This window comes from Cinclus cinclus, chromosome 12 (assembly GCF_963662255.1).
Source record: "Cinclus cinclus chromosome 12, bCinCin1.1, whole genome shotgun sequence".
Taxonomy (NCBI): Eukaryota; Metazoa; Chordata; class Aves; order Passeriformes; family Cinclidae; genus Cinclus; species Cinclus cinclus.
In genome coordinates this window covers 3471858-3615435 of record NC_085057.1, presented here as the reverse complement: position 1 = coordinate 3615435, position 143578 = coordinate 3471858, and the positions used below count along the sequence as shown (strand labels likewise).

Below are 143578 nucleotides of genomic sequence, written 5' to 3'. Positions count from 1 at the left end.
GGAGGATGAAAGGTACCAATGCTGTGTATTCCTACCACAGTGAGCACTGCAGTGGCAGCCAGCCAGTATGGTGGTGTGAGCAAAGCCAGCTCAGGTAGGGTACTGGGAACGCCCTCGGGTGGAGACTAAGCCGATAAATAAGCAGGTAAGGGTGATTATCAGACCTCCTCAAACTTCCTGAGTTTGCAAGACAGAGCCAGAAAAAGCAGGCTTACTCTGGAGACTTTGGTACTCCCACTTCTAGCTACTGCCAGGAACTGGAAGTGGGGAAAAAATACCAATCAGCTCTGCCCACAGTATTTCAGAATCTCAGAATTTTGGGTTCCATTTGGGTTCAAGTGCAGGAATCAGCTCAAGCAGCAGAGAGGTCCCAGCTCCCTGTGGAGATGTTTGTCCACCTCCATAAGTAAACACAGGGTCTCTAAGGCTGGTCCTGCTGATGTGCAGCCTGAGATCTGGCTGTCTGCTCTGACCATCCTCTTCCTCACCTGTCTCCCAGATTGTAGGCTGAAAAGGGGCAGAGGAGTTTGGCTGGGCTCCCCTGGACAGCAACAGCCATTTCCCACCAGTGACTCCTGCTCCTGGCCCTGTGGGATGTGCAGTTTGCTCGCAGGGGTTGCATAAACCTGGTTGTCTACCTGCATAGCCTCACTTTGGATACAATGGGTCTGCACACCTGAAAAAGCAGAGAAGTTTGGGATTATAAAGCAAAGCATGGACTGTCACCAATATTGAGGCCATAGCACAAACCAGAGTAGCAGTAGCTGTGTTACTCCAGTGGAACTGTAACAACATGATCCCAGCCCCTGACAGGAATGTTGTTGTTCAATACACATCTAAGTCACACAACAGCAACAAGCCTGCTGCACGCTCAGTTTTCTCCCAGGTACAGCAGATCTGGCTTGCTCTGGGGCGTGTGCAGGCACCAGCTCCAGGCAGCCAGAGATGCTGTGCTCTGTGCAGCTGGCGTTGGGATCGCCAGCATCTGGGGGAGTGCAGCTACTCAGGATTCAACAAAACAACAACAAAAAAGCCTCTTTTCTTGTAGAGTACAGCTGATTTCCCTTCCTCCCATTCTCTTAACAGATGTCAGAAAAAAAAAACATGAATGGCTGCAGCTCTGTGCTCAACTCACAGCTTTTTCACACTTGCTGCAGAGCTGGCCTTCTGCTTCTGAACTCAGTTCTGGAAGGTGTTGCTTTTTCAAAAGAAAAATAGAAAGAAAGGGGGAAAAAAACCATTAAACACTTAATAGTAAACTCCTTCAAAAGAAAACTTGCTTCAAGCCAAAAAACATTTGCCAAGTTTCAACTAAATGTGGATTTTCACGACTCTGTAATAAACACCTCAATATGGGGGTTTCAAAATGAGAATGCTGAGACAACATTGCTCCAAGCAGCTCAAATATATATATATATATATATATATATAATACATAACTTGTTTTTTTTTAGAAGAAAAATCCAACTACCCCAAGGAGACATTTTATGGTGTTTCATTTACATATACATATAGAAACAAAACCCCAACCAAGCACCAAAAAAACAAAATGAAAAGCTGTGAATTTGCAAGTTGCCCATCATTCCAGTCAGGCAGGAGCAGGACTCTCCCCAGAACCAGATCATAGATCTGAATGCTATTGCAGCAGATTAACCTGGGAGCACTACAAGAAGGAAGTATTTCCAGGTGAGACAAGGGGTTCACTGCAGAAATGCTTTTGCAGAACCTACCTGGCCCTTTTACCTCCTCCAGATTCCAGCCAGGGTTCCTATGGTCTCTGTGACTCTGAGCCCAGCCAGAGTGATGCTCCAGGTTGAACCCACTGAGGTTGTAGATGCCAGAGGGGATCCAGCAGCACTCTTCAGTGACAGGTAGGGATGGAGTGAACCATTAAACATTCCTGGGTCTGGAAGAGTCTCCGTTCCTGACCACTCAGATGCTGAATGACTTTTCCTGGTGCATAAGGTGGGATCCCAGGGAAGCAGAGCTCTGGGTGTGAGGGGTGAGCAAATCCATCTCTTCTCAGGGCCAAATCTGGCTGTTTTGCAGACAGACGTTGATTTGCTTTGGAATGTAAAAAAAAAATGCCCTGAAATCCAATTTAGGTATTAAAGGGAAAAAAACACCCCAAGTGCCGTATGGCAGTTTTGCAGCCCCAAAAGCACTTAAAGCTCATGAAGGGACAGAGGTGCTGATCCAAACCAACCCCAGCATCCCTGCAGAGAGGAGCAGTGGGACTCTGCTGCCAGGGGACCAACAGCCCTAGGCTGGTTTTAATTCCTGCCAGCTCCCTCGTGCTGTCACACAAAGGATGGATTGGGAAAGCTGCAGCAGGAGCACAATCCGCATTTCCACAGGGAAGAGACTGTAGTTAGGACTGCAGCCATAAGTTAGCTAAACTTGTCCAAATAAAGGGGGGGGGAAAGCTACTTGTGTTGTTTCCCCAGCCTCAGAGCAATATACTTCCCTAGGATCAATTCTTAACAGGTTGTTGTTTTCAGAGCTAAAATTAATCTTACACCAGGAGAATGAATTAAAACAATGAAGAGCTTCCTGTATTCATTGCTAAAAAAGTTAATCTTCTGAGAGCTTCCTTTTCTACTTTCCAACTGGCCACCTTGCTTTCATTCAAGGAAAGCCTGACTAAAAAATGTAAAACTGCTTCCAGGTGGTTTTGGTTAAAGCAAACAAAGAGCTGTGAATTGTGTCAGAGCCTGGTTTCAAGGCATGGCAGAAGGTGGAGGGTTAGCCAGAAAGAGAGAACCACCACTGCTGAGATACAGCCACTGGCCTAATTAGGTGGAATAGCTATTAGTGATTCCACCTAATTAGATAATTAGATTAATTATCTAATTAACTGAGATTGTTGTTAGACAAAGGCAGGTAGAGCTTCAGAGGTGATAAGGAAGACATCAGGGCAAGGTTACTCTGATTTATATTGATTTCTTTAGCAGTTCAAGAACTCCCCTGGTTCCCACATTTATTTACCCAAGTCTTGCTCCTCTAGGGTTGTTTCAATGTGATTAAAGCAAGGAAGGGGGAGGATGTCCTTTTAAAAATAGAGAGGGAAAAGAAGGATGTTTCACTGCAAGTTTCCCCTGAAAATCTGGGATTTGGCAGAGCGGAGAAACCAAATGAAGCACTGGAATGAGAAGTACCTGTGCCCTCCCTACTTCCTGTGCTTGGATCTTGCTGAGCATCCTCCCCCCAGACCTTTTTGGCTACACAGTGTGTTTGTCTTCGGGGAGAGAGACAACACGTGAGCTAATGATGTACCAACACCGAGCGGGAGCTGTGGCTGGCAGCTTTTCCTCCATCGCTCGCCCTGTGCTGGCAGTGCTGGTGGGAACCACAAGCCAATTAAGGAGGTCTCGTTGCGGTAGACGTGGTGTAAAAGGAGCATTAGAACATCCTGCCCCAGAGACCCAGCAGTCCTGGATACCCAAGGGCGAGCACAAGGCAGGTTTGCAAGTTTAATAAGCCAAGTCCTCCTCGCTCAGGCGTGAAGATAATATTATGCCAGGCAGGCCCCGGGTGGAGGAGGCAGAGCTGGAGCCTCCGGCTTCCGCAATTTCAGCCACCTGCTTTGAATTTCACCACCACAGACTCAGGCTCACAGTGCAGCCCAAATTTTAGGAGGCACAGGAGGGAACGCAACTGAATCCACCCTGTCCTTCCCGTCCTACATCTATTGTTAGATGCATCAAGGAATTTGACCCACTTTGGGAGTTTCTGGTGGTTTTTCACATTCCATTTGTCCTTTCTGACTAACATTTTGCACTCATGTGTCACAGCCCTGGCTCTGCTCCCTGTGGTGGATGCTCAGATTGCTGGAAAAAGATCCAGCTGCTGCATCCCACTGTGTTTAGAGCTTCTGAGCTCTGAGTGGATCCAGGACATCACCCACACTGGGTTTTGAGGCATCCTCCTTTCTCGCTGAGCTTCCTTCCTCCAGCTGGCTGCTTGAATTCAGACCTTACAGGCTTTTCACACTTGCTCACACCAAAAGCACAAGCTTTGCACACTACAACATAATCTTTGCAGAAGCCCATAACAAAAGCAGTCCCAACTGGGCTTTCCCCTGGGTTTTGGGCCTTGGCTGGTCCCTCTCATGCTGCAGAGACCACAACAGCATTCAGTGACCTGGTGGGTAGGATGTCCTCAGGACAAGGGCTCTTTGGCTTAGCTCCCTGCAGGAATCCCCACAAATCAGCCATATGGCAGAAGAAAATGGTTTACACACCTTGTCAAGAGCTCAGAGGTGACTTACAGTTTATCTCCTCTGGCCCTGGTTGATCCCACAGATGCACCAGCCCCTTCCCACAACAAGTGCCTCCCCATCTCTTTCCCTGACTCCTGCTGCACACCCGAAGTTTCTCTTTTGTATGCCCTCCTATCACTTGACTTATTCATTCAGCCTTAATACCTGTGTATAATAATAGCATAATAACTTTATAATAGCTTCAGCCTGTCTCCTGGGAGGTACAAAAATAAGCCTGTCTTTCCTAGTTGCAGACGCTAGTGTAACAGATCCATTACTGGTCATACCAGGACCATTAGAACTCCCAGCAACCATTGCCCCTGCTCCAGTGCAAGTGCCTTGGCATCCTGCCTGGCAAGATGCTCTTCCAGGCCACAGCAGCATGGAGAAGCTGCAGGGTGTCACTGCCACAGCCATGCCTTGGGTATCTCATGGGGCTGGGCAGGCTGTGCCCTGCCAGGTGTGCTATGTGGGGTTCCTACTCTCTTCCTGCACCCTGAAAAGCCACAGAGGCCACAGCCACCATCTCAGGCAGAACTTGCTGTTTCCTGACAAAACAGCCACATCTCCATGGGAATTAAAGGGTTGCAAACACAGAGCAGCCACATCCCTGTGAGCCGTCGGCCATCTGGTAAGAGTATTGGAGCAAGGGACTTTCAAAGCCAACAGACACTTATTTTGCAGAGTTTTTCCACTGTAGAGAAAAAAAAATCACAAAAATTCTATTTTGTTGTGTCATAATTCTGGTAGCCAAGAGGGATTTTTATCAGTTTCAACAAACTTTGAAACCAAATGAAGACCTTGGGGAAGGAGCACTCTTCAGCCAGCCATGGGATGTGTTGCTCAGGGAAAAGGCAGGTCCCCAGGAATCCTGGAGGGTCGTGTCCCTCTGCAAAAACTTTCCCCAATGGCTTGGGTCTCCTTGGATATCTGTTACCAACGTGCCGAGGCTGTCCCCCATTATCCAGTGGGACAGAGGGAGACCACAGGCTGAGAGAAACTAATTTAAAGCAGATTTTCAATCCCTATCGCAAAATCTGGCTGTTCTGCTACTGTTTTCACCCAGTTCAACAAGTTGCAGGAGCCAGGCTGCAAGAAGTCAGGCAATAAAGCTGGAGGCTGATCATCCACAGAATCCAACAGCACTAATGTGCTGATCACATATGGTGCTGAAGGGTCCAGGAGGGCAGTTATTTCATTTTTGGGGGCTTGGAAATGGACCAGCACATCTCACTGGCATCCCCAGAGCTCACACCCCTAGAGGACAGTAAATCAGGGAACAGTGCACAGGCAGTGCATTGACACTCCTCAGCATAAATATCAATTTTCACACTGTGGTCAGGTTCTGTAAGTGTGGGGAATTGGTGTGGCAACGGGATTTTAACAAGGTCTGGCTGCGATTAATCCCTTTCTAGGCAGTTCCTCTAAAGACTCAATTCCTTGCTCAGGAATTACGAGACTGAAGCGAACTGTGAGAGACCACAGTGGTTTCACAGAGGAAACCATACAAGGACGGAAAACAAAGGTACTCGCTGGAAATTACTAAAACAGCACAAAAACATGGAACTTACCCAAATTGGAATGAGTAAGAAATATCATATTGCAATTAATGCACTACAGGACATGAGAGCAAGACCGAGCCTACCTATGAAAGAGCATTCCAGTACTGGAGCAAAAACCTGTGACCAAGCCTGGCAAGTGTGCTGGGGGACACCCATCCCGGGCTGGGACAGATAGGAAACAGCAGCAACCCCGACAGGGTGAGATAAAGCAGTACTCTGCAAATAAATTGAAATCAGTCGCTCAAGTTCCGGCTCTTACATCATCCACCCTCCTGCTTTTACCCCTGCGGCAGAGAAGATTCCCTGCCCAGAAGGCGAGCCTGGCTGCTGCCAGAGTACGCTGGGAAAAGGGAGAGGGAGTTTGCTTTGCAGGGGAAGCGAACGCCTTCCTCCAGCCGATCTCCATCGCTCTTTATCTGCCCGCAGCTGCTCGCAATCTGGCCCCGCAGATAAGGAAGGCAGCGCTCCCCATCCTTCCCGTTCCTCCAGCCGGTGAGCTCTGGCAGCCCCGCGCTTTCTGGAGCTGGGACGGCAGCGCCACGCGGCAGGCGACAGCCTGGCCAAGTCCCACGGCTTTGGCTGGAAGGTGCCACGGAGTGGGGATGGCAGAGCAGGCTCCACACACATCTGCTCCAGCCCACATCCCTCCTGTGCTCCAGGAGGGTGCTGAGGGCAGGGGCTGGTCTGGATCCTTTCCAGACCCATCCCTGCTCTCCATCCTTTTTGCCATCCCCCTTCCCAGCTGTAGTAGTGACTCGGTACCCTTCTTTCTTCCAGCTCTGTCAAGTGCATCCACCGTAAAAGGGCCAAATTCATCCCAGGTGTCCACACAGAGGCTTAACTGGAGGGACACTTGGGATGGATTTAGCCCATTACACAGCGTGTTAATCATATTACTGCAGAAATCTGACGCAGTTCCCAAAGCACAAGCCGATGAATCCTCCTGGAGCCCAACAGGCCTCAGAGCCTCGTTCCAGCATGCCAGAGGTTCTTTTATTCATTAATCATATTTGCTTAATAACCTTGTATCTCTCCAGCGGAGGGAACTGCCAGGCTCACATAAGGCAATTGTGGGATCTCTCTTCTGGAGAGCTGGAAGTGCTGGAATTTTCAGCCGGTGTGTGGCACAGCCCTGGAGTAATTCCCCTCCTCATCCTCAACCACAAGGGTATGGGGAGGGGTGCAAAGCCCTGCAGATGCTTCATACCCTTCTGTCAGTGCTTCTTCCTCAGTCTGGCAGCAAAGTTTATGGCAGCAAATTTATGATGTTCTGGGTCTGAGCTTCCTCTTGATTGACAAGGCCCCGCCAAGCAGCAGCAGCACGTTTAGTGCAGGTAATTACTGATGATGTCAAGGAAAAAATTGCAGAGAAGATCCTGTTCACAGCCTGTTAATTGTAACTGTTCCTCTCGCTAAAAGTTTTGATAGGTGTAATCCATCAAATATGCTTTATGCAACTTTGCAGTGCTTGACTAAAGGCTGATTTTATTGCTTTAGCAATCAATGGGGGCTGCAGTGTTGGAAGCAGAAGATCCCATTGGTGTTTCCCCACCTCCTGTATCAGCACCCGGTGGAAGAGAGGAAGGTGCTGACTCCAGAGCCTGTTTCTCTCTGCTGCTCACTCACTCCATGAGGTGTCTGCTGCTGTCATCCCAGGAGCATTTTTTAGCTCTTGTAGTCTATTAAAGCCTGAGATTACTGCTCATGTTGTTCCAGCATGTGGTCTCGCTTTGTAGTTGAGGTTCAGGAACTGCCCTTTTATTAGGCTTGCTGAGAATCAAGTTTTTAAATATCCTGTGATTATATCACTGGAAGTCTTTAACTGGCACATTTTCCCCAGTCTGTGCTGTTTGTATGTGGTTTGTTTATCAATCATCTTGAGGTTCTCCATCCCTCAACACACTTGTTTCCATACAACATTTCCTGGGTGTCAGTTCCAGAGCAAGATAGAGTGACACCTCACTACAATCCCCAATCCCCAACACATTTTTTCCCCACTGTTGCTCAGGGAAAGGATTCCCAGCTGGCAAATTCTAGGGCTGGATCATGGAAGGAGTGGTATACTTGATTGCTTATTCCCATTCGGTGTTGTTCACCTCACCCACAACTCAGTTGCATCCCAGCAGATGATGTACCATCCCTCAAAGGGCTAGGACCTTGTAGGGGACAGGCAGTGCCCACAGGGAGCATCGGGCAGCTGCTGCTTCATCCTCTTCTTCCTCCTCCTGGATGAGGAGCAGTTTCACGTCAGCAGCCTCGTGGATGCTGTTAAACTACAGCCTGGGCAAGTTTTAAATCAAGCCCAGATGGGCCCTCTCCTACTTCCAAGGGGTGGTAAATCCCCTTCAAATCCCACCGACCTCAGAGGTGGTGGGAAAGGCCCCCAGCTTGGCAAGGTGCAGCTTTTACCTGGTGCTCCCTGTGCTGCCAGCGCTGCCGGCTGCTTGTTAATCCCTCCTGCAAAGAACTGCCTTCACTCCCAGCTTACAGCTGGAAAAATGCAGGAGGACAGGCACCCAGAGACACCCGAGCAGCACACGTGAGGGGTGCTGCTCAGGGCACAGCAGAACACTCCTCTGCTCCTCCTCCTTGGCTCATCCCACTGGAGCAGCACATCCCGCTCCAACGCGAAGCAGAAGTGACGCTGACGGAGTACGACGGGAATGTCAATGCTCTTCCCATCAGCAGCACGGGGGAAACAGGGAAAGCATATGTGTGTGGAACTGTGTCACTGTTCTTCCTGAAATGTACCACCCCAGTCCCCAGTCTGGAAATAGAAAATCAGGGACCTGCTGGCACATATGTATGGTGGGAAAGAACTTGGAAAATTCTATTTAAATGCTTTTTAAAAGCAAAGGGAAAGCCAACGCTCTCCCAAGACAAGGAGACTAAAAAGCACTTCAGTTACTGGGAACAGTCACAAATACAGGCTGGTTCTGGCAGAGTCATATTGTTTAATAACATTGCTGGAAAGCTGATTGCATGGTTTAAAAGCAACCTTAATAAGAAGTAACTACAAAAATGTTAGTTCTGAAGTTGCAGGATTAGGAGAAAGCAGACTAGTCTATGCTGTATATTAATGGCTGAATCAATGTATTAGAGCAGGAATCTGCACTTGGTTTCACTGTATAAACCTGCTTGCTATTTCAGCAGCAAGATATTTTTGCCTTGGTTCTCAAAGAGAAAAATACACTCATTTATTTCCCCGAAATACCATATTATGATGGATGCAACTGCCAGGTTATAGCTAATGGATGTAACATGATGGAAAACATCATTATTTAGGTGTGGGAAATTGTTCTTTAGGAATCTTGTGTCTGTAGCAAACCTGCACTCCTTGAACCTCAATTCTACAATGCATTTCAGATGTGGATTTTAAGTGACTGTTTCTAATTAGTGTATCACAGAGCCCTGTCAAAATACCTTTTGGTGAATGGCAATAACGTGTGCACAGGATTTTAAATCACATCTAGAGAGCAGCTGTGGAACTCAATGCTTGGCTGAGCAGCAAGAGCACAAACGTGGTGACGGTCCCCAGCAGTGTGGGTGCTGCTGCTCCTGTGGCACTCATCCCCCCACATCCTCTTACAGGGAAGGTGCCTGGGGACAAGACAGCTGGCAGTGCAGATCAGGCTGGTATCATGACATCTGCAAGATGCTTCCAGCCCTACAGCTCCCGAGGGCCCTGCAGCTCCTGTCTCCCGCAGCACGGGTACCCAGGGGCCACGCTGTGGGGGTGAGATGCCTGGCACTGCTAAGACATGTTCCCAGCTGCACAGGGAAATTGGGAGCTCCCCAGTGGCACACGGCACAGGAGGAAGGCAGTTTCTGCAATTTCCCACAGGAAAATGAAAAGGCACAATCAAGGAATGTGAGTGCAAGCATTCCAGCTGCCGCAGTGAAAATTCTTCCCTGGTTTGGGATTTCCCCTTGCTGCCTGGAGTGATGGAGTCAGCCTGCTGTAACACCTGAGGAGAGCTGCTCTCTGCCCTATGGGGCTCCAGAACCAGCTTGTGCTGAGCTTTCTTTGGCCATTTCTTCACGGTCCAGCACTGACTCACTGTAATGTCCCATCACACTGCCCAGCCCGAGGGTCACAGATCACCTATCAGTGGGTTCAGCAGGCCCAACCTAAACACACCCACTCACCGTTTTAACATCATTTCCTCACAGCAGAAGAAACCCCTCTCTGCTCCCCCCCCCAAAAAAGCGCACATATAAACATTTGCAGCTGGCTCCCATCAGCCTCACAGAGGCAAATGCTTCAGGTGTTTGATAAATGCTCCTAGCTTCCTATTATTAATGCTTCTGCTGTGTATCAAAAGAAGCATTAAACCTGCCTCTGCAGCCCTAGCAGGGGCACTCCTGATGGTTTCTGCTCTGCTGGAATAACACGCTTTGCTACTTCAGTGCTCGTTTGTGCTGCTAGAGCTCTGCGGGCAACTCCCTCTGAATCTGGGCTGATCAAGGGATGGCTTTCTGAGCACTCTTGTGGGTACCTTAGCCAGTTTGAGAGGTGCCAGCACCCAAAGGCTGGGTGCTTTGGGATGCTGCCAGGTCATCCCTGTGCTCAAACAGGAGGGAGACTCCAGCTGCAGTTAATGTGCGCTGAGCCTTTCTAGTCACTCAGGCTTGGCTGGCACCAGAGGAACCACCAGACCTGGCTCTTACCAGCTTTGCTAGCATTGAAAAGACACTGGCAACACTGTCTCTTGTTAGCTGATTGAGAAATTAATGCTAACCACTTGCACCAAGACTCCATCTCCAGCTGTTTTATGACTGTGGCTGTGAGTTCTCTTCTGCTTCTCCAAATTGCCCCAAAAAGCCTGGTCCACGCAGAGCTTCAATGACCACAGCACAAAAAATGAACCAGGGATATTTTTTTTTTTAATCCCGATCTTAGATAATTTCTAACACCCACTATATAGTTTTAAGCCGTTGGCAAAGTCCTGAATGTCAGAGGAAAATTCACCATGCTGGATCCAGCAGCCTGAGAGGGGAGGCTGCTGCTGCTCTGTGCCCTCAGCACATGCACTGTGTAGAGCACATACATGGAGATATATACTGATGTACAGGGCTGCCACACACATCACAGATAGCACTCACACGAATGGGGCCAGCACCAATGGCCAGAACAATATCCTGCTCCCTTTCTGGCTGGACGGGGCAGAATTCCACTGGTAGCAAGGTGGCCATGGACCCCTTCATCTGCACAAACCTTGCCAGGGAAGTTGTCATGCTGGGAGCCAGCAGAACCATAGACTCACAGAATGATTTGGATTGGGAGGGACCTTAAAAATCCTCCAGTTCCTACCCCACGCCATGGGCAGGGACACCTTCCAGTAGCTCAGCACTGAGAAGGCTCAGCCAGCTCACGAGCCAGCATGCAGCCCCTCGAGTTATCCTCATTAGAGCTGGTACCTGTTGCCGAGCCAGGCCGGAGGGAATTGCATTAGGCTGTTTATGGATGAGAGCAGAGCTGCAACGAGGAGGAGGAGGACAAGGAGGAGGAGAAGGAGGGGGAGAGCTGTGCCGCAGCCACCGCCGCTTGCTGGCAGGGAAAACCATCCCAAGGGACAGCTGGGGAGCCGCAGCCACATCCCAGGGGTGCAGCATCCACGTGGAGCCAGCTCCTGCCAACAGCCCTCGTGGAGGGGTCCCTGCCCCGAACGGATGGGGACACCCTGTCCAGCAAGCCCAGAGCACGGGGCACGGCATTGTCCTGGCCACGCTTTTCTCCAGCCGGCACAGAGAGCTGGCAGCTGCTGGGGGTTTTGTTTGGCTTTTTCTTCTTTCTCTTTCATGGCTGGGAGCTTATTGTGCATTTCCAACAGCAACCGAGTGACCCAGGTGATAATTCAGCTGCCACTCGGCCTGGCACCGGCACAACTTGGACAGGTTTCAGACACCTGGCATCACGCGAGGAGGGAGGGAGAAAAAGGGATCGATACCCTCTGCCCCAAAGGCAAACAAATGGCATCGATTAACTCCAGCGGCCATGGAGACTTACGGGAATTATCTGGGACTCAGCAGGTCACACGGAGACAAACTCCTCCACGTGTTTCTCTCCGTAGAGAAGTGGTTTCATCCCCCGAGCAGTGCTGTGGGGTGAGTCCCCATCTGCTGCCTCTCTCAGATGTCCCAAATCCTCCAGGAGCACACACAGGGGCAAGAGGCCCCAAAAAGCTGCCAGCCCCCCTGGGATCTCTCCTCAGAGACAAACATTAAGCAGAAAACAGGAGGGGTTTGCTGCAAATAGCAACAGTGCAGTTAGAGGGTTTGGAGACAGATGTGCAGAGAGAGAAGCAATCCACGCCTGTAGCTGCCAACGCCCCGTTTCAGCTCCAAGGCATCTCCGTGTGAAGCAGCTGAGTGGCTCCTGGGATGCACACACAGCTCCCAGCAGCCTGGTCCGTGACCACAGGCTGGCTTCTGCTTCCCTGGAAAAGGGAAGGTCGCGAAAGGTCCCTGGAAAAGGGTCCCGGTCCAGGGTCTTTACACCACATTCTCCTCCTGGGGTTTAGCTCAGCCTCAGGCTCCAGCCCTCCCCTTCCCCATGGTCCCTCCCAGCATTTCCTGCAATTCATGACTCCAGACTCGATGGAGGTCAGGAGTTAACACTTTTCTCTAAACTAGTGCCTCTGAACTGAATTCCCCTCTGAGTTTTGGATGTGCTGATGTTCCCCTGGCAGGGCTCAGTGGGACCTCCCAGCCAGGCAATGAGCAAAACTCCCCAAATCCTGTCTCAGAGCCAGCCTGTAAACAGTCACAGCCTCCTGAGAGGGGGACACTGCTTTGTGGGACAAAACCCCACCCTCGCCAGTGCACTGGCAGCCTGATGCTGCTCTTGGTTTGTCCCAGGGGCTCTCCCCCAGAGCTGCTGTGCTCCTGCTGCTTTTTCCACTCCTCTCCCTTCACCCTTGCACTGCTCTTCTCGCTGCCCAGCTTGATACTCAGCCAGTGAGGACATAAGCCACTGATAAAAGGCTTTTATTTATTATTCAGCCATCTCCAGGGTTTCAGTGCCACAATGCATTACCCTACTTCCCATATCCATTATTTATTTCCTGGTTCAACACAGGTAAAGCTAAAGTGAATGTGAAAGATGTTTGAAGCCCATACACAAAAGATTAATCCAGCCCAGCTTCCCCAAGATGAAATCCCTTCTCTGCTCAAAACTCGGACTAAAGATGAAATCCTGCTCCTGCTGAAGTCAAAGAGAGTTTTTAATAATGGATTTCAAGGGCTCAAAGCCTTCACAGATATCTGAAGGAGGGGTGGTCCTGGATGCAGGCTTCTCTTCCCAGTCAGAGAAGTGGGTCTAAGTGGGTCTGCCCCACCACCCGTATTGGGGCAGGGCTGCCCTCACCATCTCCCACAAAAATGGTTCTGATCTCCCAGTGCTGTGAGACCAAAATATCTTGGGATCATGCTGCTTTTTTCTTTTTTTCTTTTTTTTTTTTTTTTTTTTTTTGGCATTGAGAATTAGAAGGGAAGCAATTTCAGGAACCGGAGATGTTCCCGAGCCCTTGGGTCACAGCCTTACTGCCATCTGCATAGGAAGCAATCGAATTTCACCTCAAGCCCCGTGAAGCCCAGGCTGGCGCCGGGGCCATCCCTGCAGGATCCTGCCCTGCTCCCACCTCCCCTGCTCTGGGCACCAGTGCTGAGCTCCCCTGGACAGCCAGCATTTTCTCAGAAAACAACAGGATTTCTTTGGATAAACTGTGTTTCCAGGAAGGAGGGGGAGGAATTTTATCTTCCACACCTCAGTCCCAAGAGGAGAGTGAAGAAAGATCAGCTGAGATTATTTAGCCATTTATATTCCGAAGAAAACCAGCACTCCAAGAAAAGGAAAAAATAATCCTAAAGAGGGAAGGAAAAATCCAAAATAAGAAATGTTCCTCTGTTTTTTTTGTCAACGGTGCTGCAAAGAATGGAAGAAGTCAGAGCAGGTAGGCTCACAACGCAGCCTTCAGAAATGTTCTTTGCCATTTCTAGACTGACACACTGAGACATGGAAGGGGAACTCAGCACAGGACACTCTGACTGCTCTCCCTGCCATCTCCCACCCCTTCCCACCTGCTGTCCCAGCAGGCTCACGCAGCTGGGGCTCCCCAGGCAATGTCCCTGCCAGCCTGGCCTCCAGGGACCCCATGTCAGCTCCATGCCTCACCCCGTCCTTGCCTCCTTGCTCCAGGACTTGCTTTAGAATTCGGACTTCAGTTTTTTTAGCCCCGTTTGCAGCTGTGCCCAGCGACACAGGATCTGGGTGATGTCCCACCGCTGCTTGCACTGGGCATGAGCATCCCACGACCCCTCCAGTTCCCTCCTGCGGGCACCGGCTCGGGGGAGCGATGCTCCTCGGAGGGCAGGGACAAGGTGCTCAGCGTCAGGAACCCAAAATCCGCGTCCCCCTCGATTCTCCATGGCTTGCTGGAGAAGAGTGGCGGAGGATGGAAAGCCGCAGGGCACCTCTGCTCCGCACCTCTCCCTGCTCTAAAAGAACCGGGTCAGGCGAGGATGCTCCCCCCCTGCCACCCCCTTCACTGTGACAAAACCAGCTCCAGGGGTCTACAACCCTCCTCAGATATGCAAGATCTCCCAGCCAGGAGTGTTGATACAATGATTAGCGTGTTTGTTATGTTAAACACCACTACTTAAACACGCGGTACCATTCAGCCAGCCCGTGTCAATATTGGCTTGGGAGCAGCAGCAGCAGATAAGCAGGAGAGGTGAGGAGTCCTCTCCCATGTGCTACAAACAATGCCTTCGCCGCAGCTTCAAACCTTCTTTGATCACTCCCCACAATTGTCTTGTCATCGGGAGAGGACTGGAGCTCTTTATAAATAACATGAGCTTTGATGTAATATCGCTGTATTTTCTCCTAATAAAATGGCCTCGATTCAGCCCAGCCCTGAGTAAAGCCCATAAATATTGCTTTTCCCTTCTTAGGAGCACACTTAAGTCCCTGGGAGAGCATGGGAAGGTGCACACATTCCCAGCGTGGGGAGGATTCATCACACGCTGCAATTTAACCGTGCACTTAAGTGATTTGCTGAACTGGAGCATTAAATGGGAAGCAGCGATTTCTTTTAACTGCCTATAAATACCATAAGTTCTTCTCATAGCTGGAGCTACTTTTAATGACTGGTGCTTAGCTACATCGAAGTTTTAAACCCCGTGGAAAAAAATAAAGAAAAAAAAAGAAAGCCCTACTTCAGCACATGGCTAACACAAAAGCAACATTTCTTGTCCATATGGAGAACATATTGGCTGAACTCAGTTTCGAGGCGACCTTTATCTTCGCTCGTGAGATGAGACCAATTAAGGCGGTGGTGGCAGTGCTGCCGGTGAGTTATCACTCTCCTTCCTCGGGCAGATAAAGGTCAGGAGTGAGGCGGTGGGATGCTCCTCCACCACGCCGACTCTGCTACCTGTTGCCCTGAGACAGCTGCGGATGCCCACAGGCTGCTGCTCTCTGCATGGCCCCGTGGCTAATTTCCAGATAATTGGGAGATTTTTCTACCCACCCCCAACCTGAGAGGATCTTTAGATGTACGTGTGTACATAAATATATAGAAATGCATATATACACCCCCTGGCACTGTGCATGGCAGAACTCCGGCCTGAGCATCCTGATCCAAACCCTTCCTGCAGTGCCAGGGGTTTCTCCCCTCCCCTGGCAGCCCCGTCCCACCTCGGGGCACAGCTGGGGACCGCGGGGCACTTGGTGGCCTTCGAGCCATCCATCAGCACCGCCGGGTATCACGGCCGGGGCGCAGGGCAGCCACCTCCCCCCGGGGATGAATTACAGAGCAATAAACCACGCTCGTCTCAGCGGCAGCGTTTTATGCCTGCCATCAATCAGGAGACACAAACAGCTCTGTTCCCAGCAGGACTGGCAGAAAGCGAGGCAGGAGTGGGTGCACAGGGATCCTAGGGATTTATGGGGGTCCCGGTCAGGGTGGGAGTGCTGGGCACCTTTGTGTCTGTCTGCCCAAAGCTGCCCGGTCGAAAAATTCGAATCACAAAGTAAAACTCCAAATCTGTCAGGAGGAGCTGGGGAGCTTTGGGAGCTGGGTCCAGAGGAGGCTTTGGCAGAGGTGTTGCAGGTGCAGTTTTGCCATCTGCTCATCAGTTTGATCTCAAATTGATGAAAGAGCATCATGTGAAAAAAAAAAAAAACCCCAACATTTTGGGATTTGAGGTTTTGGAGGAAGGGAGTTGAATATGTATGTTTGGGGCCCACAAACCCTTCAGTGGCCATTAGATACCTCAGTGCCTTGTTGAATATGTCCCTAAACATCTGCTTTCCCACTACTTACAATAAGGAGAAAGAGCAAAATCCAAGCTGGCACATCCAAATGCCTGTATCCTAAGCACAAACACCTGGACAGAGAGAATATCTCCACTTGATACCTACTCACTGGTGAATTTGCATTTTCCTATTAGGCTTGTTTCTGCAGTGGAGTGGAGCTGCTTTCTCAAGCATCCCAAGCATCCCAATTCCAGCGCTCTGGGGCAGCCAGCTTTTTGTGCAGACGTTAACCAAAAAGAAAAGGCAATAAAACTACAGACCCCCAGCTCATTCTTCAAGAGGAAAGCTCAGATCCCCGAGCAGCACAAAGTCTGCAAACCTGTTTCAATGGGGAGCAAAGGTTAAAACGAGCTGCAGCAGCACAGTCTCATCTTAACCCTGAAGCCCCTCGGGTCGTGCCCCCTTGGGCAGAAGCATTGCCTGGCTGTCCCAGGCCAGCTCCTCCCCTGCCCCAGTCAGATCCTCCCCTGGCACTGGGAGCACCAGTCTCGCACATCTCCACGGGATCCCAACGCGCATCTTGTTTCCTGCAGGAGACACTTCAAGGACATGGATAACAAGGGATAACGACACAACAAAGTGCCATTCAAGTATTTATGAACGGGCTTTCCCTGGCTCCAGGTAGCTTCTATAAAGCCATCATTTTTAATGAGTGTTTTGTTGTTACCTAATGTTTCAGGATCTTATGTTTTTCCTTGCTCTGCTAGGAAAGTTTTCCTTGCTGTTGTATAGATGTTTTTCCAAGCTAAAAATAGGACTATCTTTTTACCAATCAAGTCTGTCTGGGATTATGTATTCAAAGAGCGTGACATAGAGATGTGGAATAAAGGTTTTATGAATCACGAAATTGAATTCTTTAGGGCTGGCAGCATTTTTCTGAATAAAACAACAACTTAATGTCCTACGTGTTGTACTTTATGAACTGGGACCTAAACTTATCTTGTACAAAGGAAATTACAGAGGCAATCATGGGAGGTCTTTTATTAGTATTTCTTCTCTCCCCGGCACAGAGGAGAATATGAATTGATTGTCAAAGATTTTTTAAGTGCCTTTGATTGAAGAGATGATCTCTGATAAGCTGCTGGAGGAAAATAGAAGCTAACAGCTGCTCCATTTACCATCGCTTAGCCTCCAGTTCTGGCAGTTTGCTAAATAACTCTTTTGCATTCACAAACACATCTCTGTGTCACGGCCATGCCACACACACCTCCCTGTCCTGTAGGTGTGGTGGGTGCCAGATATTCCATGGGGCAGCAGGAGAAGTTACATTGTGATGCAGGAAACGCCCCCAGGTCCTTCCCCATCTCCCCAGCCTGCATGCTGGCTTTTTTCAACAGTGCTCCATCCCTTCTCAAGCTGGGGGAGAGAGAATCATTCCTGTTTTAGAGCCCAGGAGAGAAAATAAGCCACTGGTTGTCCAGGGCATTGTGTCTAGCAGATAATTAAAACATCAAGACTGAATCTTTGTTGTTAATGAATCTTGAAGGGGTTGCTGATCCCTGCATAACTCTGCCACATTTTTCCCCCTGCGTCTTCCCCTTGCGGCTTAATACACCAAGCCATTGTCAGACCCATTTCATAACTCTGGTGGCTGCTTATTGCCATAAATCACCTTGCCCATGCCACACAGTTTGTGTTTATTTTAACACTATCTTTGCCCGTGTCCTTCCCGGGCTACGCATGGATCACAGCCTGCAGGTGCCCAGCAGGCGGGCACTGTCAGCTCCCCTCCCTGCCGAGCCTTTGCCTTCCCAGGCTGCCAAAGCAGGACAGATGTGGGCATGAGCTGCCCCAACCCGTGCCAGGGTGCTGAGCAAGAGGCAGCACCAGACTCTGCTGCTGAGGCTGCTGGTTTTAGGGAGCCACAGCCAAGATCTACTCCCTCCGGGGAGTATCCCCCAGGGACACCCTTTCCTGCTCCATCTCATTTATAAAATGAATCTAAATTACCTCCAGCTCATCAAACAGCGCCAAATGCGGGGTGCACATCTGCAACACCACCTCTGCACGTGGAGCAGCCCTACATGAGCACAGCTGGGGGAGAAGGAGCCTCTCAGGCCGCTGGTGACTCCCTCTCCCAGTCCGTGACAAACAACTGCCCTGGGCACGCAGCTTCACCCTGCAGATTTAGGAGCAGGGCTGGAGCAGGGAGCAGGGCAGCAACCCCACGCTCCCTCCTCGCCTGGCTGCAAAACCTGACCCAACAGAAAAATTTACCTCCCACACCTCTCCTGCAAGAGGTGCCTCAAGGCACCAAAAATCAATCCCTCGGTACAGTTTTATTACTCAGTTCAAAGTGCAGTCAGAAGATGTCCAACACATTTCCTCCTCCTCCTTCCCTCCCTCCGTAAAAAGGAGAGGAGGAAAATTAAGTTGCTGGCTGCTGTTGGCCCCATCCCTGCTCCGGGCACTCCCGAGCTGGCTCAGCAGCACTTCCACACGTGTTGAAGCCTGGTTTCTTGGCAGCCTGCATTTGATGCTATCCTGGAAAAAAGGCTCCGGGAAGCTCATAGGCTCTGCATTTAGCACAAGCAACGCCTTTTCCAAAGGAAACACTTAAAGGGTTACGCAAGAATAAAGCTAAAAGGGCTTGTAATTAGTCAGAGTTGGGCAGGGGCTAAATTAGCCAAGCAAAGTCATTACCCGCCTGAGATCCTCAGTGCAAGGCAGCAGAGGATGCACACACACTCCTCGAGCTGCAGAGACGGTCTCCTGGGAGGTTTTATTTATCCCAGGAAACCCCCAGTGCCCCAAATGAAGCACAGCTGCAAACCACCGGCTCTGCAGAGTGGCCACCACGTCCTGCTGCAGCACAGGAGGAGCAGACAGGAGCAGATAAACCTGGTTCCAAACCACCCTGAGCCAGCCTGGCCACATTCTGCAGAGGGTTTCATGTCCTCTGACCTCCCTCACAGCCAACTCACTGCTCTGGGGCAGATGAGAATAAAGCAAGGGAAACATTTTGGGGTGCAGCAGCCCTGGGGGGCTTTGCCCCAGATGCTGCAGCTTCAAGAATAAGTAGGAAGAAATGATGGTGGATTTTTGCCATCGCTCCTGAGGGGCACTTGCCAAGGCAGAACTGACTTTTTCCTGCCACAAGACTCCTTCTGCTGGAAAACATCACTTGGAAGATGCCTGGGATTGAGGGATTGGAGCAGGATACACAAAAGACACCAGTTTGGGGCCCAGCATGGTGATCAGACTGCGCTGGGAGTGTGGCTTCCACGGAAACCGCTACAGCCTGAGGGGAATGGAACTCTGACCCACTGCTGAGATTCCCGAGCAGGAGCAGCCATGGCAGGGGCAGGCAGGGCTGTCCCGGATGTTTGGGGGCAGTGGGGATGGAGCAGCAAGGACAAGACTGTCCACACAGGTCAGCGTGGCCCTTCGTACACTTTTCTAACAGACAGGGGGAGGAGCTGTGTTTGTACCGTGGGCAGGTGTGAGGTTACTGGAGAGACTGAGGGAAACTGAGGCAGCACCCTCTGCAGCACAAACAGCTCCCAGTGTGCTGGAGGAGCATCCCTCCAGTGTCCTGACCCAGACGTACAACTGTCCTGGTCGGTGAACCTGCCTATTGTTGGAGGCCAGCCCTGCAGCTCAGGGAGGCTCTGTAGCAGGGCCAGAGCTGCCAGCACTGTGACACAGTGGCTGTGGGACATCTCCAGCTGTGCCAGCCAGCACCCAAACGCTGGAGGTCCAATCTCCTCTTGTGGTCTCTCAAGCAGAGATGCAAATCTGTTAGAATTTCATTTCAGGATGTAATTCCACCATAACTGATACCATAAGCACGGAATCAAACAAGCCCTCCTGCTCCCTCCACTCTGGGAGTGCTGCTGGCCAGGCAGGATCCTGAGCACTGTAGTTATAGCAACAGGCACCGTCCTGATGGCAGCAGTTACACAACGCCCAGCTGCTCTTCAGAGAGTGCAACTCACTGCACAAACCTCTGAGCAGCAACAGCCACCTAAACCCCAGGGGCAAGGGCTTGAGCACCCCTGGAAGTGGCCGAGGCCAGGTCGGGCAGGGCTGGGAGCAGCCTGGTGTAGTGGAAGGTGTCCCTGCTTGTGGCAGGGGGTTGGAATGAGGTGGTCCCTTCCAACCCGAACCATTCTGTGATTCTGTGGCACAAGCCCTCTTCCTGCAACACACCTGCCTCGGGAGCCTTCAGAGTTCCCCAGCCACTTTCACACTGTAACCTGTGGGCACAACCCCCCAGAAAAGCAAAGCACCATTCCTTTGCCTGTGCACACCTCAGAGTGTTCAATCCACATGATACAGAACAACTCCAATGCCTGCTGCTGCCTCTGGGACTAACAAACTCTTTGGCACCCTGGGTATGCTGGGTCAGCAAGGCACACTGGAGTCTCTAAGTGACACTTTGCTGATTTTCTCTTCTTCACCACACGCAGCCAGGCTAAAGAGCAGTTCTCTTGCTTACAGCTCAGATGCCCTGCTAGAAAATCAATAGTCATTTGGTGATGCTCTGGCACTTGGCTGGCTGCATTGCAATGCCTTAGGAGGAGCAGCTCCTGTTTACCAGTCTCCCGAGCAAGCAGAAACCAGCAAGGGTCAGACCGGCCTTGGGCAGATACTCTGGGACCATTTGAGCAGCGCAGCCTGATAAATCCATCCAAACCTTCAGGAGTTTCATTTTGTGCCTGTCCAAGGGACTGCCCCAGCCCATCAGATGACAGAGAGCAGCCTGGAAACATCCCCTGGGCTCTCCACATCCTCCCCATCAGGGCAGAGCACATCCCACTGCTCCCATCAGTGCAAGTCCTGGAAAACAGGGAGCACACCTTGCATCAGCCCCACTCGAGCCCTGACAGGTTTATATGTCAGATTTATATGAAACACATCCCAGCCTAGACCAGCCACAAGTGACCCCAGTGTGGAGCTTGGGCAGCTGGAGCCTCTGTGGCAAGAGAGCAGGCAGCAAACATCCCAGGACCAGGACCAGCTCATGGATCAGCCACAGGCTGACCCAGAAAGACTACAGACCACAAAGCACAGGTACCAGCTTATTTACCTCACCTTGGCTTATTTACCTCCAGAAGCACAACAAGAATTACAGAATTCAGTGCTAGAAACAGGATTGCTGTTCAGGGCTGGGAAATGCCCCTGGACTCCTGAGCCAGCATGGGACCAGGCTAAAGTGAAATTATTCTGTTCATTGGCTTGATCAGGGAGCCAGGAGCAAAGAAAAGTGGGCATCAGCCATGGTTTAAAAAATCAGGAAGCATAAAATAGCTTTGAGCTCCTTGGAACCGAACCCAAAAGCTGATGGAGTGGATGGCATCTTTGTTTAATGAAGAACAGAAATTTCTCTTTTCTGCAAATCCAGGACAGCACCAGCAGGGCTGGATTTCAGCAGGTTTCAAAGGGCAGCAGACACGATATTTTTAAATGATAAATAAAATGTAATAGCCCGACCTCAGGAATACAATTGTCTGTTTTCAATGCTCCCCTGTTCCTTTAATTCTTCTCCATCAGTGCAGATAGATGAACTGCCACAAATCCCTGCCGCCTCCCCATCTGTGTGGCACAGCCGGCAGCACAGGACCTGCTCCGGGTTACAGCCGGATCGGGAAGCAAATCTCTCCCGGAGAGCAGCAGGGGAAGGACATGACTCTTCCCCCTGGGCACTGTCTGTGATAAGGGGAGAATTAAGACCGCCAGTCTATTTCTAATGGAGAGGTTACGAAGGGGCATTTTGGAAGCAATTGAAAGGTTGCTAAAGGGGCTCAGCCAGGAAATGTATGGAGTCTCATTACCTTTTATCTTCCGAGCACATAAAGTTTGCAGAATCTCTGTTTAGGTTAGCAGGAAAGCTCTGCAAGAATTATATATGCTGCCCACATGCTTATCAAGGAGAGCGAGCTGTGCTTCATCAGCCAGCTGTGGGACTCGGCAGAGATAAAGATATCCCCCTGGCCAGCAGTGACTCGGGATAAATCATCCTGTCCTCGCTCTGCCGTTAGGCATAACCTCTGCCTGGCCCCTTCCAGCCCTCACACCACTGAGCTGCCAGAGCCAGGGCCATGAAACGTGGCTGGGGTCACTTCCATCACCCTGGGACTCTCCCAGCAGTGAGGGAAAGCAGGGAGTGCTCAATTTACAGCATAGCTGTGAATGCCCTGTTCTACAGAGCCATGGGCACTGCAGCTTAAATATGTGCACCAGCAAAACCAGTGTTTGGATCAGCTGGTTTTGAAGCTGGATCCCCAGGCTGGAGTCTGAGGGGCAGCTGGGGACCAGGGGCTGGCTGGACAATACCCATTTTTCTGCAGACCACCATCACTATCTCCATGCCTTTTTTGCCTTTAACCTGGCTGCCCATCAGGTCCCATGGATCCCATGTCCATCAGCCCCCCCCAGCACCCGCTGCTGCTCCACTGTGCCACTGGACACCATGGAAACATTTGGCTCCACCACACACATTTCCCCCCGAGACCTCTGACAGCCCCAGACCCTCCGTGATATGCAGGAAACCACATGGGCCAGATGACTGTATGGAAAGGTTTAAGTTGGATACTTGGGAAAACTTCTCCAGCGTGGTCGGGCACTAGAACAGGCTGCCCTGGGATTCACCATCTCTGGAAGTGTTCAGAAGATGTGTGCACATGGCACTTGGGGACATTGGTCAGTGCTGTACACGGTGGTGCTGAGGTGACAGCTGGACTCTTAGAGGACTTTTCTGACCTAAAAATTCTGTGATTCCGTGATCCTCCCCTATTGTTGTGGCAAAGAGGGTTTGCTCCAGCCCAAAGCACTGCTGGCAGGGTTGCACTGTGGTCAGTGTGGAGGGGGGACAGCAGTGACCATCTGGGCTGTCAGAGCAGCCCAGGCCCTACATGGTCAAATGTCACCACCAGCACTTGGGAACCCTCAGAGCTGTAAAGGCAGCACAGAGATGTCCTCAGGTGCCAGAACCTGCTGCAAATCTCAGGATGTGCATACAGAGAAATACAGCCACTGCCTGCAGCACGTGTAACTCCAGAGTGTGGGCACAGACAGTGCTGAGGGCAGCCAGGGAAATCTGTCCCTCCCAGTGTATCCAGCAGTGCCTAGGAAGCACTTGCTGCTCAGGAGGCTCAGGCAGAGCTGGCTGGCCACAGACACTCTGGGCTGCTGTGTTTGCCATCAGCCAGTGCCACCAGGGCATGAAAAGTAGTGATGCACATAACCCACATCCCAGAAGACTCATTGTTTTGTTTAAGCACCGTATTTACACCCGGAGAAGAAAACTGCCTGCGTGAAGGAGAACAAATTAAAATTCAATTTTGTCTATACCAAATAAACGCTCTCATCAGTGGGAGGATGGTAGAGATATATTGGTACTCACATAATTCCTTGGTGGATTTTATGGGCCAATTGATAAAAAATATTCTCATGAGAGCAATGCACATTATTTCTTGAGCTCCAGTATTTTACTAGCAAGGCAATGTAGAGATGTGTGATTTACACAACGTGTGCAGAGGGCTGCCCCAGCATGGGCAACACAAGCTCAAGTGCTCCATGGGGAATTCTCCCCTGGAATCAAGGCACAACGCCTCTGTTTGGCCAGCAAAGAAATGACAACCTAAGCCAGGATCTTTGTGGGTGTCTGTCGTGGCACATGGAGCACACAAGTGATGCAGCCAAAATGTAGTCACACCTCCAGGGCACTTTCTGTGTGCACAAAGCCCTTCCTTACCTGTGGTCTGAAGAGCACGAGCAGTTAAATAAAAGCAAAGAAACATGATTTTTCTGAACTCTGAGTTTCTGCTTTCTTTGAATCCACAACTCCTGTCTGGGAGGAATGGAGCTGGTTTAGTTAATTAGTGTCATCTACATAGGAAAGACCACTCTGAAGCTCAAACTCTGGAGCACAAACTTGAAGCTCACAGGAGATCTACCCTGAAACTTGGAAATGGGGTGACTGATAGCAGCATTTTTGTATTTTGCTACACCCCTGCTGTCTGCCCCTGCTCTGCTGCCTCTGGCAGACCAGCAAAGCCCAGGACTCCAAGGAAGATTTTCTGTGGTATTCTCCTCACCCAGCCCAAACTCTTCACCCCAGGCACAACCTCTCACCTCTGGACCTGGGAAGGAGACATGGCTGTGACAGAGGGCTGTGCCCATTGTGAAATATTTACTGGGGCTCAACATCCACCTGTTGGGTATTTATTTATTTATACATCCTTGCATTTATGTATATCATAGCTCAGCCAACGCTTTTTGACGTAAATTAATAATAAAATAATCCAAGATGGTTAAAACCAAAACTGGCTTCATTACTTCTGACTGTACCAGTCACTGTAATCAATTTTGCCATGTTTTAGGCCACTCAGCAGTTTTGTCTCTGTTCTCTGTACTGACACATGTAGTTATTTTATTAGAATCTAATGCAGCTACAGGATAAATAAAAAATCTAAGAGTAATACTGAGGTTTAATTAAAGATAAAAATCTTTTGCCATCTTTATAGATTGAGCTGTCTTAGTTTTACTTCACAAATTTTTACTCACGTCCATCAGCTCATCAGGCTTTTCTAGGCATACAGACAGTTCCAGGGGAGGGATGGGAAAGACACCCTGGTGATGGTGACACGACCTGAGCACTGCTCAGGCAGGTTCAGGTAAAAATGCAGCATTTGATTTTGCTGATTGCATCTTGGGTTGCTTGAATCAAATCTTACTTTCCAAAAGGCATTTCCGTGGCTTCAGGGTGTTCACTATGAAGCAGTGATTTTTTTTTGGTATTTCTTGGGTATTTTCAAGAGCAGGAATGGCTGCTGCATCCCTCAGCCAGAGACACCAAATTTAGCATCTTGTGGGAGGCAGCTGGTCACAGTTTGCAGGGCTGCCTTGGGGCTGCAGCCTCTGTGTCTGTCACGAGAGAACTGAGCGTTTGTGAGCTGGTAACATTTGGGTCTGTCAGATCTCAACAAATTGTGCAGGTCCATGTGCAAAGCAGACCCAGCAGATCAGACACTGAGGATTTCCAGGCTGACCACTCGGTTTGAAATCGGATGTTGCTGCTGTGTCAGCTTGGTTCCACCTTGTACTCTCCTTCTGGCCTTCCTTTCCTTTATTTAAACTGCAGCAGTAGCTTCTCAGAGCACCCAAATTGACCCAAACTGTGAGAAAACACAAGGATGTGACCAGACACTTGCAAATTGCTCCAGTGAGGAGCCTCCAGTCCCAGCACCACTTGGATTTGCACCAGTTCCCTCCAACACAATGTGCCTGTGCTGTCTCGTGGGACTGGGGGGCTTCTCTGGCTCCTCAAACTACAACAAACACACACAAAAACACATCCTAATCAATAATTTATTGCACTGAGATGGCAGCATAATTAAGTAGCCAGAGGGCTTTGGGCAAATATCTGGTAGCATAAGGTGCAACGGGCTTTTGGCACGAGTTTTATTTAAACACGTTGGATCAATTTGAATCAATCTGACATGTACACACTTTAGGGCATGGCTAGTTTCAAATCAATTAAACTCCTTATGACTTCATGATTAGAAACCTGAGGTTAAAAACATTAATATAAAATCACAGTTTATAAAGTGAAAAGTAAAATCCCAGCGCAACGTTTCGTGAAGATCACAGGAATCATTATGTAAGCTTCATTAAACAAACAAGGTAAGAGTAATTAGGCTGTAAATTGAGCACAGTAGTTAAAAAAAGAGGAAACTATAATTAGGAGGTGATGGCCACTTAGCTAAAGATAAGGAAATATGGAAAACTGTACCATTTCAAACAAAAACACAATTGATTTCCTCATGGGATGGTGCTTCCAAACAAAACCTTCCATGGCAGAAGCTGGTTGGAGCAAATAGATGCGGGACAATCAAGCAAAGAAACTAGTCTGAAATTGGCCTGGAAAGAGATAAAAAGCTCACATTAGGCAGCAAGGTACAGATAGTGCTGGTATAAAATAGTGAATAAAATCCTAATTTGTATCATGGCTGCAAGCTGTGCTCTGAAGCTGGGATTCTGCAGAGTACTGAGCAGGTGCTTGGGTCTTCCCTGCGGGGAGAATGTTTATATAAGTCCCACTAATCTACACCTACAGGACTAAAATGTGACCATAATCACCTGGGCTGATGAGGAATGGGTTCAAGGTGTTTGGGAGCATTTCTAGGGGAAGGCCTGCCAGTAGATTTTGTCTTCTTGTGCATTTAGTGTAGGAATTGCCAAACTCAAACATTCCACCCCCTACTAAGACAATTAACAGAGATCTCATGAGGACAAAATCCTTTCAATGAGCATTTAGAGCACGATGATTTTGCTTCTTCTCTGGCTTGGCGCAAATGATCCAAAACAGATTCAAACATCCCCAGCACAACTGCATCCTCAAGCAGATTCAGGCCAGCAAATCCTTCCAAATGCTGTGGGAGAGTCTGCAAATGATTTTCCTTCAGAAATACTGATAACCATGTTGCATGAGTTCTATCTGCCCTACCCAAAACGTATCTGTTAATACAAAAAAAAATACTGTGGATGAGAAAACGGAAGGGGCTTCCCAGCACCTCCTTCTCTTACCCACAGGGCATAAATCCCTTCTGAGGGAACTCAGCACAAGTGCCAAAGGGCAGGGTCCAAAGTCCTCGAAGTTATCAGGAAAACTCATCAGCCTCAGTGAGCTTTGCACAGGGCCTGGTGCCAGCAGATCTCCTTCACTCTTTGTTTTAATGGGGTTGAACACGGGAGCCCCGCACACATCTGTGGGAACTTAACCTTTGCTCAGACCCAAATGGATGTTCCTGTAGAGATGTGGAGGATCTGAAGAATAAAAATGCAAAATGTAGAATCAAAGAACCATTATAAGAGACCCTAGAGATCATCTAGGACAATCCTAACTCATTCCAGGCAGAAGAAGGACTTCCAGCAGACCCTTCTGTGCAAGCAGCCCAGGTCAGGTATTGTCCTTGGTAGTGGTGTCACAGGAAACCCAGAGTGCCCAGTGTGCCCAGTCTCACAGCCAGGTGAATAATAATCTTCTCACATAATAATAATAATAATCATCATCTTCTCACATTGCAGCCCAGGTATTTTCAGGCAGCTCAGCTCCATCCACCCCCATCCTTCTCCTTGGAGAGCCCCTGCCACCCACCCAGGCACACACAGCCTAGTGTGGGATGTCTGTCTGTCTGTCTGTGGCCAGATGGTTTCACTGCACACATAAAGGCATCTAGTCTCCTCCTCCTCTCTCCTTCAGGCTTGCTGGGGGCTGCAGCACCAGGTCAGGCATCATCCCCTACCTGGAGAGGTCTGCAGTGAACACAGGACCTGTTTCCCAGCCACACACCCAGCCAGGCCACCAGAGCCTCCCAAACCCCACCACAGCATCCCAACAGCTCGGAAAATAAGGTATCAAGACTTGAAACAAACCCCAAATCTGCCACTTTGAACTTCTTGGCAATCGGTTCAGAGCCTTTGAAGCTGCATCCAGCTCCCACCTCCCTCCCGGTTCAAAGGCGGCCAGCACATCGGGACAGCACATGGATGGGCAGCTGCAGCACCCTGGCAGACCACCAGCACCACAACAGACCCTCCAGCACCCTAGAAAACCCACCAGCACCCCAGCAGGGTCACCGACACCCCAGCAGATGCACCAGCACCCCAACAGACCCACGGGAACTTGACAGCACGAGCAAGGAGCTGTGCCTCGAGAGAGAAAAGGCAGCAGCTGGGGGTTATTGCAGGGAATCAGTAAACAAAAAGAAGAGGTGAGCCACTGTGGTGAGGCATAAGGCCCCTGGGATCAGACCCTAAAGGTTGAGGTGTGTGATCAGGCCCCACAGCCGTGACCTTGGGTTAGAGCACGGGGAGGTTTGTTTGACTCCTGCCCGAGGCTCGGCTGGTTCACTGGTGGGTTTTGGCTTGGTTTTCAGGGGTGGGATGAATCACTTCTCCACGGTTTTCCTCCTGCCCAGAAAGGTGAGAAACTGCTAAAACCCAGAGAAACCCCTGAAGTCGGTGATATTTCCTGTGGATTTGCTGCAGGCGCCAGAAACCATCTGACCCCTGGTGCGTGTGAATGGGAGGTGAAAAACTGGTTCTGTCACACCAGTGGTGGCAGAGTGACACTGTCCAGCCTCCTCCCTGCAGAGAACAGGGCAATGAGCCTTAAGTATGATTTGGGGGGCTCCCAGAGCCCCTCCCCCCCCACCTGGCTGTGCCACCACAGGGATCTGGAGTGGGGAGTGGGATGGGAAGGGGAGCCAGCAAGGGAGGATTTTACGAGCTGGCACAGGGCAAGTGGCCAGGGACGCCTGAGCGCTGGCCAGGAGCCAGCACGACGCTCCTGCATTTATTAGGGGACCCGCTGGCTTGCCAGGAAATTACACAACAGTTAAATACTTTATACGCTGAACTAGTTTATTAAGGAACTGCTTGAGATTTTTTCATAGAGGACTGCTCTGGAAATGATGCTGTGAGCTGGAGCTGGCCCCGTGATGTGGCACAGGCTGTGACAGTGTGAGGCTTGGTGACACAGTGCTGCTGTGCTGCTGCTCCCAGGGAACAGGAGCACAGTGTGCAAGAAAAATATTCATAAGACAGGAGATCTCTCCCAGGAGCCTGCAAACAAATCCAGAAGAGCAAATCCCAACAGGCAGCTACAGTTACACATCAGCAAAGTCATGGCTGCAGCACAGGCTGGCAAACCCACGTGGGTTTTTAATCTGTGAGTGTGGGCACTGGTGGGCAAAAAACCACAGTAGGATAAATCCCACAGGGAAGAAATGATTGTTCTGTGCCTGGAATGGACACATTCCCACAGCACTCCCTGCGCCAGCACCCCTGCCCTGCTGCACTCTCTGGACATGGGATCAGACCCCACTGTGCCTTCTTAGGTCTCCACTAATTTTCCATGGATGCAGCCCCAGTTGTGACTCAGCCTGGCCTCACGTACCAGGCAGGCTCTAGAGGCTGCCAGGATGGTAAATGCCAGCACAGCAACTAATGAGGGATCATCCCTGCAGGTGAGGAGTGACTCAGGTGCAGACCCTGGGCTCGCCAGTGCCAAAGCCAACACAGATAAACGACAAACAGTAAACCTTGAGACTGGAAATGAAACAATGCACTGAGTGAGAAGGTTACGGTGTGGGCTGATCAGAAAAGTCATCAAGAATATTGCAGATAAAGAAAGGAGGAAAAAAAAAATCCCACATTTTCTCATGGCAGTGAAAGAGCACTGGGCTCCTGTCTGACACGATGTGCTGGTGACAGAGGGATTTTGGAGAGGGACATGACCATGGCCAGGGGGTTGCACACTCATCTTTACAATCCATCCAGCCCCAGGAAACACCCAGGTTTTGGTCAGTGGCCTCAAGCACAGCGGAACTATCTGCAGGGACAGGGAGGGGAGGGCAACCTTTTCTGATTAGGCAGGAAAATCAGGGAGCCTGTAACTTCTAGGGTAGCACTGACAGGGAGCTCCTCAAAGGAGGGTGTGAAAATCAATCTTAGATTGGATATTATACAGGAAATTATCTGAGATTGGCTATCAGGAAAATGTTCTTCACTTGAAGGGTTGTCAAGCCCTGGAACAGGCTGCTCAGGGCAGCAGTGGAGTCATCATCCCTGGAGGGATTTAAGACATGTGGATGTGGCATTTAGAGACTGGTACTGGCAGTGCTGGGTTAACAGCTGGACTTGACGGTCTTAGAGGCCTTTCCAGCTTAAGTGATTCTGTGATTCCATGAAAATTGTCTCTGCCAACACGAACCAGAAAGGGGGCGCATGGCCAGAGGGGCACGGCCACCGTCGAGGTAACGGTGGCCATTCTGCACCTCCCAGCCAAGAGCTGCAGAAAACGAGTTTTCCATGGGCACAACAACTGTCAGCACAGTGCTTGCATCTCATCGATCACCTCTGGAGAAAACAGGGCCAGTGAGTGTGCTGACCTTTCCAGGGAAGCACTGCGCACCCATGGCCGGCTGCTGCCGAGCGGGAGCGCACGGCTCGGCTGTGACCCTGGAAAAAAGGATTTGTCTCCACCCCCCCCCGGCCTGGAGAGCACAGGAATCATATCCCTCCAGTACTGGAAGGATGGATTTCCCCTTGGCTTTGCCCAGAATTCACCACCTTGCTGCACAAGGCCTTCTCCCAGCTCCTCCTCCCCCGTGCTCCTTTCCCTCTCACTTAGAGGACAAGGTCATGGGAGATGCTCGTGGAGCTCAGGAGTGCTCTGCCCTCATCCCCTGTGCTCCTGGGCAATCCAGGCACACACAGCCCAGTGGGCACTAGATCACGTCCAAGTGCTGGAGTGTCACCAGCAAGGATGTGGCAAGCAGCAGCTATGGCCACTCACCCATGAAATGTAAATTTAATGTAACTATTTGCAATGTAAAGTGCTTTGCACTTTGAAAAATATGCTATTATTTGTGCCTTTTATTGGAGAGAGGGGGAAAAATATATTCAGAAACAGTCTCTTGTGCGTGTTTAGTTCTTTCTGCCTCCAGAGTTACGGGGTTTATATTGAAATTTAGCAGCGGTGGGATCTGTGGACCAACAGTGCCATCACCACTAAATCATTTCTTATTTAGCTAATGCCCTTCATTGCTTGCACTCGCCGGCAAAGGCTCCATCTAGAATAGAAAATGACCTGCCAGGCTCCCAGCACACTGGTCAGGAAAATTCCTCTTTCCTTCAGTTCCTCCAAAATAATACCAATACTGTATTTATAAATATTTCAGGATATAGTGGGTTTATTTTTAGGCAGTAATAATATTTTCCTAACAGTCTTTTTTTTTTTTTTTGTGGTTTTCATTCCCCTGACCAAAATTGTCCACCTCAAAACAGTGAAGGAATAAATGCTTTAAAGACTGTTTAATCTACCATGGTCACAATATTTTATTCTACTTAAAATTATGATAAAGACTTAACTTTCTAATTAATATCATATTAATAGCTGTACATCTGTAGTTATTAACAAAACAAGAAAAAAGTGTTCACAAACAGAAATATTTTAATTAATTCAAAATATCACAGGTTACTTTTTTCATTTCCTGACTTTTTGAGTTCTTAGAATGATAGAATTAGAGAATGGTTTGGGTTGGTGGGTACCTTAAAGGCCATCTAGATCCAACCCTTGTGGCAGATAGCTACTGAAGGCAACACAAGGGGATGTGGTGGTTTTCCAAGGACTTGGCTCCAGGAGACAGCAAAACTTAACCTGAGCACTCTCTAAGCCACAGCTTTAGTGATGACTAAATAAATTAAAAAAAAAAAAAAAAAGAAGAGCAAAATGTGGGTCAGTAAAAGCTGTGCAGGTGGTTCCCCTGAATTTGCTGCACCACAAAGGACAGTGGGAGGGAAGGAGCAGAGAAATCCCAAAACCTCATTGCCAGATCTTGGCTTCTGACATAGGAAGCCAAGGAACAGAGTACTGTGGGCAGCAGAGAATTATTATGAAAGATCATCATTTTCTGGCTTAAATCGGTGAAAATTGGGAGTTACCAAGGTAAAGCCTAAAGTAACAGCTAAGAAACAGAAATACCCATCCCAGAAAGCCAGACTGTGCTGAAATGACCCCAAACACGAGGTTGTTAGTCCAGGTTCCCTCCCTGGGTGCAGAGGTGACACATTTGTACTTGCAGGGGTTTTGGGCAAGGCAGGCTGGACTTGGGGAGACCCTGAATGTGGATCCACAGTCTTCATCCCCAAACACTGGTCCCAGTGCCTCCCAGCAGAGCTGTCACTGCAGGGACTGGGGGATTTAGACACCTTGCAGGTGTCCAGGGCAGCTGTCCCCAGGGATGACCGTGGGCAGTGAATTGGGTCAGGCTTGGCCTCAGCTCCCCTCACCCCACATACCCCAGAGACCGTGGGGTGCCAGCACATCCATCATCTCCTTCCCAAGCTTATTCCACTTCTCTGCCCAGTTTCCTTCTCATTCAGCACACACAGGGACGGGTTAAAACCTAAAGCCATTTATAGTAATTATGCTGAAGGTTGTCTACAGATAATGCAGCAAATAACACTGGATTTGGAAAAAAAATGTCCACTCTTAGCTTTAATAAAAGCATTTCAAAGCCCTGGAAGGTTATTTATAGGGTGTGTAAATGTAACTGGAGGGGAGGCAGAGTAAAGGGAGTTCAAAGGGTGTCTGTGAAAAGAAAAAAACCCACTGTGTTATTGACACTGCTTCCTGCTTTCTCACACTCAACAACCTTCTTAAAACAAACTAGAGGAAACAACAACAACAAAAAAACCTACTGAGAGCTATTTGAGATTAAATAATACTTTTTGACAGCTGGTAGGAAAGGGACTGGTCCTGCATTCATGCTTACAATAGCATGCCGCTCCCAAACCTTGCTGGCATTGGAGAAGCATCTGAAAGCCCAGAGGGAGCTGCGGGTCAGGGCTGGCAGGGACACAGGGATGACAGGAGGATGGGCATAGGGATGGCAGGGACACAGGGATGGCAGGACGATGGTGGCTATGGGAAGAGCTGAGCTCTTTCCTGCAGCATCAGTGGGCTGAGGTGCTCCCACAAGGCTCCCCCTTGGACCATCATCCCCCAGCATCACCCATAGGTATCTCCATGGGTATCTTTGTAGGATAAGTGGTTTTCATTCCTCCAGGCTGAGCTCACTGCTCTCCGTATCATGAGGACCCCAATTATTTTGGGATGCAGCTCTGCCCTCCCTGCCACACTCACTGCCACTGGGCTTTGGTGGGAGACAGCAGCAACTGCTGGGGGCTGCCCACACAGGTTTAGTTCAGGATATGTGGGAGAAATTTTCCTGGCAGAAACCTGGCTTTAGGCAAAAATAAAATCACGTAGTGCCATCATTTCCTCATCCTTTCCTATGGCTTTGGAGCATCTGTAGGCTGAACAGGCTTAAGAGGAAGGCTGAGGTCTGCACTGCAGCTCCGGCTTCTCCAAGGAGCACTTCCCACTCCTGATCCCTGACCATGCCTGGCCCTCAGCAAAACCACCCCTGTTCACCTACAGAAAACCCTTGGATTTCTCCTTCAGCAAGCTCACCCACAAGTTCATCCAGAACGTTTTCCATGCAGGATGTTTCCAAACCCAGTAGTTCACCTCTTTTCTTCTGGTCTGTCCGAGGAATGGCCTGAAGATCATTGGCTGGCAAGAACCCTGTGTGGGGTTGTAACAAATGTTCTGCATTGTAGCAGTAAGGAAAGGGGAGGAAAAAAGGAAAGGAAAGGAAAGGAAAGGAAAGGAAAGGAAAGGAAAGGAAAGGAAAGGAAAGGAAAGGAAAGGAAAGGAAAGGAAAGGAAAGGAAAGGAAAGGAAAGGAAAGGAAAGGAAAGGAAAGGAAAGGAAAGGAAAGGAAAGGAAAGGAAAGGAAAGGAAAGGAAAGGAAAGGAAAGGAAAGGAAAGGAAAGGAAAGGAAAGGAAAGGAAAGGAAAGGAAAGGAAAGGAAAGGAAAGGAAAGGAAAGGAAAGGAAAGGAAAGGAAAGGAAAGGAAAGGAAAGGAAAGGAAAGGAGAAAAGAAGCGATGGAGTAGGAAGAGAGTTAAATTCCTTGCGAGAACCAGGGTGGGGAGGGAGGCACACTTGGATAAGGACAAGGATTATTATATCCCTTCTGTTCATCCAGCCCCAAGAGGGAAACAGAGGCAGGTGCCCTGCAGTGTCCTGCAGTGTCCCACCTGGAAACCTGCCCCAATCCCCAAGAGCTGACCTTCCACTTCCAAAAATTTTTGCACTGAGTGCTAAAGAAGCCAGGAGGATTGTAATCACAGGACATGAAACACACATGCCACTGCACAGACATAGATCCTGTGAAGCGTGTTCTTCATCTTTTGCTGTTCCCTTAAAACGCAAACCAATCAAACCACATCACACACGGAACTGCTGAACGAGCAGAGAGCCCCGGGGCACGGAGCCCGAATTCCAGTGGAGGAAATCGCTGTGGCCGGGCAGGACCAGCCTGTCAGCCCCGGGCTCTGCTAATGAGCAGAGTACTCATTAGCATGCTCAGACCCGGGTACAACAGCAGCTCACTTTGGGGAATTCATCCCAGCCCTCCTCTTGTCTGGGTTGGGGCACTTTGAGCATCCTTGAGCAGAGGGGAGGAGGGTTTGGATGTGCTCGGCTGGGAGAGCAGCTGGGAGAGGAGTGATGCTGGGTGAAACCATGAGGATCTGAGGCACTTTCCTCTTTGCGAAAGCCAGCCTGCTGCTGGAGAGCCACGGGCTCGGCTGGCTGCTCCCCTGCTGCAGAGAGCCAGCCAGCGTGTTGGATATTCATTCATTTTGGGTTAACTATCTTTTCCATTTCCGAACAGCTTCAATTTTCCTGATGTCTCGGAGAATGGTTTATGAGGAAATAGAGCCTTGAGGGTGGACAGATGGAGAAAAATCTCCCTTCTCACCAAATTGATCACTATAATCTTTCATCTGCTCAGCGCAGCCTGGGCTGCTGGCATGTGGAGGTGCCACAGCTTTACCTGTGCATCAGCGTGTCCAGAGGAGAGGAGCCCCTGGAGTGGGACTGCGAGGAGGATGCACGGCACAAACCCGACCATTTCACCGGACAGAAGGAAGAGGAAAGGACACAGGGGGGGTTCAGATCCAGAGTCCTGAGCAGCCTCAAGGTTTGCCCACAGAGTGCACTGGCACAGATTTAATTGCTGCCCTTTCCTCCTCCCTCTGCTACTGCTGTTCTGGGGCATGAAGGAGCTTCACATCACTGTTGCTAATAAGGAGAGGAGAGAAACCCACTGTCCTCGTTATGAAGCACTTGTGTTCAACAGCACATCCACTCCACAGGCTGTAACCAAAACTCTAACAGTGCTGGCAGGGACACACTGTGGGATCTCCAGGGCTGGAAAAGTTCTGGAAGGGGTTGAATAAACTAATAGCTTCAGGGAATGATTTTGACACAGATGAACCTGCCTGAGGGCAGGAAAATAGACCTTGCAAGGTCTGTTCCCTTCTGGTGTTCCCTGATGCAATGATGTCACAGTTACATTTTTCCCTGCCCAGACCTGCAAAGTTCTGAAGTTGCTGAAAATGTGACTGGCTCAAGCTGGTGCCAGTGGAAGAAACATCCTCCCTCGATGGGAAACACTGGCTAGATGGCATTGAGCAAAATAAATAAAAAATAAAAATACAAGGAACCATCCTGATCCCAAAACAAAATCTGTAGGGCTGAGCCTTCAGCAGCCCACACATGGTGTAATTCAAGAGCCTGCACTCAGACTGGGTGACTCATTTGGTCATCACCCTTCTGGTCTCCAGACAGTGTCTCAACCCTCCTCCCTCAGGGCTCACTTCTCACTTCCAGGCTGTGCAAGCTGCTCAGGAGAGCAGCCTAGACCCTCCCAGCTGACCCCAGGCTGCTCAGTGGTGGCACCCAGGATGGCAGGACAATGGCCCAGCCATGGAGAGGTCCCTTGCCAGGATCTCCAGCAACAGAAGTGAGTCCAGATGTGGGTGAACACATCCATGGGAGGCTGTTGGTCAAGCCCTGGGGTGAGGCAGCCTCCGAGCCAGCACCCAGGGAGATCCCCCACGTCCTTCTCTCCTTTGGCTCCAGCCGCTCCCACGGCTCTCAATTAACATTTAAGATTTGACTGAATAGCTGGCTGATTTATTTCATTTCTAGGGCCAGTAATTTATGGAAATATATTCTTAAAAATCAAACAGAATGCACTTTACTAATAGCTGGGCCATTCTCTGACATTTTGCAGAGTAAATGAGCATTTGTGCCCAGTGGCGTGTTGTCCCGTGACTGAACCCCTATAAAGGGCTTCAAAAATATCTATTAGCCAAGGTCATTAACTTAAATATCATTAAAATAAATTATATTTCTCTACACATAGGCCCCAAAGTGAACACTACTCTCAACAGTTACAGGTCAAATGCTCACTTACTCTAAGGACTCTGTGCTGAAAATAGAAAGGGTGTTAAAATTAGTTTACACATCTGCAGTGGTACAGAAATGATGTGCCCGTGCCTCACTGATCAGTTTAAAAGCATTAACATTGCATATGCAGAATTTTCTTTTCCAGAAAAATCATCTTAAAGATTTCCTGCTGGTTCTGTGAACATTAAAAAGATCTTTACCTTTACTGTTCAGCTTTTAAGATTTATTCACGTAGCCATTTCTCCTGTTTAGAGCATAAGGGAATAATTCAAAGTGGCTTTATTTTGGTGTAGCTCAGTTTCTCCCATTTCTGGTTTCAGTCCAGGGTGGGGGGGTGGCTTGTTTATTTTCCCATTAACCAGACATAAAATAAACAGAAGTAGTACCAGCTCCATTGAAACCACACCAACCCAATTAGGGTGATTTAAACCACTGCCCATCAGCAGGGCTGATTTACAGGGCTCTGTTCCTGTGTCCCGCTGTGCTCCACTCTCCTCTGCCTGCAGCAGCTGCCACCAAGGCACTTGCTGCCCATCCCAACACTTGTCCCCAGCCAGGATGTGGCAATGGGCTCCCTGGTGGCCCACAGAGCACCATCCTCACGCAGCAAACAGGGCAGGTGTGTACAGGGACACCTGGAGATGATGCAGCAGCAGGCACTGCACCTTCAGCCCGTAAAGCAGGCGTTTTTACAGAGCAGAGATGATGATTTAAGTTGTGGTGGCTTTGCTGAACCCAGGCTGACAAAAGGGAGCTTGTCCTTCTCTTTTTCGTTATGCCTCAACACTGAGCTGTTTCCAAAACTCAAAATAGTTGCATTTGTGTGATTGAAGGGGCTTAAAAAGCTGAAGAGGGTTCACAAAGATTGTAGTGACAACTTGATGGAAGGCAGGTTCAGATTAGACACTAAGAAGAAATTCTTCCCTGTAAGAGTGGTGAGGCTGTGGCACTGGTCGTCCAGAGAAGCTGTGGCTGCCCCTGGACCCCTGGAAGTTTCCAAGACCAGGTTGGATATGGCTTGGAGCAGCCTGGGACAGTGGAAGGTAGCAGAGATAGAACAGGATGGTCTTTAGGATCCCTTCCCAACCCTTCTGTGATTCCATGATTTTTGCTGGAATATGGAAGTTCATAGGATGCAGTGGCCTCACCGAGGACACACCTGGGGGGATGTGATTGCAGAGAGGTCACACAGCCCTTGCTGTGCTCTGCTCGACCCCTTGTTATGGGCAAAGAGATCCGGGGTGGCTCCAACGGCCCTGGCCTGAATTTGCAGAAGTTCAAGTTACTGATGAATAATCTCTTCACGGCACAGCGAACACAGCAACCCACAGCGTGACTTTCACAGCCAGCTCCTGACAGGCTGAAGCAACAAAACCTTTTGACCTTGAAAGAACACCCTCCCAAAACGCTGCTCGGGCAGGTAGCTGCACCCCACCCCTGCAGCTGCCCTAACTGCAAACCAGGGCTGCATCTCAGTCATCTCGGGAGAGAAAAGTACGTGTTATTACCAAAGCAATTTGTGTGTTGTTTTTCTCGCAGCATCCCAGGAGTTGTATTTTCCTTGTTAGCAGCACCTCGAGAACATTGCTTGCAGTGTAAGAGAAACCCAGCGCTGAGGTCCCCCCGTCCGGGCTGTGACAGATTGCTCAGAGAAACAGCTCGGTGATTGAGGACCTGGACTAATCACAGCAATTGATATAAATTACCGTGTCAGCTACACCGATGCCGCAGTCTGCAGGTTCACACCTCATTAAGCTTCCAAGTGCCAAATGAATCAACAGGGTTCAGCAGAACCATTCTTAATTAATTGTTGTAGCAATAGGGAAAAAGTAACGGGAAAAGAGAATCAGAACTCCCGGCGCAGGCGAGCGGGCTTGCACAGACTGAAACTCTGCTCCGATTTAGCATTTGAGATTAAAGACGCCCACGGATTAATCTCAGCCAGCAAAGAATTGCCAGGGGCTGGTTTTGGATTAGAGTGGAGTGAAAATTCAGGCTGGCGACTTGCAGAAGTTTTTCCTCGAGTCGTGCAGTGTGTTTTGCATGGAGCTCTTGTGTCGCCTGTGAAATCTCCAGGTTCCGATTTCCCACCCCACCCGCAGCGGGCAGAGGCCACTGCTGGGCACCTCGGAGCCTCTTGGAGCTGATGGAAATCGCATCTTATTTTTAAGCCAGATGAGTCCATTTTCCCCTGTCTCTATCCCCCAAAGCAAGATGCAAACTCACCAGCGAGGGAAGAGGCCAGGAAAGCTGTGGTCTCACCTCTGGCCGAGCTCCCAGCCTCCTTCTCCATGGACTTGGCCGTGCCAGGCTGCTGGAAGGACACAAAGCCAAGCTCGGGACAGAACAGCAGCAGCACAGCTGGGTTTGAAAGCAAGGGACTCTCCAGTCACGATGTCCTCGTTCCCACAGGGGACTTTCCTCCAGCACAAGGCAGTGCCCTGAAGTCTCATCAGAACCTGGAATTCCTGGAGCTCAGGGAATGCTGAGGCAAGGCCAGCACAGCCTGCGGGCTCAAGGCATCTCGTGTGGCTGAGCACAGAGCCAGCCTCCACAGGCACTTCTTGAGGCCTCTTTGGGATGGAGTGAGCTCAGCAGCAGCATCCAGCTCCCCAGAGCAGTGCTACACCGTGGAGCAGATCCAGGCTGGAGCGCGGCTCGCGCTCTCCAGGCGAGGTTTGGATATCTCCTCCTGCCTTCCCTCACGCACGTTCCGCCAGCTCAAAGCCTCCCTGGAGCTCCCATCTGCTCACCACACAGCTTGTAATTGTGTGTGTAATGCGAGGGGCAGTTCGGCACTCAAACCACATTCCCAGCCTTGGATGTCTCCGGATATTTGCACTTTCCCCATCGCTGCCACTCACCCGGCCCGTTTTCCCCAATCTATAAAACATCCATCTGATATTGATATCCCAACAGGGCCCTGGCAGCTTGGAGCTGTCACTGCTTTGCTCCAGTGTTCAGGGCCAGTTACACCAGGTCACCCAGTTTTCTCTGCACCATTGATTAATCTGTAATCTCAGGAATTTGCCAGCAAAATGTAAGTTGAAGAGAAAAATTAAATATGAACACAGATTTCAACTCTTTGCTGCTCGTGACTGGGGAGTACCACTGCCTGGCAAGGGAACTTTACTGCTGGAATCTTAAGGGATGAGCCAGGAGTATAAAGAAGGTGACCATGGTCACTCAAGAAAACAGAGTAATGAGTCAGAATTACCCATCCTCATCCCTCATAGTGCCTGGGGTGGGATCCAGAGGAAATACCCAGCCAATTTCAAGGAACACAGGGCTGTTTCAAAGCAGCCAGGAAAAGCTGCCAGTGCAGCTCCAGCCCTTTCTGCAGGACCTGGTCGGGTCAGAGCCCATGGGAAGGAGGAGGTGCATCCCTGAGCAGCCACACGCTCAGGACTGGGCATTCCCAGCACAAAGCCTCCTGCATTCCCATGGACACTGACACCTGCACCAGGCTCTGCTTCCCATTATCAATGAAAATATCTTCCCATGACTCACCAAAATCCAACAGATTCTCTTAATGGACTGGTCTGTGACTTTCCTCGCATTGAATCACTTCTCCTACTGAGCTAACACATCCAATATTTTTTTAGCTTCTCTTTTCCCCATATAAATCTCTACTTAATTAATAAAGCTAACAATACTTTAAGAAAAAAAATCCAAACCATATTTCAAAGCCTCAGAATTACTGTTCTAGCAACTAGCAGTACTTTAAAAATATATTAATTGCAGCCTGAGTGAGGAAGAGGTTTTGATAAAGTTTGGTCCAGAAATACTTTTATTATAAATATTTATATTGTAAATATTTTGCTCTCTTACACTTATTACTGCAAATCAGTGTGATAACATTTCTGCCCTTGTTTTACTTTAAGGGATTTAAGGTGAAAATTGGAGGATTAGCAATCCAAACAGAATAGCAAGATTACAAACAGGCTTCCAAGCCCATGTGTGAAAGTCTCTGTTCTCAAGCGAGGAGCCCAACACGGGAAGGCAGGTTCTTGTGAGGAAAGTCTCTTCACACCTTAATTACAGCTCCTGCCAACCACTTCAGCTCTGGAGTGGGATGTTTTCTCTGGTGAGAGGATACCATTAGCACAAGGAGCAGCATCCAGGGAAATCACCTCACAGGGGGAACTCCTCAGGCTTCTGGTTTTAGTCACTTTGAAAAGCAAATTGATTAACACACCCCTGATAGCTTTGCACTGACACCCAACAGTTTTGCAGTTTATAATCAAAGTGTGATTTAGGACTTGCCATTAGGGTCATTAAGAGCAGGCTCCACGAGCTGTTTCAGCTTTCAGAATCCTGGAATATCCTGAGCTGGAAGGGACCCATACAGAGCATCCAACTGCAGCTCCTGTCCCTGCACAGGACACCCCAAGAGTCCCACCCTGTGCCTGACAGCATTGTCCAAACCTGCTGTGTAATAAATAGATTCAGAAAAGGCATATCGCTTCAATTATTCATAACTCAAACCTTCAGGATTTCAGAGCATAATCATGTTAGCACCAGTATCTTCTTGGAATAGAGATTTATCCCAATTTTTAGGCAGTGCTATTCCCCCTGCTCTCTGAGACCCTCCACCACCAAGACTGATGGGGTTTGCAGTCGAACATCTGAAGGTAAAAGGCTACTTTCCACTGACACCCCATGCCAAATCCTTGTCTAATCCTTCACATCGTGGATAAAGGACTGGAGCACTGCCAGGCACCTCGGTTCAGCTGCACAGCTCCTGTACGTGACACCTTTTGAGGCAGCTCTTTGATGCAGCTGGGATCCTCCCACCAGCCCTGCAGCATCACCTGGACACAGCCAAGCCTGCACAGATGTGTGCAACTCCTCGCAGAAAAGGGCTAAGGCAATTTAAAACACCACAGGATACACACCAAGACTTTAATTTGACAGTGTTCTCCCTCCAGGTGTGTTATTCCCAGGATGTTATAGTCCCTGTGCATTTCTTGTTACGCAGCACACAACAGGTTCTGGGCAGTTTTTATCTCTCAGATAATTTCCAGTTGGACTAGGAGCCTGATTTGCTAAGTTACCTGCTGGCAGCAGCAGGAACCAGCAGGAGAACAGCAGCACATTACCCTACTGCCAGCCCTGATCCATCAGCGACCCGGGAGCGTGACAGGGAGAATAAAGCTGTGGAGGAATAAGGCTCCTTGTGCAGGACAGCAGCTACTGACAGCTCATCCCATGCTCTCCTGGTTCCCCCTGCACTGGCTCCCACAACCCTGAGAAACTTCTTCTTAAATCCACAGCACAAAGCACTGCACTTGCTTTTTCTGTAATGTCATCACCGGAACCCAGATTCACAGCTCAGATGCTTTGACCTTGTCTGCTGCGCTCCTACATTCAGATTTTAAAATTAATCATCTAATTTCAGGTAAGTGTTTTTAAATTCGGCCGAATGGGGCATGAATCTTGCCGGAGGGGAAATGCAGGTCCCTGCAGTGAGATGGATGAAGCCCTGCTCCACTCCCCGTTTTGTTTCAAGGCTTCAGTGCAATTGCCTGCTCTAATTCGAGATGGGAAGACTCGCTGTAGGGTAATTAAGCACGTGGGGAGCTCAGGAGAGCCGCCTGCCAGCACCTGGCAGTGGGATTCCCCTTCCAGAGGCACCTGCACTAAATGGTAATTCCTTCCCTCCATTTCCCACTTCACTCCCGACGCTTCTCCCGGCAGCTCGGAGGAACAGATGGAGCAATCACCCTCCTCCTCTCCCCAGCACGGACCCCTGCTGCTACCCAGCGCCTCGTGCAGTTGTAATACACATAATTAGGCAAATCAATGGACAATGCAGCATATTAGAGGAGGTGGAGTTACATCAAGGCAAAACACGGATCCCTATTTATTTACTGCGGGAAATGGGACGTTTCTGCGTAATTGCCAAAAATTGCAGACAGGAGATGAAATGTAATCACAGCCCTGGCAGGTAGGGTGCAGCCAGCAGGTCGCTTACCTGGATTGTTTGGAGCACAGCTGAGGGGAGCTCGGTCTCATCTTGATATTCTGTTGATTTATGCTTTAAACATCTCATTACTATTTATGAGTTACACTCCCAAATCTCCCACACATCCATAATTAGAGAAAGGGATGTTCGCAGCCATCCACCCCACGGCTGACTCCAGACCAAAAGCACAACTGGAGGCTGCAAAATGCAAGCAGCATCCATCGCTGCCCTCCCTGGGAAGCCAAGGGCTGCACGGCCGAGCCCAAGCACACACAGCTGCTGGCTCCTGGCTGAAGTGGCTGCTGAGCCTTCTCCTCCTGCCTCTCCCCAGGCACAGCTTTGTTTAAGGTCAGCGCTGGCTCGGTGCTCCCTGCTCAGCACCTTCTCTGCTCTGCCTCTTCAGCCCTTGCAGCTCCCACCCTGGGGAAAGCAGGACATGGTGAGGTCTCACCATATGGGAGAATGAGAAAATTAAAAACAATATAAAATAAAATATATTGACATAAAGAGCGGGTGTGCTGTGGACAAACATCCCGTGAGCAGAGTTGGGACCTCGTGGAGCAGGGTAGGGGGGTTCTACATGGAGAAGAGGGGTACAAGCCAAATCAGTGATGAGTGAGAGAGGCTTTTCCATGTCTGGACTCTTCAAGGAAGGTGATCCTCCTGCCAGGAGGAAACTCCAGGGATCAATTTCCAGGCCTTGCACACATTCAGTGGGTTTTATGCTGGGTTATGGACTCAAAGTCAGCTGTGCCCCAGGACTGCCTGAGAAAAGAACCTGTCCCAGAGAACCACCAAAGTCTCGTTCAGGTGGTGCTGAGGCCTCACAGATGCTGTAGACAGGGGGCTCAGAGGTGATTTAGGAGGTACTGATACACAGTGGAACAGCAGCCAAGCCTTCAGACACATTACATTTTTAAAGAGGTTTCTGGGATCTAATTTTGGCCAGCTTTGCCAAATTTCCAGGGATTTAGAGGAGCAGTGGCTGCAGCTGGTGTGGGTGAGCACCACAGCTCCCAAGGCACTGATGGCCTTGAGTCACTTGGACACTGATACACAGAAAGGTATTTAAGAATACATCAGAAACGTCAGATTTTAGCTTCTCGCACTTGCTCTGCACAAGTCAGTAGCAGACAGAGAATTTCCACTGTCAAATTCGAGCTTTACTTCTTTTTACTCCATTTCATTGTTCCCCTTTCTGCGGACCTTCCTGAGCACATCAACATTAGAGGCAGGGACTGGCCACGAAGCTCCTGGGGTCACTGGGGAGTAACATTATCACCTACTGACCTTGCTGCTTTCTAGACCTGAAACTTTTTGTCCTTTTTTAATGCTTATCACTTCTCCCACAGAAATGAACTGCTCTTGGGTCAGAGCTATTATTCACAGAGCTCTGCCAACATCTTAGTCCTCACCTAAGGGACACAGATCTTGTTTTTGTCTCCAAGCATCCTCACAGTGCCACCAACTGTGCTCAGTTACTGCTTTGTGTTGGCTTATGATATGAGAATAAAGAAATGCAAAACAACATCAACAAGTGTATTTTGGATCTGATATCAGTCAGGTCATCAAATTCAGGATTTGTCAGAGCAGGACTGTTACTTCTCTAAAACCTAATGCTATAAAAATAGCATTTTTATGATTTATGGGTACCACAATACTACAGACCCAGAGTTGTCCCAATGCAAATTCATGCCTCACATGTGCCTACAGAACCACAGGCTGCAGCCCACGTACCATGAAAAAGGGGAGGAACAAATCCTCAGGAAACACTTGGGTGACTCAGACAACTGACACCGAGCATTTGTTTGTTTGCTGTAAAGGTATAAATATCCACTGCTGAAATGCTTGGGAAGGGTGTGCAAGTTCCCATCAGGCACTTCCCTGCAGACAGCCCGGGCTGGGGGATCCTCTCTGCTCCCTGTGCCACCGCCCAAGTGCCACCACAGCGGCTCCACATTCATTTTCTTCTCCCAGCTTATCTCCCCCCGGCTTTGGAGTGCATTCTTCCTTATCTTGGAGACAAATGGCCTCCACGGAGAGCTCCAAACAGCAGAGCAATTTATCTGCCTGACATGTGTTTCCCTGTTTGTTTTCTGCAGCCTTGAGCCATCGGCTGGGCTGTGACAACACTCAGCTGTGGCACTGGTGGAGGGTCACCCGGCCCCTTCACTCAGGGCTCTGAATCAATGCCTTTGCCATATTTATCATTTATTGCAGTAAATCGAGTCCAATCGATGCTTTCTTGTTTGGGGGTGCAGCAAAGCCTTTGCAAGCTTTTCACAAATCTGTTTGGAATTAAGAAAAGCCAGCGGAAAAAGATACTTAATCAATTCGGCTCTAATTTTTAATTTGGGGAAAGAGGAAAATGTGGCACTGCTCACAGGAGAAAAAGGAGTCAGAATCAAACCCCACTTTTGTTTAGTTCCTTCTGATGGTTTCCAGTATTTCACTTGTTGCTTTTAACACCTTCGTTTTAAAGGGCTACATGAACAGGCATTTCCCTAAGACATCTCCATCCTTTTCCAGCCAACTCCTGGATGCAGAGGCCTCCCCTCTAAATAAACGTGACTTCTTAGGAGCTCCTTTTTGTGTGTGCGCTTGGGGCTTTTTGTTTTGTTTTTCCAAGTGTTGATACTTCACAGACTCGGGAAGCCTACCTTTTGGCTCAACAGTGTTAAAATTCCACTTCTCTTTCAGAAGTGTCTCTCTGCCCTCGTTTTGGAGAAGCAAGGCTTCCTTTTCACACAGACACACTGTTCATCCTGAGCACTTCACGTGTGCTGAGCAGTTCAGCCTCAGGTAAAATTCCAATCACCCCATATGCAAAAACCTCACACACCACCCCTATAGAGGTCATATAAAATCTCCATCAGTCACTCCACAACAATCAGCATCCCTTATCAGCTCCACAACCAGAAAACAGAGTTTTACACAGCTTTCTCCAGCCCCTGGTCAGCTGCAGAAGTTCCTGAGCTTACCCCTGGAATCTGGGGAGAGCAGGACCATTGCTCTTTTTTTTCTGAAGTGCAATTCCCCCCCTTCTCTCAGACTTTGGCAGCTCCAGTGTGGATTTTCTTGCATTTAGAAGAAAAAGTGCTCCCTGCCACACAGAATGGGAAAGGTTTCTCCCCCAGGGAACAGAACACAGAGACTGATTAAAAGACCAGCAGGTATTTAAGAACTTAAAAAAAATTGGCAGGTGAGGGTTGCAGCTCTCACTGCTGCAGGAACAGAGGAACCTGCTGATTTCCAGCAGGGAACAGCACTGGTGGAGAATAAGTCCTTTAGCTTAAGATTTTTATACATTTTTTAATAGAAAAAAAGGTTGAAAAGTAATCAAAACTTGCTTCTCCAGAGGAGTGAATCAGGTGCTGCTGTTGGGTCTGTGCTCCTGCTGAGCCAAACGTGGTAATCCACATTCTATCTTTCCAAAACCTTCTGCAGGAATTAGCTAACAAAAAAAGCAGATGATTTGGAACAGCCACCCGATTTCAGTAACATAAATTAGCTAACAAACCGTATTAAGCTGACTGGAGTATTTGAACACTTTAAAGGGAAAAACAGATAAATAAGCTAGTCTGGCCCACAGCTTTGGCCAACAAAGCCAGGACTACCCAGGCCAGATTTGCTCTCAGTCTGTTTCCAGGATCCACAAATGGTGTTGTTCCTTCACTCCAGGTTAACACTGCTGTGGTGGAACTGAGAGCATCTGCAGAAAAATATTAAATAACTGGGATTTCTCTTCTTCAAACAGCAAACAGAAGAAACGTAGAAACATTTCAAAAACAGCACAAAATAATGAATACATGACAAATCTGCTGAAAGAACTTATGGAAGAACTGCAGAGATATAAACCTGCATCTCTTAGACAAAAGACACAACCACTGGATCTTGTATTGATGGCATAGAAATTTCCTTTACTTTGTACAAAAAAAATACAGAATTTAGATAATCTAAAGTAATTTGCCATCACTATTTAAACTTTTAAACTTATAACCATTATTTGAAGTGGTTTGCTATGAAGCATTTCAAAGTAACAGTACAATGTCATAAACAAGTTTATACAAACATAATGAGGATATTTTTCAAGTATATCCCAACAGCTAAAGAAAATGAGGAGTAATTTCAGCTGTATTTGATTAGGACATCATTCTATCAATGAATAAGCTTAATGAAAACAATTTCTAGACATTTATTGAAATTATACATTCTCACATCAAATATAAGACTCTGCTGAATTGTAGAAAACCAAAAATTAACTGTGAGAGTACCACAAAGTCCTATCAATTCTTTTCAAAGCAGTCTTGTCCTCCAACAAAAAAAGAAAAAACATCTTTGTGCAGCACAGGACAGCCTTGGGACAGCTCATTACAGAACAAGCTGTGAGCTTGTGGGTCACACTGTGCTCCTGCACAATCCTTTAGTCTTCATCTTCATTTATGCTGCAGAGAAAAAGTAATGGGTTTGGCTTGGGAGACACCTCCAAGAAATTTCCCTTCCCAGCAGCAACTTCTGAAAATCTGTCAGGCTTGGGTACAGGGCTTTCTTCTTGTTCCTGTGAAATGCAGCCTGCAGTAGCCAATCCTTCAGGCTGCTCTGAAAGTCTCATTGCAGAGTGGATTTGCATTTCTAATTCTTCTACCAGTTTTCCAGGAGGAGCTGTAGATGGCAAGGAAACCTTTGATTTTCCATCACCGACCTCCATCGCTGAAGTGTCTGTGCCCTGCCTTAATCCATTACAGTCAATAAGTGGAGCTGTCCTCTCCTGCTGGAGCATGCCTTGGAAAGAATTTATTTCCCCATCTTCGCTGGTCGAGGACTCCTGCTCATCTGAATCAGAGCCTTCTGTCTCAGATGATGAAGTGCTGCTGGATTCTTCAGAGTCACTTGTCTCTGACTCGGAGCAAAGCAGCTGTTGCTTGGAAACTGTGCCAGCAGCTTTTAACGCCTTCTCTTCCTCCTGTACCAGCACTGCTGCTGCTTCCAGCTCTTCCAGCTCCAGCCCCATGTGGGACTTGCTGAGTGTGGTTTTCTGCAAGGACTCACAGAGTGCAGCCAACTTTTTTGACCTTTAACGAAGAACAAGATACGTTATTGAACCTGACAAACAGAACTTTCCCATTTGATAATGAGAACACAAATATTAAACATTTCTTCCATTTGCTTGGTATGCAAATGAGCTTATTCTTCAACCCTGATTGTAAAAGTAAATGTTAGAGGAGGAAAAAAAAATCAGAAGGATTCATAATTACAATTATTTAGGGTAACTTTTCCCACAAATTTAGACAATCTCCCACTGAAAGGCTTTGAGGATATCTTCCTGAAAGATCCTGCTGCTGGATGCTTCAGCAGTGCACAGTGAGGGAAAAGAGATTTCAGAACAAACCTTTTCAGGTTTGCTGTCTTTAGCAGCCACACTCTGCAGCACAGGGCTGGCTGGCTGAAGTTTATGCGCAGCAAAATCATTTTGCTACCTTCCCAGATATATCTGTGAAATGCATATGAACCAAGAGAATAGGGCTGACTAGTGATCCATGCTCCTCCTCTCCCACCCAGCCTGGTGCACCCACCATCACAGATAATGTTCAATAACTGGCTGCAGATGTAGTTCACCCTTCACTTGGAATTCAGTTGAAATGCAATTCAGCAGGAGTAACAGGACCATTGAGATAAATGCCCCTAATAAAGCAGACACACCACATTGGCTTCAAAACTCTGGTCCAGCCCCATCCATTTCCTCAAGTGCTGGAAGCCAGCACATGCTTTACCAGAAAAGGGCACCACGGATTTAGAAACAGAGACTAAAAAGTAAGAGAGTGCCTCAAAATGGTGGGGGGATGAGGGTAGAGGGGAAAATGGGTCTAAAAAACCCAAACATACATCCTGTTTCTTGTTGTGGAGTTTTGCCTCAGACTATCAATCAGGTTTTCACCACTTCCTGCAGCAGCAGGTCTGCTATAAATCCTGCAGTAACTGACTGGGTTTCATTTCCTCTGCCAGAGCTGTGAACCTGCAAGGCTCGACACACTGACACCAGAGCAAGGAGCTGGGGATGTAATACACGGCTCCTGCGAGGCAAAAGTTAAAGTGCTTGTTCTCTCACTTGAATGATTTTAAAGATCTTTATATTCTATTTCCCAAGGGGCATAATTACTCAGTATAACATAGATGCTTCCACTTTTTGTTTTTGCTCCTAAAGGAATTGCATTTTTAAGAGGGGGAAGGGAAATTCAGTGCAGCTTCTTACATGTTTTACAGACAGTGCAACATTTAAATGCTTTAAAAACTTGGAATAAAACACACTAGACTTCCTTAGCTCAACCCACAGACTAGGAAACTGAGAAATAACTTTCCCAGAAGTAAAGCAACAGAAAACAATTTACATTTCTAGAATTTTCAAATCTAAAGCTAAGAATTAAATGCAACATGAGCCTACCAGCCACTAATAAAAGAAAGAGGTACCAAATTTTAAAAACAGAATAATGTTTTGGTATTTTTCTTCTGGCAAACTGTTTCTGTTTTTTTGTCAAGGACTTGCATTTTTCTCGAAAAGTTATGGGGGATTTGAGAAATTGCCAACTTAATTAGGAACAAAGCAAGCATTCTCCCTGTTCCATCAGTAAAGAGAAGGTAAAAGAAGCCAAGTGATCCACTGAGAGGTTCATGGAGCCTTGCAGGTAGGTGGGAACAGAACAAGGGGCTGCAGGAAATCTCCTTCCTGAGCACACTGGGGAGGAGCTCATTTATACCCCGAGTCCCAAGAGCTGATATCCCCTTCAAAAAGCATTTTGCTTTGCTTTTCCAACTGCCTCTTTCCTTCCTTCTAACTCAGTCTGTGCAGTGCCCCTTCCCCTGTGAGAGCTGCTCAGAACACAAAGGTTCAATTCCTTTTCCTCTCCTACTCCCTGACTGTCCTCAGCCACAGCAGCTCCAAAACTGGGTGTGCCCTGTCACAGAACCCTGTTTTGTCCCATTTTATACGGTTCCCTTGAATTTCATTGACACCATGAACAACTCAGCACACACCCTCTGGCACAATCTCCCCCCAGTTTCCACTGCCTGTCTCAGCCCCTGTTTCATTGTGACAGAAAAGCAATTTTCAAAGTCCTGTTTCTTCCCACACTTCCACTGTATCTGTCAATTTGTTTCCTAATTCTACATTCATATTTCTATTGCTCTTTGCTATTTTTGCTTATTTTCTTCTACCTTCTCGTGCCTATTTCCCCTGCTCCAGACTCTCGCCTTAAAATCTTCTCCACCTCCTTCACTATTCTCTTATAATGCAGTTTATATATTAAGATACAGAAACATATCACAGAACTGTATCAAGTATTAAGGAGCTGTTTGATTTATTGTGCTTTTTTGGCATTAATACTTTGCTCTGTCCAGGTTACCTAATGCCAAATATTAAGGAATAAAACACAGTGATAAACTTGTTTGACTCAACACACATTACGGTACTAAATTCAAAGTGGTCCTGCTGACAGATAAAAGAATGATCTCCATAAAGCAATAAGTTTTTTTTTTAACTCTTGGCCTTGTGAGATTTTTGATGTCCCTGCTCATTGCAGGGGGGTTGGACTAGATTGCCTTCAAAGGTCCCTTCCAACCTCTAATATTTTGACTCTACCAAAAAGTCTCACTTCAGTTCTCAGTAGGCCAAATGCTTCTTCCCAACATTCACTCTGCTCATCCAGTCTCAGAATCTACAGAACTCAAAACTGTCACCTCTTAATTTTATACATAAACCCAAAAAACTCTACTCCCCAACTCTGCAATCTTGTATTTAAAATAACCCCAAAAAACCAACAAAGAACGCTTGAACAGGGTTGTTTCTTTTCTGCCCCTGTGCAACTAAGAGAATGACAATTAGCCATCAGTTTATCTCCTTTAAGGAAATTATCTAATTTGAAGGAGAACCAAGGAGGGCATTTGAGGAGTGCATTCCACATTAGCCTTAAGAAAAGGTGGCAGCACTCCCTGGACAGAAAACGAGGCAAACAGACTAAAAATCAGCATGGAAATGCTTTCAAAGAGAGAAGGTAGCTCTCCAAGCTGATGGTTTCCCAAGGTGAAAGATAAGCAACAATTCAGGAAAACAAAAATGAGACACCAGAAATGAGATCTTGTATAGAGAGACCTGCAGTAAACAGGCCCTGCTGTTTCCAAAATCTTTGGAGTAGTGTTTGAGAGATTAGACAGCAAATACTTTAATTTTTCAAGTATGATTAATGGAATCCATGATTACTTTAAGACATGCTCATTCAGTATGCACATTTGTGGTAATGATATCTTATTATTATGGTAATAGTGTTCTTACATAAACATGCATAATAGGTTTTAAAGGTGCTACACATGATAATTATTAGTTATCACAATGTCAGTTGCTTAAGGAAAATGTTTAATTACAGGTTAAACTGATCAGATGCATGTTTTGTTTAATGCATAGCTTTGAGGAACAGATAAGAGAAGCATCTCGGGGCTTGTCCATGTAGTCTGGAATTAAAATTCCAAGGCAGAACTACAGTAATCCTTGTCTAGGCACAGGAGAGTTTCTTCAGGTGCTAGAAGAAGAAAAAAGTCTTGTTCTACAGATCTTATATTATTAAAGGAGTAAAACTGGGGTGAAAAGAACAAAGAATCAAAGGAGATTTCTCAAATAAAGGGAGATGGATAGAACTCTGAGAAAAATAAAACAGGATTATGGCAACAGGAAAGGGAGATCACTAGAGGTTTACTGCAAGGGCCAGCTGTGGCAGCACGAGGAGAGGAGATGGTGATGGGACTGACTGCAGGATTGGGACACGAGTGACAACCACGGCAGGAGCACAGCAGGACACACCTCCAGCTAAAACCAAACTCCTACAGGCTCCAGTGCTGCTTTCTGTTCCAGGGAGTACAGAGAGCACCAGGAACTGAAGAGTCAAGATAGCTGTTATCTCCAGAACATAGAGCTATGAGGAAGGGGTCTCACTGCAGACAGACATCAGGGATTTAATGTTTTCAAGGAAGTTTTCACATAAGATGGTTGGGAAGACAAAAATCAACCCAGTCACTGACAGTAAAAAAACAAATGCAGGACTCGGGGGGGGGGGGGGGGGAGGGGGTTACATCCAGCCACAAAATCCTCTCATTTTTCCCAAATGATGAAGAAAAAAATAATTATGTTTGTGTATACTATGTCCATCAGCCAGCCTTACATAAGGAAAAAGGTTTGAAGAAAGAGTGTTAATAGCTCAGACCTTTCCATCTGCCTGGTACTTCCCTTACACGCAGTACTCTTGTTTTAGCAGTTATGTTAAAAACACCAAACAACTCAGACAGAGCTTGAAAATATTAAAATCAGCAGTCTGCTCCTCATTCTGGATGGTGGTAGCATTGCATACTCAATCATGGCAGGGGAATTACAGATCTAAAACACTGCAGATTATTTGCAAACATGGGAGTGAATGTCACTGCCTGGAGCAGCTGTGGGCGCCCCATGATCCCTGGAAGTGCCCAAGGCCAGGCTGGACACTGGGGTTTGGAGCACCCTGGGACAGTGGAAGGTGTCCTTGGTTGAAACTGGCTGATCTTTAAGGTCTCTTCTAACCCAAACCATTGCATGGTTCTATCAGAGATTCACACTGGCAACACAGCCTCCCAAAGCTGGAATCAGTAACATCCCACTATGGAATGGAAGTTTCTTTTCCTGCACAGGCACAAGCTTCAGCTTGCTTTTGTTTTTGTAAACAATAGAAGGATTATTTCTACTGGCTCATCAAATCGGCTTCGCATTCACAGGTGTATCCAAACATCCCCCGTTCTGAAGTTGTGTGTAAACAAGGTGTAAGACATACCAAAACCCAGAGTCTCCCTGGTATCTCCCCTGGCTAAGTCATGGCCAAGTGACAGCTCAGAGCTGCCAGGACACAAAGCTGCTCCTGCCCCAGCACAGCTGGAAAGGAACAAAGCACAGGACCCTCAGTATCACAAACACTGACAGCATCTCTGCTGGCCAGCCCAGTGTTTGAATGGGACCCAACTGATCTTGGAATTAACTAAAAATCATGTTGCCCACTCGTGGTTAGGGCCCACTCAGCGTTCCAGTGGGAATCAGCGCTCCATGCTGGCAGGACTCAGCTCCACAGGGTAACAAGCCCTGTTTTAGAGTGTGGAACACTTTACATTAATTACTTTAAGCCTCGCAGGCAAGATAAACAAGTCTCAGAGCAGCAGAGACTTCAAGTGCAGACGTGCCTTGGGCGCGGGTACGAACGCGGGGCTGTGTCCCTGCCAGCAGCCAGCCCTGCTGGGCCTGCAGCTCCTCAGGATGCATCCAAACACAAACCAGCAGCGTGCTGTGCCACTCAGCAGGGCTCACACACACACTAAGGGCAGTTACTTAACTCCTCTCCACTCAGCAGGAGCTCTGGACACACAGGATCCATCTCACAGTAAAGCTGCTGCATTAAGCAAAAGGCTTCCTGTCTGTTGCAGCACAAGAGCCTTAATTTTATATCTTTAACATACGAGCAGTTACCAGGTTTAAAGAGAAAGCATCAGGCTATATTTACACTACCTTTCTCCACAAGGCCTGGCAAAACTCAGACTTAGGAGAGAAAGTTTCAAAGACAGCCTCTTTCTCTGATAAAACAGATAAGATACCAAGCAATACAACCAGACCAGTAACCCCACTTGAAATGTGTTCCAAATTACATACCTGGCAGCACTGCTTACAATTTCCCACAATTATTCATTTAGCCAGAGGCACGGCAAGTATTAAGACAATTCTAGAGTTAATATTATCTCAGACATCACCAGATATTATCCCAGAGTCTCAGCAGTTCAGATATAGAGAGTGTGCAAATTTACTATCTGCAAGACACTGAAATGTCAGTTAAACTATAATGAACAATGAAATTTTCTGCCTTGCCACCAGACTGGTTGAGGACAGGCTGCAGTAGGACCTGACTTGTGTTTCTGCAGGGTCTGTCACCAGTGAACTAAAGGGCACCTGCAAAAGGACAGGCTCTCCACACCCTTCAGATGGTCACACTTTCCTCCTGCCCACAGTGGCTCTTGCTGGATTCCATCCATCACGGTCTTCCAGCCCAAATCTTATCTGCCCACAAATCAGGGCTACAAAGAGACATTGTTCAATGTCCAGCCTCCACATAATGCCAAATGAACTCCCCGTGGAACTCTGTCACGATCCTGATGGGAATTCACATCCCTATGGCAGTAAGTCTACAGCCCAAGTTCTCTCAAAGGAGAGGGATCAAAAAGTTACAGCCAAACACCAAAGCACAAGATAAGAACGTGAGCTCACACAAGAATGAAACAGCTGGAAAAGCACCCGACTAGTCCATCAAGAAGAAAATAACTTGTTCTTTGCTCTAAAATTCAGATGCAGCTTCTATCTAGTCCCAAACACCAACTGGAACAACCAAACTGGTGATCCCTGGGGGAAGCTTGAAGCTGTTAACTGAGATCACCCTGGTCACCGATCAGCATATTCTGAGAGCCAGGGGTGGAAGATAAAGCAGAGAAAAGGCACATTCTCAAATGGCTGTGGCAGAACTTAAACTCCAGGGGTTTAGCCCGAAAGTAGCACAATTGCTTCAGAAAGGCAACTAACAATGAGAAGCATCCCTCCACAGCTGATATGCACTTTGAGGTGGCTTGAAAGGAAAAAAAAAAAATGAATTCTTATGATACAGAATTGACAGACAATTTGATTTTAATAAAATATTCAAGACATGAAAGAGTCTAGGTTTGATCAGCCCTGACTGCTAAGACACAGGAGCAATAACGTTGATGGTGTTGAATACTAAAGCAGAATTCATTAATGCAGAAACAGCTCGAGTCAACAGGCACAAAATTGCATAAATGGTCCAACAATGAGGTTAGATCACAAAATCCCTCCAGTTCAGGAAAAGAACCCTTACAAATGGACATTTAGGTGCAATAATAAGAAACTCATCACACTAAAGGCACCATCCATTTGCCCAAACCACTCTTTAAAAAGTCATGGGTTACAAAAGAACTTGAGCCTCAGAATCTGCCTGGAGACAAGAGAGTAAGTCTCAATTACATCTTTTAGAGTGTGTTTTATAGTATCTCACATATTTCACCATTTATTATTTCACTTTCAAGGTTATTTATAATGAGTGCTTCAATTATACACTAGTCAGTGACCTCTAATGATAGTGAAATAGCTTTCAAAAAGCCAGTTCAAGAGCAGGGAACAAAAATACTCCAAAGAAGTTCCAAAGGAAATTCTGAGCAGAAAGTAATCTTGGTGTTAATAGTGCCACCCACTTTGCCTGTCATGCACACTGCTGTATTACAAACCATGACAACAACTAATTTTACAGTGTTTTTACTGCTAAAGTACCTTACTACAGACTTTCACCCAATTCCCTGCAAGTTTGGGCAATCTGTGTACAGATTTTATTTCATCCAGACCTGGGAACACAACTATTCTCTTCAGGCTAAACCTTAAAGCACAATACCACCATGAAGTTTAAGGCATGAACTGAAAAACACACACACAGCACCTGAAAACCCTTTCATGGCAGCAAAAGAAGAGCACAGAAAATATTTTATAATCATCAGGAAGATGAATAAGTAATATCTCCTAAATTTCTTTCCAGCCTTTATTAGCTGGTTAGCTCACCATGCCCTACCTGGCTTAGGAGATCTGCAAGAATCACAGAAGAGGTCATGCAATTAACAGAGGAAAAAACCAAAACCCAGCACCATCCAACAGTTTCATGTGCTCAGTTTATCATACGCTTTTATAGTAAGAGGGAGAAGTCATAAATAACTCCATTAAAATCTCATTAGCTCTGATCAATGAGTACAGAAGATAATGGAAGAATGTTAGTAAAGGAAAAACAGGACCATTTCTTCAGAACTTAGGTAAAAATTGACCTAAACTTTAACTAATCTTCTACCTTATCTGCAACAAAAGACAGATGAGTGTAAACACAACAGCAAAACCACAACATCTGTTCATAGGAATTAGTTCTGGATTAATCACTGTTTTCTTAGGAAAGAAACAAACCATCTCCCCAACACATCAAAGACCACTCAATTTCTAAACTTCGAGTCAGTACTCAAAAGAAATGCTCAATCTGCAAAAGATTTTTTTATGCAACTACAGGTAGGAATGCATGCTTTCTGTATCTCAAGATGATGGACTCTGATTTCTAGCCTAAATAACCCAGCTTTACACAGTTACATCATCCATGTCCATACTGACTGTTAATCATTTCCTTTCTAACAACTCCGGGAAACAGCAGGCAACTTCATCAAATTTAAGAGGAGCTAGAATTTAAAGATCTTTGAATTTCTACATATTTCATGAAAATAAGCAGAGGGATGAATAATGAGCCTCCTGGGACAAGGCTGGCAGGACACAGCTATTGTGTCTTGACTTGGTGGAAGGCCAGGGCAGGCACCCACCAGCCAGCTGATCCATGCTAATTCCAGCTGGTGGAGGTGTTAAAGGATGTGGGGAAGGGACAAGAGCACAAGGTTTGGATTGGGAAGTTTCTAAAGTCTCTTTTTCCTCCTTTCCTCACAGATACCAGACAAAGTAGAGACTGGAAAAGCATTCCCTGCACAGCAAATCTTCAATGCAAACAGGAAAACCACACTGAAAAATGAGTGCTGGGTTCAAAAAATTCATCTCCCTGTGAGCAAGATGCCCCCACTTCAAATGGAGAGGTGTAGAAGAAGCAGAAATGCAGCACCAAGAGACTGCTCTGGACATGACAACCCCCCCCCCCTCTGTGCAGGTGTCAAAAGACAGCCCTGCCCCATAAACAACGGCTGATGGGGAGAATCCAGCTGGCTTAGGGGGAACATAAAATGCTTTAATCTTGGAATTCTGGCTTTCAAAGGGCATTAGGTGGATTCTGAAACCAAGAGAGTGATGTACTTGCACTGCAATCCAACTGGCAGTCTTGTAAACATGAACTGCTATCTACATAGCTTAAAGTATTACAGTTTGTTAACCATAAATCAAATATAAAACACAGCACCACCGTTTCAATTTAAGTGACTTCTTTTATGTTAGTAAGTCTGAATGTTTCGAGTGACTTTCCCCCCATATTTATTCTGAAATTCCACAGTGCTTCTTTCATAATGAATCTAAATACTGCATGAGCTGAACTTCACATTTATAAATATTTAAAAAAAAGATGAAGCTTTCCAATGTAACATCTTACTTTCATTACTTGGTCTTTTTGATAAGTTGAAACCAAACAGATCATGGATTATAAAAGAAATCAAGTACAGCTTACTTATGTAGATGATATTATGAAAATATTCGTAAGAAAAAACAGACTTGGAATTAATACTGGACTACAAAAAGAAACTGAAGAGTATTTATATGTTTTAAGAATAGTTTAACGGAGCTCTGTTGCCAAAATAGCTCCAGTAAGTTGCAGCCAGTCCAAACATCTAATAATGGCACAGCTTCCAAAGTCATATATGATAAACACAAATAATGAAAGATGAATAGATAACTCACCACAAAACAGATGCAGAGAGAGATTTTATAAAATGATAGTAATATTGGCTGTGTTACAGAATGGAACATTAACAACTGATCTGTATTAGCCCAATCTCCCTCAAGTTTCTTTGCTGCCATTACCTAGAACTTGGTCTTCACCAACACTGCTGGTGATGGAGGAGAAAGCTTTTCTCACGCTGCAAATCAGACAATTTGTGTTACAGCATGGGAATAAAAGGTACTCACACAGCAGGGCAGAAAATGTGAATTTTAGTATCAGGATAATGCTAGCAAAGTCCTGTATTACAAAAAATAACAACAATGGCAGGGAACAGGCTTAAAGGCACAATTACAAACATTACTCTAACAAGATCCTACCCCCTTACAATAGAATTTATCCACCAAACAACACAGTGGGAGTGATCAGAGTTTAACTCTTCCATTGCTCCGTCGCTGCGACTGATACCTGGAACACCTGAAGGGAAAACACCACCTGCAGCCCTCTTAGTCCATTCTCAACTCACAGTCTGAACAGGAAAAGACACTAAACCTTGCAAACTCCTGGCAGGAAGGCAGATTTTTGCAAGGGTCTGAGGTGAACAGCCTGCTCCCAGCTGCTCTCACATCCCCTGCTGCGTTGGGGCAACTGTTCCCAGATGCTCTGGGGCACCACTGAACGAGGGGGGTGGTTTGAAATGCAGCAGGGTCCAGTTAGATGAGGTAAGAACAGTTTTTAACAAAGAGGGTGATAAAACACTGGAAAAGGTTGCCCAGGGAAGCTGTGGCAGCCCCATCCCTGGAAATATTCAAGGCCAGGTTGGACAGTGCTTGGAGTAACCTGACCAAGTTGAAGATGTTCCAGCTCACTGCCAGAGGGTTGGACTGGATGCCTGTAAAGGTCCCTCCCAAACTAAACTGTTCCATGATTCCATGATCACGCCTCACAGAAATTATTATTTTTGTTATTAAGCTAGCTGCTGAGCAAGTTGGAAACAAAGCAGGAAGATGTTCCCAGCCTGGAGCTCAGCTTCCCCCTTGGACCAGAGCTGCACACTCCACCTACTCAGAAAGGCAAGGACTGCACCAGCTCATCCTTCCCTTCATCAAACCAGAAATCCACTCAGCTGAGCTGTGCTCCCTGAAAAGACATGACACAGATCACTGACCTTTCTGCAGGCACACAGGAACTGCCTCCCAACAACTTTGGAAAATCAAAGCAGTAGCCTGAGGGGACAAAAAAATGGCTTTCTTCTTTTGCCTTCTCTGCCCACAGCAAGGCACATTCAGACACAGCCTGAAGGAATATGAGCTATAGAAAAGTGATGGAATAAATAAGAAAAAACAGAGGGCAGGAGAGCAAAAACATCAAAGGAAACTGCAGCTAGCAGCTGGAAGGAGAGATTAAATCCCTTGTTAAAAATCCATGTTTTACAGGGCTTGCTAAAACATACATGAGGGGGAATTTCTGGTATTATACACACCTGTCTATCACCTTTCTGAGCCCTCAGGGCAGTGTTTTGCCTTAAGGCTCTTAAATCAGTGTACTAGATTAGTTAGGTATTGTTATTTACAAGTGCTCTGTGTGCACCTCCAGCTTTACAGACACCTGAAGTGACAGCTCAGACCTTAAACAAGATGCAGGACCTAAGGAGAGGCACTGGAAGCAAACAAATTGTACTAAAAGCATGCACCAAAACACTGAAGGAGGAGGCACATAGAATGTGCCTGCAAATTATTAGTTACTGTTTTCAATTCCAAGAACTGTGATCTAAGTTGTAAGAGCAGATGACTTGGGATGAAAATCAGTAAATTCGGGGGTTCTACCAACAGTCAACATACTCTTTGATAAACTGGTAAAGTCCTACCTAAGTTGTAAGAAAAATGACAGCGTTTCCTGTTTTAGTAGCATCATAAATTGTTCAGAATCTCCAACACTTTCTGTATCAGAACCAGAGCTCAGGTTTGAACCAGAAGGTGTTTATGTGAGCTGTGCAACTTTGATAGAAATGAGTAAGACTGTACAGAATTACCCAACAACAGAGGGAGAATGAGTCAATTACTTTTCATTAAGAAAATGCGAAAATTTACTGCTGTCTGAATTTTTCCTGTTAAAACAGAATGTGTGGGTTTGTTTTTTTATACACTTCAATGGCTAAAACCTGAAATCTCTGCCCCATCATACTTGTAGACAAGCCCTAATGAACCTTTAATTTTCTTAACAATTTATTTGATGTCTTGGCTTAACACAGGTCACTCAGACATTTACATTCATCAGGTATTTTCCCTCCTAATCCTCTCCATTTTTCAACATCTTTTTGAACAAGCACTAGAATCAGTGTTTTAACACAGTCTTACAAATGATGCATTTTAAGGTCGTGCCACTTCCTTCTTCTAAATGATACTGCTCTGCTTCTTCAGCTGAAGTGCACTCACCCTCTCACCTGCTCAGGATCAAACTGTTCTCAAGCACGACCCAACCTATTTTTCTGATGCTGTTGCCCTCAGCTGTCTTTTATTCTCCAATTCACAACTGTGTTTTACAAGCTTGTACTGAGTGCATAAATTTAGACTCACTTGTATTAAAATGCACATTATTCAAATAAGCACTTATGGCCAGTCTGGGGCAGCTTGTGCAATTCATTTTATACCTTTAAATAAATAACAATCCCACCAAAGAAAATTCTAACAGAACACATTATGTATTTTCTTACAGATTTTTAAATATGCATTAAACTAATCTCAAAGACCATCTGAAGTAGCCACTCTCATTATAGGTAAGAGCAGCTGGGACAGCTCAAAGTTAATTCAGCACTCCAGGCCACCAAGGAAGTGAATGGGAAGCAAACCCAGCACAGCATGAGTACTCCAAGCAGGCAGAGAACAGTGCTGCACACTGAACTGCCTGCCAGCAACAGTAATGCCAGCTTGTAAAACCTGCTAAGAAGGAATTACAATAATTGGGGATTGTAGTCATGAGCTACAATAATTGGGGATTGTAGTACTGAGCTACTGCAGGAAGTCCTCACAGGACAGCCGGGGTACAGCTTGAGAAACCCCAGCTGCCCCACCATGTCCCAGGTGTGACCACGAGCAGCACCAAGGTTTTGGGGTTTGTCCTTGTACCTGCATGGCTCTCACTGAAGCAGAAGAACAAAGCAAAGAATAGCCTTCAAATTAAAAATCTTCAAAACTGGAGGTTTTTTGTTTTGCAGGGAGTGGGGGCAGAGAATAAAGTGGTCTCAGTGCATCCACAACGACATAATCATTAAAAAGCTATTGCCAGAAATATAATCCTCTCACTGCAAAACAGATCAAGTTAAGGGGTTTTGTGATGGGGCTCTCACAGTACCTGATAAGTGAACACAACTGGCTACAGCAGAACATAAGCTAGAAACACAGGCTAATGGCAAAGCTGCATTCAAAGCAGCACCATGAAAGCAATTTGGTTTTTCACTGCACCACACACTCTGAAAATTGGAGTTTTTATCAAACCTGAAACTACTGCAGCCTCCACTAAACAAGGCTGACATCAGGAACAATGAAGGTAAAGTCCAACCCCAACCCAGCCAGAGCAGGGAACAGCTGCCCATGACCCTCTAACACAGTGAAACACAACACCACAAGGGGCATTTTCCCTCACGCCTCAACTGGATGAAGTGCTTTAAACGTGCTGTACAAATCAGATTAATCCCACAGAGCCAAGAGGCAGGATTTTCATCCAGAATACATTACTGATTATGCCTTTGTTCTTTGGAATCACGGCTGCTGGATCCAGGAGGTTAACAGCTGAAAATTAGCATATTCTTCTAACATTTGAGAATGTTTTAAAGCACCAACTCATTTTTACTATGTGTTAACACATTCCCTCTTCCCCCATCACAAATCAAAAATTTAATAAACTAACATTAGCAGTGCACCATTTGAAAACCTTTTAGGACAATTTGTTCCTGAATGTTATCCAAACTCAGCTTTTTCACAGTAGAGGTGCTGAGGCTACAAGAGTAACTCCACTCACTCCTCATTTAGTAGGACAACCCTGAGTTTCAGAGGTTACAATTAAACCCTTCCTAGAAACATGAAAATGCTATAAAGGTGAAAGAGGACTTCACGGGTATAGGCAGGTTTAGATGGTATATTCAGAAAAAAATTCTTCCCTGTGAGGATGGGGAGGCTCTGGCACAGGGTGCCCAGAGCAGCTGTGGCTGCCCCTGGATCCCTGGAAGTGTCCAAAGCTAGGCTGGAGCACTATGGGATGGTGGAAGGTGTCCCTGCCCATGGCAGGGGTGAAATAGGATGACCTTTCATGTCCCTTCCATCCCAAAACATCCTATTAATCTAAGAATATCAACCCTACAAGCAGCTAAAAAAGCAAATACCAAAAGACTGTTCAAAGCCTGGCTTGTGTCTTTTCAAGTATTTTGAGCTTTTCAAAACCCCAAAACACTAAAGAAAACAGAAATGCCAAGAAACAGCTGCAAAAATGGCACAAGCAAGATATTTTGTACACACTTTGAAACGTTTTTCAAAGTTTTCCAGATTTCAGCAAATAATAACCAAATCAAATTTCTTCAGTTCGCAGATAAACTATCAATTTCACAAATTATTTCAACGTGCCATCACAATGTATGTTGAAATTCTATTTACATTAATTGAAAGATCATATTTGACTACAGAAGCTTAAAGATGTTTATATGTTACAAAATATTTTCCCAAATCTAGCAAAAGCCTGAGGTAAAACCAATGCAATGGACAGAAACTACAATACTTAAAGCTGAGTTCTTCACTCCCTTGTGCACTTTAGAATCTGATGTGACACAGGCAGTAAAAATCCTGTAAAAAAAAACATCTTCCCCCTCCCCACCCGAAGTCCTGGACTCATTCATGCCTTTACAGCATCAGGCCTTAACACTTCAGGGCAACATTACACTGTATTGATTAAACAAGGGATTCAGAAAACCTGGGGAAAAGAGAAGGGGGCCTGAATAATCACAGTGGATCTCATCACCTCCGTGACATGCTGTGAATGTAATTAATCCTACATTTATTTAGGAGAAATTCACATCCTACACATCAAGCAGCAACTCCCTGCTGGCTTCAGACTGGGTAATTACAGTGTAACAAGGACAAGGCTTCCATTGTAAGGAAGAGATGAAAAGGAAAACAGACCTATGAGGCCAGCCCACCTTTCAGGAGCTGTCTCACCTGCAAACCAGAAGAAGCAAATATGACATGCTCAGCAATGTCTGATTTTAATTTACTTAGTTCCAATGAAGACAGCAGCTTCTACAGAGACTGACTGTATAAATGCCACCAGGAATCCTGTTTTTTTTACTTTAAATTAAAGAGTCCATGCTTGAACTGGCACGTTACACCTACAACCTACAGTCACCAAAATTAGCAACATCACATTTGTCTCAGGGTGCAGAGCACGTATTTGTGAAGGGTAACAAAGCAAATTTCAGATACAGTTCCACAGAACACAGCAAGGCAATTTAACAGCTCAGCTGTCTTAGCTCACAGCTCTCCTCCACCGCACGTGTTGAAGCTACTACAAAATACAACACAAACAATCTTCATAATCTTATGCTACGTTAAAAAGTAGAAAAACATACATGGGATCAAATGTTCTCCTGCACACATCACACCCATGAAACTATACAACTATGAGAAGCAAACAACTGTACTACAACAGGCAGGCTGGATGGATGAGTAACCTGGTCTCGTGGAAGTGTCCCTGCACTTCCAAAGGGCTGGAACTGGATGATCTCTACACTCCCAATCCAAACCAATGTGTGATTCTATAATGAGAGCACTAAATCCTGGAAAACTGCCAGAAACACTCACAGCTTCACCTCCAATTCAGGAACACAGATAATACACATTTACAAATAGTAAAGTGGTACATGTTTAAAGCTAAATATGCATGTAAACATTTGGTAAAAATACTTGAAATTGCCATGGGCTGGAGCTGTTCCCTTAAGCAGGGGTGCAGAACTGCCTGTACTGCCTGCCTGGCCAAGGACTCGAGGAAGCTGTTCAGCCTCCCACCCATGTCATGGCCAGCAGGCACACATGTACAACAGCAGCCAAAAACCACCATGTGAATAGAGCCTGGCACAAAGGGGAACACAAAACACTGCAGAAAGACATCAGGCCACACAAAGGAACCTCAGCACAGCAAGAGACAGTGGGTAAACTATTCTGACTTCTCTCAAGGACACAGCTCCTGTGGGGTCACAGACAGACTCCTGACAAGGGAGAAAAAAAGCTCTTGCAGTAAATGCACACCTGGATTGCCCTGGTCTCAGCTGCCCATATTGCAGCCACCAACCAAACAGTGGTTTCCCCAAAAATCCTTCTCCTCACCCCCTTCTGCTTTAAGGAAGGTGTGAAAGATGGAGAAAACCCCAGACTTAGAACAACAACTCAGTTCTAATTTCACCTCGGAGAGGCTGCCATATGTATCAGAGCAGCTTGTAAAAGCTCGGACCTAAAGAACAAAAGCATGCAAACCAGGCAAATTAAATTTAATTTTATTATGGAAATGAAAGCAATAACAGAAGTGACAGCAGGGTGGATGATAAGCTCACTTAGCAGGGGGATCAAATGAAGTGATGACATGTCATTATGACCTCAGGGGTTAAAGATGCAATTTTCCATCTGGCTGCATCTGGCTTTTCAACAGAAATGTTGACACCACCTGCTGAGATTTACCACAAGCTGCCTCCATGGGTCTTTGTCAAGCTTTTGTTACCCAGGTTAACATTTACTTTTCCCTCTTTTCTGATAAGTTTGGCTGAGTAACACACTCCCTTTTTCTTCAAAACCTAACAACACTTAAAAGGATTTACATGCCACTTTACACAATGGATGGAATTATTAATAGTCACTTCACAAGCAGCTTGAAGGGAAATACTTGGAACCTAGAAAGCAGGTAAAACTAGCTTTAAGGTAGCAAGTATAAAGGTGAAATTTTAAGCTACACTTGCTAATATCTTCTATTGTCTAAGACATTTGGCAATCTACTTTTCTCTTAGTAACAGGCACCTGAACAAAGTAATTTAGTAATTTTTTTTTTTTGGGGGGGGGGGGGGAATATAAACAAAAAAATCCTTAGAATTCCAGACTAGCTTGAACTCCCCAACTGACTATTAGCCACCTGTGCATGCTTTATTCAGCATCTTCATAATTTCCAATTCTGGATACACTGTGCTTAAAATAAATCAGCTTTTGCCAGCCCAGTGACACATTCACTTATTCATCTAATTTACCCACAGCCAAACTATGATCTCAAACCAAATCTGTAATAGGCTACTGACACACTGCTGGCTATAAGGATTTTGTTTCCACATGGAATATTTAAAATCTAGTACCTACCAGAGGTGTTTCTCTCTATCTGGAATGGGACTGTGTGCTCTCTCACTGGATATATCCATTATGGTTTTGCTTGTGCCAAACTTTCTACATAAACCCAGAGATCTGTGCCAGCACAGGTGAGCTGAAGAGCTTGTTTCCAGCTGGTTTTAATGTGCTCAGATTCTTCACTAAAAAGAACCTACAGTCTGTTTTAACTGTTTAAACAGAGGCCCCAACCTCCACCAGGAGTTTGTTGCTGACAGGGAAAGAGGAGAAAAGGAAAACACACCTTCCATGGATTTTGAGAGTATCCTCAGCCACACAAAGACAGGAGGAAATGGAGGCAAAGGAAGTTAATGAAGCCTGTATGAAGCAAATAACAGCTAAGAAACAAAACAGACTGACTGGTGACAGAAATAACTGTAACACTGAAAGACCACCACATACCAACACCTTCCCCTCCCAAAACTCTTCCACCACAACAGCAGTTGTAGAATCAAAGAATGGTTTAGGTGGGAAGGGACATTAAAGCTCATCTCAATCCAACTCCCTGCCATGGGCAGGGAACCTTCCACTACCCCATGCTGCTCCAAAGCTGTGTCCAACCCAGCCTTGGACACTCCCAGGGATCCAGGGGCAGCCACAGTTTCTCTGGGAAACTCTGCCAGTACTTCACAGGGAATGACCAGAGGGATGTCACAACTTCCCCCCCCCCCGAAAGGAAGATGCACCAGCCTCCTCTGCAGGTGCCTCACCTTGGGGAGCTGGAACCCCTTGCCTTGAACAGACAAATCACCACCCTGTCAAGGTGTGTCCTGAATGACAAGGGAGCTTAGTTGTTCCCTTCAACACAAAGGAACAAAACCAAGTGTTCCCATTCCCTGTGCACTTGCTGAACTTCAAACACTGCTGAACTGCACAGCAATGACTGCAGCATATGCTTAAATGCTGTCCTGATTCAGGCCTAAAAATAGGACTGGGTTCTGCAGCTCCTCTCTCTCTCTTGCTCTCCTAATGACAGACAGCCATTGTACCATGTCACTCTGACAATAAGATAGCTTAATTGCCCTCTTTCCAGCAGCTGTCAGTTCTGCTTAACTGGGACATAATGTGAGAGTCTGGGAGGAAATGTGTTAATCTATCAGTCACTTATAGCTACTGTGCATTTTCTTGGGCTGGATTTAAAGAAAACTGGGTTTTATGACTGACTTGCTAGACATTATATTCATTGATATGGGCAGCAGAGGTATTACTGCTTAATGACTCATTTCTTTGTGAAAGACCCATGAAATAACTTTCTTCTTTATTTACTGCACTTTTTCTACTCAACATCAACCTGAATTTCCCCATACTTGGTGAATTTCCCACACATTTAAGGTGTGGTTGAAAGAGGCCTCCTTAAATATGACAGTGTAAAATGAACTGGCTGTTTGAGGAATTAAGCAGGATCAATGAATCAAAAGGTTTGGAAATACCTGTAATTGTTTTGAAGTATTTTATATATTGCTATCTATAGGAACAGAGTCAATGAAAGCACACAGAATAAGAATCAACATCTACAAACCATTATGAACAGTTATGAACTCAGGGTCTTTAATTCAAGTACTGCTAAGGTCACACCTAAACATAAGAGCCTGTGCAGGCTGCCTCAATTCTCTGTCCCATTCTCCCTTCTGACCACAATTATTAGCAACTTCCCTCTATATCCCCTTCACTGTCTTGTGCACTTTGGCTATTTTATCCCCCACAGTCTCTTGTTAAAAACAAAGACTATTTTAGCCACTGGTTTAGGAGTCTACATTGCTGTATTAACTAACAAGACAATGACTTTTTTGCATGTATGTTAGTCATTCCTGTTCCAACTCACACCTTTTGTGGGCTTCCAGAGAAGGCTGTGAAGAAATAAAAAGGAAGGAAAAATAATACAAAAGCTGTATGAAAAACAGTAAATCTGACAAGAACAATACAGAGCTTAGTAAGATTTGAACATGCAGCTTGCTTTAATCATTTAATCCACTTCCCACTGTTTTCCTACTGATACTTTTGGTTTAAAGCCATTAAAACATGCTGGTATTCCAACCAGAACGAGCCCAAAACTCTGGAAATAAGCCATGCTGACTCTATCAAAAGAACACAGGTGAGACACAGAAGTGCAGGGGTTTTGTCTGGAGGTGGCAGAGTCCCTCATTCCTCCCAAGTAGTGGAAGCCAAAGCTTCCCACAGTGCCAGGGAGAGCTGCAGGAGCACAGAGCACATGGGGATTTGTGACACTTGTTCTGGTGTTAATCAATTGGTGCAACTGCTACAGCCCATAAATCAATGTTCCATGCAGCTGGGAATGCTTTGCATGTGCTGTCAGTTTTGAACTGGAAGCTCCTTCCAGCCTTTATCATTAAGTTACATAAGTGCTACATAAACATTTCTCTCCCTAAGAAAGATCACAAGAGAATGAGAATTCCCCAGAAACTGCCTTTTTCCCCCCAAACCCCTGATTAATGAAAATTCACATTTTTATTTAAAATGCAATTCCTCCCTCCCTTCTCCTGCGGTGTGACTGTATTAAAAAAAAATGCACTGAATGTCTTGGCTTTTGTATCAAGAATTGCTGGACAGACAGCTACTAAATGAAGAAACTGATCATATTCCCACACAGAGGAGACAGAATTTATTTTACTGATATTTGCTCACAGGTGAAATATGCTAAAAGCATCTCCCACACCAGTAACTACTGAAGAACTTACTTTACTTTCTGGATCCAGATGCAATAGTCCGTAATGAAGAGATCATTAAGGATGTAGGCAGGGTCACTCTCCATAAAAATCTTGTGAATGTCCAACAGACACTTCAAAACTGCAGCTTTCCCTGGAAACAGATTTTTGGTTTTGTGATTCACAAGAAATCATAACAGTTCATCTTTATCATCTCACACCTGAGGGTTTAATAATCACAATATCTACAACCACCTTGGTAACTGGGGTTGATTCCCAGGCTGGGAACAGCAGCACTGTAACTCTGTCCTTCAGCATCCACATCCCTGGGGATGGGAAGCCTCTGGATTCAGCAGGGATCTCTGCAAGAGCAAAGCCTGCAGGCCCAGCCATGCGTGTAATTCTCCACAGCTGAAGCAGCCCCTTCCCCCAGCTTCTCCACTGCTCCCAGCTCTGCTGGCCAGACTTGGGCTCAGACATGCAGGCCACTGCTTTTAAAAAGAAGAAAACTAAGCTGAAAAGTAGCTCACAAATAACAAGGAGTTATGCCCCATCATCTTTCTTAAGAGAAGCATTTTCCTCTGTATGCCTACACAAATACCAGTGCTGGGAAATAACAAGGTTGGGAACACACAGCTCACTGCAGGGCCAAGCACATGGAATTGTGAGGGCCAATCTAATGATGACCTAACAGCAGATCAGGGCCTGGAATTAGGGAGAACTTCTCCTACTTCTGCTAGTCACAGAATAGTTTGGCAAAATGGGAAAAAAAAACAACTCACTTCAGATTCAGGAAGGAGCCATTTGACACACAATCAATAAATACAGTAAAAGATTAATTCTCACTCCACAACCAGAAAACTTTCTGTTGTCAGTTTGACTTTTCCTTCATATGCAACACTCCAATTAGCTGCAATCTCCTTCCTTAGTTTTCTGATGACAGTTGCTAAAGGGTTAACTGCTAAAGGGTTAAGTGCACTTTAAAAAAATTATTTTCACCATTTAATGGTGGGGAAAAAAACCCACATTCAAATGAAAACAGCCACCACTGCAAATGGAATCTAATAACCCTCTCCCAAGAGGCTGGCTCCTCCTAGGCTATGAAACCTGAACAGGGATGAAATTACATTTTACAGATTTAGAGGAGAAGGGGGGGGAAAAAAGGAAACAAAGATCAGAACTCCCCCTGCTGTTCAAGCACGAAATTTGTTTGCCCATTTGTAAGTAATTCCATGCTGAAAAACTACAGCCAGAGAATGAAAGTTAAGGGTGAGGAAGATGGCAATAAGGAGGAGGAACGGAGAGAGAGAGAAGAACCATGGCAAACAGAACAGAAAAAACCCACTGGTTTTAAAAATCAAGTCAGCGAAGAAAAACCTAAAATCCCAAATAAAACTAACAATTTTTAAATTGTATCCCCATCAATGCTTGTCAAACATCACTATTTTGACTAAAAAGAAGTGTGCTCTTCTACAAAGAACGATGTGTGGAATTAAATTTTGCTGATTTTTTTTCAGTTTCCAGCTGTCAAGTTGTCAGCCCAAACCATTTCCAATATCCACTCCTGTTATTCATCTGCCAAGTAACAAAGCACATCAGTGAATGTTATACTAATTCACAACCAAAAATGTCTTTCTTCATAAATTAAAAGTCTTGGATTATAGTAGCTTAATGAGTCTCTAATGAGAGGCTGCAAATCTTGCCAGACTTGAAACAGGGAATCCTGCATCAGGCAAACTATCAAATGTCTGCCTTTAGAACATGGGCCTATGGGATTGAACAGTTTTTGCAATTACAGCTCTGCATTATACTGATCAATAAAGTAACTGCTTTTTATGTGCAGATACTACTTCCTGATTATTCAAAAAAACTCACTAGTTTTGTTTAAAAGTAAAAAAGCTTCCAGTGTGTGTAACAGGGAAGTCAGAATGTGTCTGCAGATCACTGGATCCTTCTGGAGCTGCTTACTGAGAGAGCTGCCAGACAACAGCCTGAAACCTGGATTTTAAAGATTCAGAAATCCAGCCCTCTTTCCACAAACTATTTCAAAAGGAGGATAAAATTTGACCCCAGCTCTGTATGTGCCATTTGATATGATAATCTGATTTTACACCATCATGAAATTCCACCAGCTTTCATCCTGTGGAATTTGTATTCCAAATACTGTGTATTTGGAAAGAAAGTTTAAGTCATATATGTCTATTTTACATTGTTTTTCCCCGCAGACTTCTATTTGCTTTTCCACATTTTCAAGGAGGAGCATTCATCTAAAGATAAACTGAACTCTGCTGTTATTGTTTCATTTTAATGGAACAGTATTCTGAGACACAAGAGAAGAACTCCACAAACTTGTAAATTAAAACATCCTGGTAATAACTTACCCAGTCAGGCAATATTTCACTGGATCACTGAATGTTCACTGGAACACCATTTTCCATCATGACATTAAAAGAAAAGCAAATTTCTTACCTCTCATGTACTATCCTCCTCTGAACAAACCCTATAGGCTGTCAGCACTGCATCACAACCATTTTGTTATCAGAATTTTCTTCTTCACACTTATGAACACCAACATAAGGCAATGCAGACAAGTGAGGAGGGACAGCATCCATCTTCCCTTAAAACTTCACTCCCTGACTGTTATGATGTCAATGGGATTTTCAATCAGCAACAGTTTTTGGCAGCAGTAAAGATTAACACTGCCATTTGTGTGGGTTTTTAATCCTGCAACTCACAACCATTTAAAATAAACCACTACTTCTCAGTGATCCTTCTGTCCAAAAAATAAATAATGCTTTTCTCAAAGAAGTAGCTCATGCAAAACAGACAAGTTGCAGGTAACTTTAATAAGGCAAGGTATAAAGTTGGTTGTGTACAACTTCCAGTCCCTAAACACTCACCCAGCTGCAAAATCATGACTGTGTCATTGAAGGCACGTGTCACCAGTCCAAAATGCCTGTACAGGGGGTAGCACAGCACTCTTCTTCCAAAAGATACCAGGACATCATGGATGCTGGAGAAACTCTGTGTGCATCAGTAAAAAATCTGTATTAGTCTATGTGCTTGTCTGTTTTCCCTTAAGGAAAAAGACATGGCAGAACAGGGGGGGGGAAAAAGCACATTTTGATTTATTATGCTTCTAAAGGTCTGTATTTGAACAGGTATGGAAATGTACACGTTAAATAGAAACAAGACACTGCACATTGAGTTTGCATGGCAAGATAAGAGAAGTCCTGTACAATTTAGTGGTTTGGGATTAAAAAAAGAATGTAGAGAACATGGGAATACAACATCTCACTCAGGACTTGGCCATCCTTTAGATTAAAGCAATAAATTACATCTGTCCCACATTATTATATATATTAAGGAGAAGCTATAAAAGGCCTTTTAAGAATAAAGAAAAATTAAATCCATATGATATTAACAAAATACACATGTACATCTAAGATCCTTAAAAATGACACATGACTCTGCTTCTCATGAAAATTCTAGCTATTCAAGACAGGGATAAATATACCTGCCTGGCAAGAACAGTTCATTGACCTCCTTCATGAGTGAGGAACACTTCTAATTTACTCAGGCCAGAGGCATTAAGGAGTTACTAAAGACTTTCTTAAGAGTGATTTCCTTTCCGGAATTCACTTTTCAAGACAAAATGCTTCATTTATTAATTAATAAAAAAACCCTATTTCATCTTGAACTCTCAATTATTAAAATTAATAAAAGCACTTTGCTGACAGCCAGCATTTCTTTGCATTCTGTGACTACCTCAAGCCATTGTTCATTTTAATTGGTCACCAGCAAGCATTTAAATCATTTACGGTTTGTGATTTAATATTTAGAGGCTAAGGTGTGTACATGCCATGGCCAGCAAAATGGCAGTCAGCTCAAATAAACCAGAGCTGAGGCAATTTTTTCTGTACAGAATGATGAAAACTCCCAGCCCTAATAGTTTGTCTAACAGAGATAGTTATTAACAGCTTGGTGCCAGGATTGTGAGTTTTCTAGGTGTGAAAGACATTGCTGGCACAGGCTGCACCAAGAACTGCTCTATCACAGGGTAAGTACATGCAGAAAACTCCTTCACTACGTTAGATCATGGAGCTGGAAAAAAAAATTAAGGCAACCAGAGCATTTTAACTTGCCCTTTTTAACCTGCTACTGCAGAACTCAAAATAAAAGAAAACCTGCTGTCACAGGACAAGTTATAACTGAATGTAAAATTCAGCACTACTAGAAAAGTCTGAAGGACTGGACCCAAAAATCCTGTCCAATTTCAGTTCTGAGCCTGAAAAGTGAAAATTGGCTCAGTCATTTCAGGACTGAGCTGGCAGAGTCCTTTCCACCTTCCTGCATTTTAAGAATTAATGCATTTCAGGCCAGGTCAAGTCCCTCCCACCTGCAGCTCTGTAACAACAACTCTGCACAGGCCTGGGCGCTTCCAGTGAACAATCTGAATGTGGAAAGAAAGGAATTCAGGGTTTCCTCTGATGTCTGCTACTTCCAAAGGACAAGTAGCAACTAAAACAGGGATGGAACCTGGATGTGGTTTAACAGTGAGCATGGTGATTGTGCTGGTAATGGTTGGACCTCAGCATCTTAAAGGTCTTTTCCAACCTTTATTATCCCAAGAGTAAGGCTGAAAAGAAGGGGGCAGGTAAAGCAACATGTGCCCACTAACTTCTGGAGCCCAGAAATCAATTTCTGGTACCATTAAAAACAGGATATACAATTAATTAATCTTCAATGCTGAAAGAGCAAACTTGGCACAGAAACAACACAAAATATCAAAAAAACTCCAAGCAATCCAGCAAAAATATAACACAAAGCTTTACTTTTACTTTACCTCCAGCCAGCACAATGTTGCACTCAGTTTCCTGATGTTCCAAGACGATTCAACCTGATTTTAAGAGAAGACAGTAAAACAAGAATTATCTAATCCAACACAGCTGGCAAACTATTTAAGATAACATTCTGGCAGCAATTTAAGAACCTTTGTGAATAAGAAGCAGTAATTACATTATGTGCATTGAAATGGCCACAGGACAGCGTTAAAAATTATATTGCAATGCAGATGTTGAATAACTGAGTTGTTTTCCATACTAGGATGATCCAGTCCATGCACAAAAATCCTTAAAATATAACAGCAATATACAGAGAAATGGTATTTTACTGGAATTCTGTCCCTTTGCACAAAGCAACAGAGACTTGAATCAACAAAAGCCAAGCTCAGATGCTTTGTTTCATGAAAACAGCTCAAGACTTCTGGCTTGCAGAGAGGGTGCCAAAGCCAGCACTACATGTAAAATGTCATTATTTTTAATATGTGACAGATTCATAGTATTTGAGTGGAAGTGTGGTCCAGTGGGATGACTGGGGCAAAAAGCCAGAAAGCCTCGATCTATAATCCTGGCTCTAGTAAAGATTTGTGTGGCCTGAATGTCTTGGTTTTCCTATTAAACTGGAATTAAAAAAAAAAAAAAAAAAAAGGGCAGGGGGAGAAAGGAGAAAAAAAAACCCAGTGCGTTTTCCACACACATCATACAGTTACTACAAAACCAATAAAGAGTTGTACAACTGTGGTCCTGGCAGATTTGCAACTCTGTGCAGCTCTAACATGCAACACAACAACAATCCCAGATTATTATTGTTCTGGTCAATCAGCAGCTCTGGACACCTTGATTGTCATTCTACGTGTCAGTCTGATTAAACCAGAATGGTTTTGATTACATGTGCCAGTATCTTGGTTCAAAGCATTTGAAAAAAACATCTCCTTGGTTCATACCAGCTTAGAAGATGGAAGGTACAAAGTTGTATCTGGGAAGCAAGTCCAAGAGGGCAAGATATTCACACAGGACAAAAAAGAACTATTATATTGTTAAATTTGCATAATCCAAGATGCACAAATCAGAACTACACAATTCTCTGGAATCTCCTGCTACTCTATGTCTCTCCTGTCACAGTGCTGCTGCAGAAGAACACAAATATTTAGAAATCCTACCAATTCCCATGTGCACCAAATCTAGAGATATAAAGTCTTGTTGTTTTAAATTCTTCATGTATGTTTAATATCTGGGAGCAAGTTCCCTAAATGGCAGTACAGGGTCCACACCAGGTTCCTAAAACATATTCTACTTTTTACTTTTTTAACTTACATTCTTGTCCCCTTCATTGACACAGATCTCATAGCAATATGCCAGAAGAATATCAATTAATCCAAGATATACGTGCTGACGGCTCCTTTTATCCAGAACATAAGATTTATTTGTGAACTTTCTCATCTGCTCTCTCTCTTCCTCAGAGAAGACAACTATAAAAAGTAAAAGGATAATTGATTATAAATTTAAAGCTGGCACATTCACTTTAACAGGTGGTAATACTACTTCAACAGTATCTTTAAAAAGGAATGTGTAACTAATCACAAGTCACCCATCACTCAAGAAAAAACCTAAATCACTCTTACTTTCCTTTTTAACTTTTATTAAGCTCTAGTATATTCATTTCAACGTCAAGCTCCAGCACAGCACTACATGCACACAGATTTTGAACCTCTCCAGGTGCCAAGGATTTCTGTGGACACCTGGATATCTTACAAAGAGATAAATGCACAGTCAGGATCTGAGTAAACTGAGGATTCTTAAGCCCACATTGCATGTGACAAAAATCCAGAGGCAAATGATAACTTAGAAAGACCATGGCAGTTCTAACTCTCTTTTTTGTGTTCATGCAAAGCAGGTCAGCATCAGCCCTTGAACCACAACTATAGATGATATAGCTCTATTGTATAGGTAAAGGTCTTTGTAAAAAGTTGATTCTTCAACATAAATGTGAACCACACTTTACTTTTAAACAGCACAGAACCTCCCAGTGAAATTCCTGAAATACAGCAGTAAAGTTTTCTTCCTTCAAAATTCAAACTCTGAAGCATCATAACGTCTACAACTGGACCATAAACTCAGAAATTCCACATCTATCAAATCACAGCAAACAAGATGTAGACTAGACAATTCCCAAAGTTAAATATTTTAAGATGTTCCTTAAGTTGCTGCAAGTGCCATGTGTTCTAAATAAAATACCTTTCTCTGAGAAAAGACTTAATGTTAAAAAAAAAATCTATCCATTGCCTTAAGTTTTTGAGCAATTAATTATCCAGGCCTGAAACTCATTATTAACATGTCCAAACCACCACCTACTTTGTTTTCACTGTTCAAAACTTCCAAGTACATGCTGTGAAATTATCAGAACAATTAAAATTGTAATTATGTTTCTGCTGTACTAAGCCTGTATACTTTTGTACACTTACACTGCCAAATTTTAGCTAACAATCTGCACCACAATCAGTATTAATCTAATGCAAAGCAGCACTTGCTGCTACTTATGAAGTAAGCTAAATTGGCAAATTTTTTGTAACTTTGATTTAAACTTGCTTTGTGTATTTGCCAGTGGCAAACCATGCCAGAGTATAAATGGGTGTTAATATACCCACATCTAAAGGAGTCAGACATACATCTCAAAGTTTCTGACAGATGAGACTGCAGACATTACCTTTACATTTTAATCACCTCTTCTACTTGCTTTAAGCTGGCCATTCCTCATGTTAAAAGAGAAGATACTTCAAATTGTCCTCCAGTAGCAGAGTGTCAGTGAAGTAGAGTTTAATCTCTGAGGGGAGGATGAGGTCTGACAGCCAGAGGGTGTTTCGTTACAGCCCTACTGCTATTTTACACTGTGATAACAGCACTTAAATCACTGGGAGATCTGTATCTCCAGACTACTATGACACTTCCAGCTCTAAATGTGTTAGGGGCACTCAGATAAAATGTGCTGGACCCACACAGAGAGCTGACTCTGTGGTCAGTCAGGAAAGTACAGGTCAGGAAGCACCTCTGATAATCTGATGGTGAGAGCAGAGCCTTAGTTCATGATCCTGTCAAGCTAAGTCTTGAATCCCACAACTCTCCCAAAAGGAAAAGAGCTGAGCAGAACTGACCCCTCTTTTTGTTTTAAACTAAAATACTACGTTACAGTTTTAAGGTTTTTAACTGTGTGCTTCTATCCCTGTAGGTTAAGGAATCAGCAATATCAGATGAAGAAGGAAAAGAGTCAGCAGAGAGCAGATTAGTCAGAATAAAGTTATATATATTAATCAATAGCAAACAAGTTTATTTTCAAGCTCTTCCTAAGCCATTACAAGAAGAAAGGCAGCACGACTCTGACTGGAGTCACCCAAAGCCTTTGTGCAGGGTCAGCATCTTCCCCAGTGCTGGATACTGCCATAAAACACTCCATAATAATGTAAACTTAAACAAGTAACTGAAGTAAATACAGCTGATTTGCTGTTAAATTGCTTGAATTTGCTGCAACCTGCTGAGGTGTGACAGGTTAGTGCAACTTCCCACTTCTTTCCTGTACAGACTCTGCCCCTCAGAAGGTAGCACTGAAGACTCAGCTAAAGCTTTTCTCCTTGTACATGGGGTCATTTTTGACAAATTGCAGATTGTGGCCACCTTTGAGACTCCCTAAACTGATCAGAAGAACCTCAGTTTTTCAGGAAGTGAGCCAAAATTCCTAAAAACACATATCTATCCCTCTACACACCCATTTTCACACTATGGTCAGTCAAGTCTGGGCTGTTCATCCCTCCCCTGTCTTTGCAATTCTTCCATTCAAATTTTATCTCCTTCACTTCTCTTCCCTCTCAAGCCTCCACCTCCACTTCTCAAATCCACATTTTCAGCTTATTTTCCCCACATCACTTCTGACTTTCTTCCTCCAGGCATTCTCCATAGAACTGGACTTGGACAGCCTTTCCTGGATCTCACAATTTCCTTTATACCCATTTTTACTATTCCTTAAGAAATCCACAGTTCCTGCAAACATATCAACACCATACATCATTCTTTCTTCCTACTGTTCTTGCCTTTTAAAACCTGAGATATTTTACAGTGGAGCCTGATCATTAGGAGTTTTGCACGCATAAAAAGCACAATTTCCTCACATAAAAAAACCTTCCTTCCTGGCACAGCTCTGCTACAGAGCAAACATGATGCAAAGCCTCAAAAACTGAACAAAGCAGGTAGACAGCACAATTGCAGAAATTTGATAAAAAAAAGAAAAGTACTCTATCTTAAACTTATCAATCCACCAGTAATGGCATATATTTGAGCCAAACCTTAATGAAAGGTGGAACTTTGAGAGGAAATTGCTTCTCTTTCTATAAAGAAATAAGAAAGAACAGTCACTGTTAGCATGAGAGGTTACCCTGAACAAAATAAGATATCCTTGGAGCATATAAATGTTAGATTAAATACATATGTCAGCCTGAACCTTTGAAGATTATTGTGTTGCCTAAAGAAGAGTTTTTTACAGTAGTGCAATTGGAAGTAGAATAAAAATGAACTTTTAACCAAGCTGAATGTGACTGTTAGGAAATACAAACCCTTTCATCTGGAATCTGTAGAAGCAAGACACTAATGTAAACTTCAGCAGCAGCAGAAAGCAAGCTTTCCAAAAATGTTATCCCCTCATGGGAAAGGCTGTGTAATTAACAAGGCTTTATGGAGTATTACTTGACTTGAATGAGACATTTTTTAAGTGTGAAAAAAAAGGGCTGGAAGGGAGTACACAGTAAGATGTACAAAAAGGACAAAACAAAGAAAAGACGCTGGGGATAAGAAAAAAAATTAAAAAGGCAAAATACACAAACCACACACACAAGCTGGAGAAAAAGAAAAAAGGTCAAATAAAAATAGATTCAAAATAAGGACTGAAGAGAGATTAAAACTTTAAATGTTAATGAGAAGAGATAAACCAAAAAGTGAAAAAAAAATGGTAATGAGACATTAGAAGAACCTGATGATGTAAAAACAAAGAGAAAATAACCAGGGATAAATATAAGAGCAGTAATCAACCAAAGAAAATCTTCAGTTAATTGCAATGTCATGCAAAAAACAAGAAAGGCCATCTGTACTTCTAATTACTTCTTGCAGCCAAGGACATTATAAAGACAAAAGTAATCAAGTTTTTGGTTCCAAGAAACCAGTAAAGATAACAACTGACAAGACATCAAAGTAAGTCAGGAAAATGAAGAAAAAAAAAATCTCTTTATTCAGTGTTTCTGAATAAGAAAATAAACCTTAGAAAAATCTGCTAATTTTTATGTCTCCACCCCCCAAACTCACTTTTAGATTTAACTTGAGGAGCAACACTTATTTATTCAGAAACAAATCCCTCCTTCACACAGGACAAACTGGAATTCCTGATGAACTGCACCATTCCTTTGGCTAGGTAAAGCAATATAAAAGCACAGGGGGCACATCCTGCTAATGATCAGACTCCAGGTGGAACAGCCTGCAGCCACCTCCTGCCCTTCTGTATTTCCATTCACAGGAGACCTTCAAGTAGAGCCTGCACTCCCTCTCATGGTGGTTTCCTTCACCACAGCTCACTCAGGTTTAGGAATGCCCACTGATTTCAGTCACTTATTCAAACAGCACAAATGTTACCAAAACTGAGGTCTTTCCAAGGAAAACTGTGGGCTTTTTGTCATTAACAGGACCCGACCTCCAGATTGCCTCTTATGTTACTTCCACTTCCTCAGATTCACAAAACTGCACAAGCCTCTCCACTGAGCCCCATGAAGGTGAGATTTTTTTTTTTTAACATCCTTAATAAATAAATATCTGTTATAACAGATGGTTGGAACAAAGCTCAACCTTTTTAACGACCATTTTCTGTGTAATTTCCATTAGTAGGCTTGCCAGTCTTTTGAGGAGTTTGCTGTTACCCCTAAAACCCAACAAGAGACATGTTTTTTCTCAGCACCTCAATTTGGAGGAAAAACTTTCCTTATCAATAAAACTATCCACCAGCTCTTCATTTTTAATTATATTCCCCAAGCCAAGCAAACAGGAGTAGTGTTTCATTTACTAAGGAGTGCATGGATAAAAACAAACAAAGGAACCCCTCATTATTGTATCTGCAAGCCTCTTGTACCTTTGTCCAATGCTTTTTAAATCAAGTGTTTATGATAGACATAATTAACCATTTCTGGCTTCAGAGGCTGAAAAGCAACCAGGAATGAAGATCAGATTACATTCACAGTAAAATACATAACATCTATCCAAATTCCATTGTTCTCCCAAAAAGAAATGTGGAAGTGCAGGTATTATCATCCCCTGGTGAAGGGATTATCATCATCTAATTCAGGACTATCAGATTTTCATACGACATAGGAAATGAACAAAGAACAATAGAAGAAAATGCACAATAGGAACTTGTAGTGCTCTCTGTAATCACTGTGTGCAGGGAGGCAGCCTCAGTTATCTGTCAACAGTGCCTCCACAAGGTCACCTGCTCACCCTGGAAACAACCCTTCAGTTTTCTAAAGGGACACAGAGTTTTCTTTGAAAAAGGTCTCTGAGACCCATAAAGTAATGTAATAAAGTAATAAATAACAGATATAATGGAGTAATAAATTTCCTTTAACATGGCACTACAGCAATTAGCATTCAAGCAACAAATGTGCATATATATATATATATCTATTTATATATGTATATTCTCACCAAATGAAGGACTGTCATGTTCCTGATGACTTTCTCCCTGCAAGGCTGTCATCTTTTTATGAGCATCAATCCACCAGGGTTTGTACTTTAAAAGATGTTTAATAGTTTCATCTTCAAAAAAATCAGCTCTAGGGAAAATAGAAAGAACTTACATATGCTATATATTTCAATTCATATAATATATGTGGGTACATATTAACACATCCATAGAATACATCCCACTTGGCTTCAGGTTATTTTCTATGTTAGAAATATATTCTTTGACTTTAAAGCAGAAAATTATTTTAAAAACCCCCAATATTCTCCTATCTTTCAGTACTCCTTCCTTAGTTCCTCCACCTTTCCTGAGCCATCCAGAAGCCCAGGGAATTAATGAGCTTGCAGCATCACATGAAGCTGAACCAACCTGATTTGTTCTGAATGCAGCTACAGGAAAACACTCCAAAGGCTTCAGACAAATCACATGATGTTAGTGGGTAGCTCTCCCACTTAAAACCCAGAGAATTTGTGGGGAGGAAGTCATGCAGCTGAAGGGTAAAGGTGAAGCAGGGTTGGGGATGGACTTTAAGCAAGGACATGCAGCAGCAAGGTGGAAAAAGAAGAGTTGTACATAAATTCTGCAAGAGAGATCACCTCTATCTTAGCACAAAGCCACAGTGGTAAAAATCTCAATCAAGTAATTCTGGGAGGATTGATCTTAAAGGATTCAGGTTCTAAGCCTCTTCTTACCATCTGAGCTTTTTCATCAAGTCAAACAATGGTACAAATATTGAGAATTAAAAAAAAAAAAAAAACACAGGAAATTTTTCAATACCTTCTTAATAACCACACAAAACCTGAACACAGAATGCAATCTGCTTCCCTCTCACACTGACAGATTTTTTTTGCCTCCCTTCAATGTCAAAGCAACATAGAGATACCAGCCAGGGTACATTTTCCTCAAGGCCACCAGAACAGTTGTTTGCCCCCATTTCTACCAGAACTTGTGTTGTCCTCAGGAAAACAGTTTTTGCTGAAGAAAGGCTAGTATCATCTGTTCTGAAACAACCAAGACACAGCCATTAAATGAAATGGTATAGCTCTACCAGACCAGAACACAGATCCTAAAATTGAAACTTGAAATTACTGCAATCTGCATCACATTAGAGGTTAGGAGCTACTTCAGTTCTAGTGAAATGTAGTTCAAGAAAGCTCTTCTATCTTTTGTGTGTTACAGGAAGACATGAGGCTGCCTCTAAAACTTATCTTGCAGGAATCAATCTATATTAATAAAATCTAATGGCTTTAATTTTTACTACTTATCTGAACTTAACTTGACCTGAAATACTCCAACCTGAAAGGCACAGAATAATTTTCACCTCGCTATGTGGAATGAAGCACTAAAGAAACAAAGTCCTGGTTTGGACACCTTCCTCATTCTACTGTAAAACAAATATCATGTGATGAAAGCAAAAAAACAAAGTGGCCAAGACAAAATTTCCTAACTTCAAAACTCAAATTTCCCCCCTCACAGACAAGTGTGTCTTATTAATCCCTTTTTCACAAGGAGAAAACAAAGTTCTGACTCTGTCAACCCAAAAGGCCAGCAGGGAGTGGATGCTCAGCTGCTGGAGAAAGAAACAAAGTTCTGCAACAGCTGACAGCAACACCCCTTAAACACAGACTCAAGTATCTCAACACCTGAGTAACCCCAAAAGAGATGAGCAATGTCATGTGTCATACTAAGAATACCCACTAAAGCCTGCTCTGATGAGACACAACCAGACCAAAAGTAAAGCTGTTCTTTCCAAAAGTAATCTTAAATCCAATCATTTGTGAAAAGGCAATGTGTTTCACAGGTACTTGGCCAGGTGAAGTCAATCAGTACTCACAGGTAATGATCAGGGTCAAACTTGGCAGCCTCAGCTGCCAAACGTTTCCTCTTACGTTCCTCTGCAGGAGTCTGGTCTGGATCCTTAATGTCAATAACATCACTGAGCTCATCCTGAAAATGGGAACAAAATTACAGGACTAAGCCCCGGAATGGCACACATGATTTATTCAGGAAGAATTTAAGCAGGATGCCTATCAGCATTGCACTGAAATCCCTAGAAAAGCTTCAGCCTCCCTTTCAAATATTTCAGGCTCCACTGTGAAATAAAACATCTACATTCCAAGGAAAGGCAATTATTTGATGCTCCTTAGAATTAATTATATTATCATGAGGCCATTTTATCATAAGGCAGGGAGGTTATTTTGCATTATGATAAATTTGCAATGTTAAACAAATGCACACAAGTCCAAAGACAAGAATCACACACCATTCTTGTGACTTCTGAGAACACTCTCACCCTCTGGAGTGGCTGTACATTAATTAATAGGCAATTGCAGTATCCTTTTAAGTAGTTATTTCCCATCCCATTAATACTGATGGGAAGTGTATTTCTTCACAAATTTCATGGTACTAAAGCAGCATACGTGTCCTCACACATGTCCTCACAGAATGTAAATACTTTCTCCATAAACAGCAATCCTGCTCCAAGACATGTGAATACTAGAGTTACATAAGTGAGTTGCACTTTTCAAAAGCTGTTGTCTTATGAGCCAGGAAGCCTACACAGCAAGCTACCCAGCACTTCTAAGACAGGAGAACACAAAGGGCATCCACCTGCAGCCTCTGGAACACCCCTGAGCGCAAATTCCCAAATCCATAGGGGTGCTGCAGTGATGGAGTGCTTTCTTCATAAGCAATTTGTTCCATTTCCCAGTCAAATTCTTCTTCATTCTCTTCAGACAGCTCAGTAGAGGCAGCTGTATTTATGGCATGGTCAGAAAAAGGAAATTATTACATAGAAAAATACATATTATTTCCTTGAAAGGCTTATTGTGCTACTGCTGTTTGCCCTTCTCATTTTACTGCAATTTAAAGAAATCTCTCTCAACACTGGGTCATACAGATCTGTAACCCATAGGCCCTGCTCCATACTCCCCAACTTCCAGAAATTAACATCCAGAAACACTGTATTTTAAATGCACTCCCTCAGACTCAAATACCTGTTCCATTGAATTCAACAAGATCAGCATTTGATGCTAGAACCCTGACAGAACCTAAGGGATGTTATCAATAATTTAAGACAGGAATTTAAAAATCAAACAGAGACAGACACACATTTTTGTCTGTTAAATACTGATGCTAAGCAAGACATGCACTAGAACCTGTGGTTTTAATTAGCTTCTCACTTGAGCTAATAGCTGTAGTTTGTAGAAAGCAGAAGACTCAACTGTGTGTGTGATCTACAGCCACTAGAGGGGTACAAAGACCCACAGAGCATTAGCATATTTTTAAAGCTCATTTTAAGCACATTTTGGAAAAATGTAAACGTAACTAAACCTATAAAGTTGATATGTCTATCATCTGCGGTGTATTTATTTCTACTCTTATCCATACTTTGATTTATTCACACCCTTCTCATACCTTGAACTAGTCCATAATAAAAGTATTGTATTTTTCTACATGTATCACTCTACAGATCTATCATTGCTTCATTACACACATGTATCATCTTGTATAAACCACATTGATTTTGTCATACCCATCTCTTCTACCAAAGGTTTCGCTGATCTTGATTTCTTTGGTGCTAAAAGAGATGTCAGCATGTCCAGCCCCTCAAAATACTGGCCAGGAACCTCCTTGGGCAACTGGATTGTAAAAGTACCTCAAATGAAAGTAGGAATACCATTATTGCATTAATATTTGAGACAGACAAACATGCATTTTTCTCTCTAATGAGCAAGGTTCAGAGGAAGTAGGACACATGCAGGTGGCATTTTATTTAGCATTGATCCCTGGGCATGTTTTTAACCTTATTTCATAACAATTCCAGATTTTAATGATAAAACATGAAAGAGAATATTTAACTACTTGGAGTCTTCTGTCTTACACTGTAAAAACACAAACCAACAGAGGAAAGCAAGCTTGATTTAATTTCAAAACCTTCCATCAAACAATCCACAGAAGCTACATTCACCAATCTTATTACTGTCTTGGTCATGTAATAAAGCAACAACTTTACTATTTTATTGGTATTTTTTTGGTTTTAAAGCATAAAGTACTGGAGACAACAACATTTTTTTTATGACACAGATATCAATAACATCAACCAGTACCTTCATCTGTATCATAAGAAGCTTTTTCCCTGCCATTCTCTACAATTCTTCCAGGAAGTGTCAATCTGCAGGCAAAAAAAAAAAAAAAAAAAAAAAAAAGCCTCACTGAAAGCCTGACTAACTCAGCAAGTTAATGTCTCAGCTTATAAAAATGTAAGGCACATTCCAAAAACAGCACAAAGGACTTAACTACATGACTCCTCTTCACAGTAATGGAATCCATGCAGTTGAATCCCCCTGGATTCCTCCCACGAAAAGACACACTCTGCAAAATTTACACCCAGAGAGTTGTCTGGCCATTTACAATTAAAAAGCCATTGTACAGTCAATTTAGGAAAGTATTTCTTTCAACTCCCTTTAACATGACTTAATGCCTAGGAACGAAGAAGCCAAATCCAAAAAACCAAGCATGAACTGAGCTGCCTGCAGTCAAGAGAATAAAAGGTGCAGATGAAGAACATTCTGAAGGGACCAAAATTAAGTTAATTTGCAACTATGAAGATAAGTTTTCAAAAACTTTTTCCACTACTTGCCTGAGAAAGTATGGCTTGGCATAAAATTTGAAATCTTCCCCTTCAAAATAAATGTCAAACTCTGAAGCTCTGGCATAAGGCACTCTGATTTTTACTGTAAGAAAATCTGGATCCTGGGTCAGTTCAAAAGCTGGAGTTATCATGATGAATCCAGCAGATAAAGCAAACACTGGTTGTGTGTTTCCCTACAGAAACAGAAAAAGGAAAAATATTATTGTAGCTTCTGATTTTTGAGAGTAAGCAGTGTCTCTTCAAAATTCTCAAAGAACACTACAGATTCCCACATAATTGTGTCCCATGTGCTCAAGAAGAAAACACTGATGACAACAGCAACATCAAAGTTACCAAAATCAACATCATGCTATCAAAAACATGAAGGTAGCACTTCTCTGAACCTTAATAAATCAACAGAATGTAGAGCTGGAGTACAGGAAAGCACCTGTTACATTCCATGTGAAAACCACACTAAAATTCAGTCCTAAACCTTTCAACTTTCCATAACTGTAATAATTTCACACATAGCAGACCTTAGACCTTTGCAGTTCTCCAGTGAACTGAACACAAAACCACAATTAAAAAATCCTGAAAACAAGCCATACTTCCAAAAAATAGACCTGTGTTTTACATTTCACATACATATCAGCCAGAATATGAGCAACAGACTCAAGGACAGTTTAAATAACACCCCTCAGAACCATATGTACATATACACACTGGCATGTGTATGTATTTAGCACAAGAAAAGGAATTTATAGAGTACTATTCACCTAAAATACAATAGTCTGACCTTTCAACAGCTTCACATCTCAGGTTCAACTTAGAACCCAGTTATGGATTTTTCGGGTTTGTGAGGGGTTTTTTTTTGTTTTTTTGGGAAAGTGAATTTATAAAAATTCACATGATTTTGAAAACCAGCTTTTTAAACTAAGCATATTTTAAAAAATAAGACCAGAAAAGAACTGTTATTTAGGAAAGAACTATTTTTCACTCACTTTCAATTATCTTTACTAAACATATCTCCATTCTGACAACTTAGTGAACAGCCAGAATTCATTAACCATTAACAAGGCTAAATTAACAAATCACCCTTCTTCTCATATGGGTAATTAGCCTTGTTCAGCATGTATCAGAAATATTAAAACTTCCCATTTCACCATATCACATGGTTCCAGGGGCAACATTCCCACCCATTCCAGGCTGAGAAGCTGACAGGTATTTTATGGAACTGTATATAAATAGGAAACACCTGGCTTGCAGAACACCTGATGGCACACCTGATGCACTTTCCTGTGGATTTTCTTCTTCTCTCAACACCCCAAGCACACCTAAGAGGTATCAAAACCCCAACAGCTCATTTGGCCTCTTCAGTTTTTATTTTCCCCAGTCAGAGGTTCATAAATAAACAGCAGCCACAAAACCAGGCCAGCCCTCCCTGCCCTGTGCTCCTGTTGTACTCAGAGCATTCCTGGCCCAAATTAATCACCCCAAACCCCACTCGGGTGCGGTCTTACACAAACCGCTGATCCCTCACAGCTGAGGAACCACCGGGACACATCTCTCAAACCGCAGGTACCCCAAATAACCCCACTTGCCAGCCCTTCCTGGGCATTAGGGAGAGGCAGAGGGAGCAGGGCAGGGAGGGGCTGGCAGGGACAGGGATGATGCACGAGAGGCTCGGTGTTAAAAACACAGAACCGCTCGGGCTGGGGGGCCTGGGGAAGCCCTCAGGGCAGGGTCACCTGGAGCAGGTGACACAGGAAGCCCTGCGAGGGCTGGCCTTGGAATGGCCCAGAGAGGGAGACTCCACAGCCCCGGGCAGCCTGCTCTGCCACTCGCCATGACGAAAGGCCCTTCCTCATGCTGAGGAGGGACTTTTTGTGTTTTATTTCACGGCCGCTGCTCCCCGTCCTGTCGCTGGGCACGCCTGAGCAGAGACTGGTCCCGTCCCGACACCTCTGGGCGATATTTATGTACATTAGTAAGAACTCCTCTCAGCTATTCTCCAGCCTAACCAGGCCCAGCTCCCGCAGTCTCTCCCCGTCAGGGAGACGCTCCAGACCCCCCATCCCCTCTGTTCCCTCCGCCGGACATGACCCTTGTCTCTCCTGCACTGAGCAGCCCAGACCTGGACACCGCCACTGCAATCACACCGGGCCACGCGCCGACCTGCGGCCGTACCCTCTCTTAGCCACCCAGCAGCGGGGCCTGCAAGGGGATGGAGTCCTCGGGAAAGACGGCTGCCAGGGGAAGAACAGCAGAAAAATCCCAGGATATAGCGCCGGGAATAACCCCGGCCGTGCCCGCCCGAGTCACTCACTCAGCCCCGCGCCGCTCCCGCCGCCACTTCCCGCGCCCGCCCGCACCGGGGCGGAGCTACGCATGCGCGCTCGGGACGCGCCCGCCGGCCCCGCCCCTCCCGAGCCCTCATGGCCGCCCCTCCCCAGCCCTCATGGCCGCCCCTCCCCAGCCCTCATGGCCGCCCCTCAGGGCTCCCGCCCCGCCTGCGGCCTCAGGGCCGTGACCCGCCGCTCGGGGCTCTGCTCCTGGGCGTGGAACGCGCCGCAATTCAAGGATCTGCTCGGAATTCTTATTGCCCCTAAGTCTGGTGAAGTTTCCTGTTGTTCGCAGGAGTTGTTGGAAGGGGGTGATTAACAGTCCCTAGGGATGTGGGCAGTGTGACTGTGTAAAGCTAGGTTGTTCAGGGTGAAAATCATAATCTGTCATCCGGACAGATGAAAAGAATGAATTCTTACCTGCGATTGCATAGTCTTGCACAAACTAAGTGTGTTTTATTTCAGAGCTGCTTTTTATAAAGGTGTGGAAATGGAACTTGAGTGTGTTGGGGAGATGGTTTGTTTCTTTTCTATGAAGCCACTGCTAAATCCATTACTAATTCCTGCGAACAAATGTGCTGTTTCTGTTGTGGTTACACCTATCTGTCTTTTCCTTTGCTGCAGATAAGGTAGAAGATGAGTAAACATAAGAGTGACCCCACGACTACTGTCAGAGTAGGAATTCCCAATTACATAAGGCTCTTCTACTGGATTAATGTGAGCCTTGACAGGGTGAACAGAGGACAGGTCTTGATGGATCAAAATAAATACAGCCTGAAGGAGAACAAGAAGATTCAAGAGCAGCAAAGTTGGCTTAAAAGCTGTAATTTATTAGATATATCACCTAATGTAGATTTAATCTAATTTTTCTGCCTTTGGATGATGAGAGGTATTCTGGTTCTAGATTTTTCTCTACATCTTAAAGTGCTGCTGACTGTCTTCCTCTTACTGCCCCCTCTGAAATTCATTCAAATATTTTTCCTGGAGGGAAAAAGCATAATTCTATAAACTCTCTAAATAAAGTTTTTCTTAAAATGTAAAAAAGTAGACAAACAATCCTCCAGGCTGGAAATCCATTGAATATGACATCTCCTTTTGAGAAAACTTCTGTTTTCTTGTACTGAACTGAACCAGCAGTTAAAGTACTGCAGAAAAATTAAATAATTTGCTGCAAAATAGATAGTTCTCCCCACTGATTTAAAATTGATGGATGGTTTTCATATTCAGCCTTAACTTCCTTGTGTCCCGGTTTTTTATGTGCAGAAATTGAAGATGCATGACATATAAAAAGCTTTTTTTTCATGTTAAGAAGTTAATGATATCTAATTTCAGATGCTGATTTGTTTTGGACCAAGGCCTCAGTCATATCCTCAGAAACTTTTGATGCATTTCCAGAGAACTTCAGCGTTAATTAACTTTTGCACCTTACAAAGTAATCTGTAATAAGTACATTGGATAGGAAGCTGGATTATGAACTAGTAGGCACCATTTTCTCTGGGTAAATTCAAATTTTAAGGACAAGCCTGTGAAAGATAAAGAAGTTTCATCTGAGAATTAATTCTTGTCTAACTGACACTTTCCAAGACTGCCTCAGAATTATTTTTTTAGAGTCTAAGAACTCCCAGCCTTTTCTTTCTTTTTTATTTTTTTTTTGTGCTAATGCTTTCCTTATAAAAGAACTATTTATATATTGATTTTAGTGAAGAAAGTGGTGCATCAGCCATTCTGCTTTTCCATCCAAGTAAAGGATGAAGGAGCATCTCTAAGGAATGCATATTGCTTTCTTCTGTAAAATACATACTGAATTTTTCTAGAACTGTAATGAAAAAGGTTTTTTTTTAATGTACAAAGACTACATCTTTTAGTGCTTCTTTCTGATGAAGGAAATTTGACTGGTATATATTTAATGGAGCACAGAAGAATTAAAATGCATTATCTAGAATGTTTTGGGCAAGTAATTAGGACAACTTGCTGTTTGCTTGAGAAACAGAAACATGAAGCTTTGCAATTGATAACCACAATTGGCTCTACATGGCTAATTATGGTGAGGAAATCTGGCAACCTTGGAAATGGTAATCCAAAACAAAATTACTAAAAGGCCTTAATTGACACATTAAGAGAAGAAAGTGATTGTATTGATGATACAAAAAAATCACACATTTGAACAGCTCGAGTATTTAGCATGTTGCCACTGGTACTCTTTTTGTTTAAAAAGTAAAAAGTATAAAGTTTGGTAGGGTTTTATTATAGTGCACATATTCTCGGGAAAGAGCATATGTTTATGCGTTGTGGTTTTTCTGTAGTTTCTCATTTAGTATTGCTGTTTTCTCCTAGCATGAAGTAATTTACATTTTCATGTCTGGCCACAATCCGAGTTGGATGAAACTCTTGAAGCAGTAGTTGTTCATCGCATTTGAGCTGATGGTAAGGCAAATTACTTTTTGGGATCCCACTGGTGAAGGCATGTGGTGTGAGCAGTGTAAAATGGACAAGCTGTACAGTTCCACTGCCAAGTGAATGCCAGTGTCACTTCCAGTGGCTCCATGAGGGACACAGGAGGTTCCTCCAGTGCTAAACTAAAGAGGCTTGACTTTTCCCTTCTCTGCCCTTTCCAACGCTGGTGTCTCCATTCTTTGCACAGCTTGTACTCCGGCTCCACGGGGCAGCAAGGATCCTTGTACTTCTGTCACTCTGTACAGTTCAAGGTCGTGAATCAGATCATGACCCCAAGGAGGATTTACTTCTGTGAAATTCGTGTTGTGATTTCTGCTGATGTTCCACAGCAGACTGGATGGGTCACACGGGGACAAAGCCACCCACAGGTGAGCGAGCGCATTGTTCCTTCACAGTTGTACAAGTATCGCACTTTATCGTTTACCTGCCCTCGGTGCAGGTGGAATGAGGAGTGCGTACTGCCCGCAGGTGATAAACTGGGGCTGCAAGGCAGAGGGAGGCTCGGTTTCCCGGTCAGCACAGGCAGAACAAACGCGCAGTCCAGACGAGCTTCCCCCTTTTCTGCTCATCGCCTCGCCGTACCCATTCGCGCTCTGCCAGCACTGCCCACCCGTGAAATCACAGGTCCCTCTGAGCGGGCGCGCTCCGTGCCCGGCTCCGCTGGCCGTGCCGCGTTACGAACACCCACCGAGCTCGGCGCTCCGCCGGGGCCGGCAGTACTCCAGGCAGTACGGTAGGCGCGGCCCGGCCCGCCCCGCCCCGCTCGGGCCGGGCCGAGCGGCCACGTCCCCGCTCGGGCCGGGCTGTGGCGATGCGGCCGGCGGGACGCGGCCGTGCCGCGCTGCTGGCCCCGCCGTGCCGCGCTGCGCTCCCGGCCATGCGGCCGTGCTGACCCGGCCATGCGGCGGCCGTGCAAGGTGGCGGCGGCCCTGCTGTGCCTGGCCGTGCTGCTGCTGCTCTATCTGCTGGCGGGCAGCGCGGCCCCGCCGCCCGCGCCCTCCGCGCCCGCCCGCCGCCCGCCGCGCCTCGGCCGGAGCCCCCCGAGGAGGAGCCCCGCGGGCGGCGGCAGCGCCAGCGCCAGGTAACGGGGGCGGCTCCATCGCCCGGCCCCTGCCCTCGGGAATCCCCCGGCCGCCGTGCCCGTGCCCAGCCCCACGCGTGACCCGCGGGTCCCCTGGGCGGTGTCGCTTTGCTGCCCGTGCATCGGGCGCTTCTCTCCCCCAGATCTTCCCCCGCTAGTGCCCGGTGATGGAAGACCCCTGTGCAAACTGCTGAGGTTCACAAGTACAAACTTCCCTGCGTGTTTCCCCTGGCAGCGTAGTTGCCTGAGGTGCCAGGAAAGGTTTTCCCTGTGCCGGGGGGGGGTCCCTCCTGTGCGGGAGCAGCTTGTGAAATAGCGGCTTTTCCATTAGTTCTGGCCTTGTTTCGGAGGCTGACGTGGGCAGTGTGCTGCTCGCTGTCTGGAATGCGGGGCTGCTGTCACCTCGGGAGCTGCTCTTTGCGGGATTTCCAGGGAAAAGGGAGGGCGGCTCGTCATTGCCGTGTGGTGCCACTGGGTTCCAAACTGCAGAGGCACTGGCGGATTTTAAGCTTTCGAGCTTTTTGTTTTGAATGTTTTTTATATGTAAATTAATTTAGCAGAACTTTAAAAGTGTTTTAAATCGTGGTGTTTCCTCTTCCAGCGCCTTACAGTCAGGGTATTTTTTAAAAAACTAATTAGTTGAGAAAGGGCAGCTTTCAGTGGGTGGAGGACTTGTTTTCCCCTTTGCATTCCAATTATATTATGGTCAGTGTGACCTCATATATCTAATTAACTTGGTATGTCTTTGTGTCTCTGATTCATGATTTCGCAGAGATGTTCTGAATGAAAGACTATTCCTGTTTTTTGAGCTCTTACTCCTTAACTTATTAAAGCAGTTGTTTTCTCCCCAGCATTGTTACCCCACTGAATGCAGGAGATGTTTTCTGGGGCCGAGAGTGGGCCACGGACAGAATTCAAATGCCGGTATTAAAGCAGGATTATTTCCACTAGCAACTGTACCTCCTGAAGTAATTTTTCTTTATGGCATATCTCTGTGATTATCATGGAAATCAAGAAGAGCACTGAAGGAGGGAGCCTGGAAAGTATGGAACTGCCAGAGAGTGTAAACAACCATTCCACTTAATGCGCTCTTCAGTGTCATCTTCATGTTTCACAATTTGACGTTATCTAACTTTTTGATTATTCGTTGACTTTGCAAGTCCTTTTTACAAGGCCTGCAATACAACAGCAAAACAAACAAACAGAGGAGCAGTTTGGTATTCAAAGTGTGCATTTTCTTCAGAATTTTGTTTGTGGGGCTCGGTGATTGTTTTTTCCCTCGTCATCCTGCACTATTGGCCCAAGCAGGAGTTTGTATAACTGAGAAGCACAATTCTGTGGGTCCTGTTCAACCATTTCTGAAAGATTCTGTGTTATGTTAGTTGCTACTAAAATTTATTCAGGTAAGGGTATCTATAAAAAAAGAATTTTTGTGGGGAGAGTGTGACATAAGTGGTTCAAGTGGAGGTGATGCTTGCCTGGTTGGAAAGGCATCAGGTGGTGGGATCTGCTGAGCTTAAAAAGCCTGATCCAAGCTAAACTGAAAGAAGTGGGGGGATCTTGAATTTGAGTTGTAAGAAACAGGCCATGATTATCATTTTAGTTCCTTCTTATGAGCAAAGGCACATTAATTGTTTTATTTGATGTGAGAGATCCCACTTTATCTAACTGATTCTTTCAGGATAATAACAAATCTGATTAGGACTGCGTAAGATCTTGTGGGCTAATCACAATGTACATGCTTGTATGAGGCTGCAGAATTGATTAAGAGAACTTTAGTGAAGTTCTGTCTGTGTGAATGTAAAACATTTAAACTCAGTTTTGTCAAGTTGTTTTGTCTAAAGATGCAGGTTTTGGGCTCAACTCAGAAACATAACTGTTTGTGTTTGCTAAGTGATAATCAGTATCTTGCAGGGAAGATGAATTGTGCTTTGACTGGAACTTGTAATATTGCTTTCTGTAGTCACATTATGTCAGAAGACACTAGGTTTTCAGCCTTAAGAAGTGCAGAATTCTTTTAATGTAAGAAGCTATACATAAAGCTTAATGTAAGCACATGTCATTAACTGGTGCTTCACAAATGTTAGCAATGACATTCATGTGTCCTGTTTTGGTCATTAGATAATTCTGACAAATTGGGTAAGTTTCTGGTAAGCTTTGAAAAGTTGATTTTTCTGGTGGTTTTACTGCTCATTCCTGTTGGAAGTAGCAAGTCCTATGCCTTTGGTAAGACTTTTTTATATAAAGAATTTTAAATACGTGCCAAACCCATGTGTGCAAAGTATCAAAAAGGAGGATTGTTTTACATTTACTTTGCCAAACCCATATGTACAAAGTATCAAAAAGGAGGAGGATTGTTTTACATTTGAAGGGCAGATGTGACCATGCTCTCTCTTAAACCAGCGTGGCAAGGCTGGGGAAGAACTTTGCCAGCATGTTTAATTCCCTGAAAGTAATATTTTCAATGATAAACCTCCCTTGCATGACTACTTGTCAAGATACTTTTTCCTTCTGTGCAGCCTGTGTGCACACACATGTAAGTTTGGCTTGAGTTTGCTAATAACATGCTGAAACCCCAAGTATTTCATACTTATTTCATAAAGAACCCACTTCATAAAAGGAGAGAGAAACATCCGTTCTGGTTCTGAGTGGCTTTTTTCCATTCCTCTGAGTGCAAGGAGAAGGTTGAAATTTCAGCCTTCAGTTTTGGATTGACAGCAGCTACAGTAGGTTTTGTGCAACTGCTGCAAAGTGAGAAAAGTTGATTTAAAAACATTTGTGTTTCAAAGCGTGCAGGAAAATGTGTTTCACATCATGGAGCTGTTGTTGGGACGTTGACTCAGGCAGGGGAGGCTGTCAGGGAAGGAGCCTGTTCAGTGAATCACCGGTTTTGATACAATGCCTAAATCTACCCTTGTGTGTGCTGCAAAAGTGAATGAGATAATAATGGGATGAAGGTTTCAAAAATTAACAACTACATTGCATTTTGGAGGATCTGCATGCATTATCTTTCAGGAATAAATTTGAAGGCTTGAACAGATTAGCAGACTCTATAATGAGGTGGGAACACATTATTTTGAATGGATTTGGATTGATTTAGACAGGTTTTGGGTTAATTAAGTTTGAGACACTTTGGCTGTGACTAATAAGAAAATTGCATGTAATCTAAACTTTAAGACCTAGGAATGCACACTGTTGTGCTTGAGCACTCAGGCTGCTCTTGCTGTGTCAGTGCCTTTCTGAAAATACTGTATTCAGTAAATAAAGAGTGAGCAACTGGATGGGAGTTGCTCTGTATTGTTGGAAGGTCTTTGCTGTAAACATTTTATTGTGCTCCATCTTATCGAGTTCAGTTTTCAGTCACTCCGTGGGGATGTGTTCTGCGAGTATTTTGTGATGCTTTGTGGAGTGCTTAATCGTAGTTTGTGTATTTGTTCTTGTCAAACACATTAAACCTTAGGGCCCAGGTCTCTGCATTGCTTTCAATGTGTTTAAACATTTAATTTAGGCTATAAAATTCAACTACAGGCTGTTCATAACAGACAAGTTGAACTATCAAAGAATGAATGTAAATGTTAGGCAGAATTGGCTAATGAAGATAATTGCATTACTCTGTGGATCTATGGGCTTTTTAGTGTCTTGGGAGTCTCTTGAGGTAGGAAATTCTTAGAGCTGTAACAGCTGCTCCCATTTACAGGCAGGACAACTTGTCTGTGTCCCGCACATCTTTAAGGGATGTCCTTTCATCCAGCTGTTGTTCCTCCCTGTCCCTTCCATTCTTCTTGCCCTGTATGAGGTGCATGCATGAGCAGGGCAGGGAAGGGAAGCTGGGATGTTCTTTGCCACAATCTTCTTGTTTTCTGTGCAGGCAGTTTGACTTTGCCTCTTCTATACCTGCCCCTTCTCAGGCTTATGGATAATTGTTATTTTTTAAAGGTTAAGTTAAAATTTCAGTCAAATGCATCCTGCTGGGGCACTGTTTTAACTCCTATTGCAGCTCATCTTTGTCTTCACTGTGCTCTAGTTTCTTTACGTACTTACGAAGAAGATGCAAAATTTTGTGTCCCAAAATTCTTCTGTACTTCATTGCTACTTCTCTCACCGTTTGTTGCCCTCAGTGTTCCAGACTATGACTGATGTAGTTCAAATAGCTCATTTTTTTTTTCTGGGATTTTTATTCCAATTCAGGCCACTCCAGGCTCTTGAATCCCTGTACTGTTGGCAATTCCTCACGTCCAAGGCTCAGCTTTCTCCTCCACGGTGTCTATGTTGGATGTCTATTGTTATCCCTACTCCCATTGGCTTTCCAGGCATTCTGCTTTCGCCAAGGATTGATTCTGCTGAGTCTGTCCTTTGGAAGTGTTGTCTACATGTACTGGATTTTTCCCTGCAGAGCAGCTGCATAATGCAGAGCTCACTGTGGCTAAAACTGCCTGGGCAAGCTGAGTGCCGTGCTGTGGGGTTTTGAAATGTTGCAATAAAAGTGCAGGGTTTAGTCCCTCTCCCAGTGAATTCCATTGCCAGAAACTACATCAGAGCAGCTCCCAGCCTGTGCATCGCTTGATTTAGAGATTCAATTAAGGGGAAGCATTACACAGATAGGGAGAAGGGGGAAAAGGTGATCTGTGTGAGCAGCTAATGATTCTGATGATTCACATCAATAATTCAGTGATTTTTGCCCTAATAGGCTGGAAAGTAAATACCACTTTGCATAGATGTAATATTTCATTATTTATACACTGATGAAATTGAGGGTAATTAAGACAAAAGCAGAAGATTTAAAAGCCTTGATGAAACATGTTGCTTTTTATAGTCAGTGAAGTGCCAGTGCCTGGTGTTCTTTTACACAGAGATGGGTTACTCTGAAGGGTAGAATGCTGCTGTTACACAGAGCAGCACTTCAGTGTCTGGAAAAAATACTAACAGTTTCAAACTGTCATTCTTCTCTTTATTTAGAACTTCTGTTTGTAGCATTAACTCCAGTGATTAATTATGTGTGTGTAATTGTGTGTGCTGAGCAGGACTGGGGTTGATGTCCTCTGCTCAGAGATGGGTCCAGAGCAGGCAGTGATCTATGGTTTGCCTCTTGAACTCTCCAGGAATGATTACTGTGCCTGGGGTTTAGTTGCTTGATCAGCTTCATCCCGTGTGATGGAGAGGCTAAGTGCCACCTGTGTTGGAATGTGGATACACCATGGTGCAACATTCCTGGAGGATGCAATTTTTACCTCCTCACTAAACACAGAACCGAAAGGCTTTTCAAAAGGTCTTAAACTCCCCAGGAGAAGCTGATTTTTCTGGCTAGCAGGAAGCTTCATTGTGCCTCTTACTGTGTTCCTTGTATCTGGATGAAATGTTTTTAAAGCCCCCACAGGTGGGTGCGAAGCGAAAATCCCACAGTTTGGCCCTTGGAATATAGTCTGATTCATCTGGGATTTGTGACTATATTTGTTTTCAAAAATCTCTATTTTAACAAAATCTCATTGGATTCCATGGGGTGGAATGAAGAGCAGTCCTTTGAAACTCTGCCAGTGCCTTCAGGCCAGGATTAAGGCTTGCATCTTTAATAGCAAAATTAATTAGCTGTTAGAACAATTTACATATGGATGGAGTGTGGGTTTTTTGTTTGTTTGTTTGTTTGTTTTTGGTTTTTTTTTTTTTTTTTTTTTTTTTTTTAAGTTTGGTTGTCTTCTTCCAGTCTAGCCATTAAGGGCTTAGAAATGAAGTTGCTGGATGCAGTTGTATGATCTGTGTTGTGTTAGAAAGTTGGCTGGGTAGTTGTAACTCTGTTTTAGCTTCTTGACCTTGGGGCTGGAGAAAGAGCTGTCATTTGTGCAGAGCAAGGTGGTGCTGGTTTGAGGTGCTGTGAAGTTGGTTTCATCTGTAGTGTCTGTAGTACAGTGATTTTTGCAAACCCAGAAATGTAGAAATAACAGAAAATAGCCTTTTTCTTTATGCTGTAATTGTAACACTATTGATCTGGACCATGGACAGAAATTACCATGCTATTTGCTTGTTCTGTAAATATCTAACCAGAAAAAAACTCCTGATCTTGCAAAATTATGAGGAGAAGAACAACAACCATGATGTCTGTTAATGAGGTATTCTCTTCATATGTACCTCAGTAAGTTTTATGTGCCTATCTCTGAATTTTCAGGAAGCCTGCAGAGCAGAAACATCCAAAGGAGCCCTCATCCTTGCAGTGCATGCATCTGGCAGTGGTGGCATGTGGGGACCGGCTGGAGGAGACACTGATCATGCTGAAATCAGCAGTTCTCTTCAGCAACAACAGGCTCTGCTTCCACATCTTTGCTGAGGATTCCCTTAAGCCTGAATTTGAGAAGAAAGTGAGTTTCTTTACAAGTTGTACATCTCTGAGAAAAATTACATTGTCCTCAGCAAGTAGCAGCTGAGCACTTTGTTTACTGTACACAGTTATAAATTCCTTATGAATGCATTTTTTTTACAAAAGCTCAATAATGTATAGTGTCTGATTTCCTCCCACCATGTCTTTTAGTTAAAGGAGTGGCCTTCCTCATATGCAAAGAAGTTTGAATCCAGCATTTACCCAATAACCTTCTCGGTAGGAAATGCTCAGGAATGGAAGAAGTTATTCAAACCATGTGCTGCCCAGCGCCTGTTTCTTCCGGTAAGGCACCTGGATTTCTGAGTAGGTTGCTTCAGGAAAACCTTAATTCCACAGAAAGGAAGCTTTGCTGGTGTAATATTAAAACCATTTTCAGGCTGAAACATCTGCTTAAAGATAATTTTAGTCCGTGCTTTAAGACACTGTACAAAAACACACAGAAATCCAGCCTGGTTTTTTCCTGGCTAACAAAGGATGTGTGTTTCTGATTTGTCTCTGGTTCCCTGAGCCTCTTGGGCTTTCCAGACTCTCCAGAGAAAATGTGAGAACTCTCTCAGGGCAGATCTTTTGGGGTAGATGCTGTGCGCCTTCTGTAAATAACATTCTTTACAACATGCCCTCTTTACCCACCATCTTCCTTTCCATATGTTAGTCCTTAAACTGATGCTCTCAGCATTCTCTTTTCCTTGAGTTTCACTTTTTTTAATAAGACTGTCAGAATTGCCCTTAAGGTACTAATTCCAGTGTGTTTGAAGTTGGATTTCATGCAAGAGATTGGTGTATCCTGGACTTTTCAAGTTCACTGGAAAGTTGTATTATACTCAGCGTTGTAAACTTGGAGGGAAGGGAAGTGTTGATACCAGTTTTGCATATCAGAAGTTGAAAGAATGTTTGCATAAAGCAATTTCTGTGGAACTGAGAACATCTATCAAAAATCTCTCATGGGTTGCTGTTGATTGGGGTGACTCCAGTGAAGTGACAAGCTGTTCACATGATCCAGATTTCTTCATTGCTGTCTTAGGAGAAGTGGGGGGGGGGGGGGGGGGAGCAAAGAAATCTTTCCCCTTTCAGATGGAAGCAATCAGGAGACAGCTGCATGTCCAGATACGTAGCCTGTGAATACATATGTGAGAAAATATGTGCTGTCAGCAGTTCTGCTGGTCTGCCATTTAGGGGTGGGCTATCAACAGCACAAAGGCCAGATGGGCTGGAAGAAACTCCCAACTGCAGCAGGGATCCTCTCTCCCCTGAGTAAATATTTTTATCACCTGGAAAATAATCCTGAAGCCTTAGCTTGTTGCATACAGTGTCAGGATGTCCTGGGTGAACAGAAATCTCTGTTCTTCTGTGATACTTTCTGTCATTTTGGAAGACTAATCACAGGAATGACTTAACTTTTATTTCTCTTCAATATTCTGATGACAGAAAGGGGTTATGCATTCATGCTGATTCCTTGAGGCTGGACAGTGCTTTTACTGATCCCTTGATGTCATTCACACATTGCTGAAGTTCTCCAGTAACTTCTTTTAAGGAATATTAGACTGTTGCACACTGTGTTAGCGGAGTGAGGGGGCAGCTTGGCTGTAGATAGATGTTTGTTTTTCCAGGGACAGTTGCAAAGTGCTGTGTGTGGTCAGGCTGAGGTTTATGGCTTTGTGTAGGAGGGGCTGTCCAAGAGGAGTCGCAGCTGACACGGAGTTGATGTGGGTATAATAAACAAGCTGTCACCATAGCTGAGGTGGCAAATGTCCTGTGGGACCCTCAAGGTTTGGTACTCGAGTTCACAGGCTGACACAACCTTGGGATGTTTCCGGGTAATTCCAGCCATTATTTTGGTTTTCTGGTGTTTGATATCTGGGTTCTGATATGCCACTTAAGCTGTCAGCACACGGTGGGAGCAGAGGGGTCCAACTTTTACTGTTTAGAGAACTAGTTTGACTTTTATTTTTAATAAATACCAGCAGAATATCAGTTTGGTTTTTTATTTTCCCTTCCCATACTGAGCATTTTTTCCTGCAGCTGCATGAAATGTGCCTGGATTTAGGGAGGACCCCAGGAGAGCAGTAGTTATCAGCGTTTAGCTCTCAGTTGTGCAAATTGTCTTGCTCCTGATAATGCTAAACCCAAGTGGAATGCGAGTCTTTGATTCACAAGTGCCTCTCCTGCCAAAGAAATCTCCTCTGCAGCACCAACAGGCATGTGAAAGTGGACAGGAGGGTCTGAGGAATGTGTTCAGGGAAAATTGGGTGAGAACTTTTCAGTAGTTTTACCTGGTGATGAAAGTAGAGCTGTGGGATATGACCCTGCAATTTGCAGTACTGAACTGTTCTGTCCTGGGCAACAAGTTGAAGAGCACATTCCCAACTTGTTGACTCTACCCAGGATCCTAAAATATTAAGGAAGACTGTACAGCATTCTGCATTTTTCAGAGGCATTCTGAGACATATGATCACATTTGCTACTTAGATGCAGGGGATGTAGATGAAGCCTCTGTGTAATCTCACAAGTCAATCTCTTGCTGCACTCTGCTGCAATAAAACCATCCAGGGCATTTGCAGAGACAGAGAAGAAGATGTAGATCGTCTTGTAAGCATAGAATGAAACTTTACCATTAAACTAGGAGGGCTGTGCTCTCAGCAGTCCCTGAGAACTGATTTGTACTCCTGACATGGGTGTTAAGACAGCAGGTGAGGAGCATCCTCTGGTCCCAGGGATGTTGGTTGGTCCCTCAGGGCTGGCTGCAGCTGTCTCTGTGCTGCTCTTCTGGAGCTACCAAAACAATCAGCTCAAGTATCCTGAAATGCTTAAGGGATTTTTGGATGATTTTTGGATGAACATTTAGAGCCCTTCTCAAAACACTTAATCTACTTAAGAGCTTTTAAGATAGATTAGCAATATCCCTGTGTTACAGCTTTCCTCTTGAGGGATGCTCAAGTATCCAGCCCAGTGGGAATAGATGCCAGGGCCTTATTCAGACAAAAGCCTCTGCTGTAACTTGAGTTAATCTCTTATTGCAATGAGGTTTAGCAACTCAACTTTGTGTAACTAACTGTAACTCTAGCATCAAGCTTAGTGATTTGTTTCTAATTTTGAATGAAGCTGTGCTAAGGTGCCACATGAGCCCTCACAAACCCTTAGGTAGTCCAGCTTCACAGCACACCAGCGTGTGTTTACTCAGGAGTGTGTTAGTCCTTGCCAACCTTGCTAACACAGGGAGAATCTATGGAGGCAGAAGTTGTGAAATCAAATTACAGATAATTGAGTATTTAAGTGAAGTGCCAGGCTAAATATAGCCAGTTCTGTGCAGAACTTTTTGACAGATTCACTAAGAATACTCTATATAGCTGCCAAAAAAAAAAAAAAAAAATCACACTTTTAAGCTGTAAGTGCCTGCAGAGCATGGGGAAGACAAGCAGAGCCAGCCATGTTTCTGGCCATCCCTTTCCAAAATCCCAGGCTGTCAGGTGTCTGCATGGTTTGTGTGAGCTCAGACCTCCAGACACAGCCTGGCAGTGCTCCTTCTCCAGGTCACTGCGTGTCACTTTTAACCTGCACTGCAGGTTCCTGCTCTGTGAGAAACTCCTACAGCTGCAGTTGATGAAATTAAATCCCCCCTACCCAGGGCACAGCCAGGAGAGATGTGAGCAATTCGAACTGACATCTGCAGCTTTTAGAGGAGTCTTAGCACTCCACATGTGAAAGTGGGAAAGGCTTAAAGGAGGTAGCACAGCTCTTTTTTTAGCCAGTTGGGTGTCACTGCAGGGCAACACCTTGGACACAGGAGAAGGAAGAATCTTTTAACCTGCAGAAAGGAGAGCATGTGAATCCTGAGAGGAGGAATACAAGGTGGGGTTGGGTGCTGGTGGGAACTGCACAAAGAACTGAAATACCTGCTTGAATCTGTAGGAAAATTATATCAGTCCATAGGCTTCCACAGATTTAAATTATTTGTGTATTGAAAGCTGCTGAAAGAATGTTTTTTTACTGGAAGAAGCAGTGGCCAGGCTGTCATTTATGCTTGGGAAGGATGAGGAGGGTCTGTAGCCCTCTGTTAAACTTCCCCCTGAACTGGGATAAGTTTTTCCTGCTGGAAAATGCCTCAACTTGCCTTTTTACTAAAACCCCCTTAGATAAAAATCTTACATGGTCTGCAGTGTGCTATGGGTCCACAGGCAAAATCTAATAGCTTCTTCTCTGCTTGTATTCCAGTGTTATCTTCTGTCTCAGAATAAATTTGGGGGTGATTTTTCTTTTTTTAATGTCTTTTGATTTTAGGTGACTTCATATAGCGGGTCCCAATGAATCAGGGCTCCTAGGTGCTGCAGAACAATTCATACACAATACCCAGGATATCCTTAAACTGAAAACCTTTCTTCCTTTCAGACTGTCTTTCTTCCATTGATTTACACTTAGAGTAGCTGTCTTTTTTATTGGTTTGGTTTTTTAGTATTGGACTTGAGGATACTTAATAGCTGCAAATATTTACTCTGAGCTCTTAGTATATTATGGAACCATTTTTGTCTCTTTTTTATTGATACCTCCACATGCTGGTTTGTGGGGTTTTTGTGGGAAAATGCTACATTGCTATAATCTTCCATCCAGCAGAGAGATCTGGATTGTGTTGAATGTGTTTACTTAGAGTTTGTTGTAAGCATAACTTTTGTTTAAAATGCAGAGACAGTTCCTTCTCCTGCTTGCCCTGTTCTGTAGGAAGAACATGTAGTTATCCTGTCAGAAATACAGGTCATGGATTTGTTAAACTAGACTAAATGTCAGTCTGAATCCCAAAGTGTTCAGTCAGGTGAAAAATCTCATTTAAGTCTTTACTCACGGATTTGGCATCTTAGTGGATTCCTGTTGAGCATGCTTAGAGGTGATATTTTTCACCCACTTGTTGAAAATCCTGATGTTGTTCACTCTATTTCACAGGTAATCCTCAGTCACAATACATTAGAATTTATGTAAAGCCCAATTTATTTGGTAAAATTTCTTGTAACCTGCATAAATAGGAGAGTTTGTCATTAATGTCATTGCAGGTGGATGAGAGAGCGATTGTTGTGTTCCGCATGGTGAAAATCCAAAGCCTTTTGGATTTGCTTTTCAAAGAAAGAGAGAGAAGTAAATAGGGTTTTTGGCTGGACCAAAGTAAGAAAATTTCAGTCCTTCGGGAAATTTTGGACAGTTTTAGCAAATAATGAAGAAGAGCAACAAAAATGCAGTTGGAACTAGTGGTCAGCTATAGGTAATGATCTTTATTACTTGACACTATGAGAAAGACTTGAAGCACCAGATAATTTGTCCCACCGTGGATATTAATGAAGGAGTGTGTAAAGATCTGGGCAGCCACAAGGGGGAACATGGTCAGCAGGAACTGCTGAAATATCCTGGCTCTAATCTGCAGCTTCCACCCTTCTGACCTGACCAGTTTTACTGTGGTTATTCCTCATACAGAATCTGGTAACAGAGCTCAGAATATGACCTGGTGTGTTTTAATGTGACATTTCTGTTTAACAGCCTAATTTTGTTCTTCAGGGGATGCACATATATTGGTGATCAATGGGGTTGTTTTATTTAATCTGAAACAGTTGTATACATTAATTATATATGAAGGTAAGTCTAAATATTCTGGTCTCCTGGGTTACCCTTTCTGCCTGCGGAGTACACTGTATGCTTCACCAGTTAAGATCTTGGAAAGAGCTCTGTAAATGTATGTTATTTACATTGCATTTCTGGGCAGATACCAGGTAGTCCTTGCAGATATTTTTGGGAGCTCGGTGAATTGCTGCTTCATAAGAAGGTTAATCCAGCCCCAGTGCTCTGCTAGCTGTTTTATTGTGCAGTTCAAAAAAACCCCACAGCAAACAAAAGCCAATAATCTGATAACTGTTCCTCTGTGTAATTACATTTAGCTGATAAATCAATAACATCTTCCAAATTTAGTAATAAATAAAGTAAAAGTGCCTTTTGCCAATAATCTTTGTGTTTGTTGTCTCTCTGATTTTTTTTCTCACCCTGCTGCGCAAACCCCAAAGGTGATTTTAAAGGATGTGGATTCCCTGCTTTACGTGGACACTGATGTGCTGTTCCTGAGGCCCATGGATGACATCTGGCACCTCCTGAGAGAGTTCAACTCCACCCAGCTGGCTGCCATGGCCCCCGAGCACGAGATCCCCAAGATTGGCTGGTACAGCCGCTTTGCCCGTCACCCTTTTTACGGCACCACCGGTGTCAACTCCGGGGTGATGCTGATGAATTTGACACGGATCCGCAGCACGCAGTTCAAGGTGAGAGCAAATGCAGCTGTTGCACGAACTCAGGATTGCTGGTTTTTTCACATCTTGGAAAGCTCAGTGTAAAATTGCATGAAGTTTGTAATACAGAGAATCTGAGAAATGCAGAATATGTATCATTGGATACTAAAAGCTATTGTGAGCATGATTATTGAAAGAATGAAACTTCCTCAAGGCTGGAGCAGTGAGAACTTGCAGCTGAAGCAGTCTGGTAGCAGTGCTAAAAATGGCTTCCCGAACTTCTTACATTTCCTTGAAAAGATGAAGGAAAGAACAAACTCAAGGATCTTAAGTGCAGTCTCTGTATTGTTTTTAAAATTGGAAAGTGTGAATACCCAGAGAAATTGGTGATTTTTGCATGTGTTGTGAATAGACTTTTGCATCCTGCTGCAGATAACTGGTGTAAATGAGAAGGCAACATTTTCACAACAGATCTGTGTTATTGAGCACGTATTCTGTGATCACTAAAACTTTGCTTACCCCAAGTGGTTCCTCAGCCAAGGCCACGAGTTTCCCTCATTGTTACAGGAACAACTGGGGAAAAAAAAGACAAACCCAGAAATTGCTCTTACTACCATAATTCTCAGGGAAGATGATCTTTAGTCTGTAAGTTTCATTGCTTTTATACTTCGGTCTTTACCTTGTCCCTGCATTTTTCACTTTTTTCCCCTCCTGTTACTTGGAATAGGAAGGTTGTGAATAGCAGGAGCTGACATCAGAGCTGGGCCCAGGAGACCTTGTTTTCCTGTTTAGATAAACACAGTGAGTTCTGTTGTTACAGCCCTGTCCAGGTCTAACATTCCTTGGCAGTTTTTAATTTTTCACCTGGGTGTCCAACATGACTTAGCAGAACTTGGAGATTTGTGTGTCCCCACTCTGAGTCAGATACCACAACACTGATCATGATATTAACCCCTTGCTTCTGTTTTCCTGCCCTGCAGAACAGCTTGATACCAGGTGGCTTGACTTGGGAGGAAATGTTATATCCATTGTACCAAAAGTACAAAAATTACATCACGTGGGGAGACCAGGATTTGCTAAATATAATATTTTACTTTAACCCAGGTAAGGAATGATTCTCAATGTTGTCATTATCTGCATTGAGAAAGTATCTTGAACTTGATTTTTTTTAAACTGCTATTATTTATTTATAATATGCATAAATACTCTGGTATGGAGTTATTGTCTAGTTGCATCCTTGAAGGATTTGTAACCTATAAAAATGTTTCTGACATTGCTGCAGGTAATGGGGCTTGGACTTGGTTCCATTGAATATGTAAATCTGCTTTCTGGAGATCTGAGAAAATTATGAGGTGTAACATTAATGATGAAGTCAAGGGATGAAGTTCATGTTCTGTGTGTGCTTCAGGGTGTCACTGGACCAGGGTGTAGCTGCAAAAATATTTTTGTTTCAATATTTTTCTGAATATGATGGTGCAAACTTTCTGCAAAGCTAAGCCCCATTTTCAGCCCAGAAATTCATCTGGCTTTTGATATTTATGCAAAAAAGTAACAAAGCTAATAGAAACAGATACATTGGAGTATCTCATCTAAAGCAGCTTTCAGCCTAATAGAAACAGATACATTGGAGTATCTCATCTAAAGCAGCTTTCAGCCTCTGAGCCAAGTGACCAGGCCTCAGCAGGCACCAGGATGGTGTCATTGATGTCCTGCTGGTGAGAAATGCAGGGATTTAAACACTGGAGCACAGCACACACTTCCCAGAGAAGCTGAGAACCTTATTTCATGCTTCTAACTGGATGCTGAGTAACCATCCCTACTGCTTCTCCTGGTTTCCTATGTGACCTTGTCACCTCAAGTGATCTTAAGAATAAACCAAATTTGGACTTGCCTTTATTTATTCTGCTCCCTTTTCTTTTTCTCTAAGGAGTCACAGGGTAGGTAATTGGATATACCCAAATCCAGGCAAACTGCTGGAGTGAGGAGAAGCAAAGCAAAAAGCAAACATCTTGTTTACTTCAGACAGATGTCAAACATCAGTGTCCCTGGTACACCATATATTACCCCCAGTCCTAGGGAAAAACAGAGTGGGAATTAATTTCGAAAAAGAAACTAATGTTATGGGAGTATGGTCTCCTGGAGAAAGAAAAAAAAATGGAGCTAGATTAGCTGTGGAGTCAGACACAAGCTGTTCACTGAAGTGTGCTGGAAAAAAGCAAAGATTGCAAAAATACTTCAATATTGTGATGAGTGTTCTCTATCAAAGCTCCATGTGGGGACTCTTCTGCACCACAGTCTGTCCTTTCCTCAGAACTGGTAAAGAACTTTCAATGAATTGCATAATACCAGACTGCTCAAGAAGAGAAATCAAAAGAACTGGATACAATTAACACAGAAAACTGGACTTTCTGAGGTCTTAAGCTCTGGGTTATTGAGACTGCCTGGGGAGGGAATTGGCCAAGATTGCTGCAGGTGCTTTTTTATAGATGTGAGTTAAAACCACAGAGAACTCTGTTCCCCAGGCCTGTGTAGCTGCTTCATTTTCAAAGACTGCTCTCTTCTGGAGAACTCTGCTGGAGAGGCCTTAAGGAAAGAAAAGTTCAGAAAGTTTCTTCTGCTTTTCAAGAACCACACGGGACCAGCTGCAGGCTTCCTAGGAAGCTGGGAAAGGCCAAGGGAAGAATTCAATCTTCAGTGCTTCTGCCATGCCCTGCTAGCACCAGCCATGATTCATTGTTCCCCAGGGATGAGGCAGAAAGGTTGCAGGGACTGGAGTGATTTATGACAAGCAGATTGCAAGCATGGTGTGCACAGAGTTTTAAAAAAAAAAATCACCAGGAGAAAGGGAGTTATGAGCTCTTTTGAGAAATTAGGCTCATCTCTAAATAACCTAGACCTGTGAAATTAATGGATGATGACTCTTTGGAGAGCTGTGGATAAAATACACCACCCCTTATGCTCTGCTGTGTAACAAATTGTCATGGCCTCTGTGACAGCTTCAGCAACAAACACTGGATGTACTTTGCAAGTTTTCCCATGCTGGCTCCAGGAGGAATCTGGATTTTTCATAACCCTCACTGCTGTGTGTGCTTCCCCAGTCATTCCTGTCACTCCAGAAACTTCTTCTTATGGCAGAGGGTGCTGGACAGTGCCACCTGCTGTGTGCTCTCTGGTTTGATTCTTCCACTTCAGCTTTCTAAAGGGCTCCCTTGGGTTACCTTAGGTCCCAGATTTTGTGTTTTCCTGTCAGGACCAACAGCTGGGGAGCGTAGTCACCCACGAGGGAAGGAAGTGTCTCCATCAGGGATACTCGCAAAAGCTGGAGCTGCATATTCCCTGATCCTCAGTCCCAGGCCGGTTTAATTTGTTGTAACTCTTTGTCTGACATGTCTCTTCTCCTTCCCTGTGCCCTGCTGATGTGAGCAGAGTGTCTGTACGTGTTCCCCTGCCAGTGGAACTACCGGCCTGACCACTGCATGTACGGCAGCAACTGCAGAGGGGCAGAGGATGAGGGGGTCTCCATCCTGCACGGCAACAGAGGGGTCTACCACGATGACAAGCAGCCCACCTTCAAGGCCCTCTACGAGGTGATCCGGGATGTAAGTGCTGCCTCCACAGAGCCCTCCTGCTGTCCCAGGGTCCTGCTGTCCCAGGGTGGATTCCTGCTTCCCTCAGGTTGCTCTGCTAGCAATCAGGCAGGGTAGTTGTGTTTGTGTAAAAGCCACCCAGATACAAATGAACATGGTTGCTTTGGTCTCTCATGCATTTGAGACGGTTTAAGCATTTTTCCTTCATATTATAGTAATCAAAAAGGCCAAGAGATTGCTTTTCTATAATACTGGAGGTAGAAAAAAGATGCTGGAGTGGAGTTTCTCCTGCTGGGGCTGCGAATCTGGTCCATGAATTCCCAGGGAAAGCTTGTCCTCCCTGGGCACTCAAGCCTCCAGGCACATGGAGGGCAGAATCTTGTCCACTGCACAGGTGCCTGTGTCCACTTGGGAAGTTGTCTGTGTACAGTTCTGCTTGCCAAAACTCCTGTTTCCTTACAGTATCCTTACATTAATAAAATTCCTGTCAATGCACACTCTCAGGCAGGCAGGCTTGGTGACACTCAACAGGTGAGGGACAAGACATTCCCTACCTATGGAAGGTTTTCTCTCACAGAAATTTATAAAATGCCCTTTCACAACTAGTAGAAACTAATTTTTTTTTTTCCTTTTCTTTAGTTTCCATTTGAAGACAATCTCTTCCAGTCCTTGTACTACCCTCTGCAGTCAAAGTTTCTGGATACAGTGCACACTTTATGTGGGAGAATTCCACAAGTATTTTTGAAGCAAATTGAGAAAACTATGAAGAAAGTGTATGAAAATCGTGTCATTGTGTACTTGGGGGCTAACCACAGATACTAACTGTAGCTCTCTTCTTACTTTTAAGTCTTGTACTCCATTTCATGAAGGATATAAATGTCTTTTACTGAAACTCAGAATTAAAATATTTCTTTTTCCAATTTTCTAATAACCCTTGAAATTACAAAAAGCAGGAAATCCAAGAAGCCTACTCAGATTATTGGTGAGAACAGCAGGAGAATCCTTTCTTTGTGGAGAACAGTTGTGGCCTGTCTCCCCAGTCCCTTACATTTGAAGAATGTATTCTCTGGTATGGTAATGTGAATTGCATTAGGCACAGTCCAAGACTGTTGTCAGTGAGGAGTACAAACCCAGGTACTGTTGATCCATTTTCCCCTTTTAGTGCTATTTAGTAACAGCAGTATTCCACTGCCAGACAGCTTTCCATCCTGCTTTGGGAGATGACCAGTCCTGTCCCTGACTTCCCTCTCCTGCATGGAAATGTGTTTCTGCCTGGCACTTCCATTTCTGGGATCACAGAACCACACAATTCTAGAATGGTTTGGGTTGGAAGAGACCATCATGGATATTTTGTTCCACACCCTGCTATGGGCACGGGTACCTTGCACTAGACCAGGGTACTCCAGCCTGGCCTTGAACACTTCCAGGGATGGGGAAGGTGAGATCTTTATGCTGGGATCAAAATAAATAGCCTCAAAGTGGAAGAGGATACAAAATTACTTTGATATTTATTTAAAATACTTCATTTAGCTTAAATTTCCAAAGTATGATCATCATCTTGTGATATGCACGAAGAGCTTATTTAAATTGAAGTAGCTGAAAGGTGCTTGGGACCATTCCCTGGGGAACTGGAAGTGAGGACACTCCTACAGAGCAGGGATCCAAGAGCAGACTCCCAGAGGGCATTTTCTAGGTGTAAGCCCCAAGGGTGTGTGTAGGAGTGCTTCAAGGAAGCAGCAGAGAAAATGATGTTACTTTTCAAGTCTGTTGAGCAGAAAACATCAGCCATTACTTGGAGCTGCTCATTTTTGTATCTAATAGGCAAAGTAGGAGTAGGGTGAGCAGGGTGAGATAATGAAGCCTTCCCCTAATGAAAGGAAAACTGGCACAGTTGGGATATCCTGTACATATATCATACATTTGTTAGAGACAAATGCTTGGAGACGTGGATGAGGGAAAAGGATATGTTCCCAGAATTAAAGTAGCATTTCTGAAGAACTGCAATTTTGGGTGTTCTCCCCTATCCAGTCAGGACTACTGCAGGGTTTCATAAGAAAACAAACTCCAGGAGTCTCCCTTTTATCTCACACATTTCTCTCTCCTTGTGTGGCAGTTCCTGAGAGGAGGGAAAACACGACCTTGGTGCCATCCCAGGCTGCCAGATAAGAGCCTGTGCACGGGATGGAGTTCCAACAAGCTTCTTCCAAACCCTGGAGTGTGGGTGTCTGTGACACAGCCTGGCAGAGAACAGGGCTGCAGGCAGCTGAGCGGGGGAGCGGTGGGACAGGGACTTGGAGTAAGGAACAGCGGAACTGCCGGACCTCACAGCATGACAGGAACAGAAACCTTGTTTGTGCCTCTGCTGCAAATCGCAGTTTGATTCAAGTGTGCTCTGACTCCAGCCCTTATCTCGCAGTGTTAGCCACCTCAGTGTAAATTAACATGTGAAGGGCAGAGGCAGCTCCACTGTTGGGTTTGAAAGCCCGGGACCCAGAAAGTCATTTAAACTTGAGCAGAGATGCCTTTCCACCTTGTCTTAGGATTTTCTATTTCAGCTGAAGTTTCAGTTGCTGATTTAAACAAGAGTACACTTCTACCTGCCGAGAGAAGTTTGAAATGTAACCCAAATGAGCATTGAAAATTTCAGAACCAGAAGGCAGAGAAAAGAAGGTAAAGCTGCTGATTTAAAAAGTTTAAAATAATGTATGACAGGTAAACCTTTAGGCCAGCAATTCTGAGAGCTTGTATAAAGTACTAGCTTGCTTTTGGTCTTTATTTTCAAGTATCAGGGTAAAGCTGATGCAGGTCTAACGAGGCTGGTGGAGCTGCATGCTGGGCAGGCTGAATTCCTGATTTCCATGGTGTCTCCAAGCCACAGAAAGCTGTAGAGCAAAGTCTTACTGCCCAGACAGTTGCAGCCCCAGTGCTGAGGCTCTGGAGTTTCGGAGGCTGTGGTTGTGTAAGCTGTGATTCAGCAGAACCCTGCAGCTATGGGCACATTCAAATGAAGGAGTGGAATTCATTCCAAACAAAGGCATTATTGCATATGAACTGATTAGAGATTAAAGCAGTGCTTTTTATGTTCACAGGAGGTGCTACATTTTGTTTAGGAAGAACTGAGTTGTGTTCTCAACAGCTATTAAATATATGAAGTATTTGCTTTAACATGAAGAGACTCTTGTTAATGTAGTATCAGCTGGCAGGAAAAATGGGGGAGGTTCCTCCCTGCTGGGCTTTTTCTGAGGGAAAAAACAGTAATTTGAGCTCTCCAAAGTGTTTTAAAACAATTACGTGACTTTGGTTTTTGTTGCTGTTAGAATTATTAATTTATATTTCACTACAGCCTCCAAAACCTTGTTGTATTTTAGTTTTAACAGTAAGTGATTGTAATATTCATCTTACTTAGAAACCAGTTTTAATTCATTTTGCATTTCATACTTGTGGCTAATTCCATGTTAATTAGCCTTCATTTATCTTAATAATGGGATGTGTAAATACTTACAAAGAATTATGTCCTCATTTCCCCTTCCTCTCCTGTGTTTTAGTTATTTCCATTGGTATAATGGATAGAGCCCACCAGCATTTTGCTTACAGGGGAAACTGGAAACTGCTCAGTGTGTGTGTGCACAGCCCAAGTGTTTGTGTAAAAAATGTCCCTTTTCTCTGTCCCTGAATTGCTTGTGAATTTTTCTTTGACAAGTGCACTGATTGTTACAGCTCCCAAGGAGGCTGAGCAGTGCATTTCTGGGTTGAGGGTGATCCTTTGGCTTACAATACAAATAAATGAAATTTTAAGCAAGCTCTGTAATTTTTTATGTTTCTTTTAAATACAAGATTTTGTGTTGGTCTGGTTGGTATAGAATTTTGTAGGTATGATGTTACAGAGTGTGTATACAAGGTTTGACAGGAGTGAACACAGATAAATGTTCCTCTTTTACAGTTTTGCTGTAGTGAAAGAGTTTGATACTGGATTTAAAGAGACAAATACATTTAACTTCCCACAAAGTGCTTGTGTGTCATGCTGCAGCTCCAGTTATGTTATGGTGAGCATAGATCTGAACCTTCTCTCAAAGGAAACTGGAGTTGTATCTTTTTACTGTTTCTCCATTATGTTTTACTCCTCGGAGGTGATTTAGCATCATTTCCCCTCCCTCCTTCTTGTATGCATTTTTTGACATTCCTGTGTGGTCACTGCTGTGCTGTCCTTGTTTGTGACATCTCTGTGTGACAGAAGCTCCTGGGCTCTCTGTTCAGCCAAGTCCTGATGCTGACACTGTTCCCAGTTGGGTGATGTGTTGGGCTCAGCCTCAGCTCTCAGAAGTCAAAATAAGAATAAAAGTCTCATTGGCATGGATGGGCAGAGGTGGGCCAGCTGTAAACCACCAGCCTGTGTGTGGGTTCTGGGCAGGCTGTGGGTGTGTGGGGTGTGTTACACACTCACAGTCACACTGCTTGGGGAGCCAAGGTTTTTCACTTGCAAACGTGGCCCCGGCCAGTATTGCTGTGGGGATAAGAGAGATTTCCCAAGCTGGGAAAAAAGTACAATGAACTGAAAGATATAAATCTTGACACTTTATCAACTGTCAGAGAATCCTTTTTCCTCTCCATCTGGTACAATAAAATGTGATGGTAGGAAATTGTGAGCATCCTTCCAGAGGTAAGAGGGGATGGGACAGTCTCCAGGATCGTCCCTGCAGAGGCTGGTAGCATTCCCCCACTGCTCTTGGGACAAGTGCTTGTCTGTGCTGGGATCAGCCTGCACCTCCTGCTGGGATGAGATAAGGAATTGTTATCTGAGCTTCAAAAGACAGAGCAACGTTGGGAAATTTTGCTTTCATTCTGGATCAGAATAAAAGCCAAACTGTCAACAGTTCCTTTGAAATGAAAATGGAGACAAAACAACAAAATGGGAATCAGCATTGAAGATGAACAAAGCACTTTGGTAATGTTTTCTTTTGAGGCAAAATATTTTGATTTGACTTTTACATTTCTATAAATGTACCTTAGTTGTTGCTGTTACTTTGTGAAAGCTACAGTATAACCTAAAAGTGTGTAAATATAGTCTTGGTAATTAATACTGAAATAATGACAAAGTAATGACATGGATCTTTATTTTAAAGACATGTTCTTGTAGAGGCATCTTTTACTTGAATCCCTGTGCAAATGTTAATTCCCTCCTGTGAGGGTTAGAACTGTGCACAACAGGTGCCTTTTCAGGCTTCACACCTTCAAGGAAAGATGTCCTTCCCATTCTGCTCGGTGCTTCCAAAGGGTAAAGGGGTTCCTCACACCTGAGGCCCCAGGTGAGAAAACAAGGCTGGTTTTAGTCTGGCTGATCCCGTAGTTTGTGGAATGATGTCAGGAAGTTCCTGTCCCAGGCATATCCTGGGAGCAAGGTGTGAAATACAGCTTGGGAAGAAAACTGCCCTGCCCAGTTTGCCATGGGCTCTTGGATTAATAGGAGACAGTCCCTGGGGACTTGCTGGGGTCAGTGGCTGAGCCAGGTAAAGCCTGGAGTGTTTGTCAATCACATCTGACTGTTCCTTGGTTATTTTGTATCTCCTGTGGGTAATCTTTCAAAAGAAAACTTGCACAAATACAATTTTTCTCTTTTCAGTCTCTTTTTAAGGCACTGTGTGAGAGCCATTCTCATCTTTTGATACTCCTAAGTATTCCAGGTTTTTTAAAAGCACAATAAAGATTTTTAGTAATTTTCTCAGAGGATAAACATAATTTGTCTCAAGGTGGCTGTGATACATTTCAAAGAAAAAAAAAACCAGCTTTCCTTCTATGGATGATTCAGAGATCCATGATTTTTAGTGTCAAATTTTATTGTACTGTATTCAGGTTTCTGCAGCTATAAATTTAAACAAACCAAACGAAATCTCTGTGCTCCTTTTGTAAATCCTTTGATGTGTATCGATATACAATATTTTGTGAAGACCTAAGTGGATCTTGAAATATAAAATTGTTCTCATTTTTATATTGTTCTCACTGGATTCTGCTGCATCTCCCTTGCTTGAATGCTGTATTGAATTGCTACAGATTGTTTTCAAAGCACAACAATCAATTTTGGTTCAAACTGGGTGGAAATACCTTACAAATGCTGTCACACATCAGTGAAGGGAAACTGCTTTAAGTCAGATAGGGTCAGGGATCTCTAGATACCTCATCTAAGCTTCATTACTGAGAACAGAAGTAGCTGCTGGTCTTACACCACAAATAATTTTAATTATTGATCCATGCCCAGGGGTTGGACAGCCTGTAACTCTCAAAAAGTATGTTTTGAAATCTGAAACCTAAATCTTAATGAGTTTTTGGTAAGTTTAGTGCAAGAAAAAAAACTCACCTGGATTGTGAAACACTTTCTCATTGTTCTTTAGTTAGGTGTTTAAACCACCACATCTTCCCCAACACGGTGATTATTCCTGTTTTTGGGTCTCAGTGAATATTCTGCAAGCAGGCTGGGAACCGACACAAAATGAAATAATCCTGTGTACATTTTTATTACAAGGTGTGTCAAATACCTTACAAGGAGTAATTATCATTTATGTTTCATTAATGAAGAAGCTCAGGTGTGATTGCCTCACCCGTTTGCCTGAGATCGCACAACACACCGATGATGAAACTACCTACAAAATTCTTGCGTTCTAGGGTTACATTTAAATGTTTCAGCTTTAAAAATGGAAGGGAAAGGTGATTTGCTGTGAACTGAAATATTTCCCACTTAGGCTGGGCTAGAGCCTCTTATGTGCCCTTGGCTCACCTCAGGTCCTTGGCAGGAAGGAGGGCAGGTCTGCCAGGGTTTCACATCCTCTCCTTAGAGCCAAGTGCTGGCACAGGATGAGCGAGGGGATCATCCCAGGAGCACAGGGAGTGTGTGCCAGGGTGGGAGAGGCGGGAGGAGTCTCCTGGAGGAATCTGAGGGGAGACCTCATTGGGATCTTCAGCATCCTCATGAGGGAAAGCAGGGGGGCAGGTACCGGTCTCTTCTCTCTCCTGACCAGTGACAGCACTCGAGGGAATGGCACGAAGCTGTCAGGGGGATTTGGGTGGGGTATTAAGAAAAGATTCGTGCCCCCGGAGGGTGCTGGGCACTGCCCAGGCTCCCCAGGGAATGGTCACGGCTCCAAGGCTGCCAGAGCTCCAGGAACATGTGGACAATGCTCTCAGGGACGCACAGGCTGGGATTGCTGGGGTGTCTGTGCAGGGCCAGGAGCTGGATCCCTCCAACCGGGGATCTTCTGTGGAATAAAATACAAGCACCTCCTTGCGCAAATAGGGATTTGGGGTGGGCGGGGGAAAGGAAACCTGAGCCTGGAAGCGGGGAGGAAAGAACAAGAGCTCTCTGAGGGGCCGCGGCGTGAAGGAGGGAAGGCGTTCCCTCCCCGAAGATCTTCATGGCGGGGCCGGCATGAGGAGAACGATAACCCGCGGCCGGAAAAGAAGTCCAGAGGCGCCCTCAGCCCGTCGGTGCCGCTCAGCCGGGAGGACGCCGCGGCCGAACCGCTCCCGCCGCCTCTCCCGCGCCTCCCTCACGGCCGCCCGGCCCCGCCCCCTCACGCGGGACCCCATTAACCCCGCCCCTACCGCGGGACCGCCCATTGGCCCCGCCCCTCGGACCCGCCCCCGGCGGGCGGGGCCGCGGGACCGCGCACGGGCACGGCGCGGGCGCCATGTTGGAGCGTCGCTGAGCGCGGGGTGTTACTGTGAGCGCGGCCCGGTCTGCGCGGGACTGGGGCGGGGGAGCCGCGCGGAAATCGCCCGGGCGGATCATGGACGTCGAGAGGCTGCAGGAGGCGCTGAAAGGTGGCGGCGAGGCTGATGGCAGGGGGTGGGGGAGAGGTGTCGCCGCGCTGAGGGCAAGACTGAGGTCCCTCAGCCCCTGTGGGGGTAGCGCCCCTCGCTGAGGGCGACGGGTCCCCGCGGTGTGGGGAGAGGGTGCTCGCCGGGGAGGGGGGTCCCGCCGAGTGACGGGGGGTCGTTGTGGGGAAGTGGAGGGCAGAGCCTCCGATCTCCCTACCCTCGGGTCTGTGTGAGGGGGGATCAGGGACTCTGGGGTCTCCCCGGCTGCCGCCCTGGCCTCCCCGGGCTGGCCTCCCCTTCTCCCTCCTTCCTCCCCCTTTCCCCGCATCCCGGCCCCTTCCCCCGAATCCTGGCCCAGCCCGGACCCGTCCCCTTCTCCCTCCCCAGCCCTCTCTGTTCAGGGCTCAGCTGGAGGAAATCGGCCTCTTTCTGTGCCCTAGCTGGTCAGAAGAAGTTGCAGATCAACTTTTGCTGCTCTGGTGCGTGCGGTTTCTCCGCAGGAAAATTAATAAGTGTTTCCCAGGGCTGGGAAGCTGGTGGAGTTCATGGGAACAGCCGGAGCATTGTGAGAGCACGACAGTGTTTGTGTGGGAGCTGTACTGATAGTTGAAGCAAATCGCTAATTATTGTGAATTTTTGTTCTGTCCCGTCTTCTTTTACCATTCTTTTTGTGTCGTTCTCACGCCAACAGATTTTGAGAAGAGAGGAAAGAAGGAAGTGTGTCCAATACTGGATCAGTTTCTTTGTCATGTTGCTAAGACTGGAGAGACGATGTAAGTGTGACTGTTTTGGTGGTCATCAGTTGTGACTTAAAACAATTCTTGCATTTGACGTCAAAGAGATTCTTCCAGGATTTTTTTTTTTTTTATTTTGCGTGGAGGTTGCTTCAGTGAGCTAAATAAGCTTTCCTTAGTTCCCATGTAATTTTGTGTGGATTAATTTAGTTTGCTGGTAGTTTGATCTAACGAGGGGAGACTTCTCCTATAGGCTTTGCCCTGGGGTGTCTGTCAGATCTTACTGATCCTTCTCATCACAATAAAAAACCTGTTGCTTTTTCAGGATTTTTAAGAGCGATTCAGGTTTTGTAAGTAGCAAGCTCAGCTACTGTTGCAATGTCTGCTATACACTGTTGTATAACTGTGTTTGCAGTATCTAATTGTGCTATTTACATAAAGATATCAGTGGCTCGGATTGTTTCTCTTTGTAACCATCCTGTGGTTGTGTCTGGGCGCTGCTGGTGAAGAGGGGACAATCCGGAGGTGCTTTTGCAGACGAGGTGTGTGGGAGCTGCTGTGAGTTGCCGTCGTTTTTCCGGGGAGTTTCCCTTCTGCTGCCCTTTCTGTGGCGGATCCCGGAGGGTTTCCCGGGAGGTGCGAGGTGGAGGGAGCCGCGCTCCTTCCAGGGATCGCTGCTGGTGACTTCCTTGGGGATCACTATTTGGCAGGAAGGGGAAAGGCTTCCCCGGCTGCGTTGCCGTAGCTGTGCTCACTTTCTGGCGCCCAGGCTGTCTCCTTGTTTTTGAGGCCTAGTGCCAGACTTCGGCTCCAGCAGGGGAGATGTGCTTTTACGAGTGTTTTCTGACCAACCAGTTACCGCAGGGGCTTTGTTTGAATTTCTGGAGTCCCTTGAACTCGTAAGAGAATTTGTAGGTTCTGGTGGTTTTCTTTTGCTTTTTTTTTTTTTTTTTTAATAGCTTGCTAGTGCTGCTTAGATTAATGGTTTAGAAAGAAAAACAAGTTCTGAAATGTACTTTGCTCTTTGAATGGAAGGCTCATGCTCAGCAGACATACACAGCTGTAATGCTTAATATTTTAGTGTAATGTTTATTTATTATATAGAAAAAACACACCATAGTAAGCCCACACTAAAATACGTTTAAAATATTTTCCCCATTCTGAGATACTTCTTCAGGTTGTTTTTACTGTTTCTGCCACTATCACGTGTATTCCAAAGCAATTTTAAATAAGGGATTCTATAAGGGGAAGCTATTGGAAAAATTATTCCCTCTCTGATTTTATTTTGATTTAGGAAATCTAGGTTTATTTTTAATTTTTTAAATTTTATTTTTACCAACTTAAACCTGAACTGGGATCTGTCATCTGACGTACAGATCCTGCCTTCTATGTTTCCAGAGTTTTCTTTGTGGTCTTTTTTTGAGGTCTGTAGCTCTTTTCAGCCTTCTTGACCCTTTCAGTTGCATTAAATTGTTTTTAAAAAGTGTTGGATGTGAACATAAGAACTGTCTAATATAAACTGGAGATAGGCAAATATCAGGGGAAAAAATGAGTAAATATTAAAATCTGGGAATCACTCGTATGAAAATTGATAATGTGCCTTTTAAGAACTTAATGTATTTTTAAGCTGGCACAACGTGACTGTTGTACAGTGTTCTGGAAAAAGCAAACTTACCAAATAACATGCAAGTTGAAAATGCACTAGATAGTATTTGTTTTCACTTATATAAAAATAACTTTGTGTAGTAGAATGGAAACCAGTAATAAATAGATACTTTGGAATCTGAAGATTAAATACTAGTTTGCCAGTGGCATTTGTTAGGATTTTTGCCAAGTTCAGAGTATAGATTAAAAAAAAACAAGCAGTGAGGATGGTTTAGTCAGGGGTAATTACACCCATGGTTTGCAGACTTGATTATTGAAAAACAATGGATCTTACTCAGTCACAGCCTGTTCCTAATGTAACAAACAAAAAGTACTGAGGCAAGTACTCAGGACAAGTGAAATGTGAAAATCAGGACAAGTGAAATGTGAAATATTTTTGCTTTCAGTTTTTATTCTAGGAGAGTTACATGGTCTTCATGGGAGTTCTGTCAGCTTTTTAACTTCATCAAGAATACTGATTTTTAGAGGTTAAACTGCAGTCTGCATCCTGGGCTGAATGTTCTCATCCCCCATACATTTCCAGACACAGTTGCAGCAGATCTCGGTAACTCAGTAAAATGAGTTTGAAAAGGTAGTAATGAAGTAAATTAAAGTGTCTTTTTAGGTTCTCCTCAAAGCTTGGTGGTGGCACAAATAGCTCCCCCAGCAGATGGAAAGCACAGGCTCAGGTAAGGTGGCTGAGTACCTCCCTGCCCCCACTTGTTCCAAAGTGCTTATTCATCTGAGGGAGCTGGGAACAGGTAGGTGCAGGTTTAGGTGAGGCTCTGATATTCCTGGGATTTCTCTGGCAGCAGCCTTGGCTGGTGAAGCTCGTGGGTCAGTGTTCCACTTGGGCTGTTGAGCTGCTTCTGCAGCTCCATGGGAACCTGGGGCAGCAGCTTCTCACAGCCCTGACTCTTTTGGACAAGGTTCAGTTCGTGGCTCCACGTGTTTTGTCCCTGGTAGCTGGTACTTCCAACTGCAGTGCAGCTGGAGAGGTGGTGAAGGGGAGGAGCAACGGGTGAGAGGTGGTAAAGCCACCACTGCAGCTATGATAAGGCTCATGGTATCTTTATTGTAATTAGAGGTCTTTTTCAGTTATGGGGAGGTGTGGAACAAAAACGTTGCTAATTTTGGTTCTGTTATCAGTGTAAGATTAGTTGTGTTATTGGTGCTGTGCAGTAAAATCCTGATCATACAATGATGTGCCTTCATTTAATCTTTTTGAAGTTTTCCTCTTGTGCAAAGTTAACCATTCACTTAATTGCTGGTGAGATTATGGCCTACGTTTACAAAAGCTAGTCTAAACTTAGTCTAAATTTCCTATATTAGAGGTGACAGAAGCAAAAGTCTGATTGCTTGGCTCCTTTGAAATGTTTTTATTTCTCAACAGTTGCCGTGCTAAGACTTAGCCTTAGGTGAAACACAATATAAAGTTTGTTGTGCAACCTTTTTTAAAGTTGTCTTGGATATTAGGAGGTTTTTTTCCTTTTCAGAGGAGTAACATACTCCTCAATTAGTCTAACTTTTTACTGAGATATTAAATGGAATTTCCTTAGTGAGACCAAGTACAGTCAGGGAAGTTTGTTATAACCTGCTTGTCTCTGGTTTGTAACAGATCAGTGTGACTGGCAACACTGAGGAAAGTGAAGAGAGAGGAGATGTGTTAGTCCCAGTACTTAACTGTATCTGAAAGACCTCTAGAAACAGGATGAGGTTTTGTGCTCTTTTTTTTTCAGAAAAAAAAATCCACTTAACTATTTTTTCTGAAGTAGAAAGAGCTTTAAGGGATGGGATGGAAATCAGAGCACTGCAGTACTAGAAGGGAAATGTAACAATGATTTTTTTTGTTGTTTCTGAAGAATTCTTAGAAATAGATATGATGATCACTTATTAATTGTGATCTTGTGTCCTGTATTTAAAATGTTTTCTCTTATCTCTTAGGAAATTCTCTTGGGTTTAGAGTCACTCTGCCCCTTCAATAGCAAAAATGTTTCAAAATCATTTATTTAGGTACCTCAAGAAAATCCAGTGTGTTGGACTGGAAAGGAAAAATAGGTTTTTCTAAAGTGGAAAATAAAACTTAGAAAGCTAAAGCAATCAAAAATTTCACGGATTTTTTTAATGCATTTCCCTCACTCTTGCCTTGGGGCAGGGAACCTATAAAGTGCAGTTTTAATGGCTTACTGTAGTGGCAAATATAATGCAGAAGCTTACTGACAGTGAAGGAATCCAGAAAGTAGTGAAGTACCAAAATCTGGAGCAATACAGTTCATAGGCAGAAGTGATTAATTGTCAAATCCTTCTAGGCCTAGGTAGAGAGCACTGCCCAGGATGTGATGCAGTTACACCGGTTCCTCTCCTTCGTGCAGCATAAACAGCCATTAAAATACATTCTGGTTTTATTTCTTCCTGTAGTGAAATTCTTTTGGAAGCTCTGAAATGTTAACTTGAACCTCATCTGAGCCTGCAAACAGTAGTTGTTTCTTTGCCTGTTTCCTTGAGGGCAATCATAAGTGGGGTGTTTTGTGGAGTTTCTTGAGTCAAGTTTAATTCATGTGATTGTAGGGCAAATCTGGACATTGATACTGTCATCATAGGATAGTTGGAAGTGACTTCTGGAGGTGATCCAGGCATACCCTGTGCTGGAGGGGAGCTACTTCCAAAGTTAAATCAAGTTGATCAGGGCTTTGTGCAGCATTTCTGAAAATCTCCAGTCATGGCAATTCCACAGCCTTAGTTTGTCTCCCTGTTTCACTGCTTAACCACGTGCACTGGGAAGAGCGTTTCCCTTGGAGCACGCTGGGCCCGGTGCCTCTCCCCCTGCACTTGTGCATCTCAGAAAGGAATCTGTTTCCACCTCCCTGGATGCAGGGAGCCCTTCACCCTTCACCGGTGAAAGTCAGCAGCTGGATTCCACCAGCAGAGCCTGTGTTCCAGAGGCAGCAGCCTTGGTCACAGCACGAGCTGCCAGTGCTCAGCCTCCCCCTCCAGCACAGGGGGTGCCCTGCTCTGGGCTCTGAGCAGCGGCGTTTGTGACTGGGTGTGGTTGGACTTTGGGTCCCGGCAGCAGGAGCCCTGCAGCGGAGCCTGCTGCTGCGCTGGGGCTGCAGCTTTGCCAGGGCAGACTGTGCTGCTGTGCCTCGCTCAGGTCGAGCTACGGCATTCTCTGTCTTCCCTCCTCACAGTCAGTCAGGTGGATCAGGGATGATTTGCCTTTGCTAAATTACATAACTGTAAATGTAAGTTACATAACTGCAGTTCCATCAAAGATAATGGCAAAAATACTTTTGACCTTTTGATGCTGTTTCATTACCTTATGTGGCTGTGAACTTTTTTCTTGTTACCCTTTCAAGCTTTTTTTGAATCAGTTTAACTTTTCTATTAGTTTATTACAGCAGTGAAATAGTTTGTCAGCTGTAGGAGAGCTAAGTGAAGATACAGTAGCCATGAACTCCTACAAGAATAAGTTTGCATCTCAGTTCAAGAGTTTTAACAATGTACTCTGAATACTTTTATAATACACTTTCTCTTGTTACAAGTGTACTGGGTTTTTTAGCCATATGTCCTTTGGCTTATTTCACATGCTTAAATTTAAATCTATTTTTTCCCCTAAAATATGTGCTCTGCTTTTATTCAGCAAGCAATTTTCTCGCTCTGTGTGTGCACTAGCATTTTTTTTTATTTGGAGACAGCTTACTTTCTGGAGGTCTTAATGCCTGTTTGGGGAATGTAATTCCTTATGATTTTTTAAAAACTTGAAATAAAAATCTCAAGTTTGTGCTGTAATAAGCAGGATCATATTTTTCTGAAAGAAGTTTCTGTGTGCCTTTGATAGTGTAAGACTCTTCCATTTCCATGTTCTCAGTAAAGCAAGATACGTGAGTAAACTTCCTTGCATTATTGTCCACTGCTATTCCTCACTAGTTCCATTCCATTCAGCATCTGGAATTACCCCCTACTAATTCCCATTCCACTGACACTTCTGTTTCATAATCCACTGATGTCTCAAAAGAACAGGGATCTTTGGTCAAAAGGCCTGCTGATGTCCATTTGTCAACACTAATTTAGCTTCCTTGCTCTTTTACCTCTATTATAAACAAAAGTTTGTGTATATGTGAATTGTGTGGCTGTAGTACTTCAGAGCACTCAGTGGTGATATCGATGAAATCACTTGCTGCTTTGGGAAACACACTGTTGTAGTGTTTTATTTTAAGTGCTGCCACTTCATATCTATTGGGAGTGGGGTTTACAGTGTAAAGGTCAGACTTTAACTGCCATTATAAAATGTGTGTGATGAACTGAACGTAATAAACATTAGTCTCTCTATGGAATACACGTGTAAGGAAAGGCAAAAGGCTAACTGATTGCAGCACTGAGGTTTTTGGGGTGATTTGACTGTTTTAATCACAAATGTAGCTCTTTGCACTTTCAAATTTGCAGTCTTAGTGTGGCTTCCTTCCCTGTTGCTGTACAGTTTGTTCTTGTAAGCACATTTCCTGATAACCTTGTTGGTGACCAGTCCATGTCACTTTGCACAGAAAACCTCCCCACCATGTATTCTCTGGTAGTAAATGCAGTTGCATGTGTTTCTGATGATCACTTGTATTCTGTGGTCATCCTTCTCCTCAAACTCAGTTCTCTGCCTTGCTTGGTAGGATTTGTTGTCATCCTCAGGGTTTCTCTTGGTTTGTACCTTCTCCTCTCAGTGATGTTGCTGTAGTGGCTGCCTCAGTGTGACCTCTGATATTTTCCAGTGGGCCTCAAATCTCTGTTCTGTGGGGGCTGTGCTTGATAGTATTTCATTTGAAGGACTTTCCCAGGCATTTGGGTATTGTTCACTCCATATTACACTTCTCAGTAGCAGGGATGTTGTTCCATTTTGACTTTGTGATTGGTGATCCCTCTTCCTTTCTGAAGCTTTTGGAAAGGTTTGTGCCTGGTGGCACATGGGGGGAAGGAACAAGGCAACGGTGCACACGGAAGGAGGGATACAAAGCAGTCTGGTTGACTTGGAGAAGGTGGATTATCAGTTTGTGAATAGACCAGACTGATGCTGCTTTTCCACAAAGCTGATACATGTCTGGCAGGTCTCAGCTTTAGGAGTAAAACTACTTGAAGACAATGGCAAGATTTCCATGATGGCAATACCTGGTGATGTCTTGGCTTGGAAGTGGCAGGGGGAGTGTGATGATGCACAAACACCTAATGCCTGTGGATTAGGTCACTGAGGTGGGGTATGCCTTGTCATTCCAAGCTCAGCATGTGTCAGGTGAACTGCCTTGTGGAAAAGGCAATTGGGTGGCTTTTGTTTCTGCTCTTGGAAGGAATCAGTAACAGTGCAATTTCCTTGATCCCAGTAGTGCTGCTGTGAGGGAGGTCTCTGGATTTTTGGGACACTGCATAAGGTGGCAAGCACAGGGACTCAGTGCAACAGAGATCCAGGAGTAGCTGCACAGAGTGCATTTTCCTAATCTGGTTTCCCAGCTTTATTGCTTGATACACTAAACACCTGATCATATTATCTCAGTGTGGCCTGCAGCTCCTCCGAGGAGATAACAGTGACAGCTACACTTACTAGAGGAGCTGCAGCATTTCTTGTGTGGATTTGGTTATTCTGGGCAAACCGGTGATATCTGAAGCAACACTGGTGTTCTGTATTGCTTTCTGCTCTGCTATAAGTAAGTTAATTTTTGAATGAAGAATGCTGTAATCTTGTACTTTTTTGTTCTGTGGTCAGTTTTTGACTTTAAAATAAAAGCAAATGAAGCATACTTGAGTTTGGTTTTAGATAACTGTATTCACAAATGTACTTCCTAGAAAATTTTGGACTGAAGATTTTTTTTCTTGTCTGTGGGACAGCTGTGTTCTGTTAGAGTCAGCTGAATATTTATCAGCAGAGATCAGAATTAGTCCCTTGATGATTACAGATAGTGCTTTAATGTCTTCTTCAGCTGCCTGTTTCCATAACTAAGTCTCAATCTTTGTTGTTCCTGGCAAGAGCAGTAGTAATTTGCAAGCAGCAGAGGTGAACACTCACACTACTGAAGTAGTTGTAGTTCTAATGTCTGACAGTTTCCCTGGTTCTGGAATGAGCTCATTGTGCTCCCAAGGAGAGCAAAGACTGGATTTAGGCTGACAACAATCAGCGAGTGAAAATGGAAAAACACCTCCTGTGCTTGTGGGAAATACCAGTTTTTCTTCCTTTGAACTCTTCAATGTATTTTTAATTAAAGTGAAAGGTAACTTGAGGTAAAATCCTCCTGAAGATAAAATGTGAGAGTGTTTAATTTTACATGAGTTATCAGGTGAAAGGGAACAGGACGCTCCCCCAGGACGAGTGCTTTGCCAGTGTTTTCCAAATAGGAGCACACTCTTCAGCAAGGCACAGTGTTCCAGGAAATTCACCCTACCGGGAGCATCTCAACTTTTTAAATTTATTGCTCATTTAGAAACACTCATAAAGGATCTAACACTTACTTAAGGATTTGATTTTATTTTAGATTCAGGTGTTTGTCTGCTTGCCAGAAGCATGTGAGAAGCCAGTCTCCATTGGTGTACAGGGGATTTTACTGTGTAAATCTGTAGTCATTGTTTGGAATTTCCCTGTTTATCTGCACTGTGTGAATGGTGAAAATAGCAGCAGCATGCAAAACCATGATGCTAAAATGAATTGCATCTAAATACTGTGAAAATAAAACATGGGAAATAGGAAAATAAGTTTAAAATACAAAGACTATTTGACAAAAGAGTGAAATTAGGCAAGGTAAGGTATTTTACCTGATAAATGCTGCTTAATGCTGCTGCTTAAAGAAACGGCTCAGGTCCCTGCTAGTCGCATCACACATCTTACTCTGCCTTATCTGCAGCATTAATTCTGTGGTTAGATCAGTGATCTGCCTCACCTCCCTGTGTGTGGGATCACAGGAATGTGTGGGAGCAGCAGAGCAGGCTTGCCCCTTTTGGTGTAGACCAAGGACAAGGTTAAGTGCATGGTGAGCCAGCACCCTCCTGCTCTGCACTGGGGTGGGATCCCTGTGGGAACCTCAGCATGGCTCATCTCCCTGTTAATGGGAGTTCAGTTCTGCATCTTTTTATCACAGAAATTTTCAGAGGTATTTTCTGAAAAAATTGAAAGCACACCTGTTTAAGAAGCAATCAGTTTATATTATAAATAATTAAGTAGTAATCCCTGTACAAAAACTAACAAGTCAAATGGCAATGGGTTTGTTTTTTCTTCATTTCCTGGTATGAAAATTCTGGGAATTGTGTTTTACAAGTAGTTCTCAAGTTTTTAGCTTGTGCATCCTTTCTGTATAACTGTGTATGTCCAGGTATCCTTGTTTATCCATATAGCCACTGAACAAATGTAGGTGCTGGATAAGGTAAGGATTGATACAAAATCGTGGCAGGAAAGATGGAGGGAGTAGGAGAAGAGCAGAGATACCCGAGGGAATAGCTGAGCATGGCTGAGCATCCTCGTTCTCCCACAGGCCTGCAGTCCCTGTGCAGCTGCTGGAGAGGATCCCTGGATGCTGCTCCGAGTGCTGAGGTGCTGCCCGGCAGGGGGACAGGGCAGGACAGGGGGACAGGACAGGACAGGCAGTCCCTAGCAGGCTCCAGGTGCTGCCTCCTCACCAAGCTGGGGCTCCTCATGCCTGGCATGGGTTCTGTGCTCCCTGGTGGCAGACACAGGCCTTGGATTTGAGCAGGCATATTCCAGCTACTCCTCAGTATTCCTGTTGGATACATCTTGCATGGAGGCTGTGGAAGAAAGTGCTGCCTTGCCAGGGGTTTGAATTTGGTATGTGATTGCTGAGTGCACTTCATTTTCTCTGCCTTTTTACTTTGCAAATAGTTTTGGAGATCCCATTGATGGACCAGAATAGAAAAGGAATTAACTTGTTTTGGGTGAAACTTCAATTTTGCCTTTGACAGCCTGGGGAAATTACTGTCTCTTGGAGTATATCTTCATCTTGTAGGAGCTCTAGAGGGAGGCACAAAAGAAACAGTTACTAAAGTTGGCAAGTTACTACACTTCAAAACACCTATTTCCTGCTAGCAGGTCTCTGTGGGAATGTCATGCAAGTCAGCAAAAATTGAGGGGGCAAAGGTAATACCAGTGACTCACATGTCTTGGTCCATGTTATGTGACTCCCTCAGACATTGTCCTCTGGTTCTTTCTTTGTGTGTTCTGATGACATTGCCTTAAAATCAGTTTAGCTGGACATAAAGTGTTTGCCTCCTAAATATACTAATTTGATGTGGGCTTTTTTGTTTTGTGTTGTTTTTAATTTCTGCTTGTCAGAGAGCTAATAGTAGGAGAAGTGTGGAGAGGGAAATATTTCCTTTTACTAAGTTCTGATATTTCTTTTATGGCCTGTTCAGTGAACACAATCAATAGTAGATCTACTTTGGTATCATTTTATGTTCTGTGTGGTATTCAGCATCTCTCCAAAACAGATGGCATCCTCTTAAAATTTAAATCAAGTAATTTTGTAATGAACTTAAACACTGTGAAATCTGAAGACAGACATCCCACTAGGACTCCAGGGACTCTTCATGTTTTAAGTACATAGCTGGGTCTCTGGAAGCTTAACATCTCTTCAATATAATGTTTTTCTTAATTAAACCTGTAATCTGTAAGGCAATTCCAGAAAGATTTATGGAATAATTGCAGTAGTTTCATTTCAGGAGATAGCCTTGTTTCAGGCACTCTGAATTCTTCCAGTTCTTCAGTCAATTTTAGGTTTTGTCTTGTTTTGCTACAGTGGGACCTTAGTGGAGTTTGAACCTTAAAATCTTTGGAGTTTGTCTAAAGTATATGAGCCATATGCACTCCGTTAGGGTTATGTCTGATGTTTTCTGACAGTTTTTAAAAACAGGGATGAGTAAGTCAGTGTAGTTGTCTTCTGCACTCTTGGAGACTTGGCAGCCCAACCTCTGCCTCGTGTCCAAGTCATGTGTTGGTGTTGGGATGCACTGTTATAGAAAGCACTGTAAATGTGTGAGAGGGAACCATGTAATTTGTTCCATGTTGATAGTTTTTCCTTAAAAATAGGAGGGATTTTCATCTTTGTCAGGTCTTTCCCAAACAACTTCCTTAAGTATTTCAGGCTTTTTGCTCTTCTTGTTGGCACGTTATCTCCCAATGTGACTATACCAAGTGGCAAAAGAATCAAGTATAAAAACTTACCCAGTGGTCAGAAGAAAATATCAGTTAATTATCTGATGCACAATAGTGCAGATATTGAGCTGGCTCTCCTCCTCCCCAGTAACCATTGTGGTAAGAGAGAAAACTGCTTTCATAGTTTCTCCAGGACAAGAATTCTGCATAAGTAGGAGATAAGGGAATGGGGGGGCATGTCTTTTACACTCTGGCAATGATATGATTAGATTATTTCCAAGTAAAATGCAATTTTGTTTGGATATGCATGTTTGGAAGGATGAATCCTATGCAAATCATGTTAGTAGAGATGCAGTCATTCCTTGGAAGCAACTTTGTGATACTAATTCTTTGAAATCAAAGCACTACATCAGATTGCTTGCCCTGCTTTTTGTCTGAGGTGGCCTGTTCCCTGCTGAAGATGCTGTTAATCAAGTAGAATTGGTGCATTTCTAAAGTTGGTTGATGTTGCTTGGCAAATTCTGTTGATCTGTAGTAATGAATTAGTTCCAAGAGCAAATCATGTAATTCAAGTACAGGTGTGAAATAGATTGATTGCTTTTATTAGAGAACAGAGCTATTTAGGATTGTGTTCTTCCATGGCTCTGCTCTGACAACGCTAGATTGTGTCTAAATTAATCTGTCTTCTTTTTGTTGTTGTTTTTTATTATTCTCTGTGCAGTGCAGGTATTTCTGCAGCTTCATTGGCTCTCAGTGACTCAGTGTGTTACTGTTGCACTGTTCTGACTGTGGAGTTACCCATCACACCTTGGTGGCTTTCATCTTAGAGTTTGTTTCTTGTCTTCACCTACTAATTTTGATCCAGTTTTGGGGTTTTCTGTAGTTCTGTGTGGAATTTTTTGAAAAAAAAAAAGTATTTTATTAGTAGTGATTTGTTTTTTTGCATAGTCTGTCATTTAATTAAATCTCTACTTGCTCATTTCATGTCTCATGTCTTCCCTCACCCTTTCCTAGCTTTTTGTCGTGTTGTCTCTTTAATTGTATGTAAATCATCTCAAAACTTGCTGATGTTCCTTGTAGGATTGGCTGCTTGGTCAAGTGCTGTCTGCTTTCCTGATTGACTTTGGAAACACAACTGAGTGTCTTCAAACACTGAAATCTCTTCCATCCATTTTTCTCTTATGTTTCTAATGTTTAATGAATCTGCAAGGTCAGGGACTGCACTAGGTACAATATTCGGGTGTTAAGCATCTTCTCATACCTTGAAGCACAGTATTAGCATGTATAAAATGTTTAAGTAAGGTAGAAAAACTGAATTGTTGGACTCTGTGTGAGCTTCCATGCTCTCATTTGTTGCTTGACTTTTAAAGGTGCTTTTTAAAACACAATTAAAATTTTTGAGGTAAACTGCCATCATTTGTGTCTGTCCTGGGAAAATTTGAAATGGGTGGTGTCTATATGGATGCAAGTTTTAGTTCTGAAGTGCTGTGATTGATTCTCTTCAGCCATTCCTTTGACTTTTTTTCTTGTTAAGTGGTTTTTATTTGAAATCAGTTTCTTCCTCTTGATTTTTTGTATGCCAGAGCAAATCATTAAGGTTGATAAAAAAGAAGGATGGTGCAGGAGCTGGTGGGAGGGAAGCAGAGGGCTCTTAGGATAAGATGGCATTTCTTCCTAAATGATTTGGAACACGTGTGGAACTGCAGGCTCATTAGCCCAGGAAAGCTCTTTGTACAGGTACATTTACACAGGGTGGCCCAGATATTGTAGTGAAAGGTGCCTTGATGTACAGAAAATATATATAACTACAAAGCCATCATTCTCTACAATGAAAGTACACTGAACCAAAACATCTTGGGATTAGCTTATTTTATGAAATGTTATTCTTGAAGGTGTTGTTTCAAATCATGCAGCGTTCCCAGTAAATTTTTCCTTTGAGTGGCTCTAGAAGTTCTCAAAGTTGCAGATTCAAATTCCCAAGCTAGTGTAGTGGACAGGAAGAGCATGGTTTGGAAGAAAAGGCTGATTATGTGCAATGGGGGAGTGGGAAGAGCAAGTATTTATAAACAAGCCTGCTCTGAAAAAAGTATGAACAGTATTTTCTCCATGGAATTTCTTCAATTTGTTATTCTTACAGAACTTAAGATGTTTATCAGTTATTTTCCAGTGTGTGAAACTTAATGAGCTGGTACATAAAGCAGAGTGGAAGAATTTTCTTTTGCTTCTTTTTAGCTCTTAATCTAACTGTAGAAGGTATTGACCAAACTTTTTTCTTGGTTTTGGGTTCTCACATTGTGTAACAAAGCAGAAAAAATAGAGGTCTTTCTCAGGAGGCTTGTTACACATGTGGAATATTTTTGTTTTCCTAGACAAACAAGTGCCAAATGTCTGTTTTCTCTTTTGTTTTCTGTCTTTCTGAGCAACCAGTCTTTCAGTGAATGGGGGGGGGGGGAGATACCTTAAAATTTCTAGAGGTGTAAATAAAGATTGCTTTGATTACTAGTATGATATATGACTTTTAATCTTAATTTTGTATTGCCAAGCAGTTCAACCCATTGCTATGAAGGAACTGGTTTTCTCTATGGATGAGACATGTGAGTTTGTAAAGTTCAGCTGGTGCCAACTTGTACGTGTCATTTTCATAGACTGGTAAAACAGGAAAGGTGACTTGGCTCTTGTGACACTCACTTTTGATCACTTCCACTAAGTAGATGGAACTAAGAAAGTCTTACTGTCCCTGCAGAAATAATTTTGGGTTTTTTGGTCATAAATGAGTTCATTATTCTAACAGCACTGATGTCAGGAGATGCGCAGGACAGTTGAGTTTATTGTTTGAATTGCAGTTCTGTCTGAGATTGCACTGAGTGTAACAGTGGCCTTTGAGCAGTTCAGCTTTCCTGCTGCTGCTGCTACTGCAGCCCCAGCAGCAGGGAATCCAAGAGTGCTGGAAAAAACTGCTGGAGAAACGCAGTGAATGTGTGAGCAGCAAGGCTGTGCTGAGCCCCTTCTGCTGTGGTTCCACAGCTTCTAGCAGCAGCTTGTTGGGTTGATTTAAGCTGGTGTTGCTCTGTCTGGGTTAGCTGTGGTCACCCTTGTGATTGCAGGATGAGTTTACCCTTAAACTCTGCTGCCTCTGTGAGTAACCTGTCCTGTGTTACCTGGTCAGCAGTCATTTAGGAGGTGGTTTGGAATGCAGATTGAGAGATGCTTTCTATGTCAGTAGTTCAGTGTGTTGCAGATGTAAGTTCGTAGCATTTTTATAATGGGAGAAATACTAATTAGAATTTGTTGTTTAGAATCCAAGCGATAGTTTTCTCGACTTCTCGATATGGGCAAAATGTTGCAATCTTTATCTTCTGTAGTTTCAGCATTGTAAAGGAGCTGGTGGGTGCTGCTTTCAGGCAGTAGATTGCCATCTCATGTTGATTTATTTCAAACACTGATGGGTTAATAGTCTATGAAAAGATAAGTGTTACTGTTCAGCAAGAAATAAGTAACAATGAAAACAAAGAACAGCTCAAGTTTTAAAGTGCAGAAATATATCCAAATGGGGTTGTCAAAGAATGTTTAGAATAATAGTGGAATCTTGTTTCATGAGGTAAGTAAAGCACTTGGGATGCTCTGTGGGAAGTAATCCCATACTGTCATGGGGTTTTTACTGTGGTTGTGGTGTGTTTATGTATTAAATCTGTGATTTGTTACTAACACTTCGGTTTCACAGTGGTGGCACTGCAGAATTGTACAGCTTTTTAATTTAACATTTGTAGTAATGCCTGATGTTGTACATTGGAGCATTATAGTTTTCTGCTTGGGGTGTAGAATGCTGACTGGAGACAATCAATCCAGCGAGACTCTGGTGCTCCTTAGTCCATGCCATTCCCTTTTGGGACCTTGATGTTTGTTTATTTATTATTATGATTATTCACCAAGTCCTGTGATCCCTCCTTTTGTGAGGTGCCTAAAGGTCTTTTGTGTACGAAGACAGAGGTTTGCTTTCCTCTTTGGAATTTCCCTATTCTTGCAAATTTATCATTCCTAGTAAAAGACAGGGGCTTTGTGTTTGGATCTCTGTAGATAAACCTGAGCTGTATTTCCCCCTGTTTCATCTCATAATTATTTCTTTGAGACAAAGGAGAAAATTAGGGCAAAGATGACGTGGCCCTGCTCTTCTGGTGCAGGCAGGCTGATAGAGCTTCCTTGGCCTGTGGTTGGGATTTGGTGGTGCTGGTGCTGGAGAAACAAACAGCACCACCCGTGGTTCACAGCACAAGTAGTTGGGTCAGCCCCACAGAAAGGCAGCTGTTGCACAGGGCCAGAAATAGTCAGGGCTGCCAAAGGCAGGCTGTAGAGATAGAGCCTTTGGCTAAATACTTTACTAGATAGTTTAATATTGCTTTGAGCAGGAGCTGAAGGGCTGTCCAGGGGCTCACATTTTACACTTGTTTGGTATGAAGCTGCTCGTACCAAATCGTATGTGTTACAGATAAATGTCAAAGATATTTTCTGTCTTCATTGTTTGTTATTTCCTGTTTCTAATTTTTTTTCTCAGTCCTGGAGCTGTGCAAGCTCCTGCCTCAACAGGAATAGAAACAAATTGATCCTGAACTAAATCAGCTGCTTTCACGTGGCTCCCTGTGCTGCTCTGACATGCATGATCCCAAGGAGGCCCTGAATGTCTCCTGTGGCTGCTCTGTGGGGCCCTGAGTGTAGAAGGGTTTGTCTGGTGTACCCAGTCAGAGGGTCCTGTTTGTTTGAAAATGTAAAAAATCTAGAGTTTTATAAATGATGAAACTTGAAGCTGTAAGGCAGGAGGTAATTTGGAAACATCTTAATAGCTTACTGCTGTGGGAACATTTATTGGGAGTCAAAGCTGTTTGGCTCAGTTTTTCGTCAACAAGTGCCAACTGTGATACAGCAAATACTTGCCTTTTTGAGAAAAAGAGGTACAGTGAAATGTTTTGAAGATGTGTGGAGTTGCAAAAGGCCTTTGGTAAGGTTTTGTGAGGGAAGCAGATAACGTTGTGTATAGTTGCTCTGTGGATTCCAAACTTGAAACACTTGGTGTTTTGGTGTGGTGGGTTTTTTTGGGGTGTGAGGGGGTTGGGTTTTTTTTGTTTGCTTTTGTTGGTTGGTTTTGTTTGTGAATTTTTTTCCCCTTTCCACCTCTTATGAGCTCAGTGAAACTATAGGCAGTACTGTAGGCTCCCTTTACATTGCATAGACAGGGGTACATTTCATGTTTAGGCTCACATTGTCAGTGGATATTGGTTTTCGAAGGAAATGGCTTCCCCTGCTGTTAGTGGCCGTTGATTTGTGTTACATTGTTCCAGTGCAATTGTTGAAATAGTAACTATGCTTTAAATTCAGGAAGGAAAACAGCACTGCATCACTTGCCTGGTTTATCATAGGACTGGCATTCCAGGGTGACCCTTGTTATGCAAACATAAACTTCCACTGTTGTTCTTTGGGTTTAGGACTAACTTGTCCATGTGTCAATGCTTGTGTTTTATGCAGGGTTCAGTGGTCTCAATTTAAAGGCTATTTTATTTTCAAACTGGAGAAAGTCATGGATGATTTTAGAACCTCAGCTCCTGAACCAAGAGGACCCCCCAATCCAAACGTGGAATATATTCCCTTTGAAGAGATGAAAGAAAGAATCCTGAAAATTGTCACTGGATTTAATGGGTATGTATCCTTTTTTTTTTCTGAATTCAGGATAAGGAACACATATTCCCAGTTTTTAACATAGCAGCTTGTACTGTCTCTGTGGCTGTTCATTTTGCTTCCTCAAATAGATGAGCAGAAGCAAATATGTACCTTGGAAATATATTACAGTAGTTTCTGAACTTTATTATTGTGTCAGTCAGTGAAAAGTGTGACATGCTGTGATGTCATTCACTTTGTTTTTTCAATATGTAGTTAGTCTTTAAACAGTGCAGTTCAAAGAAGTATATTACTGTGTGCATTTAGGAGGTTAAATAGACTGTAAAGTCAGATTTCTGTTAGTGCATTTTGAAGTAGCAAATGGAAAGAGGTGTTCTGGTGTTCAGTTCCTGATGGTTCTGTGGCAGTTCACTGGCTTTTGAAGAACTCATGCTGTGAGAAACAGGGGGTGACCAGGAGGCGAACGTGGGTTGGGATTACTAAATTATGCCAGGTTCAGAGTTATAGCTGAGGTGATACTGATGAAAGACATGGGGTGCTTGATCTGTTGCTGACAGTGTCCTAGATTGAAATGTACCTGTGCCCTTTGCTGGTTTCCTAATTTTGGAAGTTTTTGTTTCCTTTCAAATAAAGCTCCTGATGTTTTTTTCTTATTTGGTGTGTCCTTTTTACTAGCTTGTGTAGTATTTTTGTTGTTTCTAAACTGGATTACATACTTGCCATAAGCTGAGTTATCCTGGCTGTGGTGCTCAGTGCTTGTTAATAGATTTTCAGCATTTTTCTCAGCTTGTTGATAAATGGGCATGTTCTAAATCTTGCCTTCATGATACTCTGAAATTTCAATTTCAGAGGTGCTCCTGACGTGTTCTTAGTATTGTATTTGATGCTGTATTTATAATTTGTACTGTCACTGTTCCATGCTGCTTCATTTATTTGCAGTTTAGGAGTTTTAAGTCGGATCTTCTCTTCCCCCCACAATTGCTGTCATGTAGGAGACTTCTAAGAATGTGAAATTCAGCTTGTTCTCAGCTCCCCAATATTTATACCGGGCTGCTTCACTGCAGGAATTTAAAAACAAACCTATCCTTTATGCTCAAGTCTGCCTCTCTGCTGCCTCCCCCAGCTTTTTGTTAATGCTTCATTGCCCACAAAATGGGTAATGTTCTCCCAGGGACAGCTAATGAATGGGCTGCTGTTATCTGCTGTTGTTCCCAAGTGCACTGAACAAACCTCTGGATGACGAGTCTGGAGCTTAGGCTGTGCCTGTGCTATTTTCATCCTTTGCTCTAACATTTCAGGGTGCTCAGCTTCCTCATACTTTGCAGTGAAACTCCCAGGCTTTGAGGAAGCAAACTGCATCCATTAGTTACCTTAAATGAAATAATGCCTGGGGATGTTTTAGGATCTGGGATTGCAGAATGGTTCCCTCAGTAAATCCTGTAACCCCCACAGGGAAGATGTGATTGTAAAAGCTGAATCTTGTGGAGATCTGTCCAAAAAGTAACAGCAGCAGCAGCAGGTTTTGGGTTGTGTGATTTGTATATTCAGGCTTCCTTAGAGCTGTGGGTGTCATTTCAGGGTACCTGGGCAGACAAGGAACCTACTTGATGTGACTTTATTTTTGGGATGTTTTTATTAGTGTTTGTTTAAGAGAGAAGGAAAGAGTTCGTTCAAAGTAGCAACTTTGTAAAAAGTATTGAGTCCAAGAAGCAACACATTAAGAATGACCTCTGCTTTGGGGTTTTTCTAGCCGAGTTCCTTTTGAAGGGAGTGTGAAGTGGTTCTTTTAACCTGTCTGTATCTCACTTGACACGGTGTCTGCACAGGTTTGCAGAGCCAGATTCTCTTTACAATTCTCTTACAATGGCTTTAGCGTATGAATTTCTGCCATCTTTTTCATCCTTTGTTAGTGAAACAAGGAAGTTCCAAGGCAAGTTATTGGGGATCTCTCATGACAGAGACGTTTTCACAGCATGAATAAAATAGATCATAATCCAAATTTCATTTATGGGTTTTTTTTAATTATAATTTAATATAGCTGTTATAAGTAATTTTCCCGGTTCCCTCTTCAATCCTGTCCAAATGAATTTTTGGTTTGTAATTCTGGACTCTAGAGCTGGAGCTCTGGAGTCTAGAGCTGGAAGTGGAGTTTTGAGTGTGTTGGTATAGAATTTTAAGTGGTTACCTTAAGTGGGCAGATCAGGACTATTTGTGCAGCTCATGTGCTGAGCTAATTAAATTTCTGAGCATTTACTGTCAGTTCTCACACTGCTCACAAACTTTACATTGGTCTTCTTTTATAGATTTTCACCGATTTAAATTGCTTCTGTTTTAAAATTACGTTGTTGAACTATTGTAAAACAATAGTTTTTTCACCAGAAAGAGATGAAATTAACTTTGGGTTTTGTCAGCTGAAAGTATTTGTAAATGTTGAAGGAGTTCCATGTGTGTGACTCTGGGCGCCATCTGCTGCTCAATGCACGAAGTTCACATTGCTGTGAAGAATTTGGAGGGAAATTGGCTTTTGCCTTTTTCTTTCTAACTTCTTGTAGCTGAGAGTAAAATAGGAACACAACTTTTCCTCCTGGAGTTAGTTGCAGGCTGCACATTTCTTGAGTTTTCTGTCTTACTTGGGGAATTAGCACTGTGTTGATGTTCCAAAGCACTTCATGTCACAGCATTCCAGGGGACCAGTTAAATACAGCTACACCCAAATTAGCCAGGTACTGATTCCCCAGGATGTCTTACAGATCTGGCTGATGGAGAATAATTTAAAAATCTGTATGTTTTTGTTTCTGTTGAATAAATGGGTTTTTGAATAGACTGTCTATTCTATTAAAATAAAAGGAAGTCTCTTTAATTATGAATTTCCAACACAAAGCCAAAATGACCATCATAAGAATAGCAAGATCAACTTAATATTTGATCCACATGGGAAGATTAACAGATCAAGTAAATTCTTTATGACTTAAAAATTGGGAATTTTGTTAAAAGAAGGTACTGTGCAGAAGCTGAATATTGTGAGCATGGACTTGATCTTAAAGGTCTCTTCTAAGCTTGATGATTTCATGAAGAATTTGGGTGTCAAAGATTGCTGGTTGACCAATGAAGAGCAAGGGAAGAGAAATTAATAATGCTAGAACTAGTCTCAACCTTAAGAGCCTTCATGTAATAAACTGAATTAGAAGGAACACTTGTTCCTGTGGTTTTTCTGGTTTGTTCAGGATTAGGACTTCCTCGGTGCACACAGTGTACACGCAGTTCTGAAAAACATAATTAAATTGTTGATACTTAGTCACTCTGAGTACTACTGACTTTTAGTTAAAGTGGAGTGTCATGTGGGATGATGAACTGGAGGTGTGCTGGCCTCTTTGCACTGAGCTGGTGGAGGTCTGGGCACCTCTAATGTGGCTGTTTAGCTGATGAGCAAAGCTGGACATCCATGCTGTGTTAGCTCATGACACAGGCTGGAGATACTGACTTCCTCAGAAAATAATAAACATAGAATTTGGACAAAAAATTACGGTGTAGGGATATACACACACATGCATGTCAGTCTGGATTGATGCTGCTCTGGATTTGGTGTCAGTTATATTCCCAACCACGAAATGGTTCATAAATATTGTATTGTATCAAATATTCTTCTTAGGTAACTTTTTAAATGCTTACGGCTTCAACTTCCAGTAGTTAACTGTAAAAATGCATAGTACTTCATAATTTTACTGAAATATTTTTGACAGAAATTTGTTAAAATGTGACACTAAACTTGGATTGAAAGTGTGTGACACCTCAGGTAACTGGGAATTAATTGTCTCTAAAGTGTTGCTTGTCTGAAAGGTCAGTTTGTCATTTCAGCAGGGATGAAACTGAGTGCAGAATTGCAAAAAACAAAAATGTGTTTATGTGGTTCTTATTGGCTTATACATCTACTATTATTATTATTATTATTATTATTATTATTATTATTATTATTATTATTATTATTTGTTTTTCCTGATCTGTTCCTTGATAGATGAATACATTTTCCAGTTGTAGCAAAATAGATTATTTGTAAAAGCTGAAGTGTAATGGCTCTACTAATTCCAACATTTACTGCTTTTTCTGTAACTGTATTTTGTAAAACCTGAAATAAACTACAAGTTGACTTTTTTTGCTCTAGTGTGTATGACTCCAATTTGTTTTGAATCCCTTACAATTTTTGTTCTGTATATTGGAATAGAACAGTCAGAAAGTTTACTGTTGATGATCTGATTTCATTGTTTAAATAAGTCCTTTGAGTTGTGGGATGATGCATTAGTACTCCACTTGGGTTTTGTGGTGGTGAGCACAGGAAACAGCTTTGTATGAGATAGGGGAAAATAAAGCCTTGAGGTGCCACCCAGTATTGCTTATTGTTACAGATTTCAGTACTGGTTTTATTCCACCTTCTCAGTAAGGGAGAGAAAGTAATAATGTTGTCACTTTTGTTGCTTCCTAGCAGTCGTACTTGCTAAAATAAAATTAAATTGTTGATAATCTATTTCATTGCAGCATCCCCTTCACTATCCAGCGACTCTGTGAGTTGCTGACAGATCCTAGGAGGAATTACACAGGAACAGACAAATTTCTAAGAGGTGTGGAAAAGGTATGTATTTCTCTGAGAGAGAGCACAGCTGCACAGTCACAGCCATCACTCAATACCTTCCCAATTGCTCCCAAAGGTCTGCTGCTTTCCTTGGGGCTCGGAGCTAGAGCACAGCTGATGGCTGCTCTTAGGTGTCTGAGTTTGTTTCGTATCTTTCAGCATCAAAAAGCAGTTTTTAAATAACTGTAGACATAAAAATGAATCCCAGGGCTGCATCTGCTGTGTTTCCCAATCACTGTGCAATATTCTACCTGTGGTTTGTGGAAGCTGTATTGGCAGTTTTTGTCTGGAGTCCTAGTTAGAAATGATCAGATGAAATACTCTCAATCTTTTGATCAGGAGTTTCCTCCCACATTTGGTTTCAGGGTACATCCAGAGGTGAAGAAGAAGGGAGGCCCCTTCCCTCCAGTGCCTTTTGTTTCAGTATTTAAATCCTGTGGAGTAGAGAGTGTGCCTCCAGAAGAGCATACAGGTGTCTTAACTGGCATTTTATAGCTCGTATCAGAATGTGGGATCCTTCAGAAGCCAGGAAGAGACTTTAAAAATGTGGTCCCACAATAGGATGCTTCAGCATTTCTGAATACTTAGTTCTCCAGAGATCCCTCAGATCCCTTAGAAATTACAGACACTCAGGCTTGAGGCTTAATGTGCTGGTCTTGTTAGGACAGTAACAAACTTAATCCTGGTTTTTAGTGTAATTATGGCCTGACCTTGTAAGAGGGAGCAGAGGTATTTGAACAGATAGGACCAAAATCCTGTAACTCTTAAATGTTCTGGGGTGTTGTCAAGAGCCGAAGCTTCTGTTTCTGAACTGTTGATGTGTTTGTTGTTTGTATATTGCAGAATGTCATGGTTGTCAGCTGTGTATATCCATCTTCAGAGTGAGTATAATCCTCTTTTCCATGAAACTGCAAGCTTGTGTTAGTAATGGGGAGGATGCATGTGTGTGTCTGATGTATCTCTCTTGCTATCAGTAGTTGTATCTAAAAGCCAGACATGCAGAATTCAGATTTTGTTATCAACAGTTCAGTCAGCATCAGGGATGTTGTCAGCAAGTGTAATAATTTGGGGATAAATAGAAAGCCCTTGGGGACTGACAGTGGGGGCTTTGTAAGTTTGGGCATGGGAAATTCTGTGCAAACAGGCTTAAAGTGATTTAAGGTTCCTTTGTTCATAACGTTTTGTTGTTTTGTTTGTTAGGAAAAATAATTCCAGTAGTTTAAATCGGATGAATGGTGTTATGTTCCCCGGAAATTCACCAGGGTACACTGACAGGTGAGTTTAGCTTGAGGGCTCTACTTTTGCTGGATAAAAGCAGTGGAGTTCTGAGAATAAGTACCCTTAAAAATGAGGTGTGCCATGGAATACTGGGGAATGGGGATAGAGGAGGCAGGAACAGGTATGCCGTGTATTCTGTATTTTGATGTCTCTTACCTCATTGTCGAGAATATTTTTTTGTTACTCAAATTTTTTAATCAAATTTGCATGTTGTAGGCGAGAAATGTTTTATCCAATATAAAAAAGCAAAGTCCCTCATCTATTTGTTTAGTTTTGTTGATGTATTAAAGGAAGGGTATAACTACTTTCTGCTAAATAGGAACAAATTACTTAGCTGAAAGGCTGGATTGACTTTCATTACTATTTTTAAAGATCAAATGTAAATGGCCCTGGGACCCCCAGACCTGTGAGTCGGACGAAGGTTTCGTTGTCAACTCCCATGACAACCAACGGTTTGCCAGACAGCACAGAGCATAAAGAGCCCAGCTTGCAGCAAGCAGAGGAGAAGAAACACAGGTTTGTCAGCAGGAGTGTATTTTGAGCTTTTTTATTTATGTTTTAAAAATAGTTTAAAGACTCTCTAAGGGATGCCTAATGAAGTCTTAAATCAGGAGTGATGACTTTGAGGTTTTGTTATATAATAAGTGAAGCAAATGCTGTTGTTACGTCTTAATGTGTTTAAATCAAAGTAGTTGCTACTTTTTTCTTCAAGTGTGACAAGATACAGAATGTTTGTTTTCGATAAAAGCATCTGGTTTTGTTGTTTGTAGTGAATCACCAGCGTCTGAATCAGAAGGTGCTCAGAGCAGCCCAGTGAAAAATAAGCACTCTGAGGATGATCCTGCAGAAGCAGAAGGACATGAGGTAAAAAGACTTAAATTTGACAAGGAAGGGGAAGCCAGAGATGCACCAAACCAAACGGCCTCCAGTGAAGTCTCTTCAGGCGTGGGGGAAGAGACAGAAACATCCTCTACATCTCAGGATAAAGAAAAAGATGCTACCTGTGCCAGACAGCACTGTACAGAGGAAGAGGAGGAAGGTATTTCAGATTTCACGGTCTTCTTTTTCTTCCAAGGAGTTGGGATTTTCTTAGCTGGAGAGCAGTGCTGCTGGGATTGCTGAAGGTCTCTGGTCTCTTAAAGAAGAGCTGCTTGTTCATACTTCAATTTTCATAATTTAGCAATTCTGTTATTTCTTTTAACTTGGCCCTGCACTCAATATGAAACTTACACAAGGGTACTTAAAATCTTCTGAAGCTGTGAATTAGATCAGGGTACACCAAGAATTCAAGAACCCTGGTGTTAGAATATTTTCATAGTGTGTTCTCAAGGTGTTCTCATCCTTTGTCCAGAACGGGGATGGGTCATAGCTCTGTGTGGCTGTCTGTTAATTATGTAATTTATTTAAATACAGATGCAAATTTGTGTTTTTCCACTGAGGAGACTGAGCAACAATATCTCCACAACCTATTAGAACAGTAAAAATTATCTCACTGTAGGGCAGGCTCTGTGCCTAAGTTAACAAAAAAAAAAAACTGTAGTTAAGAGATCTATTTTTTTACATATTCTTCAAAGTTTCCTTTGAATTATTTTTTTTGGCTCATGTATTTGTATAATGTTCCTGTAGATTATGATGGTTGTATACCTGAAACAGCCCTGCTTTAATAATTTCCAGAAAACTGCTTCTGAAGGCAAATGGAAGACTTGGAGAAGCCAGAAAAAGTTACTTCTTAATTAAGCTTCACTGGATAAAGACCAAGTTTAAGTGAAGCTACCTATTAAACAAAATAACTTTTTTTTTTATTGTATGTTGGGATAATTTGGGTATCCTGGCAAAGGTGGCACTAATTCTTTACATCTTCTGATAAGATCAGGGTTTGTCTGTGTTTCCTGTCCTTGGCTGTGCTGTGGAAGTTTTGCTCAGCATAGCTCGGAGTGGAAAGTAGAAGGATTAAGGCATGTTGGAAAACCCCTTGGTAATATTGTACTTTCTTTGTTCTTAGAGTCCTTCATGTCTCCCAGAAACATTGGTCAGGACAGAAAAGATCAAGAAAAAGACAGGGAGTCCTCGAGTGTGGCTGAAGAGAGCTCTGAGGAGAACAATCAGATGGAGGAGTCAGACCAGCCACGGGCAGAGAAGGATTTACACTCAGCTGACAGCAACATCAGTTCATCTGCCACTAGTGGAGCTGACTGCAGTGACACAGAAGAGCTGGGGTCCTATGCTAGTGAAACTCCAGAAAACTCCTCAGACACCCCGATGGAAAACAGTGATGAAGCCACAGAAGCTGCAGATGAACCTATGGAGCAAGACTAATTTAAACAAACTTAGAGGCAGTATTTTCCATAAGGCTCCGGTTTTACACTGTATAAATAATTTTATGTAATAAAGTGGACCTTTAGTTTTACAAAAAGAAGCAGGTTGTAAAATAAACTCCTCCATGGATTGAACCTTGAAAGAGTTGTACATGATAAGAACTGTGAATACCAGCTCCTTCAGGTCCTGCTTACCGCTGAACTTTCGTTTGGTCAATCAGTGGTTTGTGTATAGTTTTTTTTATTTAGAATAAAAGTTTTTAAACTGGAAGGTAATTATAATTTTGACAACTTTTTTGGAGATCACCACACCTAGTTGTATGTACGCAAGAAAGCTTTTCGTCTTGTCTTTTTCTGACAGCTCTAGCAGTTACTTCATATTTTGGTTACAGTTTCAACATTTGACATGTGAAATTTGGGGTTTCAGGCTGGTTTCCGGATTTTTATTTAAATACACACCAAGAAACCTGTTGTGTGTTTCAAATGTGTTCCATTTCACCCACGTTTCACACACATGTCTCCACACAGCATGCACACCTCCGTGTCCCCTCACTGTTCTAAGGGGGAAAGGGTATATTTTTCTGTTTCTATAAAAGATAAACACAGCAAATACTTTTTCTATAGGAAAAGACTTGAGTTCACCTCTCAAGGCACTTTGCTTTGCCTCGGGAAAAACAAAACATGAAATCTGGCCCGTATGAAACCCTGGAAGTACTAACGTTGTTGAAAACACCAGAGTAAACACATTCCAAGAGAACTGTTCCAATGACAACATTTTTGTATACTTCTGAGGTGCCTGAGTGAAAGGAGTTCATTTATTTATGAGAAAATGTGCTTTATGTTGAGAACGTTGTAATCAAAACATTAGCTTAAACTTTTGTAGAAGAAATGTTTGAAAATAAAATACCTTGGAAGAAATGAAGCAGGTATTTGCCTTTTTGAGTGCTTCTTGGAGCTTGTGAATATTGTAGAGAAGTGTCAGAGTTCCTCCAAGGTTTGCAGGTGCCATCGGGCTGATCACACCACAGGATGGGAAGGACGGAGATGTGACCCTGGTCAAGTTCCTGAGTTACAAGGGTTAGGGGTGCAGAGGGATCACCACGATTTGTATAACATTTTGGAAGTGAACTAAATATTTTTGAACATGCTACTTTGACAGCCAGTGTTACATTTTTTTCAAACCAGCTCAAAGCACAAACTACTGCTTAAAACTCAATATTTTCCAGTTCCCATGTTTAAAGACATGCAAGCTGCAACCTCCCAGTCACAATTACTGGCTGCCAAATTTATACCTGTTTCTTCAACTGTACCTTTTTGATATTTAGAATTTTTAAATTTCTGTAAAGTAGATTTTTTGTAGATTGTAATGAGTGCTCACTGCCATTGTGAAACGGTATATAATTGTATAATTTCTGTGTGTAAACTGAATGCTTGGGCTTTCAATACAGTATTCATATAAAGCAATAAATATTAATGTTATGAAATATCGGAGTACATTTTTATCACACTTGTCCCTCTTTGGTTTTAAGTTCATGTACCTGAAGTACAAAAATGACCTCTAAAATGCATGCTGATAGTTTCTTGTACTACATGGTCTGCTTGTATTGTTTGGGGGAAATTTAGGTTTTGATTAATACCAGAATTCATTTGGCTCAGTTGGACTATTTATAAAGTTATTTCTTGCTGGTGTTGCCTATCAAGTTGTGAGCAGACAGGATTCAGGGAGACGCTTGCAAAAAAAAAAAATATCTTGATCGAGATCCCCTTACAGGAGGAAAATTGTACTTTAACTCATTTTCATTGTGCTAAAGGGTTGGATGTGTGTCATCAAATTAAAGGACTGAACCAATAGGACTGAAATTAGGAAACTTTAAGAATATAGTGACATCTCACACTTCCTTTTTTTTTTTTTAATATTTTGCCAATGAGGAAATTTTAAAATTTCTAAGTTTAGAGATTTATGAAGTTTTCTTTAGATTGTTTATTTGTGACGATATTGTCAATAAACTTGTTCTTTAAGCACTTGTGACCTTTCCAGATGTTTGTTTGAGCAGCGTTAGTGCCACTCCCGCAGAGGGATTTTGAGATCCATTTTTGAATGGATCCATTTCTGTATCTGCAACTTAATTTAAAGGCTAATAAAAATCAGAATAATTCTTCAACCTCACAGCAAAAATCTTAATCCTAAATTTGTATACCCTACCTTTAACCAAATCTGCTTTTAATTCCCTAATTACACTGCCCAGAGTGTATGGCTTCAAACTGAGCGTGGGTTTAGATTGGATTTGGGGAAAGTCCTGACTGGTGGTGCTGAGGCTGCCCCTGCATCCCTGGAAGTGTCCCAGGCCAGGCTGGACACTGGGACAGGAGCAACCCGGGACAGTGGGAGGTGTCCCTGCCATGGCAGGGGTGGAATGGGCTTTAGGATCATCCCCAGCCCAAACCATTCTGTGTCTGTGATCTGTGACTGTGTCAGCCAAGTGGAGAGTCCTACTTGAAGGAAACGTGAGGTTAAACCCCACAGAACCAACAGCATTTCTGGGGGGTTTCCTATTAAAAACTTGCATGGGACCAGACTATAAAGTGAAATGGAGTTTTCAGAGTACGAGGTCAAAGACAACACTTAATTCTGCTCTTGATACTTAAGAAAAAATATTTTTTGAAGTATTTCCTTATGGTATCCAAGGTTCTCTCTCGGCCTTGATTTTTAAACTTCAGGGAATACTTGAAAGCTTGCCCTAGGGAGAGCTTTCTAATACAGCATGAATTTGGTGTTGTAGGGACTGGATTTGGGCTTAAAATGTTCCAAACTAAGTCTTTTAAGTTGAGTAAATGCAGCAGAAGTTGCTGGATTTAGGGGTTGATTTATGGGCAGCAACTTCTGCTGAGACACCAAGCGAGGGCATTGCTCCCAGTAGGAGAGGTTTGCTGTAGGATAAATAAATCCTGGAATCCTTTTGCCTGGAATCCTCATGTGTCCCAAAGGGAGCTTGGGACAGCAAAGCCATGAACCTCTGAGGCTGTCCTTGCCTGCAGCTGCCTGAGGCAGCACAGAGCTTTGGGATTATTGCTGCTTTTTGCCTTGCTCCACGACTGACAGGGATTTCTTCTCAAAATCCTTTTGGATCTATTGTGGACGCCCACAAAGTGAACTTTTAAATTATTATTATTATTAAAACTGTGTTCTGGAGGTTTCCAAGGCTGGGGAGCCTGTGCAGCACCAAGTATTGTTTTTTGAACATTTCAGCAGGAAGTACTCCTAGCTGGAAGAGTAAATTGGAATTGTGTTTTCAGTTGATGCCTGGCCTGGGGAATGCAGGAAATGGGCTAAAGAATAATCTGCCTCAGCCTGTGAGTTGTTTTCTGTGTGTGCTGTCCTTTGCTTGAGCAGTTCACTGAGAAGCTGCATCACAACTGTCCTGGGTCTGGTGCAAAAGAATCTAACTTTTATTTTTAGCTTCTTTGTTAATTGTATGTAAGGGGGAAAAAAACAACCCTGAGCAAAAGCCTGGTAGAATCATAGCTCTATGAGTTTTCTGATGCAATAGTTAAGTGGCAACGCAGTGATTTAGTAAAAATAAATAGATTTTTTTCCTAGAATGGATGTCTTCTATTGACTGCAACTGCCCAGAACACCCTTCTTCACTCCTTTGGCATTTTTCATGCACACAGTGCACTTCTAGGAAGAGTTTAAAGATTATTTGCATCTCCGTCTATCTCGGGTTGTGTTTTTCAGTGAGACAAGAGTTATGGATTGCTGCTGGCATCCCAGTCACATCCCTCCATTAGCAATGGGAGGCCCATGTTGTGCAACTTGTAAACTCTTGTTAATCAACTTTTCATTTTCATTCACCTCAAGGACTTCTTGAAGTAGCTCTATAATCCTGTGGAATCAAAAGAAGGGGTGTAAAAAGGGATGAAGAGAAAGCAGAGCTGTGTGGGCCAGAAGCATGATGGATGTGCTGGGATAACACAGCCAGGGACGGCGAGCCCAGCACGGCATGGCCTGTCCTGGAGGGGAGGTCACACAGCTCAGCACTCCCATGAGCCAACAGGAGGACGAGGATTCCTTGGATAGGTGGGAAAACTCTTGTGCAAACTCCTTCCCATGATAGAAAACCCGAGCTGTGGAACTGCTTCGGACACGGGGCAGAGCACGAGGGGGAAAATCGAGATGCTGCTGGAGTGGGGTGATGGAGAGAGGCATTCCCTGGTGATGGAGAGAGGCATTCCCTGGTGATGGAGAGAGGAATTGCCCGGTGATGGAGAGAGGAATTGCCCGGTGATGGAGAGAGGCATTCCCGGTGATGGAGAGAGGCATTGCCCGGTGATGGAGAGAGGCATTGCCCGCTGATGGAGAGAGGCATTGCCCGGTGATGGAGAGAGGCATTCCCTGGTGATGGAGAGAGGCATTGCCCGGTGATGGAGAGAGGCATTCCCTGGTGATGGAGAGAGGCATTCCCGGTGATGGAGAGAGGCATTGCCCGGTGATGGAGAGAGGCATTCCCTGGTGATGGAGAGAGGCATTCCCGTTAATGCTCAGGGCTCTGTTGGGTACAACATTTCGCGTGCCAAGGGCAGGAAGGACCGGGGACAGGAGCAGGAACAGGGACAGGGAAGAGAGACAGGGACTGGGACAGGGAACAAGGACTGGGACAGGGAACGGTGACAGGGAACAGGGACAGGGACAGCACACGCGGCCGGCAGAGGCCGCCTCGGGAACGCGGGATGTAATGGGACATCACAGGGGCTGCCACAGCAAAAACGTCACAGATCCCTGTCCCGAAACAAACCCACACATCGGGCAACCTTCCACATTACAGTAACCAGGGATGACTTTATAATTTTAAATCTAACCCCTTTAAAGTTCACAAACTTTCCTCTCAAACTCCCACCCGGGTTTCGGTGAGAGCTGCGCCGTCCCTGCGTTAATCCCGTGGCTCCAGGAGATGGAGCTTTAGAACAGACAAACATCACACTCTGGGCAAACAGGCAGAGATGCTCCAGGAGCAGCTGCCTGAGAGATGGGAGGTGCGAAAGTGTCTTTGTTTTTTTTCCTGTTCTGATTTGGAAAGATGTTAAGGAGATGCTTTGTTCTCCATCAGCTGAATGAGTGTTTATGTGGGAGACAGGCACTCCCGCCTGCACTTGGCTTCACTTATCTCCCTGGAATCTCAGCAAGGAGTGACAGTCCCTGTCACAGGAGCCTTTCTCAGCAGTTTCCACACCTGAGATCTTGCCTTTGGATGTTGTGCTGCTGGGGAGTTCCCATAAATCAGCCCCTGGTCAGTGGCAGCTGCACTGCTCGATATATTCCAGGAGTGGTTCATGTAAATTCCCTTACAATTTGGGGAGCAAGAGGTTGGCACATGCTTTCCCTGACAATGTGACTGGGCTAGAGGGTAATGCCTAAAATTGCTTTTTATTTTGTTTCCCTTGGCCAAAGAGACAACTTTAGCTCTTCTTTTGTATAAGGGATAAACAGAAGCCATGTGGAAAACATAATTATGTTATTATTAGGCTCTCCTCTCTGCAATTGTG

General features: G+C 44.1%; 3 protein-coding genes across 7 annotated transcripts; 2 read left to right on the top strand and 1 right to left on the bottom strand.

Moving 5' to 3' along the window:
• Nucleotides 1–46299: 46299 nt before the first annotated feature.
• On the bottom strand, nt 46300–85064 carry SHQ1 (SHQ1, H/ACA ribonucleoprotein assembly factor). Its single transcript, XM_062500688.1, has 12 exons — nt 84951–85064; nt 82773–82957; nt 82240–82304; nt 81666–81788; nt 80741–80883; nt 79965–80077; nt 78094–78221; nt 72682–72836; nt 71373–71426; nt 69427–69550; nt 66560–66680; nt 46300–47025 (listed from the first exon to the last, which is right to left on the bottom strand). The coding sequence occupies exons 2-12, from the start codon at nt 82913–82915 to the stop codon at nt 46377–46379; spliced, it is 1818 nt and encodes a 605-aa protein (XP_062356672.1). The 5' UTR covers nt 82916–82957; nt 84951–85064; the 3' UTR covers nt 46300–46376.
• Nucleotides 85065–88458: 3394 nt separating this feature from the next.
• Nucleotides 88459–105667, top strand: GXYLT2 (glucoside xylosyltransferase 2). Its single transcript, XM_062501014.1, has 7 exons — nt 88459–88640; nt 94798–94987; nt 95158–95289; nt 101040–101291; nt 102239–102362; nt 104685–104857; nt 105485–105667. The coding sequence occupies exons 1-7, from the start codon at nt 88459–88461 to the stop codon at nt 105665–105667; spliced, it is 1236 nt and encodes a 411-aa protein (XP_062356998.1).
• Nucleotides 105668–112508: 6841 nt separating this feature from the next.
• Nucleotides 112509–138313, top strand: PPP4R2 (protein phosphatase 4 regulatory subunit 2). 5 transcript variants are annotated; one of them, XM_062501009.1, is made up of 10 exons: nt 112509–112654; nt 113343–113424; nt 129671–129841; nt 134351–134444; nt 135288–135325; nt 135645–135719; nt 136095–136238; nt 136493–136761; nt 137424–137443; nt 137727–138313. In XM_062501009.1, the coding sequence occupies exons 1-10, from the start codon at nt 112621–112623 to the stop codon at nt 138036–138038; spliced, it is 1239 nt and encodes a 412-aa protein (XP_062356993.1). In that variant the 5' UTR covers nt 112509–112620; the 3' UTR covers nt 138039–138313. The 5 variants fall into 5 exon arrangements, with proteins under 5 accessions (XP_062356993.1, XP_062356996.1, XP_062356992.1 ...); XM_062501012.1 differs by lacking the exon at nt 129671–129841; XM_062501008.1 differs by lacking the exon at nt 137424–137443 and having other exon boundaries at nt 137725–138313.
• The last annotated feature ends 5265 nt before the right edge of the window (nt 138314–143578 follow it).

Coding starts and splice junctions, on each gene's coding strand:
- SHQ1 (XM_062500688.1), bottom strand. CDS start 82,915: ATGATAACTCCAGCTTTTGAACTGACCCAGGATCCAGATTTTCTTACA. Junction 72,837..78,093: donor ACATGACAGTCCTTCATTTG/GTGAGAATATAC, acceptor TACTTTTTATAG/TTGTCTTCTCTGAGGAAGAG. Junction 71,427..72,681: donor TCAATGAAGGGGACAAGAAT/GTAAGTTAAAAA, acceptor TCTTAAAATCAG/GTTGAATCGTCTTGGAACAT.
- GXYLT2 (XM_062501014.1), top strand. CDS start 88,459: ATGCGGCGGCCGTGCAAGGTGGCGGCGGCCCTGCTGTGCCTGGCCGTG. Junction 88,641..94,797: donor GGCGGCAGCGCCAGCGCCAG/GTAACGGGGGCG, acceptor CTGAATTTTCAG/GAAGCCTGCAGAGCAGAAAC. Junction 102,363..104,684: donor AATATTTTACTTTAACCCAG/GTAAGGAATGAT, acceptor TGATGTGAGCAG/AGTGTCTGTACGTGTTCCCC.
- PPP4R2 (XM_062501009.1), top strand. CDS start 112,621: ATGGACGTCGAGAGGCTGCAGGAGGCGCTGAAAG. Junction 112,655..113,342: donor GCTGCAGGAGGCGCTGAAAG/GTGGCGGCGAGG, acceptor TCACGCCAACAG/ATTTTGAGAAGAGAGGAAAG. Junction 134,445..135,287: donor TTCTAAGAGGTGTGGAAAAG/GTATGTATTTCT, acceptor TGTATATTGCAG/AATGTCATGGTTGTCAGCTG.